The sequence below is a fragment of the Scyliorhinus canicula genome, chromosome 18 (genome assembly GCF_902713615.1).
Source record: "Scyliorhinus canicula chromosome 18, sScyCan1.1, whole genome shotgun sequence".
Lineage (NCBI taxonomy): Eukaryota > Metazoa > Chordata > Chondrichthyes > Carcharhiniformes > Scyliorhinidae > Scyliorhinus > Scyliorhinus canicula.
The window spans coordinates 94,099,010-94,243,188 of record NC_052163.1 but is presented as its reverse complement, the minus strand read 5'-3'; the positions used below and the strand labels follow the sequence as shown (position 1 = coordinate 94,243,188).

Genomic DNA, 144,179 nt, shown 5'->3' with positions numbered 1-144,179 from the left:
AGCAACGTTGTTTCCAACTAAGCCAGCTAAAGCTTTAAGACTTACATGTACAAGGCATTAGCCGGGGTATTTTCATGGTCTCACGGATTATTCAGAGTTATTTTAATTTCAGTTCTAATCTCAACGAACTGGAGCAGGTGATAGGGGCTACAAAGTGAAAAAGGAAAATGAGCTTGGGTTGCTACTTCTGATGGGATCTAGTTATCCCGGCTGAAAAGCCCAGAAGATTTTGGAATACAATGATGAGTATGATAATGTTCAATTAACATCGCAAGCTTTGACAACCTGCTGAGTTTATGTAAGGCTTCACTGAAATCCGCAACCATCTCACAAGCTACGTCATTACAAACGTAACCCGGGGAATAGACAAATCTTCCCTCAGACCAGCTTGCAGGAGAAAGCACTTGGTGCTTTCTGGATCTGTTATCCCTCTAGTCAGTCACTCTGAATCTGGGCCCAGAAACTGGAGTCAACCAACACGAGGCCGTTGTTTTACACGTGGCTCCAGCCGAGGTCCTCAAAGGTCTCACAACAGGAGCAACCACAGTGACTAAATGGAACCTGATGACCATTTGTGCCTATAGTTCTGTATCAGCTAGTGGTGTTTGCCAAATGATTAATCAGGAAAGTGGGTGCCCACATTAATCTATTGATGTAAAATGGGCCAATATTAAATCAGGAGAATTTTAAAACAAAGTGATGTGAATAAGTGATATTTCAGCATGTGGGTCCTCATCCCGTGCACTACTGTAAGTGTAGCGTGACTCGACATCCAAACCAGTGGATTATATGCGCGTCGAGATATATTTACCCTTGACACAAGAAATATTGAGTACATGAACAAAAATAGTACTATATCCACTTGATCCCAAGGTACTGTATAGTCTGACTGTGCATGTGCTAGAAATAAATATTGGCAAAAAGTCAAGTCACTCCACTTATTTGATCCTAAAAATCCGTGAAGATTATTCACAAAAATTAGATACACTATCCACAATCTGGGATCAGATACAGGGGGACCAATTTCAAACAGCAACATAATGTATCCACCAGATGTATTTAAGACTTCAGAATCACAGAATAATACAGTGCAGAAGAGGTCATTCGGCCCATCAAGTCTGCACCGAAGCAAGAAAGCTCCTGACCTGCCCATCTAGTCCCACTTTCCAGAACTTACAGAATCAGTTGGGGCCGATCCAAATTTGGAGTCTCATTTCTAAATGGTCGACACAGTCTGTTCCTTTTAAATAAACAAAACTCTGTTTACCCTCATGTCAGAAAGCTATTGGATCCCGGGCAGCAAAGAAGATGTCAGAAATCTAGCCACAGTCCCTCCACCTGCCCTGATCCTGTCCCAACCCGTTCTCTGCCCCATGCTCTGCCGAGGTCCTATTCCACAGGAGGCCTGAGGACCCAATGCAGGAATGCCATTCCATTTTATGTGGAGGATAAGATTTCTATACTGAAAGGAATATCAGTGAGATTGGGAACTCATGGTGCGGAATCTTTAGTGAAATCTTCACTTGAAACTCTTCCAATCCCCAATTCACACTCACCCTAAGGAATCACACTCACTCACATTTTATGATAATGACATTGTAATAAACTTGCATTTGCAAGAAGACTTTCACAGCCTCGGCGTATGTCATGGTGCTTTGTAGCGAACTAAGTATTAAAAAAGAATAGATCCTGGGTTATAATGTATACTCCACACAGCCAACATGCTGACATGTGAACAGCAATGGGATAAATGGCCAGGTAATCTGTTTGGGTGATGTTGGCTGAAGAATAAATATTGACCAGAATGCTGGGGAGACCTCTGTTCTTTTCCATATGGTGTAAAACATTCACCTGAGCGGACGCATAGGCCTCGGTTCAATATTTCATCCAAAAAGCAAAACAGCTGACAGTGCAACTCTCCACCAGTATTGCACCGAAGTGTCAGCTGGGACTATGAAGCCAAGTCTTCGCAGTGGAACCTGAACTCACAACTTCCAAACTCACAAGGGAGGGAACTACCACTCAACCAATACAGTGGAACCTTCATTTTCAGCTTAATCTCCTGGTGACTGATGAAAGTTGGTGGAAAACTGAGAATTTCAAATTTTGGTAATTTGGCATTGGAATGAACAATCATAGAATTTACAGTGCAGAAGGAGGCCATTTGGCCCATCGAGTCTGCACCGGCTCTTGGAAAGAGCACCCTACCCAAGGTCCACACCTCCACCCGATCCCCATAACACAGTAGCCCCACCCAACACTAAGGGCAATTTAGCATGGCCAATCCACCTAACCTGCACATCTTTGGACTGTGGGAGGAAACCGGAGCACCCGGAGGAAACCCACGGACACACGGGGAGGATGTGCAGACTCCGCACAGACAGTGAACCAAGCCGGGAATCGAACCTGGGACCCTGGAGCTGTGAAGCAATTCTGCTAACCACAATGCTACCATGCCGCCCAACAACAGAACTTATACTCACACAGCACCTTCATCGGTGAAAAACATCCAGTGATGAAAATAAAGACAATCTTTATGCAAATGATAAGGTTATAGAACATACATAGAACATAGAACAGTACAGCACAGAACAGGCCCTTCGGCCCTCAATGTTGTGCCGAGCCATGATCACCCTACTCAAACCCACGTATCCACCCTATACCCGTAACCCGTATGGTGGATAATCAGGAACGCTGATATAATAATAATCTTTATTGTCACAAGTAGGCTTACATTAACACTGCAATGAAGTTACTGTGAAAAGCCCCTAGTCGCCACATTCCGGCGCCTGTTCGGGTACACTGAGGGAGAATTCAGAATGTCCAATTCACCTAACAGCATGTCTTTTGGGTCTTGTGGGAGGAAACCGGAGCACCCGGAGGAAACCCACGCAGACACTGGAAGAACATGCAGACTCCGCACAGACAGTGACACAAGTTGGGAATTGAACCTGAGACCCTGAAGCAGTGAAGCCATAGTGCTAACCACTATGCTACCGTGCTGAGATTTGCAATATCCAACTTTACTGCTGTATGTTACACCAAACATACCAAATGTACTGTATTTGCACAGCCCTTTGACAGTGTGACAGCACTAAAACCTGCTGGCTGCCGAATAAAAAAGAAGTCAATGTCCTGAAACACTCTGTTCCCCACACCACAGTTGCCCACAGACCTGCTGAGTATTTCCCAGCATTTTCTGTTTTTATTTCAAAGTTTAAGTATCTGGAGCATTTTATTTTGCACAAGGGCAGGATTCAACTGAGAATGATGGAAGAGACAGAGGGGAGAAAGAATCAGCCAGATCTTGCGCAGTTGGAGAGTGTGTGTGGCCGGACAGTGAAAAAGGACAGGATTAAATTCAGCCCTTGCACTATTCCAAGCATTAAAGGGCACGTTTCAGCCACCGGGTTGAACCCGGCGCGATGGGTGAGTTGCGGGAGAGGTCCAAATTGGGCTTCACCCCAGTCGCCGAGCCAATCGCAAGTCAGCCAACTCATGGTGCCAGCTCGATCTGGATCGCACCCTCTTCAGGCACGATCCAGATAATGGTATTTAAACAAGCCATTAGGCCACAACTGGGCACCAATTAATACTGATCTCCACAAATAGAGACCAATCGTGATGGCCACTCAGGGGTCTTGGAGGCTATTGGTCCCCTCAGGTGGTTGGGGACAGAGCAGGAAATACACTGGCACCTGGACACACAGGCAGTGCCAACCTGGGGTGACCAGGGCACTACCAGGGTGCCTGGGTCAGGTTGGCACTGCCAAGGGACAGGGCCTGAGGGGGGGGGGGCATTCCCATGAAAGAGTATGAAGGTGAGGGGGTTGAAGGGGAGGAATGAAGGGGTCTCATAAAGGTTGGGGGGGTGAAGGGGGGCCCCTGAAAGAGGGCGGCCTGAAAGGTTAGAGGGTGGGGGGGCCCGAAAATGGGGCCCATAGCAGGATATCCTCATTTGCGGTGTTAATGGCCACGTCTGCGAGGGGTGTCAGTCAACAGATGTGGGGGACCCTCAAGCTTACTTAGAGAGCATGTTTAGCCGCATGTTTCCCAGTGCGCTCGTAGCGCCGAGAAACATATGGCTATAGAACGCGACTCATGTTGTATAGGGGGCCTCAGTGGGAACACGCAGCCGAGGCTGCACGTGGACCCAACTGGTGTACTGGGAAACACCACTCGCCCCCCTCAACACCCACTCAGGGCACTCCCAGCACACGCACAACAAATGCCAGCTTGGTAGGGCCAACTTTGCACCCTCCCTACCAGCTGGCAGTGCCACCTGGGCATCTTGAAAGTGCCAGGCTGGCATCCAGGTGCCACAGCCCAAAGGGCATGCAGCCGGGGGCCTCCGATTCCCTGGTAGACCCCCACAGGTGCTGTTCCATCTGGTTACAGTTTGTTTGTTTTTTAAAAATAATTTTTATTGGAATTATTTGAAAAATATATATCAACAAAACAATAATAACAATAAGAATAATAATAATAAACACCCCCCGGCACCCGTAATAACGCATATAACAAACCCCCCCACCCCCCCAACCCTAATAAACAACAAAATAAATTAACAATAAGCAAATTAACTTAAACACTATCCCCCTAACCACCCCCCCCCCACTTTCCACCCCTCCCCCCCCCGGGTGGCTGTTGCTGCTGACCTAGTACCTTATCGTTGAGCCAGAAAGTCGAGGAAAGGTGCCACCTCCTAAAGAACCCTTGTACCGACCCCCTCAGGGCGAACTTGACCCTCTCCAGCTTAATGAATCCCGCCATGTCCTTGCTCCAGGTCTCCACGCTCGGAGGTCTCGCATCTTTCCACTGCAGCAAGATCCTCTGCCGGGCTACTAGGGACGCAAAGGCCAATACATCGGCCTCTTTCGCCTCCTGCACTCCCGGCTCCACCCCAGCCCCAAATACCGCGAGTCTCCAGCCTGGCTTGACCCTGGATCCCACCACCCTCGACACCGTCCTCGCCACCCCCTTCCAGAATTCCTCCAGTGCCGGGCATGCCCAGAACATATGGGCATGGTTCGCTGGACTCCCCGAGCACCTGACGCACCTGTCTTCGCCCCCAAAGAACCTACTCATCCTAGATCCGGACATGTGGGCCCGGTGCAGCACCTTGAACTGGATGAGACTAAGCCTCGCACATGAAGAGGAGGAGTTCACCCTCTCCAGGGCGTCCGCCCATGTCCCCTCCTCATTCTGCTCCCCCAGCTCCACCTCCCACTTAGCCTTCAGCTCTTCTACCGACGCCTCCCCCACCTCCTGCATTACCTGGTAGATGTCAGACACCTTCCCATCCCCGACCCACACCCCCGAAAGCACCCTATCCCTTACCCCCCGCGGGAGCAGCAAAGGGAACCCCTCCACCTGTCGCCTAGCAAATGCCTTGACCTGAAGGTACCTGAACATATTCCCCGGGGGAGCTCGAACTTCTCCTCCAGTTCATCCAGGCTCGCGAACCCCCCGTCAATATACAGGTCTCCCAGCTTCCTAATGCCCGCCCTGTGCCACCCCAGGAACCTGCCATCCATGTTCCCTGGGACAAACCGGTGATTCCCCCGCAGCGGGGCCTCCACCGAGCCCCCCACTTCCCCCCTGTGTCGCCTCCATTGTCCCCAAATTTTGAGGGTAGCCGCCACCACCGGGCTCGTAGTGTACCTCGTTGGAGGGAGCGGCAACGGCGCCGTTACCAGTGCCTTCAGGCTCGTGCCTCCACAGGATGCCATCTGCATCCGTTTCCATGCTGCCCCCTCCCCATCCATTACCCACTTACGTACCATCGAGACGTTAGCCGCCCAATAGTATCCAGAGAGGTTGGGCAGCGCCAGCCCCCCTCTATCCCTGCCCCGCTCCAAAAAGACCCTCCTTACCCTTGGAGTCCCGTGCGCCCAAACCTGGTTCCAGTTTGTGAGGACCAGTGCTGAATAGCACTCACCCAAGTTCCCCGGGGAAAAGGGAATGAATCCCAAAGCCTCAGGTACCTCGGGAATCTGCGCATTGGAGTGGGGAAAGGCGTGCGATTCTCCGGCCTCTTTACACTCTCGCTCAAGCAAAACGAGGTCGCTGATTAGCTGGAGAGGCAGAAAACGGGAACTACGCCAGGCATCAAACAGTCTGCGATGCAACTGGCCCGTTCTCAGGTGAAATTGGGTTCTCGCCGTAGCGTGGCGAGAAACCAATTATCACTACTTAAACCACATTTAGAAGTCTTACAACACCAGGTTAAAGTCCAACAGGTTTGATTCAAACACGAGCTTTCGGAGCGCAGCTCCTTCCTCAGGTGCCTCCTTCCTGAGGAAGGAGCTGCGCTCCGAAAGCTCGTGTTTGAATCAAACCTGTTGGACTTTAACCTGGTGTTGTAAGACTTCTTACTGTGCTCACCCCAGTCCAACGCCGGCATCTCCACATCATGTAAACCACATTTGCATACAATTAATGGGAGCCTGCCCTTAAATGGGCAGCACGGTAGCATGGTGGTTAGCATAAATGCTTCACAGCTCCAGGGTCCCAGGTTCGATTCCCGGCTGGGTCACTGTCTGTGCGGAGTCTGCACGTCCTCCCCATGTGTGCGTGGGTTTCCTCCGGGTGCTCCGGTTTCCTCCCACAGTCCAAAGATGTGCGGGTTAGGTGGATTGACCATGCTAAATTGCCCGTAGTGTCCTAAAAAAAAAGTAAGGTTAAGAGGGGGGGGGGTTGTTGGGTTACGGGTATAGGGTGGATACGTGGGTTTGAGTAGGGTGATCATGGCTCGGCACAGCATTGAGGGCCGAAGGGCCTGTTCTGTGCTGTACTGTTCTATGTTCTATCTGATGGCTTCCTATCATTCAGTGGCCTCTCCAACAAGTGGCCACGTTGGCGCCGATTAATACTCCTTTTTAAAACCGTGAACCTGGCAAAAGGGATTCTATGGGGAACCGCGGAAGTGATGAACCATCTTAGGTCACAGTGCTCGGCGGGGGGGGGGTAGGGGACCCACAGCTGGGGATGGGGGACCCTCAGTAGGGCTGGGTTGCCATGGGAAGGTGGGGGGGGGGGCGCGTGGGGCACAACGGCGGGGGGGGGGGGGGGGCAACCACTCACGGCACCACCATGCCAACCCCTGGATCGTGTTTAATTGTTCTGGGAACAATCCTTGTCTCTACCTATGTAAAATAAATAAATAATCTTTATTGTCAAAAGTAGGCTTACATTAACATTGCAATGACGTTACTGTGAAAAGCCCCTCGTCGCCACACTCAGGCACCTGTTTCGGAACAGAGGGAGAATTCAGAATGTCCAAATTACCTAACAGCACGTCTTCCGGGACTTGTGGGAGGAAACCGGAGCACCCGGAGGAAACCCACACGGGGAGAACGTGCAGACTCCTCACAGACAGTGACCGAAGCTGAGAATCGAACCTGGGACCCTGGAGCTGTGAAGCAATAGTCCTACCCACTGTGCTACCGTACTGCCCACTACCCATCTGTAACAAACACCACCCATAACCCCCACCGACTGCCGAGGCTTCTGGCCTAGCGGTTGACAGCTATCGCTAATAGGGAATTAGCAGTCGTGGTTAAGTGAGCACCTCACAGACCCCAAGTGGTTCCCCATGAGTGGGCGGGCCATGTATCATGTGGTAGTCACTGCCTAGCATCCCAATCAGACTGTGATGCCTGGACACTGTGCTTGAACACTGCGGGCGGCAACACCACCCACGCACCCATAGAGGAGAAAGCAGTCCTTTGATTAGCACCCAGTCCACCACACCTTTCACACTGGTGCACAATAGCAACAACTTGCACCATCTAGAAGATGCACTGCAGCAACTCACCAATGCTCTTTCAACAGCACCCTCCAATCCTGTAGCCTCCACCACCTTGAAGGACAAGTGCAGCAATGCATGGGAACACCACCACCTGCAAGTTCCCCTCCAAACGGGCAGCACGGTGGCACAGTGGTTAGCATTGCTGCCTACGGCGCTGAGGACCTGGGTTCGAATCCCGGCCCTGGGTCACTGTCTGTGAGGAGTTTGCACATTCTCCCCGTGTCTGCGTGGGTTTCGCCCCCACAACCCAAAAGATGTGCAGGTTAGGTGGATTGGCCACATTAAATTGCCCCTTAATTGGAAAAAATAATTGGGTACACTAAATTTTAAATAAAAAAAAAAAAAAGTTCCCCTCCAAACCACACACCATCTTGACTCTAAACTATATTGCCGTTCTTTTAATTTTGCTGGATCAAAATCCTAGAACTTCCTCCCTAACAGTACAATGGGTTTTACCTACACCACATAGACTGTTTCTACAAGGTGACTTCTGAGTTTCAGTGACCAAACCAGAAAGCAATACTCCTAATATGATTTCCCCTAAGGTCTGTCAGCTAAAGTATCACTGATGCAAAAATTGTGAGTCCCTTCCTCATTTTGCATTCCACCACTTTGAGATAAAGTTTATTTTTTTGAAAGCAACAATTTTTATTTGTCTAGCACCTTTAACAAGAAAAGAAAAGTGGTCAAGGCATTTCACTCAAAGCTCAATCAAAGACAACCAAGATAAAGGGAATTTTAGTAGAGATGGTAAATTGTTTAGTCCAATAGTTGGGTTTTCAGGAGGGTCTTGAAGGTAAATTGAGGAAGGGAATTCTGGAATTAAAGGGCATAGTTTACAAAAACAGAGGGATCAAGCAATGGACAATTTTGAAGCGGGGTAATGTTTGGTAATGAAAAGACAGCACTAGAAATGAGGGGACCATTTGTAATATCGGTGACTCGGGGAAGACTACACCTTTGACAGTACATTTCTTGACACGCACTGTGGTATTTGGTTCCCATTGTTTACATATAACGCAAGACAGTAGCCATGATTTTAATTGCTTCCATCTCATGAGAATAGGATGTGCAGGGGGTTAAAACATACACAATGTGGTGGAAGTGGGTCTCATGTAAAAGAGGCCTCGGCATCATGTTGGTAAGCGTGGCACTTGCCCCATCAGACCTATACTCACCCAACACTCCAGATAAATGTATTTGATATTGCAGCAAGATCTGGTCATCTCTTTATTCTTCAAAAGGAAATTGGATGCATACGTGAGGGAAATACATTTGCAGGGGCTACGGGGATAGAGCAGGGAAATGGCACTAACTCACAATACTGAGATATGCCAGCAGTGATTAGAAGGAGATCAATGTATTCTACTGGAAGTCGCAAAATATAATGAAAAAGGTAAGAAACAATGGTTAACTCCATGGTCAGATTAATCAGTAATATCATAGACAGATCTGCCAGACCTGTGAATAAGTCCACATTCTGTGGCTGAGATCAGTCGTTAACTTCCCTTGATTCATGAATATATCAAATTGTTGCATTCCAGTGATGAAATGATATTTGAATATTGTATGTACAATGCAGAATTTTCAGCTGCCTTTACTGAGACCTATGACTCATGGAGATATCTGTGACAGATGGTCAGATATACTTTCACTCTTTTATGAGAAGGCTACCGCCCACCCATCCTCTCCTTCCCCCTCCCCCGAAGTATTGCAAGTAGCCGGTGGTTGCAAGTTTCATGGAAAGCAGAATGCACAATAATAATTACTACCAGTGAGACTGCATCACCAAATATCTGTGATGAGCAAGCAGATTCAGCTAATCATAGTTTATCTATTTAGAAGCTTTTGCCTCTGTGGCCTATCCTGATGTGTGCGTCACGACCTAGAAATTTCAAAATTTGTCATAGATTCATTACACCACAGAAGGAGATCATTTGGCACATTGCATCTATGCCTGCTCTCTGTATAGCAATCCAGTTAGTGCCATTTCTCTGCTCTATCCCCGTAACCCTGCAAATTTATTTCACTCACGTATTTATCCAATTTCCTATTGAAGTATGTTATAGCGTGTTATTATTATGCATCTTCTTATTTAAATCCATTGCTGATGTCATCAGTAAGTGCTGTGATGTCATTAGTTGTTGTTCTAACTTATGTTTAATCATACTTACCTGCTGCTAGTTCTAATTCTATTTAGTTACTATTATTTTGATGTTTAGCTGGCTCCTCCCATTTTTGAGTCCATACTGTATTTTAAACATTGTTACTTTTATATATGAAAAATTATTAACTTTATCTATTAACTTTATTAACAATGAGTTTCAACTACCTTTTGTTTGCCAAGTTACTGAAATTCTTCAGTATCTCCGCTTCCACCACCCACATAAGCAGTGTCATGTGAGTGTCCCTTTAAGAAAGATTTGGTCTCTCATCATGTGGCTTGTAGCACAGCTTCAGTGATGTCCTTTTGTGGGTGAAGCTGGGCTGTGGCTGTCAGGTGAGAGGGTTTTTTTTTGTTTTCAGTTTTCATTTGGTTGCTTTGGACTGCAGAAGGGAAAAGAATGGTTTTCCCTGTTTTTATTTTAAAAGCTGTTCCCGTGAAAAGCGCATTGGGTGTGGCAAGCTGCCTTGGTAACTTTAAAGATAGAGTTGTTTTCCGGTGGGAGTTTGAAACTGGATCAGAATCTCAGGGAAAGGACCAGTCCCAGTCAAGAGAGAATACAGTGTGCTGGGCCAGGCCCTTGAAAGAGTTTTGGTTTATTGGATTTTGTTATTGAATTGGAACAGCTAAAGGGGGATTTATTATGTGTTATATACATAGAGTACTGTAACTGTTGTGTTGTCTTTATGTTTGTAATTGATAAAATAATCTTGTGGTGTTCAGAATAAACCTTGTTTTGATTAAAGTGCCGAGAAAATCTGATGAATCACACCTGAAGCAAAGGCTTTGTGCTCATCCTAGCCAAATTCAACATAAAGTTTATAGGTCAGGTGAACTTCATAATACACTTTCGGGTTTCTACGCCCTGGCGCATAACAGCAGCAAGTTCCAGCCTATTACCATTCACTGAATAAAAAAGTTCTTCCTTGGACATCATGTGATGTGGGTGTGGGAGCGATTGTGTTTTCACGAGCTCTGGCTTTGCTTGTCTTTGTTTTATTCTGGTGCACATTTCACATTTGTTTTTTTCTTGGAATACATGGCTTGCGCAATGCCTCTGGAGAATCCTGATTGATGTTTTACGAAGAAGAGCCGAGATATATTGTAAAAAACCTTGTTTGATCGTGGCGGTCAGAGTGGGCTGGGGTGGGGCCTAGGGTGCAATGGTGTTGTTGGGGGTGAGCTGGTTCCAGCTTCCGGATGATCACTTTGAAGAGTGGCGAGGAATCCTTAGGAGAACAATGGAGGTACATAAGAGATTACTTGCATTCAGAAAAGCACTTTCCTTGGTAAAGGCCTGCCTCCAAGTTGTCATAACCCTGCTGCATGGTGTGTCGTCTACATTGACGGGCTCAGAAGATAGGGCCTAAGCAAGGTGTATCCGGGCACCCAGTCCCTAGAAAGAGGCGGGAGGCGAGTTCCCAATTGAGCTTGAACATTGGCTGCCATGCTTTAATAATCTTGATTTGGAGGCCGGAAATGCATCAGATTCAATGGAGCACAGCGTATCTGGTCCTCAAGGCTAGAGGTCAGTTGGGCCCCGCTGTTCACTAGTCCCATATTGTCCTGTTCTTTATGCTTGACATAAAGGGTTGGAGGTGGCCAAGCAGGTTGAGTCATTCCCCTGTCCAGGGCTTAGGCTGTGGGCCAGGGTGTTGGAGCAATGGCATGGTGGACATGATGGTGCTATGTTCTTTGGAATCCTTGAGAGATCCTGAGGAGTGTTTGCTATTGTTTTTTAGCCTCTGTCTTCTCGAGCAATATAGATGGTGTCTTCGTCCTGCAATTCTTCTATAATCCTGGATGTTACTCCTTTGTGATTGTGTTGTTGATTATTTATTGTTACTTTTTTCTTGTCAGGGCCTGCAAGATGTGAGTACGAGGGCGAAGTTCGAGCAAAATCATATTGAGCCGATTATGTGAAATGTAGTGTGTGCACAGTTTTACTCCTTTTCGGCATTAATGAAGACGAGTGGATTCGGGGCGGGGTGGGGGGGGGGGTGAACGGTGGATAGTTGGGGACGTTAAGATTAGCTCAGGCCTCACTGAGATTGAGAATAGCCCTCCAGTTAGAGCTCATCTGTTTCAAATTTTTATTTAGATTTGTTTTTCTATTATTTTCAATTTAAGAATTTCCTTTGATAGCCTGAGTATGTAGCCTGGGGAGGACTGGGTTCCTTCTGATTCCTCTTTGAAGTTGTAGTTTCGCTTATGGACCTCTTTTCTCCTCTTTAGAGCTATTAGAATGAGAGGATTTGAGTAATGGCGTAAACTGAGGTGAGGTTGGTTAATCTGTGGTTGGCTTGCTGGAGATGAATTGCTCTTGGTATCCTTTCTGCACTGACGGATAATGTGGGGTGATGATGGATCTTTCTGGGTCAGTTTGGGCGTCCCTCTCTTGGATGATTCTTTCTTTTTCTGTCCATCCAGGTGAGCAGAGTGCTGCTTGTACCGGAAAGGAAGGAATCAGTTCTCCCTCCCAGGGCAGCCAATTGTTGGGTGTCTTGACAATTCTCCCTCTCTTCGGTGATGGGGTCTGCCCGGCTGGGGCTGGGGTAATTATGCATTTTTCTTCCTAGTACAAGTGGGGGCAGTGCATTGCCCTGGATGTGGTTGGAGAAGTTTGGCTAGGGTGTAGGCTTTGCGGTGTGCTGGAAGTCCTGGGAGTGTTGATTCCTGGGTGTCGGGATGATACTGGGCTAGTCTAGGTCCAGTATGTGGCTGGTATCCTGTTGCCCCTGAGGGCGTGGGATGTCTCTTCTCAAAGGCATTTATTAGGGACATCCTGAGAAGTTGGGTTTTGCTTATTCAGTACATGGGGGATGAGCTGCGTCCTATACTTTGGTGGATATCCTGTTGCCCTGCTGGGGGGGGGGGATGCTTTCTTGTTTGAATGAGCAACCTGTTCTCGCTTTCATTACTGAGTGTTCAGCATGTGTCAGAGAAGTATGGAAGCAAGATCGGGTCCTGATCCTTTGTTATCCTGTGGGTCACTTCTGCTGGTTCTAGTTCATCCTCCTTTCCTTTTCCTTCTTGGGTGACCCTGAAGGCTCAATTATAATCCAAACATTGTTGTTGATGCTGTTACCCATCCTCTCTGCCCAAATGGATGGAATGATGTTGGTTCTGTGCTGGGCCTGAGACTGGAGTTAAGTTGTGTTGCGTAGTATATATGTAACTCTTTTTTAGAACTGGGGCTTTTGCGTATTGTAGCCACCGAAGTTGGCCATTCCCTAAATACAAAATGGAGGAACGCAAAGCTTGCAGGTTAAAATGGACAATGTTTGCAGCACCAGCAGGCTGCACCAAGCAAATGTGGATTCTGGCTGCTAAGAGAGCAGACAGCACCGAAACGAACATTCCGCATACTAATGAGGCAATCTCCGGGATAGTTAACATAGTAATGGAACGATCCCAGGGACAATGGACACAAATGGGGAAGTGATTGCAACAGTGTATGAGAAACCAGACACCCCGGCACCAGCGGGGTCCGAAAACAAAGCACCTGAAAGCCCGCCCAGTAGCCAAGGAACAGCCTCAGTATTGGGGGGATTCAAAAATATCGATTGGGAAGAGACCCAATCGATTCCGAGCAGGTAAAGGGGTCCGCCCAAAGGGGCGCGGATCCCTGGGACCTATAAAAGACAGGTCCCACACTTAGTTAGTTCTCCTTGACCAGCCCTCCTCTCTGGACCAGCATTTCGGCCAGCCTTTGCCAAAGAAGACCTTGAACGAGAGAGAGGAGAGGTTTGGGACAGCAGCCGCCAGCAAGTAAGTCTCACAACGATCGCTACCAGAGATAGACACTCCTGACCCCTTTTAACCCGTACCAACCTGAAGTCTGTGGACCAGAGCAGAGCAGGAGGCCTTGTCCCCTGATCCGGCAGTTCCCTTGAGATAAGTATTGGTTTACTTAGCGGTAGGAATGGTTTAATCGTCTTAGCGTGTGCATGGGTAGTATTATAATTGTATTATAATAAACTCAGTTGTTTGAACTTACTAATTGGTGTATGGTTTTATTGTTTTGAACTTAACCTTGAAACTTGTGGCGGTATCTTAACGATACCTGGCGACTCCAGAGCTAAGTAACGAAACAGAGCCAAATTGAGTGTTAAGCACACTCACCCAGAACGAGCAACATTTAGTGACGACATCCGATGGGACTCGATTATAAGTGGCCCCCCCACTCCGAGAGAACCCAGAAATTTGAATCTGAAATCCAATTGGGAAAAGGAAAAACCACAAGTGTTCAAGGAGTTCAAATCAATAGTCATAATTCGGAAGTGTGTTTTTGCATGTGTAACTAACAGGATTGTAAGGTTAAACCGAGAGATTTTTGTTGCGACAAACTGTCGGGATTTTTATAAGTCGGAACATAGCGAAAGCCGTACCCGTATTTGAAAGCATTGCCTTATCATCCCTCGTTCCAAATTTAAGAGAGCATAAAGAAAAGAAATGGCCATGCAGGCAATGGAACGCCTCATGAACCCAGAGCAGTTTGTGGTCGCAGCGACCAACAGTAGCAGAGTAGGCCAGTGTCCCGTATGGGAGCTGGAACTCAGGAAGTACCTCAAAGGGAAAGGATCGCCCCTTTGGAGTGAGTTTTGTTTGAATGAGGAGACAGGTCCCGGGAGTATAGGACATACTTGGTGGGAGAACCTATCTCAAATTCATAAGAAAGGTTTAGGAAAAGCACGCAAGCCGATGGCAATTGTGTCCTGCTTGGCACAATTGCGAGGCACAGAGGAGGTCGTTCGGACGCTCCGCAAAGAATTAGAGGAAAGGAATAGGATGAGCAAAGTGGATACCAGGGACATCAAAAATGAGAATCTAGAATTAAGAAGGAAGTTGGCAGAGAAGGATAGAGAGGTAGATGATGCCAAGAGGGCACATCAGTCTTGTCTAGCCCATCTGAGCAGTTCCCAAGCCCAGTATGAGAAAGCCTATCAGGATGTGCAGCGCGCAGTTCTGATCAGGGAAAATTCAGAGAAGCAGGTAGAGGCACTGCAAAGGCAATGCTCTGACCTAAAGGCAGCTTTAAGAGCACTGCCACCACTGAGCAAAGGCAAAGCACAGTGGATCATGCGAAATGTAGGAAGCAGATTGCGCAGCTGCAATCTCTGCTTTCTGTACAGAATGGGTTCCAAGAGACATTTGGAACCCAGTTAGATGAGGAAAACGCCCCAGACTGGCAGGAATTGAGCGAAACCGCGCAGCGCTATGTTCAGGGAACATGTGCGCCAGCAGCGCAACAGAAAAGGAAAGCGCCCCAACCCCCACAGATCAGATAGCACCCGCACCTATGAACCCAGTCACCACCCAAAGAAAGGCAACCACAGAAGGCGCACCCGACATCACCTACACCACCCCCTTAACCGTAACACAACTAAGGGACGCGTGTGAGAAAATCACCCCGTTCCTCCCCACTGCAGACCCCCACCAATTTTTCGCAAGAGTGAAACAGCAGGCTACCATGTACGGCCTGGATGAGCGAGAGCAAGTGAAGCTCACGGTGTTGAGTTTAGACTTATCAGTTGTAGCAGCCCTCCCCGACCCACAGAACGTTTGAGGAGGCGCACTAGAGGAGATGCATACAGCTATTTTAGACGCGATAGGGTACAACAGAGGAGACCCCGTCGAAGGCCTAAATAAGTGTAGGCAGAAAAGGACAGAGCATCCCACAGCATTCGCAGGAAGGCTGTGGATTCATTTCACTGCCGTTTTTGGCGATTTAGACGAGCTCATTTAACCCGCGATAATATGGTTAAATGGACCCGCACCATCATCTCCCACGCCACAGATGCAGGACAGAATGTCTGCAGCAGTTATGACCCCTCAGAAGAGGCCCATAATGAAAAATGGGTTTTGAAAAGATTGTCCCGCGCTTGGGAACAATCCGTCCAAGGCAAGGTTAAAGTAAAGACCCCAGAAGAAGCTCAGGCTGCAGCAGATATACAGGACAGACCAATGTGGACGGAACGGACTGACGGTGTTCGGGCTACCTCACTTGGGTCTGTGACACCCTCTGGGACCGATCAGGAAGACCGGTGGTCACAGCAAAAATTAGAGGGAAGCCCATAGAATTACTTTGGGACACAGGAGGGTCCCGCACAACCATTAATTCCTCCACTACACCACAAGCAGACACGTGGCCCACTACAGCTTCAATTATACTCAGCGGATTTATAGGTCACTCACAGAAGGGACACATTACAGCCCCTGTATCAATTCAGCTAGGGAACATCTCCACCAGACACCCCATTGTTTTAGTTAATCTGCCCCGCACAGCAGAACACACACTGGGCAGTGACTTTATGAATGCCCACAGCCTGTCGCTCGATCCAGTCAATCAGTGTGTCTGGCAAATGGCAAAATCTGACAGAGCACCCGCAACTCTCACAGTAGGATAGTACGCAAATAGGATTAGCGCAGTAGACGACTATTATTTTGACCCCACCACGCTTAGCACGGACAAACAGGTTAGGGCAGTTCTGAACAGACACAGGACAGCATTTGCCAGTCACCGGCACGACTGCGGCAGAATGACTGGACAAGATCAAGTTACTGGACCTGACCTGAGACCACAGAGACAGTACCGATTTCCCCTCGAAGCAGAGGGAGAAATTGGAAAAGTTATAGAGAGCTTATTAGAGCAGGGTGTACTTAGGACAGTAGCCTCAACTAATAATGCACCTATTTGGCCAGTGAGGAAGCCCGATGGATCATGGCGTCTGACCATTGATTATCGGGAACTCAACAAAGTTACCCCAGCAGTAGCCCCCACGGTAGCAACAAGTCCCGAGACTATGCTCAAGCAGGGACTCCACTCCAAATATTTCACAGTATTGGACATTAGCAACGGCTTCTGGTCAATCCCATTGGCAAAGGCGTGCCAGTACAAATTTGCCTTCACATTTAAAGGACAGCAGTATACGTGGACATGCCTCCCACAAGGAGTCCACAAGTCCCCCTCCATTTTCCACCGACAGCTGGCAAATGGACTAGCAAAATGTTCTCGACCCGAATGTCTGGTACAGTATGTGGACGACCTATTACTGCAGACAGACACCAAGGCAGAGCACATCACGCTTCTGTCCGAACTCCTGGAACTTTTACAAGATATTGGATGTAAAGTTAACCCCAGAAAGGCCCAAATATTGGAGAATCAAGTGATGTATTTGGGTACAGTCATCACGCTCAGCAAACGCGAGATTGAGTTGAAAAGAATTGACTCGACTTCCGGTGGTGGCGATGCCTGAGTGAGCTGCACATTCGTTGGGCTCTCGCTCCGGCACGGCTCAGCAGCTGATTCCCCGCGATAGTAGGACCACGGGGGCGGCAAAAAGTCTGCCGTGAAAGAAGAGGAGAGCGGGCTGCAGCAGATGGAATCGTGGGAGGCCAGCAGGTAGAGGAAGAAAGAGAGAGAGAGAGACGGAGGCAAGGAGGAAACTGACTTGAAGGGTAAGATGGCGGACCCACGGACCTTCCTTCCTCCAGGACAAGAAAAAAAAGTTTGGAGTCGCTGAAGAGGGACAGCTTGGACCCACTTCAGATGCCCAGAAGGTAAAATTTAAGGAGCTGGGCGAAGGAAGGCGGCAGTGAAGGTGCTGAGGAGCGGGCTGCGGCACATGGAACAGCGGGAGTCCAGAAGGCAGAAGAAGAAGGAGAAAAAGGGACAGAGACAAGGACCTGAAGAAAATTACCTGGGACCTAAGATGGCGGACACACGGACCCCGGACTCAGCAATCCAGCAGGCGCTGGATAACATGCTCCAGGTAATGAAGTCCAGTTTTGAAGCGCTGAAGCGGGACAGCTTGGACCCAATCCAGAAAGCAGTGGATCAGCTGAACCAGAGGCTGGACGCCCAGGATGTTAAAGTTAAGGAGCTGGGAGAGGCGGTGGAGGAGCAGGCGGATGCGCAAACGGTTGCAGCGCTAGAAGTTGACGGCCTGAAAGAGCGGCAGAGAAGACTGCTGGACAGAGTGGAGGAGCTGGAGAATAGAGTCCGCAGGAACAATCTGAGGATGGTCGGCCTCCCGGAGGGGGCTGAGGGAGCTGATGCTGCAGCGTTTGTAGCAGACCTGCTGAAGCAGCTGATGGGGGCCGAAGCCTTTCCGCGACCGCTGGAGCTGGAGGGGGCACACAGAGTGCAGGCAAGGCAGGGGCGGCCAGGCAGACCCCCCCGCCCGATGGTGAATAGGTTCCACAGGTTCGTGGACAAGGAGCGGGTGCTGCAGTGGGCAAAGAGCGCCAGGAGCAGCACGTGGAACAACAGTGTTCTCCGCATTTATCAGGACCTAAGCTGGGCCAAAGGGGCCAAGCGGAACATTTGGGACTCTTTCCTTTGTTCATGGACATTGGTTTGGGGGTTAACCCCCCCCCCCCCCCTTTTTTTTTTGTTTTTTTTGTGGTCTCTCTTGTTTCTTATGGGGGGGGGGTTGGGTATATATTTTTGTGCTCTTTCTCTTTTTTTCTGTGTTTTTGTTTGCTGTTTAGGCTGGTTTGTGCTTTTTGTGCAGCTCGCGGAAGACACTGGAGCCGGCTTGCCCCAGTGGGTGGGAGAGGGGGGTGGGGCGCCGGGGTGTGGGGAGGAGGATGGGGAAACAATGGGAATGAGACAGGAAGGCGCCGGAGTGTTGAGTCACCGGGCTAGCAGATTGGCTAGTCAAGGGAATCAGATGGGGGGGGGGAAGTTACAGCCAGTAGATGACAGGGGGATGGGGTTAGGGGAGGGGGGGGGTTGTTCTGCTGACGGGAGAGGGACTTGAAATAGGCACTGGAAAGGAGGTCGAGGGTGGAGGCAGCCAAAGGGTGGGCCAGGAATGGCGCGACACACGAGCCAGGGGCCGGCCCGAGAAAGGCTATGGCTGACCGGCGGGGTGGAGGGGTGGGATTTGTCCCCCGACCAGGCTGATCACCTGGAACGTCAAGGGACTGAATGAGCCGGTTAAGAGGGCGCGGGTGTTTGCGCACTTGCGGGCCCTGAGGGCGGACGTAATTATGTTGCAGGAGACACATCTGAAAGTGTCGGACCAGACCAGGCTAAGGAAGGGCTGGATTAGCCAGGTCTTCCACTCGGACTTGGACTCGAAGTCCAGAGGGGTGGCAATCATGATCAACAAGCGCGTGCAATTTGAGACAGAGGGCATATCCGCAGACAGGGGGGGCAGATACCTGATGGTACGGGGCAGACTGGAGGGGAGAAGAGTGGTGATTGTGAATATATATGCCCCGAACTGGGATGACGTGGACTTCATTAAAAGAGTGCTGGGGAAGATCCCGGACCTGGATTCTCGCAGGCTAATAATGGGAGGGGACTTTAACATGGTCCTTGACCCGACTTTAGATCGGTCATGTCCCAGAACGGGTAGACTCTCAGCAATGGCAAGGGAGCTGAAAGGGTTTATGGAGCAAATGGGGACAGTGGACCCCTGGAGGGATAGACAGCCAACAGGAAGGGGCTACTCGTTTTACTCGCACGTCCATAAAGTATATTCCAGGATAGATTTCTTTGTACTAAGCAGGGACTGTATGGGGGAGGTAAAGAACACGGAATACTCAGCAATTAATATTTCAGACCATGCCCCGCATTGGGTGGACCTGCAGTTCGGGGGAGCGAGCTATCAACGCCCGCAATGGAGGCTAGATGTGGGATTGCTGTCGGAGGAGGGGATCTGCGAGAGACTTCGGAAATGTATAAAAAATTACCTGCAGGTGAATGACATGGGGGAGGTCTCAGCGGCGACCCTGTGGGAGGCGCTAAAGGCAGTAGTGCGGGGGGAGCTGATTTCAATTGGGGCCCACAGAGCCAAGGCAGACCGGGCAGAGATGGATAGATCGGTCAGGGAAATGGGTCGGATAGATGAAGAGCACGCGGAGTCCCCAGGGGAGGTTTTACTCAGTGAGAGGCAGAGACTACAGGCGGAACTGGGGGCACTATCCATGAGCAGGGCCGTGGAACAGTTTAGGAAGGCGAGGGGAGTGGTGTACGAGCATGGGGAAAAGGCTAGCAGACTGTTAGCGCAGCAACTCAGGAGGAGGGAGGCGGCCAGGGAAATAGGTAGAGTGAGGGATGAGGGGGGGGCGCAAAGTGGAGGACCCGGCAGAATTGAATAGGGTATTCCGGGACTTCTATCGTAAGCTGTATACTTCGGAGCCGCCGGAAGAACCGAAGGGGATGAAAAGGTTTCTGGACGGGTTAACATTCCCAACAGTTGGTGGGGGGCGAGTGGAAGAGCTGGTGGCCCCGATTAGAGTAGAGGAGGTATTGGGGGGCCTTAAGGCTATGCAGTCGGGGAAGTCCCCGGGGCCGGATGGATACCCAGTAGAGTTTTATAGGAAGTTCTCTGAGCTGGTGGGCCCGGTCTTGGCGAGGGTTTTCAATGAGGCAAGGGACAGAGGGACCCTGCCGCCGACAATGTCACAAGCCACCATATCTCTGATATTGAAGCGGGGTAAAGACCCGGAGGCGTGCGGGTCCTACAGGCCAATCTCCCTGATTAATGTAGACGCCAAGCTCCTGGCAAAGGTACTGGCGGGTAGAATGGAGGACTGTGTACAGGAGGTGATTGGGGAGGATCAAACGGGGTTCGTGAAAGGTAGGCAGCTGGCGGCCAATCTGAGGAGATTACTCAATGTGATAATGATGCCCCCGGTGGGTAGGGAGGTGGAGGTAGTGGTGGCAATGGGCGCCCAGAAGGCCTTTGACCGGGTGGAGTGGGACTATCTATGGGAGGTGCTCGGACGGTTTGGGTTCGGGGAGGGACTGGTGGATTGGATCAAATTATTATATCAGGCCCCGAGGGCCAGCGTCAGGACAAACAGAGAAGTGTCGGAGTACTTTAGGTTGTACCGAGGGACCAGACAGGGCTGCCCGCTCTCCCCGCTGCTGTTTGTGCTGTCCATAGAACCGCTGGCGATTGCGCTGAGAGCCGCAGAGGGTTGGAAGGGGATGGTGAGGGGCGGGGTTGAACACAGGGTTTCTCTTTATGCAGACGACCTGCTCCTGTATGTGTCGGACCCAGTGGCCGGGATGGGAACTATACTGGGAATGCTGAGGAAGTTCGGCCAGTTCTCAGGATACAAATTAAATACGGTCAAGAGTGAAATGTTTGTGGTCCAGGCAAGGGGCCATGAGAACAGATTGAGAGGGCTACCGTTTAGGCTGGTTGAGGAAAATTTCCGGTATTTGGGAATCCAGGTGGCACGAGACTGGGGCAGGCTGCATAAGTTAAATTTGGCCAGGGTGGTGGAGCAAATGAAGGGAGAGTTTCGGAGATGGGATGCACTCCCACTGTCGCTGGCAGGGAGGGTGCAGACAGTAAAGATGACAATCCTCCCTCGATGTTTGTTTATTTTTCAGTGCCTCCCGATCTTTATCCCACAGTCCTTCTTCAAAAGAGTTAACGGGCTGATCATGAGCTTTGTCTGGGCGGAAAAATCCCCACGGGTGAAGAAGGCGATGTTGGAGAGGAACCACAGCGAGGGAGGGCTGGCTTTGCCGAGTCTGATCAATTATTACTGGGCGGCCAACATCGCTATGATAAGGAAGTGGATGGTGGGTACAGGGTCTATTTGGGAGCGGGTGGAGGCGGCTTCGTGCAGGGGCTCCAGCTTGGAAGCCCTGGTCACGGCTCCTCTACCGCTGCCGCCGGCCAAGTACACCACCAGCCCGGTAGTGGTGGCGACCCTGAGGATATGGGGCCAGTGGAGGAGGCATGTGGGGGAGATGGGGGCGTCAGTCTGGGCGCCAATCTGCGACAACCATCGGTTTGCCCCCGGGAGTATGGATGGGGGGTTCCGAGTATGGCGGCGAGCAGGGGCGGGAAGGGTGGGTGATATGTTCCTGGAAGGGAGCTTTGCGAGTTTGAGGAGCTTGGAGCAGAAATTTGGGTTGGTAAGGGGAAATGATTTTAGATACCTACCGTTGCGGGACTTTGTTCGTAGACAGGTCCCATCTTTCCCACGCCTCCCGCCAATGGGGATCCTCGACAGAATAGTCTGTAGGAGGGAAGAAGGGGAGGGCAGAGTCTCGGGTATATATAAGGTGCTCATGAGGGAGGAAGGGTCCCAGACAGAGGAACTGAAACTTAAATGGAAGGAGGAGCTAGGCGGGGAAATGGAGGATGGGCTGTGGGCAGAGGCCCTGAGTAGGGTAAATTCGACCGTGACATGTGCTAGGCTCGGGCTGATCCAATTTAAGGTCGTTCACCGGGCCCATATGACGGTGGCTCGGATGAGCAAATTCTTCGGGATAGAGGACAAATGCGCTAGGAGGACCAGCGAACCATGTTCACATGTTTTGGGCATGCCCTAAGCTGAGGGGGCACTGGGAGGGATTTGCGGGGGTCATGTCCCAGGTGCTAAAAACAAGGGTGGTGATGAGTCCAGGGGTGGCAATTTTTGGGGTTTCGGAAGACCCGGGCGTCCAGGGGGAGAAAGAGGCCGATGTTTTGGCCTTTGCTTCCCTGATAGCCCGGCGACAAATATCATTGGCGTGGAGGGACTCAAAGCCTCCGAAAACTGAGTGGTGGCTTGCGGACATGTCGAGTTTCCTGGGTATGGAAAAAATTAAGTTCGCCTTGAGGGGATCTGTGCAGGGGTTCGCCCGGGGGTGGCAACCATTTATTGACTTCTTTGCGGGAGAGTGAGCGTCAGCAGGGGGGTGGGGGGGGAGGGGGGGGGTAGAGTAGAGTAGGAGGGAAAATATGGCGGGTAGTACCGGTGGGAGGGGAGCGGGCTTGTGCAATATGTTACGATGGAAGTATTGAAAGTACGTGGATGTTTGCACATTTTTGCCTTTTTTTGCTTTCTTTCTGATGATGTCTGTAACTGTTTATAAAGCCAAAAACTACCTCAATAAAATAGTTTATTAAAAAAAAGAATTGACTCGATCGTCAAATTGCCCCTTCCCCAAAACGTTTAGGCCCTCCGGTCATTTTTAAGACTGGTTGGGTATTGTCAGAACCATATCGATGGTTTTGCGACCAAGGCAGCCCCACTCTCAGACCTCCTTACGAAAGGAGCCCCTTGGGAATGGCTTCCGCAGCATACAGAGGTTGTGGAAGAGTTAAAGAAAGCCCTTAGCGCAGCACCCGTGCTACAAGTTCCAGACCAGCTCTCCCCCTATGCAACAGAAGTAGCTAGCACCGATCTGACCCTCTCGGCCGTGCTCCTTCAGGAACGGCACGAGCAGCTACGACCAGTGGCTTATGCCTCACGACTTTTAGACCCCGTAGAACAAGGATTTTCAGCCTGTGAGAGGCACCTACTTGCAGTATTTTGGGCAGTTCAGTACTTTTCGTACATTACCGGACTCAATTCCATCACCATTTTGACCGAACACACCCCCACACAGTTACTTTTAAACGGTCGACTGAAGGACGGTTCAGTGAGCCAGATAAGAGCAGCTAGGTGGACACTTCTGTTACAAGGACGGGACATAACAGCTAAACGGACCAAGACGCACACATTTTTAGCGGACAACCTACAGTATGGAGGACAACCCCATGAATGCAAAATAGTACCCCCCCTACACAACAAAGGACCATTCATTGCCAAGACGCCCCCCAGGAAGATAGGGAATTCAGCCAGAGCCCCCAGTACACAGACACGTGTGCCCCACTGAAGATATATGTGGACGGTTCATCCACAGTTTTAGATGGCAAACGCATCACTGGATGCGGGATTTATGTTGAGTATGCACAGGGACGCGCTTTAGAGGAGATATCTCTAAAACTACCAGGTCACTTAGGCGCGCAGGCAGCAGAGCTTGCGGCCATTGCATATATAGTGGACCACCCAGATTCATTCCCAAGCCCAGCAGACATATATTCGGACAGTTTATATGTCTGTAACAGTTTAACAGATGTAACATGTATGTAACAGCCTCACAGACTTTCTACCCCTGTGGAGGACAATAGGTTTTGTCTCCGCAGACGGGAAGCCCCTTCCATCAGCCCCATTACTCTGACACATCCTAGAAAAGGCAAAAGATAGGTTGTTCGGTATCATTAAAGTTAGAAGTCACCGTAGGTCATTCCCCCCCTGTAAATGTAAAAGCAGACGCACTTGGCAAAAGCAGGTTCCAGGCGAGGTCACTTTTGGACACCCCCAGCTAGCGCACCAGCTAGCGCCCCTGTGAGTGCAGTTCAGGTCTCACAGACAGAAATAGAAGATTTAGTACAGGCGCAGAAGCAGGACGAAAATCTCCGGGAGATTTTTAAAGGAAACTTTGTGGCCCAGTACGATAAATTCAAACACGCTTTGACCACACATGAGGGTGTGATCATAAAAGACAAATTGTATGTGGTTCCTGAAAAGGACAGGAATTAAATGAATTCCTATTCCATGATGGTCATGGACACCAAGGGATCGACCCTACCACAACACACCTTAGACAATTCTGTTGGTGGCCCAACTTAAGACAAGATGTAACCCATTATATAGAGAATTGTTTAATTTGTGCGCAGAATAACCCAGAGAGGTATTCAAAGAAGGCACAACTCAGCTATACTCGCCCCGTTAATGGCCCCTGGACAAACCTCCAGATCGATTTTATAGGTCCATTTCCCCCTTGCAGGAATGGCTATAAATATGTTCTGGTGGTCATAGATACCTTTACCAAATAGGTAGAGGCATTCCCTTCACGCACCAACACAGCAAAGACAACGGCAAAGATCCTGACCCACCACATCTTTACGAGATGGGGACTCCCCAGAAGTATAGAATCAGATCAGGGATCTCATTTTACAGGACGGGTCATGAAGAACGTCCTGACCATATTCGGAATCAAACAGAACTTTCACATTGCGTATCACCCCCAGTCAAGCGGGATAGTGGAACGCATGAATCGGACTCTAAAATCTACCCTTAGAAAGATGGTACAGGAAAACAATTCGACTTGGGATTCAGTGCTCCCATTCGCACTAATGTTCATAAGAAACACTGTTTCAGCATCAACAGGTTTCACCCCACACACACTCATGACCGGACGCCCTATGAAAGTATCAGAATTCCTTTTAGGACTCGACATAACCAGCCCAGAAGTGACGGCTCTCACACACGAGAAAGCAGTTAAACAACTAGTTGAGACTGTGAGGTCTGCACAGTTAGCAGCCGCAGTAAAATTGGGTAAAAGGAGGAAACAGAGCAAGGCCTGTTTCAACACAAATGTCCACCCCACAGAATTTCAGGTTGGGCAACAAGTCATGTTATCTGTTTATAACCCCAGCACGCTTTTGGCACCAAAAGTTTCCAACCCGTACTCAATTTCGGACAAAATCAGCCCCTCGGTATACAGGATAAAATACTCAAACGGTAAGACTGCGTGGTTCCACATTAACCAGCTAAAGGCTTATGGAACACAGTCAAACCACACGCACCATGTCCTGCTAGACGCAGCAGAACACCCCGCTCCGCCCACAAGAGACACATTTCCACCCTCCCCCTCACAGACCAGTTCCTCATCGGACTCGACCACGACTCCGCCCATTGACTCCAGACCACGCCCCGGAATGCCCACAAGCTGCCACAGCAGAGACAGTGACAGTGACTGTGAGACGGAGGACAGCCACAACACTCCACCCTACAGCCCCCACTTCAGCGACTTCGACCCCGACTCCAGTGACGCCATGGAGATCACTTATATTAAAAATCCGGACCCACACCCACCACCCAACACTGATGACCCCGACAACGCTCCTTCAATTTTAGACCCCACGATTTGGCACAGGGACAATTCTTGGAGACTTGTCCGCAACGATGAGAGTGACCCCCGGTCACACAATGCAAAAATTGCATGCCTGATCCATACAAGGGTATGGGATCCGGGAGAAGAGGATGACTTGATGTCTGACTCCCAACATGGCAACCCTTTTGCGACCCTGTTCGCAGAGAATGAAGAGAAGTGAGGTGTCCAGATGATGTAAAAAGAGGAACCGCTTGAGAGAAGCGCTGTCCTTTCTGATGGAACCTGCACGCATGTTGGTTATGTTTGTATGTTTGTATGTTAAATGTTTGATTTGGAGGTTGGCCACGCGGTTTTCAGCTGAAAAGCTTGTGACCACCTCACATGCACGTTAGTTTGTCCGCCGATATTTCTGAGAACTTGACTCAGCTGAAATGTTAGGAGCCCAGCTCAACGCTTCACCAGGAGCATCTTGGCTCCTCCCCTTTTTTTTAGGTGCCCCTCTATTCCGGGAATAGAGGCTGCAATTCCACTATGACTACATTCTTGCCCATTCGTTTCAGGTCGCTCAGGGAGTGGAGAAACGGCATTGAGGACCCGCCCTGTCTGAGGACCCCCCTTTGGTCAGCTAAGCACGGGTACAGCACAGCACGCCCTACCCGGGGATCCCATTCAACTCTTACCCGTCGCGGCCCATACGCAACTCATTCGACCTTTTTTTTCATTTTTGTTTAAGGTAGCCCTTCGGCCGCCACTCCATATGCTATTTACATCCAAGAACATTTGGGATGGTAAATTGCGACACTCTGCGAGACAGCTTGCACTGGTTTCACGGATAAGTATATGTCTGGTCCTAAATCCGTTTTGAAAAAAAAAATGAGGGAGTCACACGGAGGTGACCATCATAAAGGGAAAATTGGAAGAAGAGGACAGATATACTTAAAGTCAAGATATTAGGCTGAACACTAACAGATAATATGCTTGATCCCTTAGCTTTCGGAGGTTCAAGAGAGCAACAGCACAGCAAGATCCCAGGAAGAAAGAGAAGAGAAGAGACAGAGAAGATGAAGAGCACCCCAATTGCTATGTTTTTAGCTATGTGTAATAAAGGCTTTAATTTGGATATGATCTGTAAATAAAGACTTTTGCGGATGTATTATAATGTTCTGAGCTCGACTGCCGAGTGAGAAAATGAAATGTGATGATGCTGTTGTATGAATGATTAAGGGTTTAAAATGTTGTAGAATGTTTAAATATGAGATGAGAGTAGTTTATTGAGGATAGTTAGACGTTCCCGATTCCAATTGGTAATGCATGTCCCCTTTGACATAGCGCCAATCAGAAATTGTTAGTTAAGAATTTTTTTGCCATAGTTGAGGAAAGGATAGAAGCCATGGAACTCACTGAGGTCAGGGGACCCAATGACACTGTACTTAGGTGATCCTTCATGATTTCTCATGAGGATCACAAGGAGGGAGTGTAGCCACCCAAGTTGGCCATTCCCTAAATACAAAATGGAGGAACGTAAAGCTTGCAGGTTAAAATGGACAATGTTTGCAGCACCAGCAGGCTGCACCAAGCAAATGTGGATTCTGGCTGCTAAGAGAGCAGACAGCACCGAAACACCGCATACTAATGAGGCAATCTCCGGGATAGTTAACATAGTAATGGAACGATCCCAGGGCCAATGGACACAAATGGGGAAGTGATTGCAACAGTGTATGAGAAACCAGTCACCCCGGCACCAGCGGGGTCTGAAAACAAAGCACCTGAAAGCCCGCCCAGTAGCCAAGGAACAGCCTCAGTATTGGGGGGATTCAAACATATCAATTGGGAAGAGACCCAATCGATTCCGAGCTGGTAAAGGGGTCCGCCCAAATGGGCGCGGATCCCTGGGACCTATAAAAGACAGGCCCCACACTTAGTTCGTTCACCTTGACCAGCCCTCCTCTCTGGACCAGCATTTTGACCAGCTTTTGCCAAAGAAGACCTTGAACGAGAGAGAGGAGAGGTTTGGGACAGCAGCCGCCAGCAAGTAAGTCTCACAATGATCGCTACCAGAGATAGACACTCCTGACCCCTTTTAACACGTACCAACCTGAAGTCTGCGGACCAGAGCAGAGCAGGAGGCCTTGTCCCCTGATCCGGCAGTTCCCTTGAGATAAGTATTGGTTTATTTAGCGGTAGGAATAGTTTAATCCTCTTAGCGTGTGCACGGGTAGTTATTATAATTGTATTATAATAAACTCAGTTATTTGAACTTACTAATTGGTGTATGGTTTTATTGCTTTGAACTTAACCTTGAAACTTGTGGCGGTATCTGTTTTTTTTAATAAACAATTTTATTGAGGTAGTTTTTGGCTTTATAAACAGTTACAGACATCATCAGAAAGAAAGCAAAAAAGGCAAAAATATGCAAACATCCACGTACTTTCAATACTTCAATCATAACATATTGCACAAGCCCGCTCCTCTCCCACCGGTACTACCCGCCATATTTTCCCTCCTACTCTACTCTACCCCCCCCCCCCTCACCCCCTGCTGACGCTCACTCTCCCGCAAAGAAGTCAATAAATGGTTGCCACCTCCGGGCGAACCCCTGCACAGATCCCCTCAAGGCGAACTTAATTTTCTCCATACCCAGGAAACTCGACATGTCTGCAAGCCACCACTCAGTCTTCGGGGGCTTTGAGTCCCTCCACGCCAATAGTATTCGTCGCCGGGCTATCAGGAAAGCAAAGGCCAAAACATCGGCCTCTTTCTCCCCCTGGACCCCCGGTTCCTCCGAAACCCCAAAAATTGCCACCCCTGGACTCATCACCACCCTTGTTTTTAGCACCCGGGACATGACCCCCGCAAATCCCTCCCAGTACCCCCTCAGCTTAGGGCATGCCCAAAACATGTGCACGTGGTTCGCTGGTCCTTCCGTGCACCTTGCGCATTTGTCCTCTATCCCGAAGAATTTGCTCATCCGAGCCACCGTCATATGGGCCCGGTGAACGACCTTAAATTGAATCAGCCCGAGCCTCGCACATGTCGCAGTCGAATTTACCCTACTCAGGGCCTCTGCCCACAGCCCATCCTCCATTTCCCCGCCTAGCTCCTCCTCCCATTTAAGTTTCAGTTCCTCTGTCTGGGACCCTTCCTCCCTCATGAGCACCTTATATATACCCGAGACTCTACCCTCCCCTTCTTCCCTCCTACAGACTATTCTGTCGAGGATCCCCATTGGCGGGAGGCGTGGGAAAGATGGGACCTATCTACGAACAAAGTCCCACAACTGTAGGTATCTAAAATCATTTCCCCTTACCAACCCAAATTTCTCCTCCAAGCTCCTCAAACTCGCAAAGCTCCCTTCCAGGAACATATCACCCACCCTTCCCGCCCCCGCCTGCCGCCATACTCGGAACCCCCCATCCATACTCCCGGGGGCAAACCGATGGTTGTCGCAGATTGGTGCTGTGGCGGTATCTTAATGATACCTGGCGACTCCAGAGCTAAGTAACGAAAAAGAACCAAATTGAATGTTAAGCACACTCACCCAGAACGAGCAACAGTATTTACTTTTTTTTTCCCCTTTTTTTTTTTCTTTGTAAGGCTGGTGTGGTGATTGGCTCCTGCATGGGTGCAGATGAGTTTGGTATCTGAGGAGTGGAGGCTGAGGCATGCCTTGTTGCTGCTAGAGTTGAGCGAGATATATATTGGCGAGTGCCCGAGCATGGCATGGAAAATGTATCCTAAACTCTCGTGGTAATTGCGAGCATAGAAAGGTGTGAACCATCTTACCATGTTTCATGGCTTCATCCTCTTCTCCCTTGGTCTCTTATGGCTATAGGGATATCTAGCCATATCTAATCATTGTATTGAGCCAGTTGTAATGTTGCTCTCCTGTTCCCCTCTCTATTCATGTATGTTAAGTTTTTTTTCTTTGCTTATGGCCTCCCAATGCACTGCCCCCACTTGTACTAGACATAGTTAAAACAATTCTTCCTCACATTCTTTGTTCATCTCTAGCCTAAAACTATAAATCTCTGTCCCTGTTAGCCCTTGTACAATCAACTAATGGGAACAGCTTTTCTTTGTCTGCCTTATCTAAACCTGTCTGATCTGGTGCACCTCTATCCAATCTCCCCTCAACTTCCTTTGCTCCAAGGAGAATGTGGGTGAACACTGAAGAGATTTGTATGATGTTTCTTCCTGCAATCTTTTAATGGAAATATTTATTTGAAATAGTTATCCTTCTGTCAAAATGGCAGGCAAAGTGATGCCAGATGAACCAAGTGTTCATCAATATCTAAACTCCAATATGCAAATCACTTTTTGTGTGAAATATTTTCCGATACGTTTTCCTAAATTTGCCTTTGGCTAGTTTGACCCTGTGTCTCCTTGCCCTAGTGTTTGAGTTACCTCTTTTGCAGCACCTATTGTCCTATTTACCTCTACAACAGTCCTTTTAGTCCCTCCAAGTGCCTATAACCATCCAACTCTCCGGGTGAGGTCACACAGAGCTCGGAACTATCGCACTTCAGAGAAGTACCAGCCTTAATGGAGCAGGCTGGTGTTGCATTATCTCCACGGGTGTTCTTCAGAGACTTGAATCCAGTCCATTTTGGATGGAATCTGAGCCAACTAAAATAGCGACTTGGAAAAGGGAACTGAGCTCTTTGAGGCATGATAAACACTTACCATTCTGTTTAGAGTGAGAGGTCCTGGTCAGCTTCTTACAGAATATCTCAGACAGACATAAATCCCTGGAGGGAATATTCATTTTTAGAATCAAAAGGAATTGAAAGCAATAGAGTGGAAGGAAACAGGATCAAACTGGTTGGTGTACTCTCAGGTCATATGTAGCTGGGGATGAGGGGGACAGCCATAGGAGCTGTGAATTTTGTATTGCTTGCAATCCCAGGTATTTAGGCCAACTGCAGTCCTTTTGAATGGAAAAATAATATGGTATTCAGATGAAACAGCCAACAGCATTTTCTCAGATGAAGTAATTTCTCCATTCATAAAAGCTCAGTAGAGGTTGTAGCACAAAATGAGGAAGCCAGGAGAGAGGGGTTTACACAGAATGTGCTAACTACATTTTTGTGCTCGTCTGGTGAGAATATTCTGCACACTGCCAGTTAAATGTTTTCTAGCAAGAGCCAATGAACAATGGTGACAGTAGAAAGCCTCGCCATTTATCTATTGGCTGGTCAGATTAATGAGAAAATTTGGTGTTTATCGAGTACTGATTGAACAATTATCAGAACAATGAGACACACTCAGATCCTGTTAGAGGGAACAATAATCGACACTTGGCACCTGGTATTGAGAATTTTCCAAATCTGGAACATACTATTGGGAACAAGGATTCACACCTGGGGCTTTTATTGGAAGCAATGATACACATCTGTAATCTATTATTGGGAACAAGGATTCACACCTGGGGGCTTTTATTGGACGCAATGGTACACATCTGGAATCTATTATTGAAAGCAAGGATTTACACCTGGAACCTGTTGCTGGAAGCAATGATACACATCTAGAGTCTATTATTGGGAAAAAGGATTCACACCTGGATCTACTATTGGAAGCAATGATGCACATAATAATAATATTTCTTAATGTCACAATTAGGCTTACATTAACACTGCAATGAAGTTACTGTGAAAATCCCCTAGTCACCACACTCCAGCGCCTGTTCGGGTACACTGAGGGAGAATTCAGAATGTCCAAATTACCCAACAGCATGTCTTTCGTGACTTGTGGGAGGAAACCGGAGCACCCGGAGGAAACCCACGCACACACGGGCAAACGTGCAGACTCCGCACAAACAATGATCCAAGCCGGGAATCAAACCTGGCACCCTGGCGCTGTGAAGCAATAGTGTTAACCACTGTGCTACCGTGCCGCCCATCTGGAATCTATTATTAGTAGCAATGATTCACACCTGGAATCTGTTATTGGAAGCAATGATACACATCTAGAATCTGTTATTGAGAGCAATAATATACATCTCGAGTCTGCATTTGCGAATAACAAAACTATCTGAAGCCTGTTATTTAGGCCAATGATTCACACCTGGAATTTGTTAGTAGACAACATGATTCAACCTGGAACCTGTTATCAGGAACAGTGATACACACCTGGAACCTGTTATTGGGAAGAAGGGAGCACACCTAGAATCTGCTACTAGTCACACTTGAAATCGCCCCTTGAGTTATTTGATGGACCTGAAACCTGCTCTTGTCATCAATTACAACTGGAACCTGCGATGAGATCTCTGGAATCTGTCATTAGGAACACCATCATAACTTGTTATTTAGAACTATGAGATGTACTCAAAACCTGTCTTTTTCAATGGTAAGAGACACCCACAATTTGTTAAAGGTTACAAGGCAACAAAACTGGAGTATAAACTAGAACAATGGGTATACAGTTGGAAAAAAGTGGCAAACTAATTTCAATGTAGGTAAATGTAAAGTGGTGCATTTTGACAAGAAGAATAAGGAAGTCATAGGTTGCTTTGAAAAGAAGAATCTAAATGGGGTAGAGGAACAATGGGGTCTATAGACATAGATACACAAATCACGAAAAGTAACAATGCAAGTTATACAGAAGATTATGCAGATTATACAGAAATTGTCATTCAGTCCAACTGGTCTATATCAATCTCAACATGACTCCACACTTATTTGAACACCCTTCTATTTCTTTCTCCCTCATATCCTTGAGAAGCTTCACCTCAAATGCATTTCTGCTATGTTTGACTTAAGTATTCCTTGTGTGATCCAGCTTTTGCTACTCTTTGGCTAGAGAAGCTTCTCCAAAATTCCCTATTGGATTTATTAGTGACTATCTCATACTTTTGGTCTCCATTTTGTGGTCTCCCCCACAAGTGGAAACATTTCCTCCACAACAGGAGGTTGTGGAAGCAGATACATTAACGGCATCAAAAGGCATTTTGACAAACACCTTAACAGGATGGGTATAGAGGGATACGGCACAAGGAAGTGCTGAGTGGTATCATGGTATCATGACCGGTACAAGCTTGGAGGGCTAAAGGGCCTGTTCTTCTGCTGTATTGTTCCTTGTTTGTATTACCCTATCAACCCTTTCATTATCATAGATTATCATAGAATTTACAGTGCAGAAGGAGGCCATTCGGCCCATCGAGTCTGCACCGGCTCTTGGAAAGAGCACCCTACCCAACGTCAACACCTCCACCCTATCCCCATAACCCAGTAACCACACCCAACACTAAGGGCAGTTTTGGACACTAAGGGCAATTTATCATGGCCAATCCACCTAACCTGCACATCTTTGGACTGTGGGAGGAAACCGGAGCCCCCGGAGGAAACCCACGCACACGCGGGAAGGATGTGCAGACTCCGCACAGACAGTGACCCAAGCCGGAATCGAACCTGGGACCCTGGAGCTATGAAGCAATTGTGCTATCCACAATGCTACCGTGCTGCCTGGTCATCATCCAACCTTTCTCTATAGAGAAAAGAAACTTACTGCTCAATCTTTCCAGATACTTATAACCCACTCAGTTCTTGCTACAATTCTGGTGGAACTGTTTTCTACCTTCTCTGATATCTTTGTGTCCTTTTTATGATCTTTAGACAGAACTGTGAAACTGCCCCAAGCGTGGTTTAACTAAGGTTCTAAATACGTTTACCACAACTTCTCTCCTTTTCAATTCCATCCCTCTAGAAACGAACACTGGTGCTTAGTTTGTTTTTCCTGGATTTATTAAACAGTTTTGCCACTTTTAGTGATTTGTGTATCTGCACCCCTAGATTGCTTTGTTCCTCAATCCTTTTGGTTTGGACACCTGTAATCACAGCAGTGTGTGGCCTCTTTACTGGTCTCTGATGGGCAGTAGCTGTACTATAGTTGTCATACGATCCCTTTTGGACAGTGCATTCTTTATGTCATCAGGAATGTTCATGATGTTTGCTTGGTACAGCAGATGGAACCGTTGATTGGCAAAGACTATGCATTAAAAAATAGCTCTTGGGCATAACACCAGAACAACGACAACACCAGCAAGGTGAAACAACATGCTACTGATTCCCAGTAACAGCACATTGGGTAGAAAAGGAAGAAATGGTGTCTCTAAGCAAACAATCCTCGAAAGAACGAATCATGCAGGCCGTGAGCTTTCAATGATTGAATCCAAATTCTTGATTTTTGAAGAATCCCAATATGTCTTTGAACATCAAATCCATTGACAAAATGATAACTATCACATCAGGTATTGGCTTTTGAGCATACTATTCCACTGCTTCTGTTGGGGAACACTGTAAAAGAAAGTATATATAACACTTACCTGAATTGGGGAAAACCTCAGGCGCGCTGACTCTCTTGCTTAAAGTTCCTGGGCCAGCTGAGGGCCCTCTTTAGGAGGTACAGGGCCCTACTGTTCCTTGAAGGCCACTTTTTAAAAAGATGTTCTTTCTCCAATTTACACCCATGTTTTTAAGTCGCTGATACTGGTCCTGCGTCCTTTAGTTTCCCAGCACTTTAGAAACTTTGTGACTGGGTACTGAGGTCAAAGCTGTTATGATGCCAAAAAAGATTCATGTTTGTACTTGGTGTGCTTTTTAATTACACAATTTAGTTCTCTGTAACTTGGAGTTCCACATGAGTACTCTTTTGTCTCCATTTTCTGCCCTTTTCTACTTTCTGTGTAGTAACATTTTATTCATTCTGCAGGTGAAGTGATTCTATACACCAGTAAACTTGAATCATTTTTATTCACCTTCAAAAGGATCCTTTAACTTACTGATGGGGATAAGTGCAGATTAAGTAGGCTTGAATATTCCATATCACCAGCTCAGTGGTAACTATGAAAACTGACAAATGCCTTTTACCTGCAACGCCACTGGCAGTGAGACCCACTTAGATATTATCTTTGCCAGTACCTCTGGAGGCAACATGAATCACCAAAAGACGTTACTTGTCCCAGAACCTCTGGGCTGAAATACCACAAGGGAAAGATATTAACATTGCAACCATAGAGAGAGATGGAGGCAGAGAAAGCATCATCTTTTCTGGCAGAGCACTTAGATTGCCTGTACAGGCCAGTTTTTTTTTCACTTCTCCCTCAGCATTTTTTCCCCCCTAGCTGTTAGGGAAAGTACACCAGCCAGAAAATGAAACCAGAATTTGCAATTATAGCTGACCCTTTTGGGATTGACAGAATGGCCTGGTATCCATTTCACTGCTTGTGGGGCTTCAGCGGGAACTAAACCGGCCAGACCCTCGGCTTGGTGTGAGGCAGCCTCATAAGAACAAATAGGCTTTCCAAGTGGTGACCCTTAGTGAACCTGGCAACTTTACTTGAGGCCAACACATCATCCCACTGAGACAAATAGCTCTTTAAACATTCCTATGTACACAACTGTTTACCTTTCATCCTGATGTTGTCTGACTCCAAATGGGAGGGAATTAAGGATCAGTTTGAACACAGAAGTTGGAGGAATGTTCTTGGATATGAGAAGTAAACTTTTCACAATAAGGTTCTTATCGACTGCATCATAACATGAGTATTTATGTGTCAGACTTTTTGGTCCAGATTTGTGAGGGTTTGGTGTCCAGAAGAGGGTGTTGTATTTGGATTTGAAGAGATTTATGGGGATATGGTGGGTGGGTGGGGGGGGGGGGAAATAAAAGCAAAATGCAACTTGAAAAGCACACTATGCTGCAATATAACAGTTTACAATCTGTCTGACCAGCTGCTGTTTTTCTTAAGTAACAGTCTCTATTCTGAGGGCTTCCAATGATTAGATTCAGCCCACTTGTGAATTTATATCGCTTTGCCACGTTCAACATTGGGCTGAAGCACAAGAGCCCAACAGTCAGCAAAATAACTGCAGCAACAGAGTAAAAATAACTTGAAGAGAAAACGATCGGTGCAGAATCATTTTGGAAATTTAACAGTGAGTGTGGCACAGGGCGGGAGGGGGAAGTAAGAATCATTTAATCATCGATTTGAGTGAAAGGGCCTTGAATCAGAAACATTAAACTGGACAGAGGAAACAAAGCAGTAAATGGAATTTCTGAGCACAATAAAAAAAAAAATTTATACATTTCAGTCTCCCTACTTTGAAGAAAGGAGGCAGGCGTGTGGATTAATAAAGTGCTCATTTAGGGCATCTAAATATTAATTTTGTTCAAAATAGTTAAGCCTCAAAGACACCAGGTCTGCCCTATCAGTCAGGACCAAACAGTACTGTATATAATTTAGAATGGAAACTTTTTTCATTGACCTTTCTCTATTACAGGGAAATACATTCCAATTCTTTCTGGGATTTCAGTTGCACGTTTCTTGAAAAAGGTTGTTGCGTCAAAACCGTTTACAAAACCAAGTTCGAGAAGTTTGACAGAAGTGAAAGAATACGCAGACTGAACATCAAAGTATATTTGCAACAAACACACATTGGTTTAATGATCCTTTATTATAAAAGATCGGATTCTTCCCCAAACTACTTTTCATTATTGCTCACCTTTCGATCTTGCTTTTTATTGAGACATGTTTATGAATTATTCATCTTGGAAAAAAATTAGACCGATCTCTAATACTTAAAAACTTGCCCGAAATCATGCAAAGTAAAGTACTTTCACTTGTGTATAGGGCTGTAACTTTTCGGTGTCAGTTTCAGAAAATAAGTTAACTTCACGTCAAGAAAACTGTTGGTTTACTTACTTTTCTTTTGATTAGTGTTTGTATTTAGTGTTCGATCTGTTGTAGAAATCTTGTGCCGTTTTAGAGTGAGCGTGTGATACAGTTATAGGCAGGACATTCACATGGACAGTCTATTGATAGAAAGGGGATCAATCTCTGCCCACATATGGCTAAAAAACCTCAAGACTGGCACCAGTTCAAGATATTTGAATCAGCTGCTCAGTCCAGCACAAGCCACTCAAGGTCAGGGCTTTACTCATAGACGTCAGAGTTTGCTCGACGTATCTTTTTTGCCGCTTTTGTGGTTAGGAGGAGAGAGTGGTGCCACAGAGAATTAGAGGAAAGAAAAAATAGGCCTTGTGGGGAAAATTTGAATAAGGCCTGAAATTAGCGATTGTGATTAACCCCTGCCTACATTCTTTGTGTGGTGTGCCCCAGTGCTAAACTTACAGCTAAATGGCTGCATCCCTCAGCAGGGTACAATTTTGTCTGAGACTAGCACCACTGTCATAACCTGCATGGGCTGGAAACGATTGTATTCCCTGTGACCCTTGCGGAATATGAGCTTCCCCGGTATGGGGGCTCAATTCACATTGTATACAAGGTCGGTCAGTTTGGGACTGACCTGCTCAGTTCCAGTTGGGTACTAATGGGAGCAGTGCACCTTAAGTGTGGTCCCTCAGTTGGTGGAAGTCCTGACCTCAAGAACTGCCGACACATCTCATTGATTGGCTGTCTCGCAGCCCTGCAGTGTCAGAACTCAGTAGTAGGTGCTGCTGCGACTGCAAGCTGGCCCCAGGATGAAGAAGACATGGATCCCAGAGTAAGGTAAGTCAGGAGTACTGAACGGGGAAAGATTAGGGATGGGGATGGGATCGATTGCAGAGTTCAGGCTCGGAGAAACAAAGAGGGGATAATATCTCGATGCCCCTCTCCCAAAAGGACAGCTTGCTTAAAATAAAACTGCCTACCCACTCCCTTCCACCTGCCCATGCCAACTATTTTATGGTGTGGGTAGGGTAATATTCAAGTCAATTGGCTCGGTAACATGTTCAAATACCCACTAATCATTAATCTAAAAATGATAGGTGGGTAACCAATTTGGGCACCTGACCACCTACCATATTATGGGCACTGGATTGGGTGCGCGCAAGAAGATAATGGGATACCCACCTGTCATATTTTACATCCCCTTCACCAACCAAAAGCACATCTCCGGGGGATGGGGGTGGGGAAGAGAGAGAGAGGGTATAAAATCCAGACCAAGGACTTTACGATTGGAAGCCAATGTAGGTCAATGAGCACAGGGTTTTTGAAAAAAATCTATTCATTCAAGGAATGTGGGCTTTGCTGGCTGGGCCAGTATTCATTGCCCATCCCTTATTGCCTTTAGTTTTCATATTTTATCCAGGCATTTGCATAAACAAACAACTAACTGAACAAATGAAATCAGAAGTGAAATGATACAATATATTAAAAAGCCAACACCCACTCCCCCTCCCCCCCTGCCTTACCCCCCTCCTCCCGTCCTGCTTTCCCCATTTTAACCACCCCTCTCCCTTCTCCTCCTCTGCTGAGACCACAATCCTCCTTAAAGAAGTCAATGAACAGCTTCCACCATCGACCGACCCCCTCAAGATTAACCTGATCCTCTCCAACCTCAGGAAATCCGCTAAGTCACTCACCCACACCCCCGCTTTCGGCGGCTCTGAGTCCCTCCACCCAAGCAAAATCCATCTCCGGACTATCAGGGAGGCCAACGCCAAGACATTGGCCTCTCTTGCCCCCTGGACCCCCGGGTCTTCCAGTACTCCAAATATCGCTACCTCTGGACTTGGGGCCACATTCGCCCCAATATCTTGGACATTACATCTGCAAACCCCTGCCAGAACCCCTTCAGCTTCGGACATGCCCAAAACATGTGGACATGATTTGCAGACCTCCTTACGCACAGTGCACACCTGTACTCTACACCTTCAAAGAACACAGAACATAGAAAAATACAGCACAGAACAGGCCCTTCGGCCCACGATGTTGTGCCAAACCTTTGTCCTGGATTAATCATAGATTATTATAGAATTTACAGTGCAGAAGGAGGCCATTCAGCCCATCGAGTCTGCACCGGCTCTTGGAAGGAGCACCCTACCCAAGGTCAACCCCTCCACCCTATCCCTGCAAACCAGTAATCCCACCCAACACTAAGGGCAATTTTGGACACTAAGGGCAATTTATCATGGCCAATCCACCTAACCTGCATATCTTTGGACTGTGGGAGGAAACCAGAGCACCTGGAGGAAACCCATGCACACACGGGGAGGATGTGCAGACTCCGCACAGACAGTGACCCAAGCCAGAATCAAACTGGGAACCTGGAGCTGTGAAGCAATTGTGCTATCCACAATGCTACCGTTCTGCCCTTAAGAACAAATTAATCTACACTCCATCATTCTACCGTAATCCATGTACCTATCCAATAGCCGCTTGAAGGTCCCTACTGTTTCCGACTCAACTACTTTCACAGGCAGTGCATTCCATGCCCCCACTACTCTCTGGGTAAAAACCCTACCTCTGACATCCCCCCTATATCTTTCACCATTCACCTTAAATTTATGCCCCTTGTAATGGTTTGTTCCATCCGGGGAAAAAAGTCTCTGACTGTCTACTCTATCTATTCCCCTGATCATCTTATAAACCTCTATCAAGTCGCCCCTCATCCATCTCCGTTCTAATTAGAAAAGGCCGAGCACCCTCAACCTTTCCTCGTAAGACCTACTCTCCATTCCAGGCAACATCCTGGTAAATCTCCTTTGCACCTTTTCCAAAGCTTCCACATCCTTCCTAAAATGAGGCGACCAGAACTGCACACAGTACTCCAAATGTGGCCTTACCAATGTTTTGTACAGCTGCATCATCACCTCACGGCTCTTAAATTCAATCCCTCTGCTAATGAATTCTAACACACCATAGGCCTTCTTCACAGCTCTATCCACTTGAGTTCCGACTTTCAAAGATCTATTAACATAGACCCCAAGATCTCTCTGCTCCTCCACATTGCCAAGAACCTTACCGTTAACCCCGTATTCCGCATTCATATTTGTCCTTCCAAAATGGATAACCTCACACTTTTATGAGTTAAACTCCATCTGCCACTTCTCAGCCCAGCTCTGCATCCTATCTATGTCTCTTTGCAGCCAACAACAACCCTCCTCACTATCCACAACTCCACCAATCTTCGTATCATCTGCAAATTTACTGAGCCACCCTTCAACTCCCTTATCCAAGTCATTAATGAAAATCACAAACAGCAGAGGACCCAGAACTGATCCCTGCGGTACGCCACTGGTAACTGGGCTCCAGGCTGAATATTTGCCATCCACCACCGTTCTCTGTCTTCTATCGGTTAGCCAGTTCGTTATCCAACTGGCCAAATTTCCCACTCTCCCATGCCTCCTTACATTCTGCATAAGCCTACCATAGGGAACCTTATCAAATGCCTTACTAAAATCCATGTACACTACATATATATATATACTGCTTTACCTTCATCCACATGCTTGGTCATCTCCTCAAAGAATTCAATAAGGCTTGTAAGGCAAGACCTACCCCTCACAAATCCGTGCTGACTATCTCTAATTAAGCAGTGTCTTTTCAGATGCTCAGAAATCCTATCCCTCAGTACCCTTTCCATTACTTTGCCTACCACCGAAGTAAGACTAACTGGCCTGTAATTCCCAGGGTTATCCCTATTCCCTTTTTTGAACAGGGGCACGACATTTGCTACTCTCCAATCCCCTGGACCACCCCTGTTGACAGTGAGGACGAAAAGATTATTGCCAACGGCCCTGCAATTTTATCTCTTGAACCTACTCACCCTTGCCACCATCATATGCGCTCTGTGGACTACTTTAAACTGGATAAGGCTGAACCTTGCACACGATGAGGACGCATTCACCCTCCACAGAGCCTCCTCCCATGTCTTGGTCTCCACCTACGTAATCAAGTTAAGCAACCTCCTCATATTTGCCGGCAACCGCCACCCTTTCATAAACGGCATTTGGTCCACACCTGTTAACCCCAGAATATTGACCTCAATTCACAAAGCCAACCTTCACCAACAACCCAGTGTCCACATTCAACAACGATATCGGACTGCTCCGGATCCTTACCTTTTTTTCAGTATCAGGGAGGTGGAAGCCTGCGATACTGTAGGGGGGAGCTCCTCCCTCTCCCTTTAGGGAGAGCCTCATTATATGCCTTCACCAGCAACAGCACTAGGTCCCCTTGTAACTTTTTATAAAACTCCACTTGGAACCCATCCGGGCTCGGGGCCTTCCGTGCCTGCATCACCCCCATACTCTCCATCACCTCCCTCAACCTAATAGGGGGCCGCAAACCTTGGACCAACTCCTCGTACACACTGGGAAACTCCAACCCATCCAGGAACTGACGCATTCCATCCACCTTCGCCGAGGGCTTCAACTTATCCAACCTCCCATAAAATTCCTCAAGTACCCCATTCATTCCCACCGAGTCCAGCACCATTCTTCCCATCCCGTCCTTCACTCTACCAATCTCCCTCGCCGCCTCTTGTTTCCTCAGTTTGTAGGCCAGCATCCTACTCGCCTTCTCCCCATACTTGTACATTGCCCCCCTGGCCTTCCACAACTGCCCTACCCCCTACCCTGTGGACACCAATCTGAATTCCATTTGGAGCCTCTGCCTCTCCCTCAGCAACTCTGCCTCTAGGACCTCCGGATGCATCCAGTCCACCCTCAGAATCACTTCCGCCAGCCTTGCCATCTCTGCATGTTCCACCTTCTCCCTGTGCCTGAATCAGAATAAATTCCCTGTGACCTTCCCTGTGTAATTCAGCTCCACGAACCCCCGAATGGTTGCCCTCACCCGCTCACATACCTTTTCAGCACCAACAGCCCTACATCCAGCCTCCACTGCGGGCGCTGCCCCCTCCCCTTCCAGTTCACTCGCAAATCCACCCAGTGTGGCCTGAGACCACAATTGCTGAATACACCAAATCAACCAATCCTGCCTACAATGTCCACCACATAAAAGTCAATCGGGGAGTACACCCTGTGCACATGGGAAAAATACAAAAGTCCCTTCACCCACGGCCTCCCAAACCTCCACAGGTTCACCCTCCCTACCCCCAGACGCTCCATTAATCCCTTCAGATCCTTCGCCAGAGCCGACACCTTCACCGACCTCAAGCTCGACTGGTCCAAACTTGGCTAAATGCCCGTGTTTAAAAACTCCCCCATGATCAACCAGTGCGGGTACAGGTGAGGAATCTTCCCCAGAACCCGCCTCCTAAATTCCACATCATCCCAATTTGGGGCATAAACATTTACCAGGGCCACAGGCATCGCCTCCAGCTTCCCACTAATCATCACGAACCTCCCACCCAAATCTGCCACAATGTTCCCCACCACAAACACCACCTGCTCATTCACCAGCACCGCCACCCCCTCATCTTCATGTCCAGTCACAAATGGAACACCAATCCTACCCATCCTTTCCTCAGCCTTGTCTAATCCCCTATCTTTAAATGCATCTCTTGTAAAAAAAGCCACGTCTACATTCAGACTTCTCAGGTGCGCGAACACACGTGACCATTTGACCAGCCCATTCAACCCCTTCACGTTCCATGCGACCAGCTGGTTGGGAGGCTCCCGTCCCCTTCTGATCAACCACATCCCTTTTTGGGCCAGCCCGCAGCCTGAGTCACACAAACCTCCAGGCCCACCCTGTCATCACTCCCTTTCCAATTGCGCCTCACCAACCACATCCTTGTCAGCAACCTCCCCCTCACCCAAACAAAACAACAGTCCCATCCCCCTCCCCTGTACCAACCACCAGACCAATTTCATTGTGTTCCCGTTAAGTAGTCTACCCAGCTAGCATGGCAGCTCTCGCCCAAGGCCTCCAAACCTCTTACCCCCATGATTCCTCTCCACTGTCCATACTCTCTCAAGAAACAAAGAAACAGAAAAAAGATGCTCCCACCCTTGAAAGCACCCTGCCTAAGATGTAACCCTTTCGATGTAATTCCCCCACATAAGTTCAGTCCTTCTGCTAGCCTGTTAATTGAGGCTGGGCATGAAACGGCACTTAAGGGTCTCACTGGGGCAAGAGTGAGTTTTCCATCCAAGGCCTTGCCTGCCTCCGCGTAAGACGGCTGCATGATTGGGGCAGACTGGAAACTGCAGGGAAACCCAGCACCCAATCACCTTTTTAACGAGAAAGCCACTCCTCGACCTTGAATCAAAATTTGAGTGGAACACCTGTGCCTCCACCCTTTATTCAGTCTCATCTGATCTCAACTTCGAAAATGCGCCTCCTGCAAGAAGACTACCTGCGCGTTCAAAGTCCTCAAATGAGTAAACACCTGGGATCGTTTAACCGGACCATTAAGTCCCCTTGAAGGGCCTCCGGACATTCCCGCCAGTTGAGTCAGTCATATCCCCTCCATGAGGACCTCCAACTGGGCTCCAACTTACTCGAATCCAAGCTCACCCAAGATGGACACCGCATCCACCCTGACATAGGCCCATACGTAAATAGACCCTCATCACTCGCATTCTGTCTACCCTCCCACCCCCCAGGTTTGCTGTCCACCCAACACCCCTCCTCCCTCAGCCATCCAAACATCTGCTACCCGCGGCACGTGGTGCACCTGGATTTTGTTTTCTGTTGTAGTGACCTGTGGGCCCCCACCAAAGTCCTGAGCACTTTCGCTACAAATTCTGTGGCATTTGTGCGTTCAATGCCTTGCCCGACGATCGGCAGATTTTGGTGCTTGGACCTGTTCTCTTGGTCTTCAGCCTTGGCTCTTAAAACCTTTTGTGTCTCCGCCATCAACAAACCCCTAGCCTCAAAAGAGGGAATCCAGTCACTATAATAATGGTAATAATAATCTTTATTAGTGTCACAAGTAGGCTTACATTAACACTGCAATGAAGTTATTGTGAAAACCCCTGAGTTGCCACACTCGGCACCTGTTCGTGTTCACTGACGGAGAATTCAGAATGTCCAATTCACCTAACAAGTAGGTCTTGCAGGACCTGTGGGAGGAAACCGGAGCGGCCAGAGGAAACCCACGCAGACACGGGGAGAATGTGCAGACACCTCACAGACAGTGACGCAGGGAATCAAACCCGGGACCCTGGCGCTATGAAACAACAGTGCTAACCACTGTGCTACCATGCTGCCCATTTTGCTCCGAGAGCTCTCTTCCATCTCATGGATCTTCGGGCCTTCATGCACTGCTCTACCCTCGTTAACCAAAGGGGGGGGGGGGGAGATGGTCATCGCTTTTCTATTGTTCTGGAAAATCTTCCACCATTGACTCCCTTTGCTTATCAAACTTCTCAAAAGGAATTTCATCAATTTCTCTGTTGGTCGCAGGGAAGGCGTTGACGATCTGGAGGGCTCTGCCATTTTGTTTTCTTCCCACCACAAGATACTGTTGAATCTGGTGTGTGAAACCTTTAGTCTTCTGCCTGGTTTTACCTTCTGCAGGCATCCCACATCAAAGGATGATCGACGATCTCGCCTCGCTGCGGGCTTGGCTACCAGGCTATAGCCTGCCCTGCTCTCCACATCCCTGGTCTTGGTGTCAAGTCGCCCCCTGCTCCCCTCGACGGTGGATTGGTTCCAAGTCCTTAACAGCTGCCTGCTTTTTTCAAATAAGTTAGTTAAGTAAACACAGGGAATCATCACCTTTACTGCTGCCTCTCTTCCTCTTAGTCACTTCAATGTTCACCAGAGTTTTCCCGCTCTCAGGGGACTCGACCAGAATCTGGTGTTGCTCTGTTGATAGATGAACCTATCAGGCTCTGATTGGTGGCCAAAGACACAGGCGAGATTGGGCCCCTCCCCTGTACCTATGCATGGTATGTTTCATTGTAAGTCTGCCTCTGTCTGAAGATCAGTAGGGATGATGAATCACTGGTGACGCAGTATTAGTCCATCCTATATGGTCAGTTCATCTCTGATGGTGAAGAATGTGAGGAACTCATGGGAAAGCTCCCTTGAGGATTCTGGCCAGTCCCACATGATGACGTTGTGCAATGTCTGCATGTGATGTCCACCTGTAAACTGCCTTTGAATTCCTAAATTCAACGAGAGAACAACACCTCTGTTGCCATTATGTTTATCTCGTCCTCATGATCTGCCTGGTCTGTAGTGGGTAAGAAGGCTCTGGTGAGGGTGCTGGCCAAGTACAGCTCCTTATAATCTATAAACGTGGTAACGTTGCAACTCTTAGCATGATGCGTTGCAGCTGTGCAGGCACAGTATTGAGAGGAATGTTTTTGTGGAAAATCTTTTTATTGGCTTTTCTCATATTTATAAACAGTTGTTACTTACATACATTACATTTTTCTTGCCCGCGCTAATTTGCTTTATTTTACAGAGGTTTGTTTTGTTCTTCATTTAACTAACTGTACGTTCATTTTGCTGCCCTCTGGATCGGTCTATGATACCCCCCCCCCCCCCCCCCCCACCCCCCATTGCTTTCAGCACCCTTCCTCTTCTCTTGTGGTTTCCCCATTTTTCTCCCCCCCCCCCCCCCCCCCCCCTCCTCCCCGGGTTGGGCAGTCCTTTGGTTCTTCATTTTTTTCCCCCCCTGGCTCACTCCTTATTGCTGGCCTCGAACAGGTTTTGGAACAGGCCGACGAATTGCCTGCAAGTATCCAAGAAGCCTTCCTCTGACCCTCGGATGGCATACTTAATCTTCTCCAGGTGGAGAAATTCTGAGAGGTCAGCGAGCCAGTCTGCAGCTTTGGCAACTGAGCAGGATTCTCCGGCGTGCGATTAGGGAAGCGAAAGCGAGGGCATTGGCCCCCTTCCCAAGTGTATTTCTGGCTGCTCCGATACCCCGAAGATTGCCACTATTGGGCATGGCTTCACTCACACCCCCACAACCTTGGACATTGCCTCGGAGAAAGCTGTCCAGAACCCAGCAAGCTTGGGGCAAACCCGAAACATGCGGGTCTGGTTGGCCGGGCCCCTCTGGCACCGTTCACATTTGTCCTCCACCTCCGGGAAGGGTTCTGGTCAGGTGCGCTCTGTGCACCACTTTGAGCTGCATTAGGCTTAGCCTTGCGCAGGAGGAGGTGGAGTTCACCCTGCTCAGTGCTTCGCTCCAGAGTCCCCATCCTATTTCTGTTCCCAGTTCGACCTCCCATTTTTGTCTGGCCCCGTCTAGTGGTGTTCTGGCTCTGTCCAGGAGCTATCCGTATATTTTCCCACATAGCACCCCCCTTCTCGCTGCTTGTGCCTATTAGGTCCTCGAGTAGTGTGCTTTCTGGGGCCCCGGGGTACCCTACTGTCTCTTTGCGAAGCAAGTGCTTTATTTGGAGGTGTCTCCATTCCTGTCCTCTTGCTAGTTTCCACTTCCTCGTCAGTTCGTCCAGTGTCGAGTGGAATGTTTAAGAGTTTTAAGTGGCTGATAATCTGCTTCAACAATTGTGGGATGACTATGTATGAAGCCATGACATTTCTAACAGGCAGAAACTCCAACAGGAAGTTCCTTTTCGACCTGTGCATAACGAGTCTCAGTGTCAATGAGGGCCCTTGAAGCAAAGGCTATTGAAGCAGTCTGCCATTCTGGATACCGACTGCGGCAAGTCCATGCTGGGAGCTGTCAGCTAATATATGTATAGTGCTCAAAAGTCAAAGTATTGTAATAGCGTTGGGGCTACAAGCACTTGTTTGAGTCTGATGAAAGCCAATGTGTGATTCTCTTTCCAGCACCATTCGATGCCCTGGTGGAAAAGTTGACAAAGAGGACCAGTGACCTCACTATTACACGGGATTAACTTAGAAAGATAATTTGTCAGACAAGAAAGTGCTGTGAGGCGTGCTCACCCACTGAAATTCTGTCATATAGCCATTGTCTTGTCTGGATCGGGCTTTACACCATCTGCTGTGAGTAAATGGCCCAAATAGGGAACCTGGTTAATACTGAATCTGCATTTAGCAAGGTTCTATGATCCTGATTCTGTCAAGGATGAGACGAAGACATGCATTACGTTCCTGCATAATACAAACCCAAACCAGGATATCATCAACAATGTTCGTGCAAGCTTGGCTTGCAAAGAGTTGCTCCATGCTACACTGGAAGACCTCGCCAATATGGCAAAAGAAGAAAACAATATTTGCCTACTGGAGACCTGAATGTGGTTCGTTTTGAGGATTCCTCATCTAACGGGATCTACCAGGACCCGCATTTCACATGGAGAATGCTGAGTACCTTAGCATTTATAATGTCTGCTGTCACTTGTTCCATTGTCTTCAAAGGGTGATGAGGTCTGAACAGAGCCTTGTTCAAGTGCACTGGGTTGATGCATATCCTGACTGCACCTCTTTACTGAGGCCACCATTGCTGAAAACACATTCTGTGGCCTCGTCTAGAGGAGATATGACACCCAGTGCTGTCTTCTGATGCAATTCATTGACTACTTTCTGTTTCATGGCCACGGGTACTCTTCTCAGAGAACAGAATCATCTCATCTCATATGGTATACAACTGGTAGCTTACCAATGATGTCACAGTTGAAAAGGTCTTTTGTCTGCTGTCACTTCTGGGGCTTGATGTTGTCCAGCTTGCACTTCTGGACCAAGTTAAATGAGCCCCAGTGGAATGCTATCCTGAAGACAGTCTCTTGGCTATACATTGTGGCCAATTATATGAAACTTGAAATTGCCCTGTGCGCAGTGGAGGGTAGCTATGCCTTCAGTATAGATGATTTGTCCACCATAAACAATGAGATCGCTTGGGTGCTAGGGTCTGGTGCTGCATGTGGGCTTAGTTCCTGCAATACAGCTGGATAATACATTACACGTTGCTCCGGTGTCAATCTTTACCTTTGGTCTTGCTTTACTGCTAATTTTGTTGAGGGTGGTAAGGGTCTCACCCTTTCCTGTGATGGTGTTGACACTCTCGCAATAGAGTGTTGATGCTATAGCTGTATAGCTTTGTTGCTTTGCCTGAGCTCCATAGAAACATAGGAATTAAGTAGGCAATTCAGTCCTTTGAGCCTGCTCTGCCATTCAATCAGATTGTGGCTGATCTCTTCCTTTTTTTAAATATATGTATTTTATTACAAACTGTACATAAACAAAGCGGGAAACAAGCTTCTCAACAATCAACTATACAGTTTGTACAAATATTTCCCTTTTCACCCCCCCCCCCCCATGATGAACAACTCCTCAAACACGGTCACAAACATCCCCCACCTTGCCTCAAACCCTTTGGCTGAGCCTCTTAGCTTGTACTTTATTTTTTCCAGCCGCAGGAAATCATACAGGTCACCCAACCAGGCCCCTATCCCTGGTGGTGTGCCGCCACTCCAGATGCGAAGGCCACGACATCGGCCTTTCTCCTCTCCATAAGTTCCAGCTTCTCTGAAACCCCAAATATCGTCACCAAAGGATCCGGCTTCACCTCCCCCACTATCCTTGCTGAGGCCACAAACACTCCCAACCAGGCTTTCTCCAACTTCTCGCAGCTCCATAACACAGGCACGTGATTCGCTGGCCCCTGTCCACACCTCTCACACTCATCTGCCAGCCCCTGGAAGAACCCACTCGTTCTTGCCTAAGTCATATGTACCATATATAAGTTGTACGACCTTAAACTGTATCATGCTCATTGTTGTTCATGAGGAGGCCACATTTACCCTTCTCAATGCCTCACTCCTTGCTCTCCAATTGATCTCCCCTCCCAGCTCCCCTTCCCATTTATCCTTAATCTTCACCACCCACTCACCTCCCTGCTCTCCCAGCCACATGTATATATTGCCAATTCTACCCTCCCCTTCCACACCGGAAGCAGCGGTCGCTCGGATGATCTCTTCCTGGTCTCAAATCCACCTCCCTACCTGTTCACCATATCCCTTTAACCCGTTTTTTAATCAGAACTATATCTATCTCGCTCTTGAAACCATTTAATGATTCAGACTCCACCGCACTGTGGGGCAGCGAGTTCCACAAATTCATCACCCTTTGCAAGAAGTAGTTCCTCCCCATCTCAGTTTTAAATCTACTGCCTCTCAACCTATATCTGTGACCTCTTGTTCGAGATGGTCACACAAGGGAGAACATTTGGTCTACGTTTATTTATCAATCCGTTATTGTTTTTTTATATAGCTCTATCAGATCCCCTCTCATTCTTCTAAACTACAGAGTGCATAAGCCTAAACTGTTTAATTTCTCCTCATACACCATCCCTGTCATTCCACAAATCAATCTGGTGATCCTCCTCTGAACTGCCTCCAATGCCACCACATCCTTCCTCAAATAAGGAGACCAAAACTTGACACAATACTCCAGATGTGGTCTCCTCAACACCCAATACAATTGTAACAAAAGACTCCAGTCCTTTTGCAATAAATGAGAAAATTCTATTTGCCTTTTTTTATTATCAGAAGTCTCAGAATGACCATCCTCTCATCTTAGATGAGTAAATCTGAACTGCATTGAGGTTCCCTCTCTGTTCACAGTACTGTCTGAGAATGAGATAATGTGTTATGTGTGTTGGCCATCTTTTGACGCAGTACTCTCTGACCTGAGCACATTCTTCCTCATATTTCTGTGCATCTCTGATATAATTTAGTCACTGAGGTGTAGCTGTTGTTGATGCAAAGTTTGCTGCCTCTTCAATGAAGACTACATCACCTTCTTCGGGTCTTGCCACTGGGATAAGGGACAAAGCATCTGCTGTTTTCCCAGAACACATCTGCCTTTGCATCGCACCTCGTCATCCTCAGTCTGACTCATTATATTCATGGAAGCATTTTTATAAACTCCTTAGAATTTAAGAGTGTTGTTAAGGGTTTGTGGTCTATGTCTTTTTTGAAGTAGATACAAGAACGTAATCTGCCAAATTTTCACAATGCTTCTTTCTCTATCACTGCACATCTCTTGTCAATCTGTCAGTGAATGGTATTATGATCATGGACTATAACCCAACAGTTGCTTGGATACTGGACAAAAACCCCAATATTTTATTTAATTGTAAGAAAGTGAGGAAAGGATATTTCACTTCAGGAGTGATTTCACGCACAAACTAGGGGGATGGTATATTAAAACAAACTTTATTACTAACACAGGATTAAACTAAGTTGAACATCATACAAGAAATAATTTTCAATTACCAGTTCAACAATGCTTAACAATAAAATGAAGCACTTTAACTCCTAACTGCTAGCTTTTTATTTCCAACCAAACAAACCAATCTAAGGTCAAAACCCACAATACAGTTAGCAAACACAAGAATACTTGCCGTATAGATTTGTCTTGGACAAACTGCTTTGAGAGCGAGAGATCCTTCAAGAAACAGACTGCAGATTCTTGTCTGCGTCAAAGTACTGTTTAATTTCCCAGCATTTGGCAAAAAAGCTCCTGTTCTGTTCACAGCAAAATCTAAACTGAAAGCTCAACACCTGACTGCTTCAGCCCCTGGCTCCTCCCATTAACTACATCATCTCTATTCCACTAACTGGGTTATGACCATCTTACAAAGGCTAAACACAATATTTCTAATTATCTACTGCCCAGGGTACCTTCTTTCTATAAATTAATTTCCATCAACCCTATTCAGGTAAACAATATAGATGGTTGGAATGAATAATGAGCTTACTTTTATGATATCTTAATTGCAAGTTCTGAAAGTTGTCACAAATAGGCTACATTAACACTGCAATTAAGTTACTGTAAAAATCCCCTAATCACCACACTCTGGCGCCTGTTCGCGTACACCGAGGGAGAATTCAGAATGTGAAAATGACATAACAGCACGTCTTTCGGGACTTGTTTGAGGAAACCGGAGCAGCAAGAGGAACCCACACAGACACGGGGAGAACGTGCAGACTCCGCACAGTGACCCAATCCGGAAATTGAACCTGGGACCTTGGCGCTGTGAAGCGACAGTGCTAACCACTGTGCTACCTTGCTGCCCTTTAACCATTACTGTACCAGATACATAATAATACAATATATATCTGAAATTCCTCTCATTACCATGGAATGCACAGTAAACTGGCCTACACTTTCCATCTGTTTATATCTGAAAAAGTACAGCTCCAAATCCTGTAGAAGATGCATTTGCAGCAACAATGGTGGGTTATTCTCGGTCATAGTGAGCTAAAATGTCAGGCGATATCAGAATCTTTATGATTTTCTCAAAGTACCTCTGCCATGCTTCCTCTCAGAACCATGTATTAACCTGATGAAATGGCTGATGTTGTGGCTCATTGACAATGGTTAGGGCAGGTAGGAAATTTCCAGTTTTGTTTATCATATCCACGAACGGCTGGATCTCAGTCATGTTATGAGGATTTGAAAGCTCCTTGATTGCTCTCATAGTCTGTGGATCAACACTGACACTGGACGCATTTATAATATAGTAACATGAAAAGAGCAGACTGTAAAAGCTTCTATAAGTATATAAAAGAAAAAAATTAATGAAGACAAATGTAAGTACTTTACAATCTGAAACAGGAGAATTTGTAATAGAGACCAAAGAAATGGCAGAGCAATTAAGCAACTACTTTAGTTATGACTTCAGAGAGGAAGACACAAATAACTTCTCAGAAATGCTAAGGAATCAAGGGTCTAATGAGAAGGAAAAATTGAAGGAAATTAATATTACTAGAAAAATAGTGTTGGAGAAATTAATGGGACTGAAAGTTGATGAATCCTCAGAGCCAGATAGTCTACATCTCAGAGTACTAAACGAGGTAACCATGGAAATAGTGGATATGTTAGTTGTCATCTTCCAAAATTCTATGATTCTAGAACAGTCTTGGTAGATAGCAGGGTGGCAAATGTAACCATCAAAAAAAGGAGGGAGGGAGAAAGCAGGGACTTACAGATCGGTTAGCCTCATATCAGTAGTAGAGAAAATGCTAGAGTTTAAAGGATGTTGGAACAGGACACTTAGAAATTATCAACGGGATTAGACAAAGTTAATATGGATTTATGAAAGGGAAATCATGTTTGACAAATCTACTAGATTTTCTGAGTACGTAACTAATGGAATAGATAAGGGAAACCAGTGGATGCTGTGTATTTGGATTTTCACAAAGCTTTTGATAAAGTTCCACATAAGAGGTTTGTGTGCAAAATGAAAGCGCATAGGATTGGGGTAATATATTGGCATGGATTGAGAATTGGTAGCAGACAGGAAACAGAGAGTAAGAATAAATGGGTATTTTTCAAAGTGAAAAGGTAGAGACAAGTAGGGTCCCACAGAGTTCAGTGCTTGGGCCCCAGCGATTCACAATATACATAAATGATCTGGATGAGGAAACCGCAAGTAAAATTTCCAAGTTTGCTGACAACACAAAACTTGCTGGGAACGTGAGTGGTGAGGAGGATGTAAAGAGGCTTCAAGGTGATTTGAACAAGTTGAGTGAGTGAACAAATATGTAGCATGTGCAGTATAACATGGATAAGTATGAAGTTAACCACTTTGGATGGAGAAACAGAATAACAGAATATTATTTAAACAGTGATGGATTGGGAAATATTGAAGTTCAAAGGGACTTGGGTGTCCTAGTATCAATTTGGATAGATTGGTCATATTCTAGCCATGGGGCAAGCCCAAGCATCAGCTTGTTAGTTCTGTCACTGGTGAAATAACCACAGCTTCAACATAATTGATTTCTTTCTTTACTTTTGACAAAAATGGACGGGAAACTCTTCTGAGTGTAAACAGACACACTGGCTTCGTTTCAGGATATATACTGATGTGGTGTGCTGCCTTCAGCTTTCCCAACCTTGTGAACAGCTGTGGAAATTCAGCTCTGAAGGTTTCAGGCTGGTCTTCTCGGCTTTCCAGTTCCTATACTCCGTTAATCAGATGTAAGTCAGTACTGGTTTTCCTGCTTAAGAGTAAACAGCTCTGGTTCAGTATCACAGAAAGGTTTCAGTGATTTTTCTGTCTCTATGTTGGAAGGCTGCATTAAGGTGCCCTATGATCTTGAGTTCTATACCTCCTGGCTCGTAGATTTTTTTGCATGATGGCTGAAGAGAACTTGGACGCAAATTATTGGAAATGAAATGGTGTCCCATGTCGGGCATGTTTAGTTGAGTGGTCCCCGATGCTGACAGTGCTAGGAATGACCGTGTGAGACTTTGGGACTGTGTTTAATTTCTGGGCCTCGGTAAGGAACTGCCCACTGAAGCTGCACTTAGTGCTAGTTCCTGCACTAACGAGCTCTGCTCACCAGTGCAGTAAGAGATCGGGGCACCATTTTAAAATGGCATCCTGATCTCTGAACCCTCCACCACGGCGTCTTGAACCCCCCACACCCAACTCACCAATGAGGGAGTCCTTGGGCCCCCACACCCCACCTCATAAGGACAGGGCACCCCCAGGCTGGATCCCCCAGGTGCCCAGGTGCCACTGCCAGGTTGGCAGTGCCACAGCACCAAGGTGCCATTGGGTGTGTCAGGGTATCACCCTGCCCGGAGACCCATCCACCCTGGGGATCTAGCCAGTCTTCTGTTGTTGAAGGCAGACTGTCCCTCTTAAAGGGACGCTGCAATGGATTGCTGGAGCTTTCCAGCCACTGTTGTTGCAATTCAAAACAAGGAAAATGGAACTCCAGGGCAGAGAGAGGCTCAAGGATCATGAAATAATACTGGAGGCCTTAATGTGGCGGTTGGACAGTAGCACAGGTGTCGGGGTTAGGAGAGCTTCAAGGAGTATACAAATAATTATTGGAAGCTGCAAGAAGTCTAATGACCTCGTGCAGGTAGTGAAGATCAGTGAAAGCATTGTCACATGACATCTCCCACTTACTTCTCCACCGGTCTATCATAGTGTACAATTCAATACACCCTGAACACTCATCCAGCAGCATCAGTCTCTGGCACTTAGGATTTGTGCATAACATGCAGATAATACACCGCACCCCTTATACCTACCAATTGTGCCAGACACACACTCATCTCTTCCTGCCTTCAGGTATCTCCAATTATTCAGGTGTGGCTGACACATTACACAAACACATTGCAACATGATCAATGGCATTCTCTCTTACAGTACAAGGAAGCACACAATAGAAGGGAGCAGAGCTGAGCTGGCAGGAGTTAAAGAGAACTGCATTTCCTGAGCCTGACAAAGCAGATGGCCTCTAATTATTCTCCACATGTTGCTGAGCCCACGGCATCTGGCATTGCTGAGAACATTCTGCCCCTAATGCCCTTTCTCAAATCCCAGCTCACCCTCATCTTGTTAGCTGGCATGATGAGTAAGCTACAGATGGTGAGATCATGGACCTCTTGCATCCACCCCACCCATTTCCCTCCCACCAATCTTTCCCATCAGATTTTCTCTTTCCAACCACCAAAGAACTGCTTCCTGTCCAGCTACAGTGGCCCCAGGAGGAGACAAGCAAACGCTCAGCACTGATGAACATACGAAATAAGAGCAGAAGTTGACCATTCAGCCCCTTGCGCCTGCTCTGCCATTCAATATCAAGGCTGATCGGTTTGGATTGAGATATACATTCCCACATATTCCTAATAACCTTTGATTCCTTTGCCCAACAAGAATGTATTTATCTCTGCCTTAAAAATATTGAGTGAATCTGCTTCCACCGCCTTCTGAGGCAAAGAGTTCCAATGTCGCACAAACCTTAGAAAAATAAAATGCTCCTCATCTCTATTCTACAAGGGTGACCCCTAATTTTAAAACAGTGCCCCTAGTTCTGGACTCACCCAGAGGATGGGATATAATTTCCTTGTTAATACCATTCAGGATCTGATATACTTCAATGAAGTCATTCATCACTCTTGTAAACTCCAATAGAAACAAGCCCAATCTTTTCAACGTATCCTCATACGACAACTCGCTCATTCCAGGATCAATCTAGTAAAGCTCCTCTAAACCACTTCCAATGCATTTCCATCCTTTCTTAAATGAGAATAAAAACGGCACACAATATTCGAGGTGTGGTATCACCAATGCTTTGTATAACTGAAGCATAACAATTCCTCTCATAATGAAGGATTGCATTCTATTAGCCTTCTTGATTACATATTGCCCCTGTATACTAACTTTGAAGAAGCCATGTGACTTGATCTGACACTTGGACTTATTTTGGGGCGGCACGGTAACAGAGTGGTTAGCACTGCTGCTTCATAGTACCAGGGACCTGGGTTCAGTTCCAGCCTTGGGTGACTGTCTGTGAGGAGTTTGCACCTTCTCCCCGTGTCTGCCTGGGTTTCCTCCGGGTGCTCCAGTTTCCTCCCATTATCCAATGATGTGCAAGTTAGGTGGATTGGCCATGCTAAGTTTCCCCATAGCGTCCAAAGATGTGGTTAGGTGGGGTTACTGGAGATAGGACAAGGGAGTGGGACTAGATAGAGTGCTCTTCCAGAGGGCCGGTGCAAACTTGATGGGCAGAATGGCCTCCTTCTGTACTGTAGGTATTCTATGGACTTTACCAGCTTATGAGGATGGGCTGGAAGGTGGGAGTGCGAGCAAGAAGGGTGCAAAGCATCAGGAGGGGAGCCTGACGTCTTCCTGCTACTCTCCATAGCCAGTACTGGGAACCTCAGCGGTGGGGATACCTGTCAGGTGACCAATTTCAAAGAACTCATGAATAAAACACTGGAATTAGCAATAATAGATACATTGAAAAATATATCTCTCTCCAAAATGAAATTATTTAGAGCTTGGTTTATATTTTTTGGCTGAAATTTGGCCATGTAAACCATCTCTCAGCAAACTGTACAATATACAGCAGCTCAGGAAACTGCTTTGGTAACACGCATCACCACTATGCCACCTGGAGGTCATAGGCCCTATTCACTGCCATATGTCTGAGTCTCAGCGTGAACCTGACACTGTCTCGACTTGAAGGTTGAATCACAGGCTGGGTGGGGCCCATACTGCAGGGTTCAAAAGAAATGTGATAAATCAAGAAGTCATTATTCTCTGTAAAGTGGGCAAATAGTTTGAACTTAACTGACTTGGCAAATCCTTAATTGCTCAGTCACAATTGTGAAATGCCTGTCGCTGTGACAGAGAGTAATGGCTTAAAGTGATTACATTTAAAATACTGTCGAAAGGTTTCCAGACATTTCTCTGGTTTTATTCCCTGCACTGGTTCCCTCGTCACCTGAAAGCGATGATTCTCGCAATGGTTCAGTTTGACGGGATTCGGTCAACTCTGCCTCACTCATTGGCTATCCTTCATACATACACCTCAATGATGAATGCTGGTAGATCATATGACAGTGGGGGGAGGAAGCAAATTGCCTGATCTTGTCTCTACTGGATGTCCATAAACACGCCCTGTGTAGGAGGGGGTCACTGGATAGCAATCTCTCTCATACCATCCGTGCTTCCTCTCGAGTGCCTTACGAGTTTCAACCATACTCAAGTTGCACAAAGAATCTTTAACTTTCACACCAAGGAATTCAACAGTCGCTTGTTAACCCCACAAGTCCTGAGTTGGCATAACATAGATGTGAGAAAGTCAGTAACAGTAAAAATCAAATTCCAATGTTGTAAACCTCAACTGGAGGGCTGGGGGTTGGGGAGTACGGTTAACTTAGTTGGCTAGACAGCTAAAATATGGTTCTGAATAAAGCCAACAGCGTGAGGTTCGATCTCCGCTCCAGCTGACGTAGGCTTGGGGACTACCTCCTCGCCCCACCCCATTGCACAATTACAGCATAAGCTGTGGTTCGGCAACCCTTGAATAATCAAGGATGCTACCGAGAGAAGAAAATAAATCTCAACACAGTAAAGCTCTCACTTCTAAGTTAAAGTTGTGCACTCAAGCCCCAGAGATTTGAGCAGATAATCCAGGCTAATAGGTCAGTGCTGGTCTGTCAGAGGTTGCGTTTTTAGATGAGATGATAAAATGCCCTCTCGGGTGAACGTGAAAGGTCCCAGGGCACTATTTTGATGAAAGCACAGAACTGCTTTTCTTAGTGTCCTGGTTAACAGTTATTCCTCAACCAACATGGCAACAAAAAAATTATCTGGTCATTTAACTTTTGCTATATGTGGGTCTGCATGGTCCTCCGGGTGCCCCGGTTTCCTCCCACAAGTCCTGAAAGACGTGCTGTTAGGTGAATTGGGCATTCTGAATTCTCCCTCCTTGTACCCGAACAGGTGCCATAGTGTAACGACTAGGGGATTTTCACAGTAACTTCATTGCACTGTTAATGTAAGCCTACTTGTGACAATAATAAAGATTGTTATTACTTTGCTGTATGTAAATTGGCTGCTATGTTTCCTACATTACACCTATGAACATATGATAACACTTCAAAAGTATTTAACTGGCTCTAAATTGCTTTTGAGACATCACAAGGTTTTGAAAGGCTTAGGTTCTTTAACAAAATAAGCTATCTAGACTAATCCAACTTTCCAGATTGTGGTTCATAGCCCTGAAGGTTAGAATTCTTCAAATGCAAAACCAAGTACGAAATGCAACCAGGAATTCCACCTCCCCCCCGAATCTCAGTCTGGCACCCCTGTCCGCTTTTGCTCCTGGCTCCTCTCTGCTTCACTCTCGGCCACCCGATCTCCTTCTTTCACTCTTGCTCTCAATGTGAGGGAGTAAGTGAGCCTATTAGCAACAAATTCAGGGAGAAACCACCCTGTTATTGGATGAGTAGTTTTACAGCATTTTTCAATCTATATCGTTGTATGTACAACAATGTTTGGTGGACTAGAAAAAAGAGGGATTCTGGGTTGGACCTCAGCCCATGAACCACCAGTTCGACAAGCTTTATATCTAAGTGTAACTAATCTCTGTGCCTGGTTTTAATAAATGAACCTGAATGTGTTTACCCAATCCTTTAAGTGATTTGTGTCTTGTGTCTTGCACAATAAATAATTCCAAGCTATTATGTCATTTTTATAACACAACATTGTGATCAACAGTAATAAGGCAGGTGGGAACAAGGTTACGTACAGGTATAACATGCTATATGGCATGAGAAGGCCCTCAACATTTTGCATGGACCACAATGAAGTCACATCATTGGAGCATGTTGACAACGCAGCATGGCGGCAGTGAAGAAAAACTTTAGAGACACAGCATCGAACTAGTACTGACGTAAAGAGTTGCTAAGCAGATGGATCCTTTGTTGTGAGATTGCAGCACACAGATTGTCAGTCCGTGAGTAGGACAGTGCATCGTGAGGTTCAACACTGGTTTAGCTCAGTCAGCAAAGGCAAGAGACCAGGATATGTATCAAATCACTAGCAAGCGAGGGAAAGGCAAAATAAAAATCATAAAATAAGACCAGAGAAGGTTGCGATTATAAAGGGTAGCTTCAGGAGTTACTGAACAATAAATGGAATAAAAAGCAAAAATGCCATTACTCCGAGATGCTTTCCTGCCACAACTCACCTTTGGGTTATAGACTCAGAGAGTCTTACAGCACAGACAAGGTCCTCCGTCCCATCAAGCCTGCATCGCCAATAACTATCCCTAACCTCGCGATAATCCCACTTACCAGCACTTGTCCCATATCCTTGAATGTGACGATGTTTCAAGTGTTCATCCAAGTGCTTTTTAAAGGTTGTAAGGTTTCAAGCCTCCTCTACCTTCCCAGCTGTGCATTCCAGATGCTCACCACCCTCCGAGTGAAATGTTTCGTTCTAAAATCGCCTCGGAATCGCCTGGCTCTCATCCTAAAACTATGCCCCCTTGTGATTGACCGCCTCATCTCAGGGGAACAGATACTCCCTATTTACTCTGTTGAAACCCCTCATAATCTTGTACACCTCAATCATATCCCCCCCTCAGCTGTCTCTGCTCTAAAGAAAACAATTCAAGCCTATTCAGTCTCTCCTTATAGCTCAGATGCTTCATCCCAGGCAACACCCTGGTGAATCTCCTCTGTACCCTGTCCAAGTTCAATTACCTCCTCCCTATAATGAGGTGAGCAGAACAGCATACAAATACTCCAGCTGTGGCATAACCAACATTTTGTACAGCTCCAACATAGCATCCTTGCTCTTATAATCTATGTCATCACTGGTAACGGTAAGTGTCCCATATGTTTTAAATACCCTATTCGTCTGCTCTGCCTCCTTCAGGGATCTGTGAACGAGTACCCCAAGATCCATCTGTTCCTCTGAGCTTCCTAGTGTCCTGCCATTCATTACATACTGATGCACCATCAATTGGGCACGAGACGAAGATGAGATCCAAACGATAGGCTTTAATGCACAAGATGTGTGCCTGGCAGCAGACGTACAGAAGAATGGCCGACTGCCGGGAAGCACGGGTTCTTATATCCCGCCTTGTAGGCGGAGCTACCTACCTCTCAGCCAATCGGCTGAGAGGCACATGACATACCCGGGCCAATGGGCAGCGAGTCCTCTGCACCATTAGCAGCTCACTTCTAAGGTACCATAATACCCCTAGTCATACTACCACATTCACCCCTTGTTGAAAAAGAAGCGGGGGGGGGGGGGGGGGGAAACGCGGCATGAGGGGAGGGTGGTGTCCCGTGAGTACGTGAGACTGGTAGTATGACTAGAGATGTTTAGGTTGTACCGTTGCATCAATGGCTGCCCACTGACCCGTAATTATGTGCAAAAGGAAAAACAACAACTATGTACAGTGTGCACAATTTGGGGGGGGGGGGGGGGGAAATGGGGGAACAGGTAAAGAACAAAGAAAAATCACGAGTCCATCCGCAGGCAGAAGTCCACCAGTAGGTCACATCGATTCAATCAGTCGAATGGGCGCCTTCGATGTCCTGCTTGACCTGCGCAGCGGTGCTGGCGACGTCGGAGCGGTGGTCGTCCGTGACTCCGGGAGCGACGATCTTGTTCCTGTGTCCGTACCCCTGGTCGGAGCTAATGGGGGCCAGGCCGGGGGAGGGGGTTCCTGTCCGCTGAGCTGTGGGGGCGTCGGTGCTGGGGGCAGTGGGGGTCGGGGGGGGGGGGGGGATTGCTGGTGTTGGGGGGTGTGGCCGAGATCCGGTGGGCGCCAGGTCCCGGAGGGAGACCGTGTCCTGTCGGCCGTCGGAATACTCCACATACGCGTATTGCGGATTTGCGTGGAGTAGCTGGACTCTTTCGACCAACGGGTCAGACTTGTGCACCCACACGTGCTTCCGGAGCAGAATGGGGCCAGGGGTAGCCAGCCAGGTCGGGAGCGGGGTCCCTGAGGAAGACTTCCTGGGAAAAACAAGAAGACGTTCGTGAGGCGTTTGGTTAGTAGAGGTACAGAGAAGTGACCGGATTGAGTGGAGGGCGTCTGGGAGGACCTCTTGCCAGTGGGAGACTGGGAGATTTCTGGACCGTAGGGCCAGCAGGACGGTCTACCAGACCGTACCGTTCTCCCGCTCGACCTGTCCGTTGCCCCGGGGGTTGTAACTGGTCGTCCTGCTGGAGGCGATGTCCCTGGTGAGCAGAAATTGACGCAGGTCGTCACTCATAAATGAGGACCCCCGATCGCTATGAATGTATGCGGGGTAACCAAACAGGGAGAAGATGGTGTGGAAGGCTTTGATAATGGTGGTCGTGGTCATGTCGGGGCAGGGGATGGTGAAATGGAAACGGGAGTACTCATCAATCACGTTGAGGAAGTACGTGTTGCGGTTGTTGGAGGGGAGGGGACCTTTGAAGTCCATGCTGAGACATTCAAAGGGACGGGAAGCCTTTATCAGATGCGCTTGTTCAGGGCGGTAGAAGTGCGGCTTGCACTCCGCGCAGATGTGGCATTCCCTGGTCACTGTTCTGACCTCCTCGATGGAGTAGGGCAGGTTGCAGGTCTTTATTAAATGGAAAAAGCGGGTGACCCCCGGGTGGCAGAGGTCCGCGTGGAGGGTTCGGAGGCGGTCCACTTTTACGTTGGCGCCACGGGACAGGGCATCGGGAGGCTCGTTTAGCTTCCCAGGACGATACAAGATGTCGTAGTTGTACGTGGACAACTCGATCCTCCACTGCAAGAACATGAAAGCAACTGACCGTTGGTCTGTGAGGAGGGTAAACCTCCTGCTGGCCAGATAGTGCCTCCAATGTCGCACAGCTTCGACTATGGCCTGTGCTTCCTTCTCGACCGAGGAATGGCGGATTTCGGAAGCGTGGAGGGTATCGGGAGAAGAAGGCCACGGGTCTGCCCGCTTGGTTGAGGTTGGCCGCCAGAGAAACAGCCAATGCGTCGTTCTCGACTTGAAAGGGGAGGGACTCGTCGATAGCGCGCATTGTGGACTTTGCAATGTCTGCTTTGATGCGGCTAAAGGCCTGGCGGGCCTCCATCGACAGGGGAAACATGGTGGACTGGATGAGTGGGCGGGCTTTGTCGGCGTAATTGGGGACCCACTGGGCGTAATATGAAAAGAAGCCCAAACAGCGCTTGAGGGCTTTGAGGGAGTGGGGGAGGGGGAGCTCCATCAGGGGGCGCATGCGTTCGGGGTCGGGGCCTATCACTCCGTTACGCACTACATAACCGAGGATGGCTAGGCGGTCGGTGCTAAACACTCACTTATCCTTATTGTAGGTCAGGTTAAAGAGTTTTGCGGTACGGAGGAATTTGTGGAGGTTGGTGTCGTGGTCCTGCTGGTCGTGGCCGCAGATGGTGACATTGTCGAGATACGGGAAGGTTGCCCATAAACCGTGTTGGTCGACCATTCGGTCCATCTCCCTTTGGAAGACCGAGATCCCATTCGTGACACCGAAAGGAACCCTTAAAAAGTGGTAGAGTCGCCTGTCCACTGCGAACGCAGTGTACTTTCGGTCACTCGCGTGGATGGGGAGCTGATGGTAGGCGGACTTAAGGTCCACCGTGGAAAAGACCTTGTACTGCACGATCCTGTTAACCAGGTCGGAGATACGTGGGAGAGGATACGTGTCCAGCTGCGTAAACCTGTTGATGGTCTGACTGTAGTCAATGACCATCCGATTTTTCTCCCCGGTCTTAACCACCAGCACCTGTGCTCGCCAGGGGCTGTTGCTAGCCTCGATAACCCCTTCCTTCAGAAGCTTTTGGACTTCGGACCTGATGAAGGTCCGGTCCTGGGCATTGTACCGTCTGCTCCTGGTGGCGAAGGGTTTGCAATCCGGGGTGAGGTTTGCAAACAAGGATGGGGCATCGACCTTGAGTGACGCGAGGCTGCAGACAGTAAGGGGCGGCATAGGGCCGCCGAATTTGAATGTTAAACTCTGGAGGTTGCACTGGGAATCTAACCACAGGAGTGCTGCTGTGCAGAGGTGGGGAAGGACGAAGAGCTTATAGTTTTTAAACTCGCTCCCCTGGACCGTGAGGTCCGCTATGCAGCACCCTGTGATCAGGACCGAGTGCGAACCGGAGGCCAGAGCGATTCTTTGTTTTACCGGGTAAATGGGAAGTGCGCAGCGTCTTACCGTGGCGGGGTGGACAAAACTTTCTGTGCTCCCGGAGTCCAGCAGGCAGCTCGTCCCGTGGCCGTTGAGAAGGATCTTCGTGGTTGCCGTGGGCAGCGTGCGGGACCGTGACTGGTCCAATGTTACTGAGGAGAGTCGTGGCAGGAACTCCGAGCCGTCATCTGGCAGAGAGCAGGCGCCTGCGGGGTCCTCGGTGCTGATCCAAGATGGCGGCGCCCGTCGGCCGCACGTGGTGGGGGTGAACAAAATGGCAGTGTCCGGGGCTCGCATGTGGAGTCGGGTGCCCAAAATGGCGATGCCCGGGGATCACTCGTGGTGGTGGGGGTGGGAGCAGCGAGGTCCACGGGCAGCGCGGGGCACATGAGGAGCGCGGGGGGGGGGACCCGCGGTCGCTGCTTGGGACTGCAGCGACCGCCTTGGACTGGCAAACGGCCGCAAAAAGGCTAATTGCCGCAGCTTTTAAAGGTTGCGGTGCGGGCCGGGCAGCGCTGGCGGGGGTGCTTGGCCTGGCTGCAAAAGTAGCAGCGGAGCCCCGTTGGTTTATCGGGGTGCCCTGCGGTGCAGGCCTGAGGGGGGTCCGAGTCTGCGGAGGTGAGGGGGGTCGCGTTCCATGCTGCCCAGGGGGCCGCCGCGCGGTCGGGAGCGTACGCGCGGGCGTTGCGATTAGCAACATCTAGAGAGGAGGCGAGGGCCTGTGCCTCGGTGAGGCTTAAAGTTTCTTTCTCTAAGAGTCTCTGGTGGATCTGGGAAGATTGCATACCCGCAACGAAAGCGTCTCTAATTAAAAGTTTGGTGTGCTCGGCTGCAGAAACTTGTGGCAGGCGCAGTTTCTCCCCAGAACAAGGAGGGCTCGGTAGAATTTGTCTAAAGACTCACCAGGGAATTGCTGTCTCGTGGCCAGTAGGTGCCGAGCGTAGACCAGGTTCACTGGCCGGACGAAATGTCCCTTAAGCAAGTCCATGGCTGCGTCATAGTCTGTCGTGTCCTCTATGAGCGTATACACGGCGGTGCCAACGCACGAGTGGAGGATGTGCAGTTTTTGTTCCCTCGTCGGGCGGTTTTCGGCTGTGCTCAAGTAACTATTGAAACACGCCAGCCAGTGTTTAAATGCTGCTGTTGCATTTGCTGCGTGCGGGCTGAAGGCACTCCGGCTTGATACGAAGCTCCATCCTTTAAAAACTTGTGCATTAAATTGACGCATCATCAATTGGACATGAGACGAAGATGAGATCCAAACAATAGGCTTTAATGCACAAGATGTGTCCCTGGCAGCAGAGGTACAGAAGAATGACCGACTGCCGGGAAGCACAGGTTCTTATATCCCGCCTTGTAGGTGGAGCTACCTACCTCTCAGCCAATCGGCTGCGAGGCACATGACTTACCCGGGCCAATGGGCAGCGAGTCCTCTGCACCAATAGCAGCTCACTTCTAAGGTACCTTGTCTGTTTCTTCTTCCAAGGTGCATTAGCTTGCACGTATCAGGGTTAAATAACTTCTGCCAGTGCTCTGCCCATCTGATCAACCCATCTATATCTCCCATTAACCTACCACCCTCTTCTTCACTGTTAACCACCCTACCAATCTTGGTGTCATCTGCAATCTTACTTACCATTCCCCCCACATTCTTGTCTATATAATTTATATGTATAAAACAAACAATAAGAGACCCAGCACTGATCCCTGATTATGCCGCTGGTCAACAGCCTCCAGTTACTCAAACAATCTTCTTAGTAAGCCAGTTCTGGATGCATCTCGACAAGTTTCCTTGAATTCTGTGTGCTTCAACCTTCTCAACCAGTCTCCCATGTGGGACCTTGTCAAAGGCTTTGCTAAAAGCCATTTAAACTACATCAACTGCACTTCCTTTATCCACACACTCGGTCTCTTCATCAAAAAATTCTATCAACTTTATTAGGCATGATCTCCCTCTAACAAAGCCATGCCGACTATCCCTAATCAATCCATCGTCACTAACAGCGAGGTTGGCCTGCGCCGAGAGGTGAGGATCGATTGCCCATTCACCCAGATGACCTGTCTCAATTGAGCTGTTCATGTCAGGCAAAATGATCCTTCCCTGACACTGACCACATGCACATTGTCTTGCAGGATCACCATCTGATGAGGCCAGGCAATCCGGAGACATCTCGCACCCCATCCACACCCCGCCACCCAGAAGAGCTCCGAGGAGACCACTGGTGATGCGTCACAGTTATCAGCCACAGCTTCCACTAGCGCAGAGACACACAGCTCGGTGAGCGACGTCAGTGGACAGGCTTCTGGGGCACAATCTGATGAGCACTACACAGTTGCTGATGCACATCAGGTGGAGTCAAAGGAGACAGCAGTCGGAGGTCTGCTGGATCCCGGGACACAACTGGGTCCCAGCCAAATGCCGAGCCTCTGGACAATGTTCTCCCAGATCCGGTGCAGGTCACGACCAGAGCCATGAAATTCAGGAGGGGGTGTCAGTGACATTCCAGTGACTTTGGAGGAGTCCCAAAGGCTTTAGGTATAGGAGATGGTGCCAACAATGCATGTTAACACTGCTAGGGTGGCAACTGCAGTGGAAAACATAGAGCACAAAATCCACATCTTGAGTGGTGGTGCCTAAGGCATGGCCCAGTCTGTGATGACCATGGCTGAGGGCCTCGACATCATGTTCCAGTCACTGAGGGATATGTCCCAGACCCAGGTGCACTAGGTGCTTTTCACAGTAACTTAATTGCAGTGTTAATGTAAGCCTACTTGTGACAAAAGATTATTTATTTATTACGTTGCCGAGGCACTTCAGAGCATGGTACAATGACTGAGGAGCATCGCTGAGGGTGTTGACGCCATGGTGCAGACAGTCCTCCAGGACTGACAGTGTCAGGTGACTCAGAGACCTCTGGAGCACACTACAGCTACCCCTCCACCCCATGGAATGCCTCAAGGCCCTACGGGCGCCAGATGGGAGGAGGAAACGATGGAGCCCAACCCGGGCCTGCTAGCAAGGAGACAACGGCAGTCTCCATTTCTTCTGTATCACCTCCCCCTCCTGACACTGGGCTCTCAAGGGCTGCTTGTAGATCAGGACGGCACGGCGACGCCAGTGACTCTGGCTCTCCAGAGGACATCTGTCAAGGGCATCCTGGGGACACACTTAGGTCTAGCAGTAGACCACAGATGATGAAGAAGAGTGAGGAGCACTGAGTGGGCACTCTGGGGTGGGGGAGGTGGAAATTGGGTTGGGAGAATGGAAATCTGTCACTATTAAAACATACCAGATCTCATACATATGAAGCCTCTGTTACATTAAAAGGGGAGGGGGGAGTGAGTAAAATGGGAGGTTGTTGAGCTGACGAGCCCAGCCTCAGCCTAGGAGAATCTGAAGGCGATGAGGACCTCCCTGGTTCTCCCAGCATCTTGGACCCTTACCACCTCCGGACCTCCATTCCCGACTCCTCTTTGGGCTCATCCTCCAGCCTCTTCTGGACTGCCTCATCCTGCTCCTCTAGCATGTTGCATTGGTGCTGTGCCAGATTGTGGAGAGCACAGCTGACAACCATAAAGTGGGAGACCCTCGGGGGGAGGGGGGGGGGGGGTGTACTGCAGGGCACCGCCTGAGAAGTCAAGGCATCAGAATCGCATCTTGAGCAGCCCAACGCATCGCTCAATGTTAGCTGAGGTTACAACGTGGGCTTCATTGAATCAGGTCTCCACCTCATTCTCAGGCCTCTGCATTGGTGCCCTTAGCCATGACTTCAATGGGTATCCCTTGTCCCACCACGAGCCAACCTGTCATCCTGTGGTGGTCCACGAGGACAATGGGGATCTCTGAATGCCCCAGGGTATAGCTGTCATGCACGGTCCCAGGGTAGTGGGCACACATGTGCATGATTCTGAAGTGGTGGTCGCAAGTTCTGAACATTCAGGGAATGGCACCCCTTCCTGTTAATATAGGGCACTTCCTGATGCCCCGGTGCTCACAAGGCGACATGCGTGCCATCGATCACACCCTGGACATGGGGAACCTGGGCGATGGTGGCAAATCCTGCAGCCTGGGCAACTTGGTGGGCCTGGTCCAAGTCGAAGGTGACATGGTCTGATGCCTGGGCATACAGAGCATCCGTCACCTCCCAGATGCACCTGTGGGCAGTTGACTGTGATGTGCCTCACAAGTCCCCGCTTGAGCCCTGGAATGACGGTGGCGTAAATAGGTAGAGCTGTAGTGACCTTCACGGTCACCAGGAGCGGGTGTCCTCCTCCTACTTAATTGAGTCCTGCACCCGCAAGGATGTGGCACAGATGGCGCACTGTCTCTCTGTTGAGACGGAGTCTTCTACGGTATATACTGCCCATCAGCTAATGGAATGATCAATGATGCCTGTCTACTTTGGGCTGTCGCTAACTTCCCTTTTTGCATCCTTCCTCAGCCTGATGGGTGCCAGGTCTTCAGGGTGTGAAGCAGCCCCCTGCCTTCTACAGCATCTGTACGCCTTGGCTGCCACAAGCAATGCGAGAGCAGCCTCCGCAGGATCAACACCTTGTGCACCTTTACTACAGGACCTCCAAAATGGACACTTGGGGGTATCCAAGATGAAGATGCTTGCCCGCAGCTATGTTTAGTGGCCCGGGATAGACTCGGACATTGAGAAGGTACCCAGTGCTGTGGCCCTTGCCAGGAGCACGCGGGATCTGTCGGTGTGCATCCGGAGTGCAAGAAAGGTTCCAACGCCATAAGGAGAAGCGTTCCATGTGAGGAGAAGTGGTTTTTCTGTGTCAAAATGCATCAACAGCTTCTTGGATGACAGCTGCCACTTTACCTGTTGGGACGCCTTCCAGTGTGGGGTCCTCCATTTCCACTGGTGTCCTTTCTTCAATAACTGGTGGAGCAGGCGAAGCAGCGTGGCTACGTTGGGGATGAATTTCCCGAAGAAAGAGCGGAGCTCGGTCAGACCTTGATGGATGGGAGCCTGTAGGATGGCCCGCACTTTGTGTTCCACCGGGTGAATGCCTTGCCCGTCTACCCGCTACCCCAAATACGTGACCTTGGGGGCATTAAAAATGCACTTCGCTCTGCGGAGGCGACGCTGGTCATTTCAAACTACCGGAGGACCTTGGCCAGGTTCTCCAAATGCTCCTAAATGGTCCTTTTCTGAGTCCCCAGTCATAAGTATGTGGCCACCCTGGATAGGTCCTGCAGGACGTTTCCATTACGCAGATGAAACTCTGAATGGCAGTCGGGTGTATTTGTACAACCTTCTGTGGGTGTTGACTGTGCTGAATCTCTGGGAGCCTGGATCTAGGGCCAGCTATAGATATGCATGGCTCATGTCAATTTTTGTGAATGTTTTTCCCCCAGTGAGTTTCGCGTTCAGGTCCTCAATGGGAGGAACCGGTTAACGGTCAAGACGAGAAACCCGGATCAATGTCATCTTGTAGCCCCCGCATAGAAGCATACACCCATTGGGTTTTAATACTGTCCACTGGCGCAGCCCAATTGGCGAAGTGGCCGGGGCGGATGATGACCAATTGCTCCAAGCGATCCAGTTCTGCGTTGACCTTGAGGCGTAGTGCGTATGGTAATGGGCGAGCGCAGATAAGGGGTTGTGCATTTTCACCCACACTGATTTTGGCCACTGTGCCTTGTACTATGCCCCAGACTTCAGCAAAGACTCCAGGAAATTTCACCAGCACTCCTTCTGGGCTGTGGGAGTATATGTCGCAAAAGTTTTGCCAATCCAATTTTAAATGGCACAGCCAATTGCAGCGCAGTAAACTGGGTCCTCCACCACAGATCACCACCAAGTCAAACATGCTGACTGGTGCCCATATGTCACAGTCACGTGGGTCATGCTTCAATGGCCAAGGGCTCTCCTGTGTATGTAGTCAACCTGGCATCCGTGTCCTGAAGGTCCAAGGTCTGGAGAATGGCCTGGATCATGGCGAACGTCTGGTGGCTGTTCGCCAAGACTGCTGCTCTGGTGTAAAGCACCATGCCAATGGGTGTCCATTTACCTTCAATACAATCTGAATGGGCATGACTCTGGGTCTGTAACATAATGCAACTGCTGGTATGCGTCCTCCTGATCCTCAACATTATATGTTTGGCCCCTGGGGGTGAAAAACCTGGGGGATTGGTGCCGTCAGAGGTTCAGCTGGTCGCGTAGCTCAGCCGGCTGCCTGTGGCCACCATCTTGCTGCTCCGGTTCAGGGAAGTCGTCTCGATTGCACCCGGGCGCGTCATGGCAATGGCCTTAGTTCCTGCGGTCGGTCCTGCTTTGTCAAGGCTTGCATCTCTCGGGTCTGGTTGACAGTCGCTCCGGCGACCGAAGTTCAGGACCGCCATCCCTGTAACTCTTGCACCCCGCACTCTGCGCTCCCCCGGGAAATGGCGATGTCATTAAGTGGGGTTAAGTTTCCTCTGGCTATTGGCATCTCCAAGTCCACATGATGATTTGGACAGTGCCACCCCAAACTCGCATGAGGCAGTGAACGTCCTTAAGTGCGCCAAAAAGTTGCCATTGGATTCCCCTTGGGCCTGCGAGGCCATGTGAAAATGGAACCGGCGGACCATTATTCGGGGCTGCAGGTTTAGATGTGACTTGACCAGGGCCACCAACACGGCAAAGAACTCGGGTCCAGCCTGTGCGGGTGGGTGAGGCTTTTATTTTTGTGGGTGAGGCTTTTAATGAGCGCATAGGTGGGTCCTCCAACTGTGGTCAGCAGGATAACGGTTTGTTGCTCATCCCCAACAATTGTGTTAGACTGAGAAAAATACTGTACCTGCTCTACGTAATTGACCCAGTCATCGGTACCAGTATTGAATTGTTCAAGCTTTCCGATATGCGGCATCTTGGAGGCCTCTCTGGGCATGGATGAAGTGGGTTGATGATATAATGCATGATGGCTGCAGCAGCTCCACTTTATCCTCGTTGCCAGTGCAGAATCCAACAGAGGAGACACAGGAATAGATGGTAGGACAGGAATGAACAAAAGGTTATTACAGTATACACAGTAGTTACAATTCCTCTCCCTGAAGGGCCACCCTCCTTGACCTGCACTCAGATCGGGGTTTTTGTGGAGTGGATGCAATACCCCCAGTTAAGGCCAAACTAGTGTTTTATGCATTTAAGACAATCTCCTTGATTTTGTACTCTCTGCCCCAGGTAATGAAGCCTAAGAAGATGTATGTTTGTTAACCACTCTCTCAACCTGTCCTGCCACCTTCAATGATTGATGTGATTCTGCTCATGTCTCTGCATCCACTTTGGAATTGCACCCTTTATTTTATATTGCTTTTCCATGTTTCTTCTACCCAAATGCATTTAATTTCTGATAGTAATTTATCCCCCATTCCACCAACTTCTTTCAAGTTCTACATTTTCCTCCTTTTGTTCCCAATACTTTCATATTGTCGGTAAATTTTGAAATTGTGCCCTGTACGCCAAGGTCTCAATCATTTATATATTAGGAAGAGTGGGGGTCTCAACAATGACCCCCCCCCCCCCTAGGGAACTCCACTATAAATCTTCCTCTGAGAAACATTGATTAACCACTAATTTTTATTTCCTGTTACTCAGCCAATTTTGCATCTATACTGTTACTGTTTATTTCATCCCACGGGTTCAAACCTTGCTCTCAAGTCTATTGTGTGGCACTTTATCAAATGCCTTTTGGAAGTCCATGTGCACCACGTCAACAACATTACCCTCATCAATTCTCTCTGTCACCTCATCAACTTTGTTAGCAAGTTAGTCAAACATGATTTTCTGGGTTCTCGTTGAGTTTCACAATGACTGATGCAAGTATCGACAAAAACACTGACAAACGCTGTAGAACTGTGAATAAACTGAATGAGACAGAATATGATGCTTCCTGGCCTGCTGGTTTATGATGACTGAATTGATAAAATTCTGCTTTTATTATACTGGATTAAAGGATTTCCTGGTGTTTTAGGAGTTTGTTTTCCAGAATTCCATCTCTTTTCTTGTGAAAAACACAAGGCAGTCAGCCCGGGAGTGGCATAACCTCCTTCCCATCCTATTCCTTCACCACTTTCCCTTTGTGATACTTGACTGCTTTCGTCTATTTTTACAAGGAGCAAGATTGACAACCTGAGGTAAACAAGGGTGCTACAAATGCAAGCCTATTTTTAAACATCTGCTCCAAAGCTGGCCTTGTGTTGCTACTTCACCAGGCCTCAGTGGCAAGACAGTCAATGGTTCTTTAATGCTTCTTCTTCTTCACATGCTTTGTAAAACCACAGTCTGTCAGCTTGTGATGAATTCCATTTACCTTGGTCTGATAAAATATAAAAGGACAGACCCAGGGCAGGCTCCTCGTATTTTCTTACCAGGGTCCAATGCACTCTCCATTTATCAATCTGCGACTGGAGTGAGCTTTCTGCATGCCAAACACTAACCCTACCATCTGGCGTTCTATGTTCACGAGCAATATTCTGTGACTGCAGACTTCTTCATGATTTATGGTTGTTTTTATTCCTTAACTTTCATTTCAGTTTGGATTTCTGCCCCATCCCCTTCACCAATTTTTCAACTCTTGCTCTCTTGTTGCTGTGGAGCAGGTCCACAGCTTCCATAAACTGCGTCACATAATTGTCATCATTGATCCAGTGGATGTTACTAAGAGCATCAGTCCCAGGCCTGATGTTATCTTCACATGATGTCTCCACACACATGTCAAAACCACTCAAACATGAATAGGCAACATTGCCAACAGAATAAGTGACTAATATTCAAGAGTGGGAATCCTGGAGGATTCTTCTCCTCGCTAAACATAGAACCATAGAATCCCTACAGGACATAAGGAGGCCATTCGGCCCATCACGTCTGCACCAACCCTCTGAAAGAGCATCCACCTAGGCCCAATCCTCCACCCTAACCCCACCGAGGGGCAATTTACCATTACCAATTCACCTAACCTGCACATCTGTGGGAAAAACCGGAGCACCCAGAGGAAACCGTGGGCAGCACGGTAGCATTGTGGATAGCATAATTGCTTCACAGCTCCAGGGTCCCAGGTTCAATTCCGGCTTGGGTCACTGTCTGTGCGGAGTCTGCACATCCTCCCCGTGTGTGCGTGGGTTTCCTCCGGGTGCTCCGGTTTCCTCCCACAGTCCAAAGATGTGCAGGTTAGGTGGATTGGCCATGATAAATTGCCCTTAGAGTCCAAAATTGCCCTTAGTGTTGGGTGGGGTTACTGGGTTATGGGGTTATGGGGATAGGGTGGAGTTGTTGACCTTGGGAAGGGTTCTCTTTCCGAGAGCCGGTGCAGACTCGATGGGCTGAATGGCCTCCTTCTGCACTGCAAATTCCATGAAACCCATGCAGGCACAGGAGAATGTGCAAACTCCACACAAACAGTCACTGTGGTCGGAACCAAACCTGGATCTCTGGTGCTGGGAGGCAGTAGTGCCAACGACTGTGTCACTGAGTGCCACCCCATGGGGACTGAGGCCAAATCCAACACCCAAGTGATATTCCAGCTGAGAGGAGTTAACTCAGCACTGATTAGGGACTGAAGCAGGACCTCTTCTGAGCTATTGGCTCACTACCAGACGAGACAACACATTTATTCACCGGGTCATCAGGGGAACTACTGTACTATGTCTTTGACTCAAATGAAAGGAAGCGTTTTTTCTGAATGGAGCTTCACCCAGATACAGATTCAGGCACGTGGTCTGTCATTTTCAATGGGAAAGACTGCACAAGTGCAAATTTATAAAATAACCACTAAAATACCTTAATGGGCAGAAAATCACGTAGTAATTGCCCCTGAATTCATGATGAGGCCTACTGTTGGATAAAATGTCATGGTAGGAGCATGAATGTGTAAAGGATACCTCTACAATCCTTCATGGTGACTCACAACATACTGTACATTAATTTTAGCTTGTTTAAATCACAATCAGGAACAGAGACATAATGTGGGAGCACCGAAGAAACTATTTAGTCAGGATCATCTGACGTGCTTGATTTATTGACTGTCTCTCCGAACACGAGTTCAGTTGAAGGCTTCAGTTGAAATCTCTGTGCACTGAAAATCAGCTGTTTGATCACAGTGACACGCTAAACCAACTGCAGAGACTTTAACCTGAGATTGTCTAACCCATATACACAGAGCCAAAATATAGCAAACACTTAATACCAGCAGTCACTTGCCAGATGCAATGGCATTTGGCTATTGTGTGAAGCCAGGGAGTCGGTGCCAGAAAAAACAGTTCCTGACAGACCTTCCCTATTAAGCAGAAGTTTTGCTTATTCATAATCTAGTTAGATGACTTCTACTGTATTATTACGATTGCTAATGAAGAATAGTGGTTCTGTTAGACCAGCCAGCATACATCCTTTAGAGATGAAAGGTTATTTGTGCTTTTTGCCAATGAGAAACATAATTAAGGCAGTTTTACATGGTGTATATTAACTAATTGTTATGGGTGAAAGAATAAGTTTGAATCTTGTCTTCTATTGTAAGCAACTTGTTACAATCCTCGCAGAGGTCACAACGTAAGGACAGGATCAGATTCCCCGTAACCTCCACAGAGTACGAACTTCCCCGGTAAGGGGGGGGGGGGGGGTTCCCTTAACAAGAGAAAAGCTCACTCGTATAAAACCCTACCTGGGGAGTGGAGATTCTTGTATAGTGTAGATAAACCTTCCTTTTGTTTTCCGCCTGCTTGGTCCATGCGTGCTACTTTGGCGGATTCTACACTGGCGATGAGAATAAAGTGGAGCTACTGTTGGCACCAGTTACTATGCTGGAGCTACTTTGTCTCGGCCTAGAGAGGCCTCTCAACCATCTGTCAAAATGCCGCAGATTGGTTAGCTCGAACCATTTCAAGCAGGTATCGATGACTGGGGGCAGTGTGTGGAAATATAGCAGTATTTTTTTCAATTAATCGGGGACGAATGGCACACTGTGGTATTGCTGGCACATTGCGGTCGGCCTACGTACAGCCTCATAAAAAGCCTCACCCATAAGACCATAAGACATTGGAGCAGAATTAAGCCATCGAGTCTGCTCCGCCATTCAATCAAGGCTGATATTTTTCTCCTCAGCCATCTCTTTCAGAACCCTGGGGTGTAAATCATCTGGTCCAGGTGATTTATCCACCTTCAGACCTATCACCCACCCGAATGCATCGGACTCATGGTCAATTGCTACATTGGTGGCCCTGGCAGGGGAGCATTTTGACCCAAATCTGCCATTAATCGTCATTTCTGATTTCATATGGCCTCTCAGACTCAGGCCCAGTCAGAGTCGATCAATTACTTCCTAGCCCACCTCTGCAAATCGGCTGAAACATGTAAATTTGGTGCCACACTCAATGAGCCATTGCGAGACAGGGTTGTGTGTGGAATCTTGGATACCGACATGCAAAGAAAACTGCTGGCTGTAACTGACCTGTCTTTGCAGCGCACCATGGCAAATGGCTTTTCCTGAGAGAGTGCAGAACGAAGAGTCCAAGAGCTCCAAGGGATGCCAGTGCTGTGCCTCAGCCACCAAACTGCTCAGGAAGCAAGCCCCTGGCGGTGGGACGCCTGCCGCAGGGACACAGGCCACCGCCTGGGCCCAGAGTGCCACCAAATGTCTCCACCAACCGCGAGGACCCAGAGTGTGGGATCGACAGGTGGCTGCTGGATGTACAACACTGGAATGCAGCCAACCCAGAAAGGATGTACCGCCCCACCACTACGCCACGCTCCGTGGTCAGCAGCCGTACGTTCGACCGGATTCAATCCATCCTTCCAGACTCTTACCCTCGGGGGCACCAATGCCTGCCTCACTGCGTACGCTGGAGAACCGCTGGCAATTGCGGGTACCTCCATGGTTCCAGTCGAATACGGGCAACAGATGGAACACCTATCAGTGGTGGTCACCCATGGCAACGGTCCGCGTTTGTTGGGATGTGACTGGCTGCGCCATCTTCGATTGGACTGGCAAAGGATTTGCCCGATGTACCCACATGGCCATGAGAGGTGCTGGCTAGGGCTCTGTCTGTGTTTTAGGAGGGGCTAGGCACAATCAGAGGGGCCGTGGCCTGCAACAGCATTGACCCAATCACTCAACAGAGATATTTTCATGCCCGACCTGTTCCGTATGCTTTACGGTCGAAAGTTGGTGCAGGGTTGGACTGTCTCGAAGGTTTGAAGGCAATATGTCCCTGGTCATGCAGGTGATGAAGCCTGATGGCTCCGTCCGCCTCTGTGAGGACTATAAGACGATCGTTGACTATGTCTCCCGTTTGGATCGCTACCCCATCCCTCACATTGAGGACCTGTACGTGAAATTGAACATGAGCCAAGCGTACCTCCAGTGGCCTTTGGCCGCAGACCCCAGGTGATTTGTGATTATCAACATACACCAAGGGCTGTATGAGTATAGTTGGCTGCCTTTCAGAGTTTGCACCATTTCTCCTTGCCAGCGCCGGCCCTAGGGTCGCTGGCGCCCCGGGCAAGCTGAACTTCGGCGCCCTTGGGGGGGGGGGGGCGAGGGGGGGGGGGCCGAGGGGGGCGGGGCCGAGGGGGGGCGGACCCGAGGGGGGCGGGGGGGGCGGACCCGAGGGGGGGGGCGGGGGGGGCGGACCCGAGGGGGGGGGCGGGGTGGGCGGATCCGAGGGGGGGCGGACCCGAGGGGGGGGCGGACCCGAGGGGGGGGCGGACCTGAGGGCGGGCGGGGGGGGCGGGGGGGGGGACCGAGGGGGGGGCGGGGGGGGACCGAGGGTGGGGGCGGGGGGAGCGGACCGAGCGGGGGAGCGGACCGAGCGGGGGGGGCCGCCCTGGGGGAGGGCGGCCACCGCGCATGCGCTGGTTGGCACCGGCCCAACTGCGCATGCGCGGGAACCGAGTCTCTGGCGCCCCCTAGCACATGGCGCCCCGGGCGACTGCCCGAGTTGTCGGTGCCTTGAGCCGGCCCTGCTCCTTGCACCATCTTCCGACGGGTGATGGAGAACATCCTGCGCGGACTCCCAAGAGTAGCGGAATACTTTGGCGATACTTTGATCATGGGTTGTCTGACTGCAAGCACCTGGACAACCTGACTGAGGTTCTCCAGCGCTTTGAAGAGGCTGGGGACCACCTCCGCAGGCAGAAAATTATTTTCAATGTAGCCGAGGTCACCTACCTGTGTTAACATGTGGATCGCCATAAAACATACAATGCAGAAGGAGGCCATTCGGCCCATCGAGTCTGCACTGACCCACTTAAGCCCTTACTTCCACCCTGTCCCCGTAACCCAATAACCCCTCCTAACCTTTTTTTTTAGTCACTGAGGGCAATTTTTCAATCCACCTACCTGCAAGTCTTTGGACTGTGGGAGGAAACCGGAGCACCCGGGAGGAAACCCACGCAGACACAGGGAGAATGTGCAGACTCCGCACAGACAGTGACCCAGCGGGGAATTGAATCTGGGACCCTGGCACTGTAAAGTCATGTTGCTATCCACTTGTGCTACCGTACTGCCCCATGGGATGCATCCCGTGGAAGAAAAAGAACAGGCCATCCGTCAGGCCCAGAAACTGAGAAGCACAAGAGCTTCCCTCACAGCGTGTTACCGTCAATCTCCTGCTTTGTATATTGACCTGTTGACAGTGTCGACACAGGCCCATCACCCTGGAGTGATGTTACACAGACACTTGGAGGGCGGAACAGGGAGGAAGGAGGCAAATGGAGGATTGGGAGGGATTGGAGAGGGAGGAGAGAAATGGGGGGGGGGGGGGGGAGGGGGGGATGGCAGTGTTTGAGCTGACAGACATAGCCTTATCCTCTGAGAATCGGGTGAGGATGAGGGCCTCCCTGACCTAGCCTCATCCTTTGAGTATCTGGTCTCCAGGTATGTCGAACCCTTGCTGCCGCTTATCCTCCATCCTTCGACCCCTCCCTGGACTTATCCTTCAGCCCCTCCTGATCCAGCTCCTCCTCAGACAAGGTTGCATGCCCCTCCTCCTCAAGCAGGTCGCCACCCCCCCCCCCCCCCCCCCCCCCCCCTTTCTTTGCTCTGCAGGCTGTGGAGGGCACAGCAAACCATCACAAAGCGTGTGATCCTGTGGGGGGCGTACTACAGGCACTACCAGAGCGGTCCAGACTTTGGAACTGCATTTTAAGCAGTCCGCTGCACTGTTCAATGACAGCACGGGTCGCAGCATGCGCTTCATTATATCGGGTTTCCACCTCGGTCTCAGGCCTCTGCATTGGCATCACAACCTAGACCTCAGTAGTTATCCCTTGCCTCCCAAGAGCTAACCTGTCATCCTGCGGTGGTCCTGGAAGATGCCGGGGATCTCTGAGTGCCCCAGGATGCAGCTGTCATGCACGTTCCCTGGGTAACGGGCATATACATGCATGATACGGAGTGGTAGTTGCACACAATCTGAATATTCAGGGAGTGGAGCCTCTCCCTGTTGATAAAGGGCACTCCCTGATGCCTTGATGCGTGCAGGATGAGCTGCTTGCCCTCTAGTGCCCCCTACACCTGGGGCATGCCGGTGATGGCAGATAACCCTGCAGCCCGGGCATCTTGATGGGCCTGGTCCAGGTTGAAATCTGATGCCCAGACATTCAGGGCATTGTGATTTCCCAGACGCGCCTGTGGGCTGTAGATTGAGAAACACCACACAGGTTCCTGCTCGAGTCTTGGAATTAACTGGTGGCTTAAACGTTCAAGACTGCGGTGACGTTCACAGCCTCCTGGATCGTGTGTCCTCCTCCATGGGGTGCCAAGTCTGCGAAGATGTGCCACACTGTCTTATGCCTGAAGCGGAGTCTTGTGTGGCACATGCTGTCCACCATTTCATTGAAAGACCAACGACGCCTGTGCACTTTGGGCCATTGCTGGCCTCCCCCTTGGGGTTCCTCCTCGGCCTGATGGGCAACCAGATCTTCAGGGTGTCTGGCAGGTCCCTGCACATGGGGTGCCGCCTACAGCCTGCATTGCCACTGCTACCGCCTTCTGTGACGTTTCCTGCCTCAGATGTCACCAGCAGCGTGAGCGCAGTTGCTGCCGGACCAACATCACCATCCAGTTTGATGTCTGCAAGGAATTTGAGAAAGAGAGAGACCGACAATCAGTCAGGGTTTCCATCCCAGGACCCTCAAATCCCACAAGTCCTCACCCCCACCCTTGGCATGACTGTCTTGCCTACTTTCAGAGTGCCATCCAGCAAGCCAGTTGCGTTGGTAAATTTTTCTCTGCACACTCAGCCCCGGCCACATCAGGAGCCCCTAGTTCCCAGACACGAGACCTCTGCTGAGTACATGAGGGAGACCATGCTCAGGAACTTTCCCTGATCCACACACTTACCCTTTGATCACGAGAGGATCCTCAGTCCTGAAGCCATGTTCTTTAGTGTTTGATTGTTGGCAGCTGCCTCTATGGTGCTGATGCTCCTCGGGTTCAGGTACACTGATCAGGCTTCAAAGCTTCCTTGAAATGCTGTGCACTAATCATCCTCTGAGACATGGCACATCTATCCTGGAGGAGGCACTTGAGAGTTGAGAATGTTTTGTTTATTAAACGGTCAACACTACAAAGATTTGAAAATCAACGACACATCATTCCACATATCACGCTAACCATTAAACAGCAAGGAAACGTCACCGCTCCATATCGGTAACAAGACAAAGCTGTATCTGCTCACTTTCACAAAAACAAACACACGGTATCGCCTCTTGCAGGTTCCTCAACATAAATGGAGGATAAGCCTGAAAATGTGGTATCATGTCCAGAACTTTATCCTAGAAATGATCTGTCCATCAATGTGTTATTTGTTCAATGTATCAGTGCCATTCTCCGTCCAGGAGGCACAGCTGTGCAGGCCCTCCCACACAGCCCAATCTCACCGGAACTAAATCCTGGCATTCACACATTCCACTGCCGCCCAAGGTGCAGTTGAGCATCGTTGACGTCCAGCATGTTTAACCCATGATGACATGCCAGTTACATGCAGCACTCACCACACTGGCAACGGAAGCATCAGCAATCTGCGAAAGCATTGCTTCGACAGTGTTAGCATGTGGCCCATTTGGAACAAGGTCGTGCACCAGGTCCCGCAGCGTCTTCTTGCTTCAAACCGGATTGCCTTCTGGACTCATCCGTCCCCTTGAGCCCTGTGTTCCAAGCCCAGGTACCTCAGAAAGAATTGTTCTTCTTTCCGGCTACAGAAAAGGAAGGAAACAGCAACAGCAGCCTCCAGGCATCTGCAGCCACCAGCAGGAGCAAGCATAACCTGCAAATATTTTAATTTATTGACAGTATCAAAATACAAAAGACAATAAAATGAGGACATCAATCACTTGGCACCCAGAACACATTCAGCTCCCCCCACTCCGCCCCCTCAGGGAAGAGACTCACCAACCCAGCCCATCAGAAAATTCCACTCCAAAATGGAGCGCGGCAGAGGAGAGAGAAAACCATTCCACCCCTCCCAAGAGCGGTACAATTGAGTCCGGAATTGGTCGGCACATTATAAACAAAACCAAATACAGAGCAATCACTGAAGAAAAACACAAAACAGGCAGAAAGACAATGAAGACACCAGCAAAGCACAACAAAGATCAAATGAACAATGCCACATGCTGCTGAGTCACCCCCATCTCCAGCACTGGTAATTTGTCAGGTCCAGGGCGTAGAAGCGAGAAGGGCCGCAGCAGACAAGCACACAGCAGCCAGGCAAAAGAGCAATACACTGCCAATGCGACAAAAACTACTCCCCCCCCCCCCCCCCCCCCCCCCCCCCCCCGCAACCACCCCTTGCAGCCCACACAGTGGGCCTGCATTAGTGCAAAGCTGTTTGGTAAGCCAACCACCAGAAGATCTCACTGATCTGGAGCAAAGCAGAGGAGGGAAAGAGAGAGAAAAACCATCTCCTCTCCAGCACTGGCAGCATCTTGCAGTGACTCCCAGGCTACAGAGACAGGAGGGGCTACAACTGGCAAAAAGATAATTCGCAGTTACATGGCATCCATCATACAATTCCACCCCGCGCACCCCACCCAACCCCCCACCCCTACCACAAACATGGACCAAACACAATGCAAAAGGAAAGCAGGCAACACCAGAAATCCTCACAGCTCCCATAATGGGAGCAGCAGGTGGCTACTGAATATAAAAAGTCACTGGTAGTCCATGGGAGTATCCTGGTGCAACCTCTGGGCTGTGCAGTCAAGCCAGGCTGCCACCCCTCCTCTCCTGCAGTATTGGCGTCTAATCTTCCATTACCATCCTGTCTGAGGACCAGGCCACTGGAACACAGGGGCATTAACAGGTGACCCACAAATCCAGAACAGATAAACAGTCAACACACAAAACAGGCCTTTAAAAACATGCACAGACTGCTCTGGGAATCCCTCATGCATCCTCAGCTCGGTAGTAGACCCGTAAAAATCCTCCTATCACCGCACTCCAGGTAAAAGAGACCTAAAGGCAACAACCTTCTTTCTTTCTTCCCTTCATCCAGAAAGCAGCAAGTAAGCCAAAGGGGAAGAGGAAGAAGGCAAGCTGAAAAGGCAGCAGCAAGCAGCAAACAAACTCTCAGCTACAGCAGCCTCCAGGCATTTGCAAGTCACCAGCAGGAGCCAGCAGCAAACACAACCTGCAGCTGCGAAGTGGTCTCACAATTAACAAGGCTAATTCATCATTTGCAATAGCATACAGCTGTGAAGCTAGAGGCTGGTCACAGTCAAAGGGAGTGAAATTGATTTTCAGCCACAGCTAGGCTGTGTTTGGAAGGGTTGGGAGGGACAGACCCACTGCAGCTTGCCCCTGTCATGGGTCTCCACAATATTTAAAGATAGCTTGAAGGCCTCACATTTGCATAGCCCCTCACCACACCCCCGTCCCATGAATGACCCCCAACCTGGAACGCTTCAGCCCCCCCAACCATGCCCAGCCCCTGAGGGCCCCCCCCACCCACCCCCACCCTCCGGGCTCCGGTGCCCTTGAACTGCATGCAGGAAAATGGAAATGGCTTCTCACCTCCTTACTTCCCCTCAGAAGCCATCGAGCCAGCTTCACATTTTTAAAAAGGAGTACTAAAAGCTGCCCACATGGTTTCTTGTTGGTGAGTCAGGTAATTTCCAGGAAGCTGCTGCATTCGACTTCAATGAGATTGAAATGAATGCAAATAAGAGTTAATGATATACTCACAATTTTGGGCGCGATCTGTAACTTGCCATTGGGAGCGGGCCAGGTGATTGCAAACTGGTTCGCGCCTGCCGCAAATCTTGATTTTGGCCTTTCCCGCTATTTATCCATCGGGCACAATGCGGTGGTTAAATCACACCGTAGATCTTTGATAAGGATGCCATTAATAATAATAATCTTTATTAGTGTCACAAGTAGGCTTATATTGACACTGCAATGAAGTTACTGTGAAAAGCCCCTAGTCGCCACACTCTGGTGTCTGTTCAGGTACACTGAGAGAGAATTCAGAATGCCCAATTCACCTAACAAGCACATCGTTCGGGTCTTGTGGGAGGAAACTGGAGCACCCGGAGGAAACCCACACAGACACAGAGAGAACGTGCATACTAATAATAATTAATAATCTTTATTGCCACAAGTAGGCTTACATTAACACTGCAATGATGTTATTGTGAAAAGCCTCTAGTCGCCACACCCTGTCGCCTGTTCAGGCACACAGAGGGAGAATTCAGAATGTACAATTCACCTAACAGCTCGTCTTTCGGGCCTTATGGGAGGAACCTGGAGCACCCGAAGGAAGCCCAAGCAGACACAGGGAGAACATGCAGACTCCGCACAGAGAGAGACCCGAGCTGCGAATTGAACCTGGGATCCTTGCGCTTTGAAGCAACAGTGCTACCCACTGCATGCTGTCCTCCGCACAGACAGTGACCCAAGCAGGGAATCGAGCCCGGGTCCCTGGCGCTGTGAAGCAACAGTGCTAACCACTTTGCTACTATGCCGCCCATTACCTTCCCTCCCACCAACATTGAGTGAATTGATCTCTGAAACTTTCTATCTCCATACTTATAAGGAGTAGTAGTGTATCATTTTATAACCCTGTACCATCCCACTTCACTACTTTCTCCCATTGCGACAACTGAGCCTTGTTATGTCTCTGAGGACTCTCTTGCTCTGTTTTTAATGAGAAATCTTTGAGGTTTTTAAACATTTGCGGAATTCAGAAGGTTCTTCCTGTGCTGCTTGCAGTGCAAACACAGATGAGATTTCCAAGTTCCTGTCTAAACAAGAGAACAATTTGAAGCCCTTTCCTCACTTGTTGCATTATGCGGAGGTTGGGATGGGACCACCGGGGAACGTGTGAACTTCCACTGATCTTGAGGCCCCTGTGCTTTATTTTTGAGTTGCCCACCTCAGAATCAATATCCAATTTTGCAATGCTTGCGACTTTTGGCAGTAGTTAGTTTGTGGAACAACAAACAAACCTACTTGCGTCAGAGTTCAGCCTTCTGTGACTGGGAAGAAATTGTCATGTTACTGTTAAGTGATAGTGTGTGTCTGGGAAGGATGGATGAGTGGGAATCTTTTAAAAGCTATGTTGTATGTGCCTTTGTTAGCAATAAGATGATCCATGAAATATGATCTAAAATTATCCTTTATTGATCAACAATACATTTCAAGTTGGGAATGCCTTCCATTGCCCATTACTTCAACATTAGTATCCATCCCTGAATTCTGCTCCCCTCTCAACCCCTTGGCTAGAGGGACTATTCCAGTGGATGCTGGTGACCTTCCAGAGTCTTTCACAAATGTTCATTTCTTCTTGTTGGAATGTAGACAGAGTGTCAGCAAGTTATTCAACTAGGGAGCCATCACAGCTGAACGCAGTCCAGCCCTTACTTTGCACCCACACATGTCCATATTCCAGCATGGAGAATCGCTGGAAATTAATGAGGAGTAGGAGCCTTAGTCAATTATTTCCTTCCCTCGCTAGAGTGTGGACCCACCATCTTCTCTTACCTTTAATGTTAACGCCTGTGGAGCCGTTCATGGAGGCCCTGCCGCTTTACCTTGCCTGATGCTTGATGTGGAATGCTGCCTCTCAGGATATGTAACCCATGTCTCTCTCTCTCATGGAGAGAGATGCCTCTGGTCCTTCATAGACTATGGCTGATTACAATTAAAGCTGAGAATCACTGCACCCAAGTGTCTTCTTATTCTAAGGCAGTCCCTTGTGATCGAGAATAACTTTTTTTTTTGCCCGGGACTCATTTTTACCAAACAGCCAACCTTCGGGAGCCATGCTGGCCAACGTTCGTGACCCATGCCGGCTGACCTTTGCGACCCACCATCTTCTCTTACCTTTAATGTGAGAGATGAGCCTGGGCTTATATTCTATAGTCTAGAGTAGCGAAGAATGAGAAATGACCTCAACCCGTACTTTTAAAGCTGGTACCGACCGTCATTTCTAAAGCTACTCACAGCAGGCAATTTTAAAAGCCGGCTGCTGCGGCCGTTGCGCCTGAATTCACGCGATCGGGAACATTGCGATGTATGGCACTGCGACCCTCCCGGCACCCGCCCACGACACACCCGCAGGTTGCAACTCCCACTTTGAAAAGGTTTGGTTTAATGGCTTCGCAGATGATTGATAATGTGCAACCTGCAGACTCTGCCACATGGGGGAAGGGAGGGGGGAAGCGGCAAGTGATGCTTGAAGGATTAGGTAGATGGGTTGTTTGGAGGTTTGTTGGCTTCTTCCGACTCCTCAAGTATGCCACCGTGTGTTCCTGATGAAGTCTCTCAATATGTTCAGTGCCCTCCTGAGCTAGTCTTCTCCATTTTGGTCAGTCACAAGCCAGGGTTTCCTCTGAGGCAACAGGGATGTTTGAGTTCTTCAGAGATGCTTTGAGGACATCCCTAAAACATTTCTGCTGTCCTCCTGGCGTGATTGAGTTCCAGGGAAAGTAGTTTTCTCGGGTGCCTGATGTCAGACATACATATGACATGTCCTGGCCAGCATAGTTGGTTTTGAATGTGTAATGACTTAGGCCAGGCCTGAGATTGATCAATTAGAATACGAGTTCCCTGATCAGTGGCCCAATCAGGGAACCCCTTTCTGTGCATATAACAGGGAGTGTCAGATCCTTGGCACTCCTGGCGTAGACAGCAGACCGAATGGTCATGGTTGTTCAGCTGTTGGGTTGTAAATAAAAGTAATTCTGGTGACGGGACTTCTGCCTCCATGGACTTATTACAGAATGATTAGTGCATCAATGCCGGGCAAGTTGATTTGGGAAAGGATGCTGCTCTGGAACTAACTTTCTTACTACATAACTTGGAACATTCTGCGAAGGGACAGCTGGTGGTACCTGTCCACTAATTTGAGGTGTCTGCTGTAGATTGTCCAAATTCCCAAAGAATATAGAAACAGGCGGTCCACTACTGCCCCATAAACCACTTAGTATTAGATTTGAGATCCTGGACTTCAAGTACTCTTTTCCTGAAGGCTGAATTGGCACAATGAATCTCATTGTCTGCCTGCCTTCGTCAAGGGGAGGCTTTCAAAATCGGAAAATGATCGACATTTTTCAGGATCTCGCCATTGATTTTAATCATCACTCAGTGTTGATTAAAATCTGTAATAGTGTTGCCTCTAAGGCTGACAGCTCTGAGAGGCAGGCTATTGTCTTCAGTTTGATGGTGGTTCAGGTGGTGTCCTCAATTTGCTGCCGCTGGAAAAATGCTACCCAAGGATCCAGCCGTCGGTCAGAAGGAATCGGTGCTCTATTCCAGTCCTGGAACAGGACTTCTTTCCTGCTTGACAGACTCAGGCCATGGTTTCAAAATCTTGACCAAATTGCATGATTTACTTGGGAATTTGAGGAAGTGTGACATGAAGTACTGTAAGCCAAACCTTTTCTCATAAATCTGAAAGGGAGGAACCAATGAATATTCATTGGAGAAGTTACTTGTTCGAGGTGCTCAGCACTTTATGTTGGGAACACTATTTACATTGTTTACATCAGTTATCTGGATTCAGAAACTTAATACAAAATGGTTACATTTACAGATAATACTAAATTATGAGGGGAAATAGATTTGTAGAAGTTATGAGTTGCAGAATGAGTTAGATAAAATACATACTAAGGCAGAGCAATTTTAGATGTAACTTAAAGGAGAAATTATAAAGCATTGTGCAAAGGAGGATAAATGGGAAACGCATGTATAGTACTTCATAAATAGTGTTGAATTGATTAAGGATGAAGCTGAGAAGAGTGAATACATTCAACACTCTACAAGTCTAGTCAGTCCAATCAACAAAAGATGCTGAACGACATAACAAAAATAATGGACAACAAAAGAGAAGTTGTGGTCAAACTGTATTTTGCATTGGATAAATCACACTTTTGATCATTGCATCCTGTTCTAATCACCAAGATGCAAGAGAGATATTTCAGAACTGAGAAGCTGATTCCTAGTGTCAAAGTTCTCAGGTCTATGGAGAGAAACCGAAAAAGAGGTTTTTGAAAGATGATCTTGCAGAGGTGAAGGCAATTAATAAAGAATAAGCACAGTTTCAATGTCAAGTAGTGAGATTAGGCCAAGAGTGATGTCAGAGGACCTTATCCTTTATATAAAGAAGGAAATACATTCATGTATGGATTAAAATTACGGAATAGTGGAGGAAGTGGAATTTCTTAAGAATTGATTGGATTAATCGGGGGCTTTGGAATCTTCTGGTTGGGTGAAGTAAGATGCACCAAATGGCCTTCCAGCAATTATTTTGTGTGCTTGTGATGTTTACTGTTAGCAACAGCAACTGTGAGATATTTGTTCTGTGCCTTGATCCTATTATAAAAGGTACATGATGGAGTAATGGCTGTTCCTTTGATTTCCAACATCATCTAATAACCATGCCAGCTGCCAACTCAATGTCAGTCCAATTAATATTCCTATTTTCTTAAGGCCAATTGAAATTGTCTATTGAAAATTGTCTCATAGTAGAGTTCATTTGCATACTTTGACTTTGGGCTAAGGAAGGGGTAGGCAATAGCACTGATTACCAGGTTACTTAAAATCTCACAGGTAGGCTGCAAAAGAAAAGATTGGCAATACATAAAATGCCAGGTCTACTGAAGGTCACATGTGAAATGGAGCTGGCTGTGAATAGTTCCAGGCTGTATTATTAGTACCTGTTCTATCACAGGCATTGTATGCTAAAAGGACTAAAATTATACAGTCTACAAATGTGCCATGTTCAATCTCTGCTCTATCCTTAGTTCGTTGATCCCTATCACAGCATTAGGAGAGCTACAAATTGTCAAGGTTTTCCTGGGTTAGAGAAGGAAGGATTTCCAAGGTTTCCACTCCTGATGGTTATGGAGTGAGCCTTGTTGGAATGTTATCTGAAATCAGGATTCACCTGGACTGTAATACCCCTCCATGGTCAAATACTCCTGTGACACTTACTGGTTGGCCCGTATGCGATAAATAGCCATTTGAATGAGCCTGCTGGTTACGGAGGCAGCACAGTGTCTAACACTGCTGCCTCACAGCACAGCACCAGGGTCCCAGGTTCAATTCCGGCCTTTGGTCACAGTAAGTGTGGAGTTTGTATGTTCTCACTATGTCTGCTTGGGTTTCCTCTGGGTGCTCTGGTTTCCTCCCACAGAACAAAGATGTGCAGGTTATGTGGTTTAGCCATGCTAAATTCCCCTTCGTGCCTAGGGATGTGCAGATCAGGTTATAGGGTTATGGAGATAGGAGAGAGTGGGAATGGGTGCATCTTAGGGTCAGTGCAGGCACGATGGGCTGACTGGCCTCCTTCTGCTCTGTAGAGATTCTATGGTACTCAGAGAACTGTATCCCAATGAGGGAGTTAATATCTGTGATAAGGAAAGCAAGAGGATTCTAGTACAGGAGCAGGGGTGCCTTGCTGCAATTATACAGGGCCTTGGTGAGGCCACACGTGGACTATTGTGTGCAGTTTTGGCCCCCTTATCTGAGGAAGGCTGTTCTAGCTATAGAGGGAGTGCAGCAAAGGTTTACCAGACTGATTCTTGGGATGGCAGGACTGATGTAAAAGGAGAGATTGAATGGTTCATTTTGTATTCGCTATAAAATTCTAACATGACTAAACAGGGTAGATGCAGGAAAGATGTTCCCGATGGTAACTATGTCCGGAATCAGGGGGCACATTCTGAGGATATGGCATAGACCATTTAGGACAGAGATGGGCGAAATAGCGCCCTCGATAGCTCAACTGGTAGAGTAGAGGACTGTAAAGATGAGGAAAACTTTCTTAACCCAGAGTGGTGAGCCTATGGAATTTGTTACCACAGGAGATAGTTGAATCCAAAACATTGTATGGTTTCAAGAAGCAGTTGGATATAGCACTTAGGGCGAAGGGGATCAAAGGATATGGGGGAAAGCGGGATTAGCCTATTGAATTGGATGATCAACCATGATCATTACGAATGGTAGAGCGTGCTTGAAGGACCGAATGTTTCTATGTTTCTAAAACTGGAAGAAAAAGAAATGGACTGAAATTCAAGGAATTCCAAAGTTTTAGAGACACCCAATTATTTTCAGCCTGGAAGACACCGCTTGTGCCTGACTGCTGGCCAAAGTTTCCCAAGAAAATAGAATGAATAAAATTAATTGCAAAATGTAAACCTAATATAGTATTACTTCAACCTCTCAATTTAAATTAAACTTCACAACCAGTCCCAAAGGTTCTCTGCTTCTCCCGAGAATGTATTGGATTGTGCTCAGGTGCAATGCCATGGGTTGTGGGCAATTTCTGCTATCTTTGAAGGTCATGTTAAATTAGAACAATTTGAACGGTTGGTTTTTTGCTTCAGTGGTGCAAGGCCTGACTCGGTAACACTCAGTGGGAAACATGAGTCTACTGTGTGAGGGAATTACACCTTTGTATGACCAGTCCAGTTGTGGCATTGCTGAACATGACTTTCAAGCAAGCACTGGACGGAATTGTGGTCATCAGCACACAGTGAGTAAGTAATATAGATCTAGAATACCAGATATGAGAAGCATTTGCTTCTGTTGGGGACAAAAGATTGAACAGGGAGAATCAAACTGATTTGTCTTGATACCATAAGGGGTATTCACTGTTAACAGTTTTGTTTATTTTGTATTAAAGTTCATTGAGTCAAAAGTTTATTCGGTTGGACTGGATGGTGCTATGTCTATACTCTTCCACCTCTTGTTCCATATTCCTGGAAAGAATTGAGCCAAGACAAACACAACCATTGAATAGCAGCCAAATCGAATTGTTCCAGTTAACTGCGTCTTCAATATCAAATATTAGACAGGGGCCTTTCTCCTTGTGGTCCGAGCCATTTGAATTAATTATTTGTTTTCCCCATCTAGAATCTGCATTGATTGCTGGTCAAGAAATTCTGGACTATGCTTCCTATTAACATTAATGAAGAAATAACATCAGGATGTATCTCAATAAACGAAAACTGCAAACTTTTCAAAGTTTGATGCCACTGAATTTAGCTTTACAACAATATGAATCCTCATGCCTTCGGAAAGCATTACTTTTTGCTGGAGGTATGTTTCCACGGGTATCAGTAGCTCTCGGTTACTTTGCAACCACATGTCAGCACAGCTGCACCCAAATCTGTTCTCATTTGATGTCCACACATACCAGCAAGTGTATTACAACTGAAATTAATTGCTGATGAAAGCAACCTCTAATTGTGTTTCCCTCAGTTGAGCGGCAAGGGAATTCTGGAGCAGTTTCTTTTTCTATACGGCATACATATTTGCCATTTGATGTGAAATAATTTGGAAATGTTTTAGTTTATTACAATTGCTCTTTACCAAGACTGTCCATTTTCACAAGGGGTTGGCTGTAGCAGTATCAGTAGTCCCTGGACTATCTCCCACAGTGTTCATAGTCCTTGGATTTAGTCTGAGGGAAGGCGTTTGCTATCACTATCCATAATCCGCTCCCCTTCTCTCAACCAGTTTTGAAAAATATTTCCTCAATGCTTTTCTTCAGTCTTCATGTTTTACTTCCTTTAAATGGCGGGGATGCAAAGCTGGTATTCTAACCTTCCATTTCCCTCCTGCTTTTCCATTCTCCTGCTCCACCCTTTTTATTATCACATTTATCTTGCAGATTTGAAGAGCAGGGGACACCCCACAGCCACTGCCCACTGGGTGAAGACAGCTAGTGAAGCGACTCGAGTCGACTGTTCAAACCCAAACGAAAAACGTAGGTGAAGGAAAGGGGGCCACCATAGGCCCCAGAGCCTCAGGCTAGATTCAGGCTTTGGACAGGTCAAGTACTCTGGTTCAGGCTGGCGCCTTTGCAGGCCGACTCAAACTATTCCACGCTGCGTGAACCACATTTTTGTCTGACACTTGTCCCTCAGCCTTAATACCACAATCCACCAGATCAGGGTAAGCAACTAAAATAAAAATAATATGCTGCAACTGCTGGAAATCTGAAATAAAAACAGAAAATGCTGGAGAAACTCAAACCCAAACTCCACTGCTGCCAAATGACCTTCTGAGTTTCTCCAGCATTTTTTGTTTTTCCAACCAATAGACCATCCTGTTTAATTTGTCAACTCCAATGTGCTACCACCCTAAGCAGCAATAACCTTCTAGTCACCAAAGGGCTGCTTCCGTTTTACACTCACCCGCTGAGGTTGGTGTAGTAATTTGGAGGTTTAAGTCTGGTTCAGATCATAGGAATGAATTAATGAAAGTTTTTTTTTCTTTTCATAATCGTCTGATGACCTGACGGCAGAGGAAAAATAAAATTCTATCAAATTTCAGTTAGTCCAGTGATTAATTAATTCAAACATGGTTGGGTTTTAAATAGGGGGCTGGTTTAGCTCAGTGGGCTAGACAACTGGTTTGTAATGCAGAACAAGGCCAGCGTGGGTTCAATTCTGGTGCCAGCTGAGAATTCTGAATTCTCCCTCTGTGTACCCAAACAGGCGCCGGAATGTGGCGACTAGGTGCTTTTCACAGTAACTTAATTGCAGTGTTAATTCAAGCCTACCGGTGACAATAAAAAAAAGATTATTATTATAAATCGTTCGTTTGATTGACTTAATAACTACATATGAGGTAGCTTTTCTCATTTAAAAGAAGCATTAACTATCTCAGCTCACGAGTGAACTTGTTTTCTCTCAAGATTGCTTCCAGAATTATCGGGTACATTAAATTAATCAGGCCCGAAACAGCAATATATTGCAATACACAAAAAGAACTCAATGCCTGTAAATAACGACACCTCTTAATTCTGTGACACGCGAGCCCACTGGTGCAGATGAAGGAAGCCTTTTTAAGACCTTCATCTGGCTGTTGGCAAGACACAAATGCTCATCATTCACTTCTTCTCGTTTCCAATCTTTCTCGCTGCAACACTCCCTCATAATAAATACTGCACCAGAGGCTCCGCGCCTCCTATCGTCATGCGAGCTAAATCCAGACATTTTTCGTAAATACACAGGTTGAATTGATAACTAATTTTAAACAGAGAAAAGATACCCTATACTGGGAGCCGTAGATTTTGTATTACACATACGGGGGGGGGGGGGGGGTGCACAATTCAGGAGCAGAGAGCTTGAGACAGTCTGCAGGGGGGGGGGGGGGGGGGGAGGAAGGCTGAAGGGGAAATTAACAGACATTTCAGCGATTTCATCTGCTCCACGCGCCTTTGGAAACAATTTTTTTTTCTCGCCCAGAAAAAAAAGAAGCTTCATTTACTAAATTCCCGGGCGAATGGGAAGAACTGTGTCATCCCCGCCACTGGAGAATAATGTGATCAGCAGGAAATCCAGGGCTGGCGCTGGGCCGGGCGCAGAAAGAATGCGGATCAATTAACCCGTCAAGTGACAAATAAAACAATAAACATTTACAAATAATGTCTGATATTGAGAATAGCTTTTAAGTAAACCAACATTGCATGGGATATCTATAGCCCGAATTGATCTTTGCTCATGGAAAACCCATGGGACCGCCAGAAGGGATGTGCGGATTTATAATGACAGGAATGTTAGAGCAGGTAACATGTTTTAAAAAATATATGAATTCATGAGATGTGGCCCTCACTGGCTAGGCCAGCATTTATTGCCCATCCCTAGTTGCCCTTCAACAGCTACAGTCCCTGAGGTGTAGGTACATCCAGAGTGCTGCTAGGGAGGGGAATCCAGGATTTTGACCCAGCCACAGTGAAGGAAGGAATTCTGCTTTAAAGAATAGCTGTGAATGATGAATGGCGGCCTAATTGTTGTAATATTCTGAGAGCAAGGTATTGCTGAGCAATGCCACCGTCCAGGTTAAAAGGAGCTACCTTGGGCGGTCAGGGAGGATTTCTGCATAACAGCCGTCACACAAAGCCTAGCCCTGATTTTACACTGTTGGAATTTTTTCTAACGAGACTCAAAGCTGGACCAACCACGTGGGAAACGATTTGCCGCGATTTTACACAGAACATTAACCTGAGTGCTGAGTTGACATGAAGATGCACTGTCTCGTTTTCGCCAAGTGGGCGATAGCTGCTAATCTAAAGTACTTCTGTGTTTAAAGGGTTAAAATATCTGAGCGCATCAGCCATGAGGAAACTTGAGGCAAGATACACAAACTTTTTTTGAAAAATCTCTCTGCCCTCGCCTCCGCTCTGAAAGGTGCAGGCGGCAGGAGAGTGGCTCCAACTCGGAGATCAGTAACTTCTGTGATTTTTTTTTAATTTTCAAGAAAGTTGTCTAACAGCGAAACAGAAATGAGAGGGTTCCTCACTGTTTGTCTGTATCTCCTTTCGACCGGGGGGACGAGTGATGTGGATGGGCAGGAGGAACCGAATGGGCAGTGGAGGCAGAAGATCCGATGGGAGAATAACGGGCAGGTGTACAGCTTGTTGAACAGCGGGACAGCTTACCGGCCGGCAGCCCACCGCAGCGGCGCGCAGCAGCAGAGTGTGTACCTGAGCAGTGATGGGGAGAGGCGCTCCTCAGCCCAGCTCCGTCCCCGCGGGAGGACAGTGGCAGCCCGGCAGCCGCTCGCCCTGGCTGTCAATTTCACCCGGGGGACTCCCCGGGCTGCCAGCCCCCTGCCCGAGGGCAACCCGGGCGCCCGGGGGTCCCCCGCCGGCAGCTCGGCTGAAATGCAAGGGGACGACCCGCGGAATCCCTTCAAGAATCGGAACAGCGTGTTTTACAATGTCTACTCCTCATCCTCACGCTCATCCCGGCCCGTGGTCGGCAGGAGAATTGGCCTTGGGAACAGGTACTTCCAAAGCGGTAAGCCTACCTCGTGCTGATCGGGTGCGGAATGTGCTTTTGGTGGTGGAGGGGTTGTGGTTTGTGTTAAAGAACACTTTGGGTAAGAGGTGAACAAGATCAATATCCCCCCCGTCCCCCAGAATTTTCCCCATCTATACCTCTGGGCAACCTTTTATCACTTCAATGAATCTCGTCGATACGTATCCCGCTCACCAATCCGAACTTGAATGGACAGGGACATTTGGGCAGGAAATCCATCAGGTCCACTTATACCTGATTAGCAATCAAGCGAGGGAGTTCTGGCTTTGTCCCTTCCACCTCTGCTGGGAACAGCTCCCTCAGCACCCATCGGGAATTAAACCTTTCCTGGGTCTCTATAGTTTGGGCATCACACCAGAACACATGTGGACCTGAGTATCTGAGCCAATAGGCAGTGGCGTTATACTGTTCTAAGACGAGCACTTATTGTTTTGTGAAATACAACGTGTTAGGAAATATTCAGTCGTTTCCATGCAATGTAAACTGATCTCCAACTCGCTCTTGTAAGCAATTACATTTTTGCACAGGTTGACTAATTCAATGATGATATTACTGCTACAGTATAACAGTGACTTGGCTTAAATATGGCTAGGTAGATGGTATATATGAGAGACAGGAAGGGAAGGGGAGGGGGCTGCAGAGTGGCAGTATGGATTAATGATGGTACTAAAGAGAGAGATGTTCCAGAGGGGTCAAGGACAGACTTTCTCTAGTTACTCTTTGTAGAGGAATGAAGTTCCTCTTCGTTCACCTGAAGAAGGAGCAGTGCTCCGAAAGCTAGTGTTTGAAACAAACCTGCTGGACTTTAACCTGGTGTTGTAAGACTTCATACTGTGCTCACCCCAGTCCAACGCCGGCATCTCCACATCATTGATATAGTATATGGACCACAAACTAGTGGAAAGGATGTAGAGAAACAGATCTGCCAAGAGCTTACAGGGAGCTGCAAAAAGAGCAATTATAATGGGAGACTTCAATTATCCACATATAAACTGGGATAGGAATAGCACAGACGGGCAAGACTTTGAGAGATGTGTTTAAGATAATTTTATGCAGCAGTGTGTTTCTGGTCCAATGAGAGGACAGGCACTGTTGGACCTGCTTCTGGGAATGAGTTGGCTCAAGTAGATGGAATATCAGTGGGAGAGTATTTAGGGGACTGTGACTATTGTATCATAAGGTTTATGTTGGCCATGGAAAAGGACAAGGAGTAATCCATAGCAGGGATAATTAGTTGGGGGAAAGCCAACTTCAATGTGATGAGAATGCATGAGTCGAGTGAGTTGGAATCAAATATTGGCAGAACAAATGGTGGCTGAGCAAAGAAAGAAGTATTGCAGGCTGTGTCAAGGTATACCCCCTCAAAGGAGAAAGGTAGGGCAAAATATTCCAGAGCACCCTGGACGATGGAGGTAGAGGATGTCAGGTAGAAAATGCAACAGAGAATCAGACTGAATATAGAAGAATCAGAGGGACAGTGCAAAAACTAATGAGAAGCAAGGAGAGAACATGAAAACAGACTGGCAGTTGACATAAAAGGGAATCCCAAAGTCCTCTGTAAGCATATAAATAATAAAAGTGTGGTAAAAGAAAAATTGGAGTCGATTCAGGATAGAAAAAAGGGGATATGTGCGCGGAGACAGGAAAAATAGTGGAGGTATTAAAGGAGTGTGTTGCGTCTGTCTTTACAAAGGAAGAAGATGCTACCCAGGCTAGGTGAGAGATTAGGTAACTGGCTGAAGAAAGTACAATTGAGAAGGAGGAGGTGATCGAAAGGCTATCCTTACTTAAAATAGTTAAGGGATTGGCACTGGATGAGATGCATCCAGTGGTACTGAGGGAAGTGAGTGAAAATTGCAGAGGTATTAGTGATAATCTTTCAGTCTTCCTTAGTCACTGGGATGGTGCCAGAAGACTGGAGAATAAAGTCACACCCTTGTTCAAAAAGGGGTGCAAGGACAAAGCTACCAACTACAGACTAGTCAGTTTGACTTAGGTGGTAGGGAAACTTCTGGAAACTATAGCATGGAACAAAATCAATAGTCACTTAGACCAGTGCAGGATAATTAAGGAAAGCCACCATGGATTGATTAAGGGAAAATCATGTTTAACTGACTTTTTGGAGTTTTAATGAAATAACAGAAGGTTGATGAGGGCAACGTTGCGGATGTGGTGCACACGGATTTTCAAAGTGCATTTGATACAGTGCCACACATTATACTTATGAACAAAGTTCTAATCATGGAATAAAAGGGAAAGTAGGCACTTGAATAAGAAATTGGCTGCATGACAGGAAGCAGAATTGTTGTTTTTCAGAATGGAATGTCTGTAGTGGAGTTCCCCAGAGGTCAGTATTGGGACCCTTGCTCTTCCTGATTACCGAGACTGGTGCTCAGAGCATGGTTTTAAAATTTGCAGATGATATGAAAATTTGAAAAGTTGTCAACTGTGATGAGGATAGTCATGAACTTCAAAAGGACATGGACATGTTTGTGGATTGAACAGACAAGTGGCAGATGAAGCTCAATGCAGGTAACGGGTGGCACAGTGGTTAGCACTGTTGCCTCTCAGCTCCAGGTTCCCAAGTTCGATTCCCGGCTTGGGTCACTGTCTGTGTGGTGTTAGCACGTTCTTCCCATGTCTTCCCCAGGGTTTCCTCTGGGTGCTCTGGTTTCCTTCCACAGTCCAAAAGTGTGCAGGTTAGTTGGATTGGCCATGCTAAATTGCCCTTAGTGTCCAGGAAAGCTGAGGTGGGGTTACTGGGTTACGAGGGTAGGCTGAAGGTGTGGGCTTAAGTAGGGTGCTCTTTCCAAGGGCCGATGCAGACTCGATGGGCCCAATGGCCTCCTTCTGCACTTTAAATTCTATGATTCTATGATACGTGCAAGGTGATTTATTTTGTCAGGAAGAATGTGGAGAGACAGTATAAAATAAAGGAAGAAACTCTAAAGGAGGTACAGGAACTGAGGGACATTGGTTCATATGTACAGAAGTTATTGAAGATGACAGGGCTTTAAAAAAGAAATAACGGGAAGTGGGCATTGCTGGTTAGGTCAGCATTTATTGCCCATCTCTAGTTGCCCTTTAGAAGGTGGTGGTGAGCTGTACCTTAAACCGCTGTAGTCTCTGAGGTGTAGGTATACCTGCAGAGAGAGCAGTTAATAAAGGATATGATATCTTAGGCTTTATTAATAGGGAAATTGAGTACAAGAGTGACAAAGTCATATTGAATGTGTATAAGACACTAGAAGGCTGAGAGAAGACTTGATTTAGGTATTCAAGATGCTGGAGTGTGTGGACAAGATAAATAACGAGACACTGTTACCATTCAAGACAGAGGGGACAGATTCAAAATAATGGTCAAAAGGAGTAGAAGTGATGTGAGGAGAAACATTTCTGGAATGAACTTGCTGAGAGAGTAGAGGAGGCAGGTTTGATCGAGGTATTCAAAAGTGAATTGGATTGCTATCTGAAATTGCCGGATATTACACAAGCAGTCAAACAATTTAGGGGCAATGTAAGGTTCACGAGAGATAACGGGAGAAATGGAAAAGGGTGGCAGTGTTTTCATGTGAGCAGATAATTATTGAGTACAATCAGCTCCACCACTGACAACCCCAGCTCGGCTAACATAGTATATTATAGTAATCTGAACAAATTGTAGTAATAAAACACAAAAGGAGGCATTTCACAACCAGTGAATTTGCCAATTTGCATAAAACAAGATCACTCCAGCAACAGAAAAAAATGAATGACAAATTAATCTATTTTGTTTTGGTTCTGTTGGGTTGAGAGGAATATGGACCAGGAGGATCAAAGAACTCCCTAATCACCTTCAAACAACACCCTGGGTTAGGTGGATAATGTCCCACATCGGAAGCTTTTTATTTATTTTGGGTTTTATAACAATCGCTTTTGCAGTATAACAGTAATAGTGTTGGGCCAGAAAATCAATTGTTTCTCAGTGGTGTATTTGGCAGTTGATCAACTGAAAACTGACAGAGAGACTGGGCACCAAAATTATAATTCTTGGCCAGTTATCAATTTCCCCATTCATCTCAATGTCCCATGATACAGATGTATTAGCTGTTAAGACTTTGACAAATTTTAAAGATCGACAGAACCAAACTTCTGAAGTTGAGCCATACTGCCTGTGTCCTACCCCTCTTCTATCCTGCATCCTTTTTTGGATTGGAATTGGATACCAAGATAGTATCCCTACACCCCTAAACATCTGTTGGCAAATGGGAGGCACAGGAAATTTTTATTTTTGTTCATAGTTTGACTGAGAAATGGTAACTCACATTAGCTATTGATCTTGCCCCTTTCTGTAGCTGTGTTCTGTAGCTACAAGTTCCAGCTGTCTGTGAGATTTATAAAATCTCAAGACAATCCCAATAGCTTAGATAATGTATTTTGTACTCCAGCTATCTCATGTTACAGCTGATTATTAAACCTTAATATGCTTACATTTCTTTTTCAGGGCTTCCTGACTTGATACCAGATCCATATTACATTCAAGCTTCCATGTATATCCAAAGGATGCACATGTATGCATTGAGGTGTGCAGCTGAGGAGAACTGTCTCTCAAGGTATAACCCATGAATTATGGTAATGAACCAATAGATCGAGAGATCAAAATGACAACTAGACACTTCGGATATAGCTCTCATTCAGCTTTAATAGGGCAGCACGGTAGCACAGTGATTAGCACAGTTGCTTCACAGCGCCAGGGTCCCTGATTCGATTTGCGGCTTGGGTCACTGTCTTTGCGGAGTCTGCACATTCGCCCCGTGTCTGCGTGGGCTTCCTCCGGGTGCTCCGGTTTCCTACCACAGACCAAAGATGTGCACGTTAGGTGGATTGGCCATGCTAAATTGCCCTTAGTGTCCAAAAAGGTTAGGTGGGGTTTCTGGGTTATGGGGATAGGGTGGACAGTTCCAAGGGCCTGTGCAGACTCGATGGGCTGAATGGCCTCCTTCTGCACTGTAAATTTTATAATTTAATTAGGAGCGCTTACTACTACTCAAAAATTAAGTTCAGACATTTTATTTGACTGTATTGTTTAAATGTAGTTCAGACTTGTATAATATTCTGTTAGTACTGTACATAGGATAGAATGCAATATTATTAACATTTAAATCATTTCATTTCACTCAAATATATTCTGTAATTTGCATGATCTTATGCAAGAATATATATTATTTTCTTTCTATAATTTCCCTCAAGTCAATTGTGATGTTGGGGATGGAGGTTAAAGGGCACATTGGTTATTACCCATAAAAGTAGATGTGCAGAAAAAAAAACCTGTCAATGTTAACTATGATATAGTTTTTTTTGAGAGGGGATGAGTTTTAGATTCTTCTACATAAATGCAAGTCTGTCTTTTGTCTGTAAGCATTTTCTTATTAAATTGAAGATTGTACTTGCCCATTAGCCTCCAGAGATTACTGTGATGAATATTCTATATATAATATGAGTGAGAAGCCCATTGAACATTGTTGTCAGGGAGATGATCGAAAAATTGTTATTTTCCAAATATGAACTGAGGGAAGTCTCTTCATTGAAAGATTAACTGATGGTTGTTGGAACAGGAAAAGCCCATTAGGCTTTATTTGTATCTCCTTCGCGATCTTCTGCTAACTCGCCTTCTTTTCATAACCCCTATACTTCCAGAAATGTACATATCTTTCTGATGAATCACTTTGTACTGTCTGGGAATGGTAAAAGTGTGCTGGGTACTGTACCTGGGCTTGTCCAGTTGTGTTGTTGCCATGTAAATCAAACAAAGGCAAAATAATGAACAAAGAACAAGGAACATTACAGCACAGAAACAGGCCCTTCAGCTCACCAAGCTTGCACTGACCCAGATCCTTATTTAGACCTGCTACTTATTGCCCAAATGAACTGTATCCCTCCATTTCTCACCCATTTATGTGTCTATCAAGATGCATTTAAAGTTGCTATCATGTCTGCCTCCACCACCTCCACTGGCAACGCATTCCAGGCTCCCACCACCCTCTGCGTGAAAAATATGCCCCCTTGTAATTGAGTCTTCCATTCTTGGAAAAAGCTTCTGTCTCTTCACCCATCCCATCTATACCTCCTGTAATTTTGTAGACCTCAATCACATCTCCCCTCAGCCTCTGTAGGAACTCTTATTTTGCCTTCTAATACGACTCGATTGTTCAGTTGATTGGAGGTTTCAAATATACAACTTTATTGCTAATTATTCACTATAACACACTTGCATGCAAACTAAATCAAAACTTAGAAATGAAATATAAAACAATAAAACAAATATAAATCAAATACATGGCAGAGGAAATCATTAAACATAAACGCATAAAGAAATCACTTTTAAAATAAACAAATAGGATGATTCAAGAATTCAGGAAGGCAGGAACTCAGCAGGCCGACCTTGGCCACGAGGTCTTACTTTAAGGGAATCCTTATCGTTGGGCCAATCCCTCATTTACTCTCATTGGTTTCTAATTCTCAACTGAGACCTCCTGATTTGTTCAAATAGATGTCTGTTACTTAGAGGATGCTTTATTAATCAAATAAAAACCATTACTTAAGATCGACTGGTGTCCATCAGGAATAATTCGGTGTCTACGTGCATAGCCACATGAGAATGGGGTTCTCATGCCACTGCTGGCCATAGACCTTGCTGTAACTAATTAGTTGATACATTCTTATTGCTAAATGCGCTGAAATACAAAAGTCTATTCATTATATGAAACATTCGTTGAAACAATGTCTAGGTTTCTGCAGTAAGACGTCTTACAACACCAGGTTAAAGTCCAACAGGTTTGTTTCAAACACTAGCTTTCGGAGCACTGCTCCTTCCTCAGATTTACCTGATGAAGGAGCAGTGCTCCGAAAGCTAGTGTTTGAAATAAACCTGTTGGACTTTAACCTGGTGTTGTAAGACTTCTTACTGTGCTCACTCCAGTCCAATACCGGCATCTCCACATCGTAAGTTTCTACAGACAAGATACTAGAGTTCAATAGTTAATTGTTCTCTGAAACAATAATTGTTTTTTCACAGTCATGGCATTTTGAATAATTCCACTCTTTAGCTATGCATTCAATTAGTACCTCAAAACATCAATAAAGTAATGAATCAATAAATCAATAATCCATCAACCTCCGTCTTTCCAATCAAAACATTCCCAGTTTATTCAACCCCTCCTTATAGCTAACACTCTCCAGATCAGGCAACATCCTGGTAAACCTTCTTTGCACTTTTCCAAAGCATCCACATCCTTCTGGTAGTGTAGCGACCAGAACTGAACGCAATGTTCCAAATGTGGCCGAACTAGTTTTCTACAACTGTAACATGACCTGCCAACTCTTGCACTCAATGCCCTGGCTAATGAAGGCAAGCATGCCGTATGCCTTCTTGACCACTTTATCCACCTGCATTGACACTTTCATGGAACTATGGACCTGAACACCCAGATCCCTCTGTATGTCAAAGCTCCATTTACTGTATAATTCACTCCTGAATTTGTTCTTCCAAAATGCATCACCTCATTATTTGCCGGATTGAACTCCATCTGCCATTTTTCTTCCCAACTTTCCAATTTGAAAATGAAAAATGAAAATTGCTTATTGTCACCAGTAGGCTTCAATGAAGTTACTGTGAAATGCCCCTAGTCGCCACATTCCGGCGCCTGTCCGGGGAGGCTGGTACGGGAATCGAACCATGCTGCTGGCCTGCTTGGTCTGCTTTAAAAGTCAGCGATTTAGCCTGGTGAGCTAAACCAGCCCCTTTTATCTATTTATCTATGTCCTGCTGTATTCTCTGACAGTCCCTTTCATTACTTGCAACTCCAGTATCTTGGGGTCACCTGTAAACTTGATAATCAGACCATTTACATTTTCCTCCAGATCATTTATACATATTACAAACTACAGTGGTCCAAGCATTGTTCCCTGTGGAACGCCACTAGTTACAGATCTCCATTCTGAAAAACTCCCTTTCACTGCTACTCTCTGTTGCCAGGCTAGTTCTTTATCCATCTAGCTAGCACACGCCACATCCCATGCAACTCTATCTTTTGTACCAGTCTGCCATGAGGGACCTTGTCATATGGGAGGCATGGTAGCATGGCGGTTAGCACTGTTGTTTCACAGCGCAAGGGACCTGGGTTTGATTCCCGGATTGGGTCACTGTGTGGAGTCTGGAATGTGATTTTAATTGGCTTACAACTGAGCCTGCCTGCGACTATGCTGAACTGAGGACGGACTCGCAGGGCCACAGCACTTATACTTCCTGAATGGGGCGGAGCCGAGGGCGGAGCCCTGTACATGCTCCTCATCTCCCCCTGTGGGCAGAGCCGCACAACGGCTCACAGATGGAGCCCACAGGGACACAATAATGTACAGTGAGAATTATAGTGGTTACACATTCACCACATTCACCCCCTGTTACAAAATCAAGTCCGGCGGGGGTGACGGGTCTACAAGTTCAGTCGGTCCGGCGCCCGAATCGTGTGTTGCCACCGACGAAGCACTGGTGTTGCTGCCGCTTTGGATGGCTGTGGAAGGATGTTCGGTGCGAGTCCAAGGGTAGACTCCGGGGGTGGTTCTTCCTGAGCTTCGTTCCTGCGGACTGGTGTGTTGGGTGGAATGGAGTGCGGGAAGCAAATAGGTGCAGGGGCGCAGGGCATGGGAGGTCGGGTGGGGTGTAGCTTGGGAGATACATCGGCGGTAGTGGTAGTAGATCCTGCGGGTGCCGGGTCCCGGAGGGAAACGGTGTCCTGTCGGCCATCGAGGTGTTCGACAAACGCGTAGTGGGGGTTCGAGTGCAGGAGCAGGACCCTCTCTACCAGGGGGTCTGTTTTGTGTGTCCGGACGTGCTTCCGAAGGAGGGCAGGGCCCGGTGTCCTCAACCAGGATGGAAGCGAGGCCCCCGTGGTAGTGCCCCTAGGGAAGACAAATAATTGATCACGAGGAGTCTGGTTTGTGGCCGTACAAAGGAGGGACCTAATAGCATGGAGCGCATCGGGGAGGACCTCCTGTCAGTGGGAGGTCAGGAGATTCCTGGACCGTAGGGTCAGTAGGACGGTCTTCCAGACCGTCAAGCTCTCCCTCTCCACCTGCCCGTTCCCCCTGGGGTTATAGCTGGTAGTCCTGCTTGAGGCGATGCCCTTGCCGAGCAGGTACTGACGCAGTTCGTCGCTCAAGAAGGACGAACCCCTGTCACTGTGGACGTAGCTGGGGAAACCAAACAAGGTGAAGACGCTGTGCAGGACTCTGATAACTGTGGGGGTGGTCATATCAGGGCATGGGATGGCAAAAGGGAAACGGGAGAACTCATCTATAATATTGAGAAAGTAGATGTTACGGTTGTTTGAAGGGAGGGGCCCTTTGAAATCAATACGCAGGTGTTCAAAGGGCCGGGGTGCCTTTACCAGGTGGGCCTTGTCTGGTCTATAGAAGTGAGGTTTACACTCCGCGCAGATTGGGCAATTCCTGGTGACGGCTTTAACCTCCTCGGTGGAGAAGGGCAGATTGCGGGCCTTGATATAGTGGGCGAGCCGGGTGACCCCCGGATGGCAGAGGTCATTGTGGATAGCCTGTAGTCGGTCGTCTTGTGCGCTGGCGTATGTGCCGCGGGACAGGACATCTGGGGGCTCATTGAGTTTCCCAGGACGATATACGATATCATAATTATAGGTGGAGAGTTCAATCCTCCACCTCAAGGTTTTGTCATTCTTGATTTTGCCCCGCTGCGTGTTGTCAAACATAAAGGCAACCGATCTCTGGTCGGTGATGAGGGTAAACCTCCTACCAGCGAGGTAGTTCCTCCAGTACGGCTTCCACAATGGCTTGGGCTTCCATTTCGACTGAGGAGTGTCGAAGTTCCGAAGCGGAGAGGGTTCAGGAAAAGAACACTACTGGCCTACCTGCCTGGTTCAGAGTGGCAGCGAGAGCGACTTCTGAGGCGTCGCTCTCCACCTGGAATGGGACGGACTCATCTACCGCCCGCATGGAGGCTTTGCCGATGTCCGCCTTAATGCAGTTGAAGGCCTGGCGAGCCTTGGCTGACAGTGGGAAGAGTGTGGCCTTAAATAGTGGGCGGGCCTTGTCCGCTTACTGGGGGACCCACTGGGCGTAGTATGAAAAAAATCCGAGGCAGCTCTCGAGGGCCTTGGAATAGTGAGGGAGAGGGAGTTGTAAGAGGGGGCGCATACGGTCAGGGTCGGGGCCTAGGACCCCGTTTTCCACGACGTAGTCGAGGATGGCTAGCCTGGTTGTGTGGAAAACGCATTTCTCCTTATTATAGATGAGATTGAGTTTTTGGGCGGTTTGGAGAAATCGGTGGAGGTTGGCGTCGTGGTCTTGCTGGTCATGGCCGCAGATGGTGACGTTATCCAAGTACGGAAATGTGGCCCGCAGCCCTTACTGGTCCACCATTCGGTCCATTGCTCGTTGGAACACCGAAACCCCGTTCGTGATGCCAAAGGGAATCCAGAGGAAATGGAAAAGGCGGCCGTCTGCCTCGAATGCCGTGTAGTGGCGGTCCTCCGGGCGGATTGGGAGCTGGTGGTATGCAGACATCAGATCCACTGTGGAGAATATGCCCGTCTGGGCGATCTGATTTACCATGTCTGCAATCCGGGGGAGGGGGTACGCATCAAGGTGTGTGAACCGGTTAATGGTCTGGCTGTAATCAACCACCATCCGGAGTTTTTCCCCGGTTTTGACGACCACCACCTGAGCTCTCCAGGGGCTATTACTGGCCTCTATGATTCCTTCATGCAAGAGACGCCGGACTTTGGATCTGATAAACACCCTGTCCTGCAGACTATACCTCCTGGTTTGCAGTTGGCGGTGAGATCAGCGAAGAGTGGAGGGGGGGTCGATTTTCAGAGTTGCTAGACTACATATAGTGAGTGGGGGAAGGGGTCCGCCAAAGCTGAGTGTTAGGCTCCTGAGGTTGCACTGGAAATCCAGTCCTAGGCGGAGGGGGGCGAAGAGGTCTGGGAGCACATACATTTGGAAATTGGTGTAGTCGGCGCGCTGTATTGTCAGAGTCGCAGTAGTGCGTCCCTGTATTTGAACTGAGTGCGACCCCGAGGCGAGGGAGATTGTTTGCTGTGTCGGGAATATCGGGAGCGAGCAGCACCTTACCAGATCTGGGTGAACGAAGCTCTCAGTGCTGCGGGAGTCGAACAGGCACGGTGTCTCGTATCTGTTGATCTGGACGGACATCATGGAGCTCTTGCGGTGCTTTGGCCGCGACTGATCCAAAGTGACTGCACTGAGCTGCGGGTAGTCGGTGGCATGGTCGGCGGTGCTGGAGTGGCCCCGTGATGACTGTTCGCGGAAAGTTGTAATCTTTGAATAGCGTAGCGGGTGATGGCCAAGATGGCGGCCTCCGTTGATAGCACGTGGCGGGTGGCGAGGAAGATGGCATCCAAGATGGCCACCACCATGGATCACACGTGGCGAGCGGCGAGGAAGATGGCGCCCAAGATGGCAGCCCCCATGGATCACACATGGCCTGCTGCGTGGGGGAGGATTGCCAAGATGGTGGCCCCCATGAGTCGCACATGTTGTGCGAAGGCGGAGTCGGCAGACTCGCTGCCACATTGCGGGGTCTGCGGGCCTGGGAGTCGGAGGAGCGAGTGTTCGGGTTAGGGTTCGAGTTTTTTTAGCTCTGGCCAGGCAGACCTTAGCAAAGTGCCCTTTCCGCCCGCAGCTGCTGCAGGTCACATTGCGGGTCGGGCATTGCTGCCGGGGATGTTGGGGCTCGCCGCAAAAGTGGCACGATAGCCCTCCGTGGTGGGCGGGTGGCCGCGTGGCGCAGGCCTGGGGCAGTCTCTGGTCGAGGGTCCACGATGGGGTCGCGTGATTGGCCGGGAACGCAGTTAGGCTTTGGAAAGCGACCTCTAATGAGGTTGCTAGTTTTACCGTGTCCTCCTTGTCCTGGGCCCCTTTCTCGAGAAGACGCCGCCGCACATAATTGGATCGGACCCCTGCAACGTACAAGTCTCGGACGGCGAGTTCCATGTGCTGGGAGGCTGTCACGGCCTGGAAGTTACATTCGCGTGCTAGGGCTTTAAGGTCGCGCAGATAGTCTTCTAGCGACTCCCCAGGATGCTGGCGGCGAGTTGTAAAGATGTGTCGCGCGTAGACTTCTTCCACAGGCCGCACGTATAGGCGGTCGAGTATCGCGAGGTCCTCAATATAACAGTCAGTTACATCAAGTGAGTAGAAATACGATAGCTCACCTGTGTGTGGAGAAGACTGAGTTTCTGTTCTTCTGTAACAGAGGAGGTAGTCGACGCAGTCAGGTAGGCCTTGAAGTACCGAAGCCAATGCAAAAAAAATTCCTTTGCTTCTGCAGCCTGTTGATCGAGTTCCAGTCGGTCAGGTTTGAGGGCTGATTCCATAGTAGTTTTTAAGTCGATTAAATTGATGCGACCATCAATTCATTCAGAGACACAAGTTGAAGTAAACTGTGGCTTTAATCAGCCTACAACTGAGCCTGCCTGCGACTATGCTGAACTGAAGGCGGACTCGCAGGACCTCACCTCCCCCTGTGGGCAGAGCTACGCAATGGCTCACAGATGCAGCCAACAGGGACACTGTAATGTACAGTGTGAATTATAGTGGTTACACATTCACCACAGTCTGCGTGGGTTTCCTCCGGGTGCTCCGGTTTCCTCCCACAAGTCCCGAAAGATGTGCTTGTTAAGTGAATTGGACATTTTGAATTCTCCCTCAATGTACCCAAACAGGTGCTGTAGTGTGGCGAGTAGGGGATTTTCACAGTAACTTTATTGCAGTGTTAATGTGAGCCTACTTGTGACACTAATAATGATTATCGTAAATATCTAAAATCAGAAACTAACACTTTACCTGCCAGCAGGACCAAGGAAATTTCCCTCGTTTTGGGTTGATCAGGTTTGTCTTTTGCTCCGTACACCATGGCACGAATGCTTAACGTGACAATGAAACAAGCATTGCTAGTACTGTATTAAATCTATTGAGGTAGATCTTGACATTGTACAATCATGTAAAATGGGTTACAGTGATTTAACAGCCCATTTTCCATCTCTCTGTCGGTTGCTGACTCATTAGTCAGCCATTTTACATCATGTGCAAAGTCAAAACCTACTCGTTGAACTTTAATGTTGAAATCTGAATTGCAAAATACTTCTAAAAGTATAATTTAAAAATGTGTATACATCTGCTGCTCTCTCGACATATTTCCGTGTGTTCTTTCATATTTCATTAACCATTATGTTTTTCTTGAAGTAAATGACTTCTTAAAAACTTGATTCCCTTGTTTCATAGAACATACAGTGCAGAAGTAGGCCATTCGGCCCACTTAATCCCTCACTTCCACCCTATCCCCGTAGCCCAATAGCCCCTATTAACCTTTTTGGTCACTAAGGACAATTTAGCATGGCCAATCCACCTAATCTGCACATCTTTGGACTGTGGGAGGAAACCAGAGCACCCAGAGGAAACCCACGCAGACACTGGAAGAACGTGCAGACTCCGCACCGACAGTGACCCAGCGGGGAATCGAACCTGGGACTCTGGAACTGTGAAGCCGCAGTGCTAGCCAATTGTTTGACTGTTTCCTTTGCCTGATTTCATTTCCTCTCTTTTCTCCTGCCCCTGGAGAGGGCAAAGTCATATCAGGCTTCTGTCTTACCTATCAGACCCACAAAGGCATTGGAGGATGTGTAGAAACAAGAGATGTGGCCCAGGAAGCGACCAAAAAAAAAACACTATAGGCTGGCATGCCAACAACATGAGGAAGGTCTGGCTGTCTGAGCAGCTGTTGCACTTAAAGATTGGCAGTTGTGGGTATGGGTGTATGGTTGGCATTCATTCTGCACAGTCGGGGTTTTGTTTTGGCATCAACCAACAGGGCTGAGCATTGAGGACTAAGGTGGATAGCAAGTACTTGTCTTATGGCCAAACCAAATGTATGTTTCTTCTTCCAAAACCTTGCTAAAGGCAATGAAAGATGTTGGACCATCTAGCACTGAACACAAAATAAAGTGTGTTAGAGGTGTGGTGAATCAAGGCTATTTTTTTAACGAATACATACCTAATCCCTATCATTGATGTTGAGCTATAAAATATACTTCTTTCTGTTGTTACCTCCCTTAAACTTTGCTGGGTTACAAGTTCAGTCCCTTATTTAAATATGTGTGAATTTAGATTATGAGTGTCAGCCAGCTATTCAGCTGCAGGGGATTGCAGCTGAGCTTGATCCTGCCCTCACTTGACATCCCAAAAAGGCTTGTATTGCCAAAGTTTAGGAACGGGCTGCCTTAACCAGTTCGTTCCTACCCAAATACTGCAGCTAATTGTATTACTAATTGCCACCCTGACCAAAATCAATTGATAGCAAAAATTAGGGGTTAAGGTTGGGGCTTTTTCTGTTATATTCGGGTGAGTCACTTTTTTGCTGGGAATCGTTAACATATTTAAATGCCATGTGAAATGGTTCAGGCAAAGAAGAACCTAAAATTCCTTTGCTAGTTTTCTTGTTTCCAGCAGTAACATTCCAGTCCAGTAAAAGAAAGGTTGGAAAAAGGCTCTGGGAATTAAAAGAAAGTAGGAAGATAGCTCCTTGTTGAGGTCTTGCACCAGCATATGCATAACTTGTTGAAGTTGCTCTCCACATAGAGTTATGTTGAACTCCTTCTATGTTGTAGTTTCTATGGAAGTAATATTTTTGAGCCAACTCAATCACATAGCAGTATAGCAGTGGTCTTGGTCCTTTAAGATAAAATTTGGTCTCTTTTAAAAACTTAAGCAGAAAAGTGTGGTGACATTTCATTCAGTACCACAGGTTACAAAATTGAAAAAAAAAACACTGGAATGTAATGATTACCTGGCAACAGTAAGACTAGAAAAATATGGCATGATGAAGAATATAACTATTTATAAAAATTAATATCCTTCATATGTGAGACTTGGCCCAATTAGTTTAACGTGATCCAAATCCATTGAAGTAGGAAGTAGCAGACAGTCTTCAATAGCCAGCTTCACTGGCGATACTGTCTGAAATGAAACAGTCCTAAAATATTTGCCCTGGGGGAACACAATTACTAATTTGCCCCCCATCATCTGCTCCAATAGTTTTTTTTTGTTATTGAGAAGTCTGGCTGTTGGGCCAATCCCCATAGCGTGAGACCTCACCAACCTTAAAAAGAGTTGGTGATAAGCTGTTAACCAAGTAGGGTCGGTTTGATGCTGCCAAGCTTAGTTTTAAAAGCCTGTTGATTGTGAAGAAAGAACTTCTTACAACCACAGATTGTTCCCAAAGCCAATTAAATAAGTCAAGTCAGTTTATGCACAGCAAGAAACCACAAGCAGCAAAGAGACTAATGACCAATTGAACTGTTTCAATAGTATTGATTGGAAAGGTAACTTATTTGCATAAACATAGGGCGAACTCCTCCACTCATCAGATATAAATCTTTATGCCCATCTGAGAGGGCAGATTTAACATTGGGCACCTCCACGAATACAGCACTCCCTCTATATTGAACTGTAATGTTGGCCTGGATTAAGTACGAAGGTCCTGGAGTGGGTCTTGTAACTATGACCTTCTGACTTGGAGGCAGCAGTTTAATCTATTAGACCAAAGATGATAAAATGGAATTGTCCATTCACCATTGTAGCTGTCTGAGGGCATGTTCCTACTCCTGCCAGCTACCAGTCTCTACAACATCTACTATTTAATGAATGTGTCCTTCTATTTATCCTTCCAATTGTCACCTGATGTTCCATTCTCAATGACCAATCTTCAGGTTATGGCCTTAAGAGTGTTCTCAAAATGTACTACAGATTGTTTGGAGCCTCTTTTCCCTTTCAGCTATGAACCCTTTGTAGCTTCACCTATATCAGTCTCCTATCATAATCTCCATCGCTGTGGTGTGTTCGCTTATCCCAGATTGACTGCCAATTCCTGTCTTTCTTTCCAGTGAGAAGCAATGAAGGAATATTATGGGAGGTAATAGTTTTTATAGAACCCACAAAGCACACAAGAAAGACCTATTGAAACTCCTGTGGGGCTAACTGGCCTATAAGTTTTTTTTCCATTCTTGAGGAAAAAATCTAGCAACTCAAAACAGGGCATCCATGAGACATTTTGGACCATGGACAGCAATAGAATGGCATTCAACCACAATTTGTAAGTTCATGGCCTAGCATATCCCTCACTCTTACCATTACCATCAAGCCAGGGGATCAACTTTGATTCAATGATGAATGCAAGAGATTAATTCAGGAACAGCACCGGACATTCCTTAAAATGAAGAGTTACAGCATAGACCTACACATATGCTAAACAGTGAAAACAGCATTCAATAGACAGAGCAAAACAACCCCACAACCAACAAATTGGATAAAAACTCTTTCACCCTACCACATCCTGTCATGAATGGTGGTGGACAATTAATCAGCTAGGAGGTGGAGGCTCCACACACATCTCCATCCTCAATGATGGGGAAGCCCAGCACATTTGTAGAAAAGACAAGGCTGGAACATTTGCAATCCATTTCAGCCAGAAGTGTCATGTGAGTAATCCATCTCCGTCTCCTCCTAATATCCCAGTATCACCAACGCCAGTCTTCAGCCAATTTGATGCACTCCAAGTGATGTCAAGAAATGATTTATGACACTGACTACAGAAAGAGGTGTGGGTATTGACAACATCCCAACTGTAGTACTGAAGATTTGTAGTCGAGAACCAGCTGTTCCCCTAGCCAATAACAATGGAATCTATCAGAGAATATGGAAAATTGTGCAAGTATTATTCTGTCCGCAATAAACAGGACAAATCCAATCTGGACAAGTACCACCCCATCAGCCTGCTCTTAATCATCTGCAAAATGATGGAAAATATCAGATAGATATAATGCTATCAAATGGTACAGTACTTACTATGCAGTAAACTCCCAGATGCTCGGTTTGGTTTCTGCCAGGGTCATGCAGCTATAGACCTCATTAGAGATAGTGACCACAATTCGGTGTCTTTCACTATGGCAATGGAGAGGGATAGGGCCATATGGCAGGGCAAGGTTTATAATTGGGGGAGGGGTAATTATGATGCAATTAGGCAAGAATTAGGGACCATAAGATGGAAACAGAAACTGTCAGGGAAAGGCACAAATAAAAAGTGGAGATTGTTCAAGGAACAAATACTGCGTGTCCTTGATAGGTATGTCCCTGTCAGGCAGGGAGGAAATGGCCGTGTGAGGGAACCATGATTCACAAAAGAGGTTGAATGTCTTGTCAAAAGGAAAAAGGAAGTATATGTAAGGATGAGAAAACAGGGTTCAGTTGGGTCACTTGAGGGTTACAAGGTAGCAAGGAATGAGCTGAAAAAAGGGCTTAGAAGAGCTAGGAGGGGGCATGAGAAGTCCTTGGCGGGTCGGATCAAGGAAAACCCCAAGGCTTTTTACTCTTATGTGAGAAATAAAAGAATGACCAGGGTGAGGTTAGGGCCGGTCAAAGACAGTAGTGGGAACTTGTGCATGGAGTCAGAAGAGATAGGAGAGGCGTTGAATGAATCCTTTTCTTCAGTGTTCACCAAGGAGAGGGGCCATGTTTTTGAGGATGAGAGTGTGATACAGGTGGGTAGGCTGGAGGAGGTAGATATTCTGAGGAAGGATGTATTAGCAATTTTGAAAAACCTTAGGGTCGACAAGTCCCCTGGGCCAGATGGGATATATCCTAGGATTCTTTGGGAGGCAAGGGATGAGATTGCAGAGCCTTTGGCTTTGATCTTTGGGTCCTCACTGTCCATGGGGATAGTGCCAGAGGACTGGAGAGTGGCGAATGTTGTTCCTCTGTTCAAGAAAGGGAATAGGAATGACCCTGGTAATTATAGGCCGGTTAGTCTTACTTCGGTGGTCGGTAAGTTAATGGAAAAGGTCCTGAAGGATAGGATTTATGACCATTTGGAAAGATGCAGCTTAATCCGGGATAGTCAACACGGATTTGTGAAGGGTAAGTCTTGCCTCACAAATTTGATTGAATTCTTTGAGGAGGTAACCAAGTGTGTAGATGAAGGTAGAGCAGTTGATGTCATATGCATGGATTTCAGTTAGCCGTTTGATAAGGTTCCCCATGGTCGGCTCATGAAGAAAGTAAGGTGTGGGATAGAGGGAAATTTGACCAATTGGATAAGTAACTGGTTATCACATAGAAGACAGAGGTTGGTAGTGGATGGAAAATTTTCAGACTGGAGACCAGTTACCAGTGGTGTACCACAGGTATCAGTGCTGGGTCCTCTGCTATTTGTGATTTTTATCAATGACTTGGATGAGGGGGCTGAAGGGTGTGTCAGTAACTTTGCTGATGACACCAAGATTGGTGGAGTAGTGGATGAGGTGGAGGGCTGTTGTAGGCTGCAAAGAGACATTGATAGGATGCAGAGCTGGGCCAAAAAATGGCAGATGGAGTTTAACCCTGATAAGTAAGAGGTGATTCATTTTGGTAGGAAAAATTTGAATGCGGATTACAGGGTCAACGGCAGGATTCTGAGGAATATGGAGGAACAGAGAGATCTTGGGGTTCATGTCCACAGATCTCTGAAGGTTGCCACTCAAGTGGATAGAGCCGTGAAGAAGGCCTATATTGTGATAGCGTTTATTATGTTGAACAAAGATTCATGTTGAACAAAGGTGTCTGCCTGTATGGGGGGTTTTCATTTTGGTTCAAAGTGTGGCTGCATTGTATGAGAGAGTTTACAATGTGAAAAGTAAGCATGATCTTGGAGAAAGAATGAGAGGTTGCTTAGCAACCCAGAGCCACCTGAGGAAAGGCAGACCTTATGATTTTGCTGAATTCATAGCTGACGGGACGAGGAAGCTAGAGAGGGAACAGCTCTCAGTTCTGCCAGAAGCAGGACAAGGGAGCTACAAAAAGCAAACTTCCCAAAAGGAACACCAGAAACTAAAGAAGAGATTGGAATGGAAACTAGAGATTGAAAAGAGATGTTCCAGGAAGTCTGAAGTCTAAGGATTAAATAGAAACCTGAATTTGAACAGGGCCTTGTTCATTGAAGCTAAAGATGGAGCTGAAAAGTGAAGAAATTGGTGAAGGTGGCTGGAGGGTGAGTGATATCTTACTACAGCCTTTGAAAGCATTCAAGACAGAGGAATACTGAAATGAGTTGTAAAACCTCTGTTGGGAAGAGTGGAGGGAAGAATTTTTTGAAAGAAGATTCAAAAGCATGTCTTCTTGAGAGTGGAGTTTGAAATCACTTGTGGAAGCTGGAGTCCAGTGAATGAAAGTGGTTCATGGTGTAAGAATCTGGGGGTGGGATTTGAGGAGGAATCCACAGAAGCTCACTTGGTTTTAGAGTGGAGTGTGTCTGACCACAGTCAGCATGTGAGCTAAAAGGGATTATGTATTTACTGAGACCATTATAGCGTAAGATATATTTTGTAACCCATGTTATCCTTTAAATCTGTGTACATTGTGAAGATAAGTGGGAATGAAGGAGTATTGTATCATCGTCAAACTTATTGCGTTTAATAAATGTTTTTGTTGTTCAAAGTGAATTGGTAGCCCTGTGACTCCATTTGTCCATATTGTCAAAAAAAAGTAAAAGGTACGGTCTTTTGAGTCAGGATTCCATTTTGCGTTCTTCCGGCCCAGTAGTAACATCAACTTTAATTATTACACACCCCACCCACCATGTTAAACATTCAATGCCTCCACCACTGATCTACATTGACAGCACTGTTTACCATCTATAATATTCACTGCAGCAACCCATGAAGCCACCTTTGATAGCAGCTTCCACAACCCATGACCTCTATTTTCTAAAACAGGGTTTTCCAATCTGCTGGCCACAACCCGCAGGCGGGGCGGGTGTCGGAACGGTCATGCAGCAATCGGTTGTGGTGTCCCCCATTGCGGGACAAGCATCCAATAGCCACAACTGGCTTTTAAATTGAGAATGCCGGCCGCCACTGGCTTTTAAATGCGAATGATGTTGTATTCCAGCCAGAAGCAGCGGCAGCGGCAGAGAGCAGGTCACGCGCCCGGCACATACACTGTGTCACGCGCCCTATACATCTGTGCTTTTGCCGTGAAACCAGAGGAGAGATTCCTCCATTTTCTAGCTGTGAGCAAGCAAGGCAACGGGATTGGGAAGAACTGAAGATCGATTGTTTTGGTATAAGGAAGAGATGACCAGAGATACAAACAGGCAGTGTACCTCCTGGTCAGGAACTCACAACTGAATCTGGTGGAGAGAGCTGCACAGGAGAGTACACGTCAGGACAAAGCAGTGCTAGTATGAGCTGTATACAGTCAGAGCTCCAGGACCTCTGGTGAACAGCCTACTAAAAGAAAACCTGAAATCCAGAACAAAGCAGTAGAAAGATGTTTTCTTGAGGTAGTGATTGGTTTGATTTGCCACTGCAAATCAGGAAGCAAAGCCTAAGTGTGTTATATGTAGGAAAGGCTGGCAAATGAGAGTTTCAAACCCTCAAACCTTCAAAGGCATTTGAAGAGTAAGCATGACGTGTTCGAGGACAAATCTCTGTTTTTTCTCAAAGGATGCAGCGAGAACTTAAATAATCAGTAGAAGTCCTCAGCAGAAAGAAATGTAACATTGAATAACAAAGCAAGTGAGATTCTGAGGAGCAAGTGGGCTCACCTGTTGCATTAAAGATAAGCGAAAACGGTGAGTCATGAAGGTCGGCCAGCATGGGTCGCGAAGATCGACCGGTTGGTGAAAGTGGGTCCCGGGAAAAAAAGTTTGAAAAACACTGATCTAAAAAGACAAGGGTAACAGCCACATGGTATCGCCACCACCTGCAAGTTAACCTCCAAGCCACACACCACCCTGACATGGAACAACATCATGGTGGCTCCTCTGTTCCTGGGTCAAAAATCTGGAGAGCTTCCTTTGCATCAGCACTGTGAATACATCACATGGACTGCAATGATTCAAGATGCTGGCTTTGGGCAAATACTAGCATTAGCAGCGATGCCCACACCAAATGAATGATTTCTTTTTAAAGCACCTAGCTTCTACATATGTCAATGTGGAATATTGCAGGTACTATGTGTGTTCTCCATCCAATGTTATTGGAGCATGGCAGACAGTCTTTAACCAAGTTTTGATTTGTGGGCCTCAACAAAAGTTGGCGAACAGCACTGCTGTAAACATACCAACTACAAGTAACTTTGCCTTCCGAGTGCACTTCCAGACCACTAATGCCTTCTGCTTCATCTATTGCATCTCCTAACCACTATTCCCTGGACATAATCCCATCCTCAACCACAGTGGCTGTAAGATTATATTCTCCACAAAGCTACTCTTATTGTATTTACCTCTCTTCACAGTTGCCAACCCAACATTAAGTGTTGGCTCAATATTGGGGATGGTGATTATGCCTGCTATGTAATCTTGTGGTAATAGGGTGTAAAATCACCATCACTTTTCTATTTAAGATTAAAACTAACTTAGATTTTTCCTTTTAAAAAAAACAGAGAGCCTTTCTAAAAAAGTTGTTTTTCTTGGTTGCTGATGCAAATTAGTTCTCTTTAGATACCCCAAATCCACACTCACAGTGATCAAAATATGTTATTGCCCAAATAACAATAGTGAATTTTAAAACTTTTTTTTAGTTTGTGTTCACATCAAGGTGCGAGATTTATTTGTGCCGAGGAATGGAACATTTATCCAAATGAGCCACTCTATAACAGCAGCAAATACTTACAAATCAAGTACAGTACGGGTTCGATAGAGTAAATCTCCCTCTACATTGTCCCATTAAGTACTACCAGGACAGGTACAATTTAAGCTAGATGCAGAGTAAAGTTCCCTTTTAGGCTGGCTCAAGCACTCTCAGGTCAAGTTCTCCGACTTCAAGAGAGATAGCAGGGCCCCAGCATGCGCTGCGCAGCTCCTCCTGCTAATACAGGCTCTGTACTTCCGGCCGCGGGTCCGCCATTTTTGCGCCGGCCCCCACGCAACATTGCGGAGTAACAGTGGGCCGGCGTGAAAGAAGATGGACCCCCCGGATAACGCGCTCCCACCGATCGGTAGGTCCCGATCGCGAGCCTGGCCGTCGTGGAGGCCCCTCCGGAGTCTGATCCCCCGCCCCACCACCAGGACGGCTAACGCAACCATGAGTCCGAGCTCCCGCTGGGTGAAACCATATGGGAACCACGCCGGCGGAACTCGGCTGGTCGACCGCAGAGAATCGCCGCGGGGGCCTCTTTCAACAGCCCTTGACCGGCACCGCGTCGACTGCGCGCGCGACTGGTGCCGTTCCCCAATCGCCGGAGAATCGCGTCCCAGCTTTGGAGCCGATAGCAGGTCTGAGACCCCATTCTCCGCCCCCGCGCCGGTGCGATTTCGGTGCGGAGGCTCGGAGAATCCCGGATATGGTTTCTTAGCCAATGGTCTGTATAGGTCTAACCAAGCAGAACATAAAGCTTTTAAACAACTTCACATAAGTTGAGTAATATTCAGGGTCTCATCCCACTGTCGCTCTTCGTTGGTGAGTTCACCAATCAACTGGTTTTAAATCGTATAATCCAACTTTCACACTGTCATTTTCAATGGTTCCAGTGGGAAGAAAATTTGGCAGAGTCCACAATGGGCGTGATATCCACTTTGCCAGGTTGCTGTCTGAGATTTGATTTTGAAAAATACCCCAGTGTGTGCTGCAATTTCTGAACAGTCTGAATATCGCATTGTCCAAATTATAATTTACCCTGCTGCCTCATGATGTGGAGAAGGTAGTTTATCAGGGTTTCAAGTTGCTCTCATTAGCAAAGGTGAAAAATCAAACCACAAAACCCCTCCCTGCCCCTTATTCTGTCTGCATCTGGATGCCTTTGATATACTGTGCATTCTTGGTTCTTGTACAACTATTGTCATTTCGCTAAGAATAATTACATTGGAAGGCAAATACTTGGCTCAAAATGATCCGCCTCATATAACCGTTGTTTTTTGAGAAATAATTCTATGCTTAAAGCATGTCTGTCTTTTTGCTTCAGGTCTGCCTATAGTCCTAGAACGAATGACCTCAGCATTCGGGTGCTTCTACGGTTTCCTCAAAGAGTCAAAAATCAAGGGACGGCTGACTTCCTCCCAAACAGGCCGCGGCACACCTGGGAATGGCACAGTTGTCACCAGTAAGTACAACAAATGTGAGTTTGCTTCCAGGCAGGAAATTAAATGGCCAGTGTGTTTCAAACATGTCTATTACATTCTGTTGTTCTGATTGTGGGTAAAAATAAGTCCATTTGACCATATTATTACTGCATTAACTTATCAAGCATCATTGCCAAGCATGTTTGAGCCAACAACATAGTCAAAATAAGATGCAACATATTGCATTGTGGAAAGCTGCATCAGTTTCATATTTCCTGCTCTGAAACAGTTGGTCTGAGCAATGGAAAGTGGCATTTTACAACAGAAAGCACTATTGGTGCTACAGATCAACCGTACCCTATCACTTCTCCTGATGTTGGATAGTCTTGCTTCATGAAAGCATTCCTTTGCTTTACTTTAGTGAACAGAGAACAGGGACTAAATCCCAGTTTTGTCAACCTCCCAAAGTCAGGCAAACTTTAAGCCCGGAGCCATATGAAAATGAAAATGAAAATGGCTTTATTGTCACGAGTAGGCTTCAATGAAGTTACTGTGAAAAGCCCCCAGTCGCCACATTTCGGCACCTGTCCGGGGAGGCTGGTACGGGAATCGGACCGTGCTGCTGGCCTGCTTGGTCTGCTTTAAAAACCAGCGGTTTAGCTGAGTGAGCTAAACCAGCCCCATATGAAATAGAATATCTGTGAGCGGCATGGTAAATGGCTCAGGTTGTAAACATAAATAACGCTATTTAAGACCAGAATCGCACCCTCTTACATCCACTCGCATTTATCAAAAAGGCCTCAAGATTCTGAAACATGGCAAACATTTAATTGATTTCTTTAATTCTCCACTTTTATCTTGCAAATTCCTTCTTCACCTGGGCAGTTGAACCTTGGAATAATTTTATGACTGTATCTAATGATGCCCTAATAATTGCCTTGTAAGGATTGGTATCAAGCCAGGCGAGTGCATAGACCTCAGTGTAATGTGAAATGTTAGCAATGCTTCCTGACCTGGGCTTCTTGATATGTTTGAATAGATCTTCTCATTTTAATCACCTAATATTGTTTTCTGGGTTTTGTTGTGTACTTGGAGCTTTCGCTTCACAGCTTCATCTGTATTGCTGTGAAAACTCCAAACCAGTGGTGGTCTTGTTCATGGGCTGTTGTCAATGCATCAGCAATTGCATCCTTTGGAAATTGCATTGTTAAGCTAATTGTATTGTTAAAGATAGGTGATAGAATTCCTTCAGTGCAGAAGGAGGCTATTCAGCCCATCAAGTCTGCAAAAACCCTCTGAAAGAATAACTTGTCTGGGCCCATTCCCCCGCCTTATTCCAGCAGCCCCACCTACCTGTGCATCATCGGATATTAAGGGGCAATTTTTGCATGGCCAATCCACCTAACCTGCACATCGTTTGATGTGAGAGGAAACCGGAGCACCCGGAGGAAAGCCATGCAGACACTGGGAGAATGTGCAAACTCCACACAGGCTGTCTCCCAAGGTCGGAATCGAACACAGATCCCCGGGATGCTGTGCACCAGCAGTGCTAACCACTGTGCCACCATGTGCAGCTATAAGTGGACACAGCTGGAAGAATTGGGTGTGCGGGAACAGAAAGAGGCTATCACTTTGCTAAGCTGGCCTTGGAATAAACTTTTTTAAGGTAAAAGATGAGCTTTAGATTTAACTCCAATAATTATATATGGTGTGTGGTGATATGCCTGTGTACAGTTTTGTGATAGTTGTCTATCAATGTATATAATTATCAAAATGACCTAGAAACCACCTGGTGGCGATAGAGATCTACCATGTGACTCGAGATATCCAGCAGTTGGTAGTAAGTCGTCCAAGAAGATAGTCGTACTAGAAATAGCTCCAGGAGAATTCACTGAATTCATTTATTTGTTACTGTTTGTATCATAATTCGTTAGTTATCTTTCCACATGTTCATCTCATTTATAAATCATCTTTCGTGTCAAAGAACTCGATGTTCTGTGTTGATCTTTCCTACGGCCATAACATGGAGAAGGAATAAAGCTGTTCTATTTCTCTTCAAGTCTCAGGATAATTTGGGTTAAGTGATATTTTCAAAGTCGTGGTGATGTCATATATTGTCCAACAAAGCACTCTTTATGTTCGCTTGGGTCTGTCTCTCTGTTAGTTCTTCCTCTGTTTGTGATGAATCATTGTGCAACTGCAAGAGATTATAGCTAGTTCAGCTAGGGTCAAACAAAGCTCATTCACCGACATCAAATGCTCCACAATTTCAAAGAGGTCCTGCCCATTGTGAGTTTAACCACGGGTTTTGGCATTCTCATATTAAGACACTTGGGAAGAAAAATGATCCTTCATACATTACAAATATTTAAGCATTGAGTTCTGAGAATGAGCAGCAGTGTTTGTGTGGGCAGCATTACCAAGGTAGTGCGGGAGAGTTGACAGGCCTTTTTCTCAGACAATTGAAAAATGCAATGTTTTGGGCATATTTCAGTTTTGAGCTTTTCTCAGCATACATGTATGTGGTTGTTCTCTTAAAAAGTGGATGACTATGCAGTACTGGTCCACTGGTATCACTTTTTTGTACATTTTTGTTAAATGGTACGAAAAGTCTTTCATACAAAGTCATTTCCCTATCTTCAAATATTTGTTGTGTTTTTAAAATCTAATTTGTTTCCACCATTTTTGCATCTCATTACTTCCAGGGTTGCTCTTGGTGAAAACATTGATAGGGAAAGGTAACTGATACTGATAGAGAATAGTTACCTGTGTCCTCAAATAACTCCATTTATTTGATCAGAATTGCACATTCAGATTGGTCTACAAGCTGATTCAAAGCTGTTTAGCCCTGGGGCTTGGGAAACCTTTAACCTCCCCTTTAAATTCACGAGAGACTTCCGTTTGTGTTGTAAGAGCCATGATCTTTGCGCATCTTGAATAAACCCCACACAAATTAAACACTCCCTCATTTCATGGGCGGAATTCTCCGCAACGGCCGACGCCGTTGTGAAACCCGGAGTGTTTCACGACGGCGTTGGAGGCCGCTCCTCGTCCCCTATCCTCCCCCCCCCCCCCCCCCCCCCCCCCGCCCCAGGGGGCGGCTAAGAGCGGCGTTTCGTGAAACTCGCGCCGATAATGACGCAGCCGCCGGTGCCTTAGTGACGATACCGTTCGCGCTATGTTCACGCCGGCAGCGACCAGGTGTGGTTGCCGCCGGCGTGAACAGGTCGGGAATGGCAGGCCGCTCGGCCCATCCGGGCTGGAGAATCGCGGGTCCCCGTGAAAAACGGCGACCCGCGGTTCTCCGGGCGGCGTGTCGCAAAACGCGACACGCCATTTTGGGGGGGGGGTGGGAGAATTGTGGGTGGTGCCAGAGCGGCCCTCCCGCGATTCTCTCACCCGGCCTGGGGAGCGGAGAATCGCGCCCCATGTACTCATTAGTAACATCAGCTATTCTGCAGTCATTGCTGATTGATTGATATTTATTGTCACATGTACCGAAGTGAAAAGTATTTTTCTGCGGCCAAGGGAATGTACACAGTAGGTACATAATAGACAAAAAATAATCGACAGAGTTCATTGACAAATGGTACATCAACAAATAGTGATTGGTTACAGTGCGGAACAAGGGCCAAACAAAAGCAGCGCAAGGTGTCGTGAATAGCGTTCTTACAGGGAACAGATCAGTCCAAGGGAGAGTCGTTGAGGAGTCTAGTAGCTGTGGGGAAGAAGCTGTTCCTATGTCTGGATGTGCGGGTCTTCAGACTTTTGTATCTTTTGCCTGATCGAAAGGTCTGGAAGAAGGCAAAGCCTGGGTGTGAGGGGTCTCTGAAAATGCAGTCTGCCTGCCTGAGACAGTGGGAGGTATAGACAGAATCAATGGGAGGATGGCAAGCTTGTGTATATAGAACAATGCAAAAGTCTTTCATATTTCCTTAATCTGAGCCTTACAAAAACAGCGCGACTGCACAAGTGTCAGGTACTGCTGCAAATTGGCTGTCCTGTAGTTTACTTGGGGGAGATTGCTAATTTATCACCAATTTGTGCTGGATTAAATTTATTTTATGGCCATGTGCCACCAGGAGTTGCACTGAAACTGGGTGAAGTGTTTCCTTTCTATACTTCCCTCTCCATATTAGGGTACAATTCCATGGTGAATGGAAGCTCCAGCATCAGATCCACATGGTCATTGAATGTGAATGTTTGGATCAGGATATGCATCCACAATGGTCATCATAGAAAAGTCCAACTAAGTCCATACTTGAAATTCATGTACTCTCATTTTCTAACTTTAATCATTAGACAGGAATCAGGAGCAGAAAGCATAACTATTTTGTTTTCTCTCTTGGGGGCACTGAGGCCAAGTGTGGTGTCCTAACATCTGTCCAAGCACACAGCTAACTTGGCAGACACAGTTTTGAAATTCCTGATCTGTTTAGTGCAGGTTCACATTGGTACCCATCCAGTCAGCTATCATGGAGCATCCATTTCTCGATAATAACACATTGTCTATGAATTTTTTTTACTCCAGGCACTATCACAGTATGGATCAGTTTAGCCATTACGATCTGTTGCAGGCCAGCACACAGAGGAAAGTAGCTGAAGGACACAAAGCTAGCTTTTGTCTAGAAGACACTATGTGCGACCCTGGTATCCAAAGAAGATATGCATGCACAGCACATACTCAGGTATGAGAATGCAATGTCAACAACATATGGTGGAGTGGGTTTAGACATGCTCCAATGTATTGTCAGATGAGTTAAAACCGACAGACTGGCTTATTGAGCCTTGTGTCATAACAGAAATAAATCATATGGTACCAGAGAAGACTTTCATGTCGCAACAGTTTGTACCTCACCCCACCCCTTCAAAATCTCAAAGAACTACAGCCCCAGCCAAATGTTTATTGAGGTCCAACTTGAATTGGATTTGACTCATGGGATTTTTAAAAATCCTCTGCAGACAAGTCAACCATCCAGGCTTCATGTGCACAATTAACATTTTATCTGCATAATGAATAGCAGTGTCACTCCAGGCTTTGCCTCTTGACATGTCCTGAGCTCCTCCTTCTGTACTTCTCCAGACTCTGACTTCCTGCTGTTGTTGCAGTTGTTGACTAGCATTGAGAGAATTCAGAAATTCCCCTATATCAACAGCAACTTTTGAACTGCTGTAGCAAAAGCAGCAGGAGTTAGGAGATGGGAGCAGCACTGAAGAATTAGAGGAGAGAGAGGAGTGGGGTGATTGCATGTCGGGTAGCGCTTGTGACGAGCTGAGGGTTTGGAGAAATGAACAACATAAGTTGAAGGAGAAGAGTTTCTCCATGAGACTGTGACAATTACATAAGCAGCAATTTACCAATCAGATTTAATAACCAAGAGAACAGATACTCATCCACAATCGCATTCAACTCCTCTACAACAGTAAGATCATTGGCAAAAAGAAAGAGGGGATATAAGGAAACTTTTATCATACTATGTTATGATCTGGGATGCAGTGCCGTAAAGGGAGGTGGATTGTACTCTGTGTGTGTGTGTGTGATAGATGGAGTATACCTGCAAAATAATTTACAACAAGCAAGGGTGGTATGGTGGCACAATGATTAGCACTGCAGGCTCACAGCACCAGGAACCCGGGTTCAATTCTGAAGGAAAAGGCGGGGGTATGTGGGGGGGGGGGGGGGTTGAATAGAGGGGAATGGGGATTGGATGGAGGGGAATGGGGGGGGGAAGGGGTGGAATGGGTGGATGGAGCGGTTTTTGGGGGAAGGGGTGAGCTGACAGGCAAAGCCTCATCCTATGAGAATCTGGTAAGGATGAGGGCCTGCCTGGTCCTGCGGGCATGCCCTCGACACTGCTGCCTGTCCTCCATCATCCAGCTTCTCTTGCGGCTCCTCCCTGGGTTCATCCTCCATCTCCTCCTTCCCCAACTCCTCCTCTTCAGACGAGGCCAGATGTCACATAGATACATAGAAGATAGTTGCAGGAGGAGGCCTTTTGGCCCTTCGAACCTGCTCCACCATTTATCTCAATCCTGGCTGATCATCTAACTCAATAGCCTAATCTGCTTTCTCCCGTAGCCTTTGATCCCATTCACCTCAAGTGCTATATCTAACTGCCTCTTGAATATATTCAATGTTTTAGCATCAACTACTTCCTGTGGTAATGAATTCCACAGCTCACCACTCTTTGGGTGAAGAAATGTCTCATCATCCCTGTCCAAACTGGTTTACCCTGAATCCTCAGACTGTGACCCCTGGTTCTGGACCCACACATCATTGGTAACATCTTCCCTGCATCTACCCTGTCTAGTCCCGTTAGAATTTTATAAGTTTCTATGATATCCCCCCTCATTCTTCTGAACTCCAGCGAGAACAATCCTAACCTAGTCAATCTCTCCTCATATGACCGTCTCGCCATGCCTGGAATCAGTCTGGTAAACCTTTGTTGCACTCCCTCGAGAACATCCTTCCTCAGAAAGGAGACCAAACTGCACACAATATTCCAGGTGTGGCCTCACTAAGGCGCTGTATAATTGCAGCTACACATCCTGCTTCTGAACTCAAAACCCCTCACAATGAAGGCCAACATATCATTAGCCTTCTTTACCGCCTGCAGCACCTGCATGCTTACCTCAGCGACTGGTGCACAAGGACACCCAGGTCCCGCTGCACATTCCCTCCCCCAATTTACAACCGTTGAGGCAGCAATCTGCCTTCCTGTTTTTGCTTCCAAAGTGAATAACCTCACACTTATCCAAATCATACTGTATCTGCCATTGATTTGCCCACTCGCCCAACCTGTTCACCCTCCCACCAACTTGGAATCATCTGCAAACTTTGAGATGTTATGTTTTGTTCCCTCATCCAAATCATTAATATGTATTGTGAATAGCTGTGGTCCAAGCACCGAACCCTGTGGCACCCCACTAGTTACTGCCTGCCAATTTGAAAATAACTCATTAATTCCTGCTCTTTGTTTCCTCTGTGCCAACCAGTTTTCTATCCACCTAAATACACTCCCCCCAATCCCATGCGCTTTAATTGTGCACAATAATCCCTAATGTGGGATTTTGTCAAAAAAGTTCAAATATACCACATCGACTGGCTCCCCCTTGTCAACTGTACTTGTTACATCTTCAAAAAATTCCAACAGACTTGTCAAGCATGATTGTGGGCAGCACGGTAGCATTGTGGATAGCACAATTGCTTCCCAGCTCCAGGGTCCCAGGTTCGATTCCGACTTGGGTCACGGTCTGTGCGGAGTCTGCACATCCTCCCCGTGTGTGCGTGGGTTTCCTCCGGGTGCTCCGGTTTCCTCCCACAGTCCAAAGATGTGCAGGTTAGGTTGATTGGCCATGATAAATTGCCCTTAGTGTCCAAAATTGCCCTTAGTGTTGGGTGGGGTTACTGGGTTATGGGGATAGGGTGGAGGTGTTGACCTTGGGTAGGGTGCTCTTTCCAAGAGCCGGTGTAGACTCGATGGGCCGAATGGTCTCCTTCTGCACTGTAAATTCTATGGCTATGGTAAATTCCCCTTCATAAATCAATGCTGTCTCTAACTGATCCTGCCACTGCTTTCTAAATGTTCCGCTATAAAGTCCCTGATAATGAATTCAAGAATTTTCCCCACTACCGATGTTAGGCTTACTGGTCTATTATTCCCTGCTTTCACTCAACCTCCCTTTTTGAATATTGGAGTGACATGAGCTACCCTCCAATCTGCAGGGACTGTTCCAGAATCTATAGAATCCCGGAAGATGACCACCATCCTGTTCCTCCTCAGCATGTCACTTTGCTGCTGTGCCAGGTTGTGGAGGGCACAGCATTCCACCATAAAGTGGGAGACCTTCTAGGGGAGGGGCTGATCTGCAATACATCATCAGAGCGGTTTAGGCATCAGAACTGCATTTTGAGCCATCCAATGCAAAGCTCAATGACCGCATTGATGGCAACGTGGGCCGTATATCGGGTCTCCACCTCCCTCTCTGGCCTTTGCACTGGGGTCATCAGCCATTTCCTTAGCCCTTATCCCCGATGAGCTAACCCGTCATCCTGGGGTGGACCTCGAAAATGCAGGGGATGTATCCCAGCATGTAGTTGTCATGCACACTCCCTGGAATGTATGCACATATGTTACATACGAGTTGAACATTCAGGGAGTGGAACCTCTTCCTGTTAATGAAGGGCACACCCTGATGACCCGGTGCACTCAGGGCGACATGCGTGCCATCAATTATTCCCTGGGCCTGGGGCATCCTGGTGATGTCGGAGAATCCTGCAACTCGGGCATCTTGGTGGGCTTGGTCCAGCTCAAAGTTTATCATCTTTGATTCCTGGGCATACAGGACATCCGTGACTTCAGGGATGCACTTGTGGGCTGCAGCTTGGAAAAAGCCTCACGTCCCAGCTCGAGCCCTCGAATTAACTGGTTGCATAGAGGTTCAGGTGGAGCATGTGTCCTTCTCTTCCATGGGGTGCCAAGTCCACAAGGGCATGGCACAGGTGCCACACTGTCTCTTTCTTGAGATTGCGTCTCTTGTGACACATGCGTCCGTCATCTCCTCGAAAGACAAATGACAGCCGTACACTTTGGGCCATCATTGTCATCGCCTTCTTGGTTCCTCCTTGGCCTGATGAGTGGCTGGGTCTTGTGAGTGACCAGAACGTCAGTGCACGCGGTGGCCTGGACATGGGGTGCCACCTCCAGCCTGCATTGATACTGCTGTCTTCTCTGGCATTTGGCCACCTGGGCTGCCACCAGCACTGCAAGGGCATCCTCTGCAGGACTGACATCATTTTGGTATCTGTAAGTAATTGGAGAAAGTGAGGGGCCAATAATCAGTTCAGGCTTTCACTTCGGGACCCTCAAATCCCCCAAGCTTTCCATATGTGTCCTGCCTTTCATGCCATCCAGCAAGCCAGTTCTTCTCCCCCGCCCCACCTCCCCCAGCCACGTGAGCAGCCCCTGACCCCTGCCAGTAACATTAGGGAGATTGTGCTCACGTGCCCTCTGCTGATCCACATATACCCTTTGGTCGCGAGGATATCCGCAGTGCTAAAGCCCAGCTCTTGGAGTATTGATTGTTGGCTGGTGCTTCTATAGTGCTGACACTTCTAGAGGTCTGGCAAACTGTTCAGGCTTCACAGTTTGATTGAAATACGATGCAATAATTATTGTCTGGATACATGGCATATGTACCCATGCGAAGCCACTTGTGAATATTTTGTTTATTAAATGGTCAACAGTACCTTTATACAACAAGATAAAAAACATATATCATATATCACAGTGACCATTAACCAAACGGGAAAAGGGACCGTGCCATGCAGTTTTTAAAAATAAATTGAGAGTAGCCAATTATTTTTCTTTTCCAATTAAGGGGCAATTTAGCATGGCCAATCCACTTAACCAGCACATCTTTGGGTTGTGGGGGTGAAACCCACTCAGACACAGGGAGAATGTGCAAACTCCTTACGGACAGTGACCCAGGGTTGGGATTCGAACCTGGGTCCTCAGCGCCGCAGTCCTAGTGCTAAGCACTGTGCCACATGCTGCCTACCGTGCCATGTATACACAGACCCCGTTTCGCTATATAACATTGCTACAAACACAAAGCTACAATGATGCAATTATACAAAGAAAACCAAATATACAATAAACATTAAACCCTCAATGAAGTCACTCACATTCGAATCAACCAGCCACTCTCTCCCCTTCCCGCAGCCTCCAGCAGTAGGCTTGTATCAGTGGAAAATTGCTTGGGGGTTGACGTAACAATACACTGGAAAGTCACACCTACACAGAGCATGGTGGATGAGGGAAGGAGCATCCCCTCACCCCTCCCCTACTCCAGGCCACAGAAGCAGAAAAGGCTGCAGCGGGGAAATACATGGTCTCCAAGCAATAAACATTGCACAGTCAACAGCACAATAACACTTTTATCCCATCCACGTCCACGTCCACACACACACACACTCTCGCAGCTCCTAGCAGTAGACTCACATCAGTGGAAAATCGTTCGGGGGTGAGTATAACAATACACCGGACAGTCAGACTGATGTAGAGCATGGTGGAAGAATGAGAGAGTACCCCTTCCTCTTCTCCAGAACAGTACAATAACTCTCTCCCCCTCCCACAGCTCTAGCAGTAAAGTTGCTCGAGGTAGTGTAACAAAACACCAGGAAGTCACTGACATAGACCATGGCAGCAGAGCGAAAGAATACATTTTCCCCATCGCTAGTAATGGTAGTTGGCCATCTTACTGCAACCCTTCTCCTTGCCCCAAGCAACAGAAGAGGCGGCATCAGATAAGCACATAACCTTCAAGCACTAAACAATCAACAGCACAATAGCAAACACAAGGCTTCTGGACATTAAATATTGAACCGTCAACAGTACAACAAAGTCACCATCAATCTGCATGACGTCCAGACATTAAACAGTAAATAGTCAACAACAGTATGTCTACAAGACCTTCAGCAAGTTCCTCAATTGAATCCAGTTGCCACCTTTCCCCTCCTTCAGCACCGACAGCAGGTCACCTGACTTCCTTGCTCCAGGCCCAGAAGAAAAAAGAGGCTGCAGCAAGCAATCAAACAGCTTTCTGGCATTAAACATCGAACAGTCAGCAATACAATACAATCACCAACAATCTGCGAGAGCATTTCTTCAAGACCTTCAGCAGGTTGCTTAGTTGAATTGGGCCACTACCCTTCTATTCCTCCAGCAATGGCAGCAGATAATTTGACTTATGGTATTATAGTCTTATGGACTTCCCCCTTTGCAAGCTCCAGGTCACAGAAGCAAAATTGGTAGGTGTGAGCAAACACACAGCTGCAAGACATTAAACACTGGACAGTCAACCATGCAATAAAGTCATCAGTAAGTTGCCCAGTTGAATTGGTCCGCTACCCCTTCGCCTTCTCCAACACCAGCAGTAGGACATCTTACTCCCTCCTTTTCCTTACTCCAGGCCACAGAAGCAAAAGAGATGGCAGCAAACAGACACATAGCCTCCAGGCAGCTGCAGTAGAATAAAGAACAATACAGCACAGGAACAGGCCCTTCCATCCTCCAAGCCTGCGCCGATCACGTGTCCTATCTAGACCAACCACCTGTATCCTTCTATACCCATCTGTTCATGTGCCTATCCAGATAAGTCTTTAAGGTCGCTAACTTATTTGCCTCAACTGCCTCACTTGGTAGTGCATTCCAGGCCACCCCCACCCTCTGTGTAAAAAAACTTCCCCCGCATATCTCCACTGAACCTATCCCCCCTCACCTTGAACTTGTGCCCCTTTGTAATTTTCAATTCCGCCCAGGAAAAAAGCCTCCAACTGTTCACCTTATCTATACCTCTAATAATTTTATAAAATTCTATCAGGTCGCCGCTCAACCTCCGTCTCTCTAGGGAGAGCAATCCCAGTTTATTCAATCTCTCCTCATACCTAATATCCTTCATACCAGGCACCATCCTGGTAAACTTTTTCTGTATTCTCACCAAAGCTCCACGTCCTTGACTTCCGGTGACGGCGGGCAGGAGGCGGCCGTGCAACGGAGGGCTCCCGTTCGGAAATACATTTTCGGGGCTTTAAGCCCGGTCCCAGGGTCCACAGAGGCGTCAAAGGCATGGAGAAGGCGCAGAGGAGGCACAGCAGAAGAATATGTCAAGGGTCAGAAAATGGCCGTTAAAAAAGCAGCTGAGGGCCCGTCGGGGAGTGGAGAGGTCACCACGGGGTCACCAGGGAAAAAGGAGGCTGGAGCACCAGGGGAGGCCGCATTGCTGAAGGCTGAAGAAATAACCAAGGTGATGGCTGCAGAATTCGAAAGGCAGTTTACAAAACACCTGGAGGCGATGAGGAAGGAGATGAGGGAGGTTTTGAGTGTGCTCGTAGAGGAGGCGATTTCCCCGGTGACGACGGTGGTGGCGAGTGCAGTGGCGGAGGTGTGGGCGCAAGGGGAGGCGCTGAAGGTAGTGGAGGAGACGGTGGCGCAGCACGGTGATCAACCTACCTCGATGGGGAAGGAGATGCGGAAGGTGATGGAGATAAACAAGGATCTGCGAAGAACATTGGAAGACCTGGAAAACAGGTCCAGGCAACAGAATTTGAGGATTGTGGGGCTGCCCGAAGGAGTTGAATGGCCGAGGCCGACGGAGTATTTTGCCCCTATGCTGGCCAAGCTATTGGGGCAGGGGGAGGATCCCTCCCGATATGAACTGGATCGGGCTCATCGGTCGGGGAGGCCTGAACCAAAGGCGGGAGAGCCGCCAAGAGTAGTGAATTTGTGCTTCCGTAGGTACTGTGTGAAAGAGAAGGTCCTGTGCTGGGCCAAGCAGAAGCGGGTGGTGCAGTGGGCTGGAGCTGGTATACGTGTATACCAGGACTTTACGGTGGAGCTGGCGAGGAGGCGGGCTGCTTTCAACCGGTTGAAGAGGGCACTGTACATCAGCAAGGTGCAGTGCGGCATTGTATATCCAGCGAAGCTGAGGGTGACTTATAAGCTCAAGGACTTTTATTTTGGAACGGCGGAAGCAGCGGAGGAGTTTGCGAAAGCAGAAGGACTGTGGCAGAACTGAGACATTGAGAAATGGCCATGTGCCGATGTAACCTCAGGACTGTATTTTCTTCTTTTTTGTCTCTTCTTTTTTGTTTCACTGCGCGCGGGTGTGTGGGCTAAAGGAGCCGGTGTTGTATATATTTGGACAAGGGAAGTGATGGGACTTTCACTCGAAGTGAGGGCTCTTTGGGGTGTAGGTGGATATGCGGGGTGTGTGTGCGCTAAAAGGGGATTTCTGGGCTTTCCTAGGGCCGGGCAAGGGGGAAAGGGACCCGGGCAGGGGCCTCCGCGCTGGCCGGTTTAAACCGACCAGCGAACGGGAGTGAGGTGGGGGGGAGGGGCTGCGGCCATCGGAGCCTGGCAGAACAGGGTCCGAGTGGTCTAGCCGGAGTGGAAAGTTGGGGGGAAGGAACCGAGATTGGGGGGAGGAGTTTTACAAGAGGCAGTGGGTGGGAGGAGTTGGAGGGGAGGGGAGGGCGGGGGGGGGGGCAGTTTACAACTCTTGGGTATCACATACGGTACTCTTTCAGAGGTTGGACGGCGTTGAGTGGGGGGGGGGGGGGGGGGGAGTGGATTCTATGGTGACCATGGGCGGTGCCAGACTCCTTTCTCTTTTTCTCCTTTGTTTTTTGTTTCCACCGTGGGAGGGTTTGTTTTATTGGATTCATATATTGACAGGTGGGCCGTTGTTTGGGGTGGTGGGAGGATGGGATCATTGTTATTGTTAAGGGGATTGACTTTGTATTTGTTACCGTTTACTGTTTGGGTGTGGGGTGTGAATTTTGGAGAAAAATGTGAAAATGGTGAATAAACACATTTTTTTTTTTAAAAAGCTCCACGTTCTTCTGGCAGTGTGGTGACCAGAATTGGACGCAGTATTTGAAATGTGATAACCAACGTTCTATATAACTGTGACATAATTTGCGAGCTTTTATACTCTCTATCCCATCCTATGAATGCAAGCATGCTATATGTTTCTTCACCATTTCCACCTGTGCTGCCACTTTTAAGGATCTGTGGGCCTGCAAGCCCAGATCTCTCTGTGTGTCTATGCTCCTGGTGGTTCTGCCATTTATTTTATAGCTCACACCTGAATTAGATCTACCAAAATGCATCACTTTGCATTTGTCCGGGTTAAATTCCAGATTTAATATGAAGCTGCAGCTAGACATGAGCTGGAAGCCATCAACCCAACAGAGAAATTGAATCTGACAGACAAGTGCCTTACTCAAATCAAAGGAACTATCAAACAAGATGAAACTCTTACTGATGAAAGAATGGCCTGAGCATCAAGGACACAACTGTGGCCACAAGAGCATATTGGGCATATCAAGGTGAATTGACAGCCCAAAATGTCATCTTGTACTAACAAATTAGTCATCATCTCCTAAGGAAATGAGAGGAGAGATGCTGAAACTGCATCCATGCAAGCTGTCAGGGAATTGAATCAAGTCTGAGAAAGGCAAGAGAAGTGCGCTACTAGCCAAACATGAGTAATTATGTTAAAGAACACATTGGCCATGCAGTACTTTTAATGAGTACCAAGCTAACCAAGATGGAGAGCCATTGATGAGGCATGACATCTCAGACAAAACCATGGATGAAACTGGGAGTAGACATCTTCATTTTGGCAGGAACTGATTATCTTGTCACTATCTACTACTATTCAGTCTACTGGGAGTTAGACCAGCTGACTTCAATGATGATAGGAGTGACAGCAGAATGCCTGAAATCACATTTCAGTAATTATGGTGTTCCAGACATTATGATGAGTGACAACAGCCTCAGTTCACAAGTGAAGAATACAGCTATTTCACAAAGGATTGGGAAATTCAGAACCCCACCATCCCTCGTCACTATCACCAGTTGAAGGAAAGAATACTAGAATCATAGAATTTACAGTGCAGAAGGAGGCCATTTGGCCAATCGAGTCTGCACCAGCCCTTGGAAAGAGCATCCCACTTAATCCCATGCCTCCACCCTATCTCCGTAACCCAGTAATCCCACCTAACCTTTTTGGACACTAAGGGCAATTTAGCCAGTCAGAGTGCAAACTTTCAAAACTCTCAAAAGGAGTTACTCCATGTGGAAACGTGGGATGTGCGTACGGAAAGGCAACTGTATCGTATACAGTGGAAGTAAACAACCAACTATACTGGCACAATCGAAGGCATATATGCACAAGTTTTGAAACTGTTCCTTCACAGCTTGTTAGTGTTTGAAAATAGTGGGTAAATTGAGCAACTTACAGTTACATGTGATTATGTGCGCAAATTTATTTTGCAGGAAAAGGGGGATTTTGGGGTCTTGAAACGCAATAGAACTATATGCCTTATCTATCTTGCTGGAGTCAGCTGACCTCTGCCATGAGGCACTCAGCTTTGTATGATGCCATTTTACATTTGTTCAATAAAGACACCTGAAAAAGCACTGCAGCCTTTGAACGGAAACATTTCCAATATGTCTGCAGAAAGATGCAGACCTACACACTTTTTCAAAGTGCATAGTAATCAGGATTGGAAAGAAACTTTTTTTTCCCCTTCTCTGCTTCCCTATTTCCTTTCCCCCCTCAACGTACAGCTACTTGCCAAAGTTCAAACTTAGGACTTCCTGCTTTAAAAAATATAAGTTTAACATACTTCAGAATTGTAACTGATTAAATTTCTACTTTTTCCATTTTTCCAATAGGGATTAGGTCCTGGTTGTTATGACACTTACAATGCAGACATCGACTGCCAGTGGATTGATATAACAGACGTTGTTCCCGGAAACTATGTACTGAAGGTAATCCTTTCTATCACAGGAACTGCATCATAAAAACTGGTTACAAGCAAAAACTTGTCTGGCAAATTATCCTTCTCTCACCTATAGATGGAAATACTCTTTTTGTGTCTCACTTTCTCCCTCTCTCTTCGTCTCTTTATCTCAACGGACGAATGACTGTAATTGTACAGATAAACTATATGTTATATCGTGTCGCGTCTTTTCGTCCGACGTCACTTCGTCCAACGACACTTCGTCCACGTCTTTTGGTCCAACGTCTTTTTGTCCGCACATCTTTTGGTCCAACGTCTTTTTGTCCAATTATCCAATTACAAATTTAGCTGGACTTACCTGGTGATTTTTCTTAACTAGAAATAACTGCAAATTATCTTCGATGTAGTGCAGTAACACAGACAATATGGAAAACATTGCAAACATTGTTAGAAATACTTGTTTAGAGTTCGAATGCTCTTATTTGACTGTTAAGTGCATGAAACTAGAAAGTATTTCTGAACAATAAATGTCAGCTACGACCAATCCATTTAAATTAGTAACTACGTGTGAAATGACAGCTTTGCGTTTCGCAGATATTAAACTGATTGTCGGAAGGAACTTGGTTCCCGTAAGTACACTAACACAGCAAAATCTGAATCAATCCGTACATGATCGGAATATACATTATTCAATATAAGATTTCAACCCTCTGCTAGGTAAAGTGCAAACACCCCTCTTGTAGAAAACACATACGAAAGGTGTATCACAAGGAATGGCGTGATTATGACAAATTGCAGCATCGGTTTTCAGTGATGTCCCCACTGCTAGTTACAGAGCCGGATCAAATTTAGACTGAGTAAATGTTCTGTTTATATAATCCCTATTTCAATAATCCACGCAGAGATCAACTCTGGCAATATAAGTCAAGTTACAAAAAGTCTTTGACAAAAAAAATCATCTGACAAAAAAAACGTAACGAGTCACAAAAAGTCTTTGACGAAAAAATCATCGGACAAAATGACGTTGGATCAAAAGACGTGCGGACAAAAAGACGTTGGACCAAAAGACGTGGATGAAGTGTCGTTGGACGAAATGACATCGGACGAAAAGACATAGCACCATGTTATATTCCAGAAAGCCAACTGGTGAAGGATGGAACAGAAGCTAGTCTTTATACATTTTTTTCATTGGCTTTATTTCCATAGGTACACATTACAAACATGTGTCTCCTAACCCAATCACCAGTTTCAGTCTGTTCCTACTTAAAGAACAAGAGAAACCCTAGTTAATTCCCACTACCTGGTTACATTTAAACACAATTAATATTGCAAACTTTCCTCTTTGTTCCTCCTCACCTTTAATTTTCCTCCTTCAATTATTCTAGCCTAAATTATACTTTCTCTTCTGCATTGTTATTGCATTTTAATTCAAGAGCAATTTAAAAAACAATATTCATTCATGGAATGTGGGTGTTGCTGGCTGGGCCAGCATTTATTGCTCATCCTGAATTGCTTTTGAGAGTGTGGTAGTGAGTCGCCTTCTTGAACCACTTGCAGGCCATGTACATCCAAATTGCAGCTAGGGAAGGGGTCCAGGAAGTTGACTTAGTGACAGTGAAGGAACATCGATAAAAGGTGGACAGACTATCGTGAGCCAAGAAGTGAGTTACTCTCTGCAGATTTCCCAGTCTCTGACCTTTTTTTTTCTGTACGCATAGTATTTACTGGCTGTGTCCTGTTCAGTTTCTGGTTAATGGCAACTTCCAGAAAGTTGATAGAGGGGTTTTCAGCAATGGTCATGCCATTGAATGTTAAGGGGCGATGGATAGAGTTGCTTTAGTTGAAGGTGGTCACTGCTTGGCACGTGTGTGGCACAAATGGGCATGTTGTCCAGGTCTTGCTGCATATGGAGACTGATTGCTTTAGTATCTGAGGAGTTGTAAATGGTGCTATCATCAGCAACCATCCCTACTTCTGACTTTCTGATAGGTGGCGGGGGGGGGGGGGGGGGGGGAGGGGGGGCATTGATGAAGCAGCTAAAGATGGTTGCGCCTAGGACATTTACCCTGAGGAACTTCTGCATGATGCCCTGGGACTTCCACCAACCAGAACCATCTGGATCTAAAATAGTGAAACCGTTCAACTCTCTATTTTCTGTTATTCCTACAATCTGTAGGCTTTCAAAATACATGCTTAATGCAATCTAATCACTATGGCGGTCGACAATGCTGCCGGGGTTGGTGGCCTGGCTAGGGGACCTGTATGACATCCTCTGGTTAGAGAAGATTAAGTTTGAATTGAGGGGATCAGCGGAGGGCTTTGGGATACAGTGGGGACTGTTCACGACCATGTTTGAGGAATTATTCGTTGCAGGGTGGGGGGGTGGGGGGATCGAGGGGGCGGTGCAGAAGTGAGAGAAGGTGAAAAGGGGGAAAAACCTGCACAAACTGTAAATCATGAGATGTGGAGAATGTTCTCTGGCTTATTTATGTTTTTGTACTTCTGAATATATTTGGAATAAAATTCATTTAAAAAAAAATGAATGAGAGGACACAGATTTAAAGGGTATTTGGTAAAAGAAGCAAAAGCAATGTGAGAAAAAACTTTTTCATGCAGCAAGCGGTTAAGGTCTGGAATGCACTGTGGCGGAGGCAGGTTCAATCAAGAAGTTCAAAGAGGAATTGGACTGTTATCTGAAAAGGATGAATGTGCAGAGTTATGGGAGGAAGACAGTACTAGGGGATTTGTACGAAGCTCATTTGAAGAGCCTGTGCAGACCTAATGAGCTGAATGGCCTCCTTCTGTGCGAGAACAATTCTGTGATTTCAATGTGGCAAGACTGCAGAGCTTTGATTTGATCTGTTTTTGAGGTCATGTGGAACAGCCTATTGCAAGCTGCTTCCACTCTTTAGCATGCATGTAGTCCGCAGGCCATGAGGTTACTGATTGTGGTTCATCCCTATCTGCTGATGGGCCACAGTACCTCATGGGTGCTCAATTCTGATCTCCTAGATCTGGTCTGAATCGATCCAATTTAGCATGGTGGTAATGCCACACATGCTAGAGGGGTGTCCTCAATGAGAAGATGACTCTTTAACTGCAGAGGACTGTGTGGTGGTCACTTCTATAGGACAGATGCATCTACAACAGGTAGATTGGTGAGAATGAGCTCAAGAGGCTGGTTTAGCTCACAAGGCTAAATCGCTGGCTTTTAAAGCAGACCAAGCAGGCCAGCAGCACGGTTCGATTCCCGTACCAGCCTCCCCGGACAGGCGCCGGAATGTGGCGACTAGGGGCTTTTCACAGTAACTTCATTGAAGCCTATTCGTGACAATAAGCGATTTTCATTTTTTCATTCATTTTCAAGTAGATTTTTTCTGTTTGGTTCTCTTACCATCTGCTGCACATATTTCCTTTGGGATTCCGTTAGCGTGGTGCTCCTGTGCAACAATTGTTGATGGAGATTTAAGTTCCCCACCCAAAGTACATTCTGTGCCTGCTATGCTCAGTGGTCCTTCCAAGCGGTTTTCAACATGGAGAAGTACAGATTCATCAGTTGAAAGAGAGTTCCAGGTGGTATTCAGCAGGAAGTTTCCTGCCCATGTTTGACCTGATGCCATGAGACTTCATGAGGTCAGGGGTCGATATGGAGGACTCCCAGGGCCACTCCATCCCACCTGTACAACACTATGCCACCACTTCTTGTTGGTCTGTCCATCCAGCAGGATGGAACATACCTGGTGATGGTGAAGTTTGGGACATTTGGTTTACTTTATAACCTGGTGAGTATGACTGTGTCAGGCTATTGCTTGACGAGTCTCTGGGACAGCTTTCCCCATTTTGGCATAAGTCCCCAGAGGTTAGTGAAGAGAACTTTTGCAGGTCTGTCTGGGAAGAGCGTGCCTTTATTGTTTTCAGTGCCTAGATTGGTAGGGTGGTCCATCCGGTTTAATTCTTGACTTTTTTGTAGTGATCTGGATTCAACAGAATGGTTTGAGGGCAGTTAGGGTTAAGCAGATTGCTGCGGCTCTGGAGTTACACATAGGTCAGACTGGGTAAGAGCACCAGACTTTCTTCCCCGATGAACATTAGTGAACCAGATGGGTTTTTATGACAATCTGATACTTTGATCATTACTGAGAGAACTTTTTTATTCCATGTTTACTCATTTAATTTGAATGTTTTTGGCTTGGGATTACAGCAGCACAGCTGTTCTCAGACCTTCTAAGAAGCAAGATAAAGGAAAAAGGGAAAAATAGCCTGCTGAAAGTTGCAGTAGACTTTTGATTGGCATTCACAGGCTGCTGTAGACTGCTCGACATGGAGCCCGAGGAATTTCACATTGGCTATCCACATCTCTGCCTACAAAAATGTGGAAAAGGCATCAACGAATGCCAGTTATTTTCATTTTGATTCATTTCTCTAATCTCCTAAAGAGTGGATTCTGCCTTGGGTGCAGGTTCCAAAGGTGCTGGCTGGCTTCCAGCCCATGCCCTAATGATCATTCATCACATACAGGCCTATGGACAGTGAAGGCTGGCAGCGTATCCAAAAGTGGGTGGAATTGTGTATGAGGCTGATCCCGTCCTTGCGTGAATTCCAGGCACAATTCCAGCTGCAAATACAGGACAGCGATCAAGAGTGGGAATGTTGGCTGATCCTTGTGCAAATATATACTTATTTCCCACTCAATTATGGGACCCTAAATAATGATGGCTGATATCAACAATGGATTGCCAGTCTTTCTACTTGTGACAATAATGATGATTATTATTATTTAACAAGCAATTAATAAGCTAATTTCCATTGAAACCTTGTCCTGGAAATTGACACTGTACATGCTTTGCGGAATGCAAAACAGGATCCCAATTCTACAGTATGGTGGATGACGTATGTGCTCATTCTTGGCTGGATGTGTGCTGCCCACCATATTGATTGGATTTCCTCAGTAGCCATTCAGCATTTGTACCTGTGTTATGGGCCAGGGTTTAGAGAACCCCAAAATGTATCATGGAGTTCACCTGACCTACAACTTTTAATAGATTGAGCATGAGGAGCACACGGCCCACTCTAAAGGAATGGTACAGTAGAAATCGAAAAGTATGTTTTAAACCACAACAATGTTTATTCTATGAACTCAAGTTAACCTTTTTAAAACATACAGTGAACATCTCAGCAACCATCAATTCAAATACAATCCCCAAAGAATACAACACTAAGTAATCCTTAATAACTTCCCAAACAACATCCAGAAGACAAAAGAAAACCTTTTAACAGAAGCACATTAGGTTTACATTCACTACTGAGAACATTTATAATTCTGAATTCACCAAATGATCAAGAGACAGTATTTTCATGGCAGAGAGAACAGCAGTACAGCTGCTTAGTCTAGCTTCATCTCCAACATTGAAAACAAAACTAAAACACACCCTGCAGCAAACAGCTTAAAACAAAAGTAAAAAGCTGACAGACAGCCCAGCTCCACCCACACTCTGACATCGCTGATAAACACCCATTTCTTAAAGGTACATTTCTTAAACACCCATTTCTTAAAGGTACTCTCACATGATACCTGAAATTGGCACATGGCACAAGAAAATCGTTGGGCTAACTCTTGTTTCAGGTCCCTTTGCCAAATTGGTGCATGAATAACTGAAGCATGCACTGTGAAACCTGAAGTATGTTTCTTAAGCTGCTCATCAGTCAAGTGGTCCTTACAAGTGTCTACTGGAAGCGGTCACTGGAATGTTCAGGTTCATGTTCTTCATTTGCCATATTTTGCACTGAGAAGTGCAAGGGTGTTCCTTTCACGTCCTTAAACTGAGGTCAGCTGCTACTGATTGCAACTGATACAAACCCTCCCAGGCTCCCCTGATGCCTTTTGACTGCTGTTTGAGCTGACCAATATTGCTGGCCTCGTGACCAACATGCTGCATTTGGGTGCAGAAAAATGGTGTCAGCAACAAACTGGTCCTATTCTAATGAGCTAACTGCACTGGGATCAAACCATGATTGAGGCTCACTCCAATTTCAAGACAGTTGATTCTTGAGGTAAGGAAATACATGGCTGTGTGCACTGAATGGATTTTTCTCATTCTATCCATTTCTTAAACATGTTCTGCTCCAATTAGCACCAGTGGAGATCTCCGATTCTTTGGGGTGAACAAAATCACTGCAGGACATACAGTTCTCCATCTGTAAAAATGTGACAAAATTTGCCATCAAAGAGTCCTCAGGACATGTTTTGATTCTGCCATTCGATTTTCTCAGTTCCTATCCACAGGTACTTTCTCTCATTTGGTTTCAGAGTCGCTGACTCTCGGTGTCAGTTCCCTGGTTGTTAGGGTAGGCTTTGCACAGGTGCATGCCACCTTTAGGACCTTACATGAATTACTCTCTTTTATGTGTAATATTAGACATTGGGAGGCTAATTTTAATCTAACCCATTGGGTAGGTTTAGGACATGCATTTGTTTCACACCTCACCCAATTTTTCTCTCCATTGGCTCAACAGGGTATAAAATGGGTGATATGACCCAAACCTGTTCAGCAATTACTCCTGAGTGTGAATGAAATATCATCGCTGAGGCTGATCCTGAAATGCTCACTTCACAGTGTAAGGGTCCTTCCTGATGATTCTCTTATTTCCCCTTTATTTATTTGCTGGTACCATTTTGATCCATGGATGCAAAATGTATCTTTAAGTTAAGCAGCAGAGAGAATGAGGAATTAAAAAAATTGAAACAGAGTATATGGTGCTAGTTTTCGAACAGCAGGGGTGGGATTCTCCGACCCCCTTGCCGGGTTGGAGAATCCCTAGGGGACGGCGCGAATCCCGTCCCGCCGCCCCAACACCGGCTAACGTATTCTCCGGCGCCTGCGTGCGGGCGGGGGTGGGGTTCATGCCACGCCGGTCGGGGACCATTGGCAGCGGCCCCCCGGCAATTTTCTAGGCTCCGATTGGACGAGGATCGGCCGTCGGTTTTTGGCCAGTCCCGCCGGCGTGGATTAGACATGGTCCCACATGGCGGACCTGGCAGGTAAGTCGGCTGGGGCAGTTCTCGGGGGTGGGGGGGGGGTGTGTGCTGGGAGATCCGACCCGGGGGGATCCCCCATGGGGCCTGTGCCATGGGGGCACTCATTCCTTCCACGCTGGCCCCTGTAGGGCTCCACCATGGCCGGCGCGGAGAAGACACCCCCCTGCACATGCGGCAGAATACGCCGGCGGTTCCGCGCATGCGCGGGATCACGGCAGCCCTTTGGCGCATGTGTGGACTTGCGCAATCCCTCCCTCCAGCGTCTACCTAGACCCCGGAAGTGCGGAGGATTCCGCTACTTCAAGTCGGCCCGACGCCAGAATGGTTCGTGCCGTTTTTGACGCCGGCGTCGGGCCATCGTGCCAATTCTGGACAATCCCGCCTCCCGCCTCATAACTCAGACTTTGTGGCACCCGAAAGATGGGGTGGAACTCAGTTTGATTGGTTGGCTGATGCCCAATGAATTGGCCAAAAGGCTGATTTCTGGCTGGTAACAGGTTGGGTCCTGTCCGAGTGGGATGATTTCCAGAAACCCAAGGAATGCTAGTTGGGTCCTTGGGCCCAAGGAAGAAGGGGCCGTGCGTGCCTGCTCTCCCTCTCTTTTCTCACTCTCTCTCTCTTCAGAAATACTGTGAGCTACTGTATTTCTGAACCTACAGAGATCATGAATGAATGAATATACAGTGAAAACCATTACAGACTGGAAAACAGGTACCTTGACCTAAAAACCTGGTTTGAAGGAAAGTGTGCTGAATGGCAAGCATCTGAAATAAAGACTCTTTATGCTTTTGCTTATTATTTTCACCCCTCTCTTCCCCTGTGTTTGTTTGTCTTGTGAGTATGTGTGTATATAGAGGGTGGGGGCAAGTTAAAGTGGGGGATTAGGAATTTGATCATCGGTAACCAGTTGTATTTGCTGCATATTTCATTACAGTTCTTGCTGTAAATAAGAGGTAATTGTGTTTAAATTTATAAACCTGGTGACTGTAATTATTGGGCAGCCAAAGGCCAAAGACTTTTGGTATTTTTCTAATTCAATTGTGTTGCGACTCTGCATCATGGGGGGAGGGGGGGGCAGGAATTAATTAATTATTCACACTCTTTTACTCTAATTCTAATGTAGGTTTCAGTGAATCCAGGTTTCTTGGTTCCAGAATCCGTGATGACGAACAATGTGGTCAGATGTGATATTCTCTATACAGGGAGCTACGTGTCAGCCAGGAACTGCAGAATTACAAGGTTTGTATTTGTTTGGTAATTTGCAGATGATGCTCTATGGACTTTGAAGCTCAAATTGCTGCAATAGGACTTTCTGTACAATGTATTCAATGGTTCATATAAATGGAGACCAGTAATATGATCAAAGAACATTTAGAAGGCAGCTATTTGGCCCTGTGTGTTTGTGCTGGCGTCAGCTCCCTAATTGGAGTTATCAAGTATAATCCCATTTTCTCAAACATTTTAAATATTATTTTCCTTTTAAACTCCTTTTTAAATGCTGTTACTGATTTGGTTCCAGTGACTACTTGAGATAACACACATTCCGTAATCTGATAATCCGTTGTTTGAAGATAATTCCTTCAAGTTTCTCGTCCTGAGTCTAATGTTGATTCACTGACCAGTGAAAATATTCTTTCACTATTTAACCTTATTTAAAATGCTCTGTGAGCATTTGTTCGATTTTCCCCTCCACTGACCTGTGGGCCTCCAGCAGCTCCAAGTGTTTGTCTTTCCACTCACTGGCTGACAGGTCCACCTCGTAACTAGCTTGGATTTACTACGTCTTCCCTAATAAGTCAACCCTCTTCCTAATCCAATGATCCAAGGCAGTCATACTTGGATTAGGTATTAAAGACCATTGTAGTATCCTTTCCTTTGAACCATCATGTATGGTGGTTCTGTCAATCATTGAAGGCAATGGGATGTTGCCTGAGGTGCGATTCAGTGTTATTTCCTTTCCTCTTGATATCCAGTTTATAAGAAACTATGAATGTTAGGAGGTAGGCCTATCTCTGAATCCATTACTACAATAACAGGGTCTATTAAACTATGACCTACAGTTATAATGCAACTACCTGTTTCATCTTCCTATGTGGTAGTTCCTCCAGTAGTTCCCATAGTGGGCTGATTTGAAATTAGGAGCTCATTTAATTGGAGCCTATCACTTCATGCTTCAATAATTTTGACTGTGGCCTTTAAGCAAGATAGTCCCTTTGGGGAAGTAAACCAAAGTCTGGACTGTTCCCAGATCCCAAACTCACCCATCGGGAGAACAGTCACTCTTTCTTTGGGGTTTTGGTGGAGGAACCCCTTAATTGGAGTGGAGCCAGGTTAAGGGCAGTGGATGGGCTCTCTAAGCTGGAGAGGATGGGCTCTCCTACTTGAGAGGAGCAACAAGTTTTAGTAAAGGGTAAGAAACTGAGAGGGTGCTTTGATGTGGAGGTGCTCTCCCATGACTTGAATAAAAACCGATTTGTTAGCCAGTTCAGTACTGTGGCGGGTGGAGTGGGCGAGGGTGGATGTTGAGGGAGAATCTCTTTACTGGGTAAACTTTGGCTACATTGTACTCAGACAGGCAGGGGCCTATAGATCTGCTGGAGCACTCCACCCACCCCTCCACCCACCCCTCCACCCCGCAGCCTGCTACTAGAACATTGCCCCTAGCAGTTAGTATTCCACATCGGGTGGGAACTGGAGGCTGACTGTAAAAGGGTGTTTAATGAACCTACTGGGTGCCTGCCAGTCTCAAATCTGCCTCGGCAAAAATAGTTGCCTTCAGAAATGGGAGCAGGAACTTGGCCCGTGCTGGCATTTTCGGGCCTTGAATGTCTCCATTCCTATCCTTTACAGGACAATTTAGTGCATGGACCAGGATTGTGACCTTGACACAGACAATATTATTCTAGGCTGATTTCATAAGGAGCTTTCATTCCAATACAACTATATTTTGAATCTTTTTCTCTCAACAGATACTAAGGACGGAATATCTGAGTGTCACATGGTCAGTTTCTGGGCTCTATGGTCGGTCAGAAGTGTGTGTGTGCTCTCCAGTTTTTTTGCTTTAGTTTTGCTATTATATTTATCAGCTTTGTGGAGAAAGTCAGTGATTTTAGTCCTGCTTTGGGCCCACAACATAGTGTTTTCAATTTAGAATAATCGTGGCACATCTGCAGGGAATTTTGTGTTAATTCAAAGACAACTTTGCAGCCTCCATGATCTATATTTATGTCCTTCCCTTCCACACTCTCTCCATTTCCTCACCTCTCCTTCGCAATTTAGTTCTTCTGAAACAAGGGGCTGTTAAAGTCAGAGGGAGGCCTGACTTGACGTACATTTTAGTGAGTTATGGGAAATATAGTTTTGCTGGAATTATAAGGTAAAAACATCTTTCTGCAATTTTGTAATGTATTTTCTGAAAAGCTTGTAGAATGTAGGATGATGAGGAAATAAAGTCCAAACATCTAAAGGGATGGATTAATCATCAAAAATGAAGAAAAAGATCTGAAAAAAACTTCAGGTCACTGCAACATAGCGCAGCACAGAAAGCCATTCAGCCAGTTGTGTCTATATTAGTTCTCTGGAAGAGCAATTCACCTCGTCCACTCCTCTGCCCTTTTCCTGCAACCCTGAAAATCCTTTCTCTTCAGATAATTATCCCATTTTTTTGGAAGGCCATGATTGAATTGCCTCCACTCTCAGACAGCACATTCCAGATCCTAACGACTTGCTGTGTATATAAAAAAAACTGTGTATTTAAAAAAAACATGGCGCCGTTGGTTTTTCTTTTCTCAATCACTTAAACTGGTGTTCTCAATCCTTCTGCCAATGGGAAAATTTCTCCCCATCTTCTTTGTCCACATGTTTTTGAACACTTCTATGAGAATAGCTCCACCTTCTCAATCCTATCCATGTAATGAAAGTCATCCCTGGAACCATTCTCGTAAATCCATTTTGCTCCTTCGCTAATGGTTTCACATTATTCCTGAAGTGTGTTGTCCAGAACGGAACAAAATACTCCAGCTGAGACCAAATCATCTGGTAGCGCTTCTTATTAGTGTCCTTGAGAGATGGTGGTAACACCACAGCCGGTCCAAGAAGATCCAATCGGCTAATTTCAGCAATACATGACCATTTGATCTGCGCCATTGTGCTTCTCGGTGGCACTTGGAATCAAGGGCTCACTGTAAGAGGCATAGCAAGTGCATCACAAGGTCTTTGAACTTGGCTCTCCCACAGTGTTTCCAAATTCTTTGAGCTCTTGGTTTTAAGTGTGATACCCATTGTTGAATGGAGACTGGGTCCTCCCTGCAGGAAGGAGCTATGGATTTGTCAGTTATGTTAAAAGTGAGCTACACGTATGACTGGTTTAAGAAGTTAAGAATTTAGAGGAAAGTGTTTGACTGTGCAGTCTGCTGAAATATTTATGACTATCCTCATCTGACCACCCAATTAAAATTTACTTCTGCCAAGCATTCGATATTGTACTTGTGACCTATATCCAGCTCTGTGAATGAATCATTACACAATGTTTCCTCCACTGGTGGAAAGAACAAAGTTTGGCAAAGAAGTAATTAGGTCTTCTTGAACAAGTTGGGGTGAAACGGCTAGCTGCTCAAGGACCCTGGTAAGAAGAACCACTTGATGTTGCAGTGTTCTGAAATGATTCCTAAATCCTTTCTTTCTTTGCTGTCTGTTTATCAATTTAGAAGTATTCTCTTGAACTTTTTCTCCCTTACACTGTAATCTTGAAGCTTTCAAAACCCAAGGTTTTTGTCACTTTGCTGATTTATCTCACCTTTACTCACACATCCTGTGCCTTTCAATTTAAACAAAGTTATATATCAGCTGATTTTCTACTGGACAATCCACACCCACGAAGTTCTGTAAGAATATTTTTTTATGCAATGTCTTTCAGAAACAAAATCAAAATTATTCTGAGCCTTTAGCCCAAACACATTGCAATTAAAGAACACATTCACTTTTATATTTTTACTATTGATCCCATGACTAGGATGTTGAGCATGGAAGAGGGAACCTGTTTGTAACATGATGGAGTCATAAATGAGATTAGAAGAAACCTGCTGTAGATATGGCACAGGCCTATAGGAGAAGTGATAAATTTTGTTTTTTTTCAGAAGAAGCGGGATTAATATTTGGGAATGAGATTGCTGAGGATAAATATAGACTGAGATGATGAACACACAATGAATATTTCTTTGCTGAAGTAACTCATTACACCTCTTGAGATTTGTGGGAGAACTTTGAGAAGTATTTAAGAATCTGAAAGGTTGTCATTGACTGGTATAAAGGATGTTAGTGCATGCTCTAGCATGTCAGGCATTAGGGATCTTTCCTCTGATAGGAAATTGTAAAATGCAGTCTATTTCAATATAGAATTACTATTGCCAGATGTTAAAGCAAATAGAATATACTGAAATGGCCAGGGAACGGTGAGAGACATTGCCTTTTAACAATATTAAACTAGATGAACTGTCAAAATAAATGTCCTTTCCTTTTTTTTAAAACTGGAGTTTGCTTATGTTCTACTGAAACAGTTCGGTCCCCAGACATGGGTTTATTTTTGTTAGAAGTGTTTTGCTGAATTTTATACTTCAATTTTGCTGCGCGAGTTCAACAATAAACTGAGACTTCAAATGTTTGAAAGTCCACAGTTATGTTTGCACTAAGAGCAGAAGTCTGCACTGTGCTCCCACTGTTCACGAACACAAGTAAGCATGAGGCAGATGGAAAGAAATCGTAAAAAGAATTAAAATTCTGAATTTCATATATTGAAATCCCAGTCACATTAATTGGATGGATATTATGGAGGGGTGCCAAAAATTAAATTACATAGAAAGTATGGACTAGGAAAAGTATTTTTGATTAAATTTGGGAAAGAAGCCTTAATATTTAAGGTTTCCTTGATGTCCTGAGAACTAGCTCCAAAAGTTTTTCGAAACCTTGTATGGTGTGGTCCGCTCTTGCCAAATTATTCAAGAACTCCTATAAAAGATGCTTTGTACTTTTAATGGAACTTTTCAAGGTCAACTATTCAATGACCTTTCAGTGTGATATTTTAAGATGATTTGCAACATATTCGTTGTTGGCTCGCTTTATTTCTCCATCCAAGAAGACATATCCTCTGACTTGCTCCGACAATACTATGAGAGATTTGCTAATATTTATAAAATTAATCCATTTAGATATTTTACTCTGGCCAACACTATCCAAGTTTGGGTCTCCTTCACACCAAATTGGTTTGAAGACCTTACACAACCAGTTTGGTTAACTGGGGGTCAAGGAGCTCCAAATCAATGCTCAGGTCAGTCTGAAGATTTAGCTTTCATTAAATGCTACTTGGAGAGAAAGAGACCTGACATATTTTTGAATCTCAGAGGGAAGTAATGGAAGATTATATTAGAGACTGAGATTGGTAGTTTTTGGGCAAGGGAATCAGACGATATGGAGTAGAGCGGGACTGATTATGCAGGCTTGATAGGCATTATGGCCTTCACTTGCTCTTATTTCTAATGTTCTTACAGTCCTGGCAATCAAACACTTCCTCATTTTGTGATAAAAGCCAAGACTGTGCCGGTGCGATACTTTCCATTTCCCACACCAGAAATACGGTGGCATTGGAGTGAGATTACCAAATAAATGTCAAATTTGTGCAGTCTTTGAGATCTGGATTGAAACTGCTCCAGCTAATTTCACATCGGCCCTCTACAGACAACAGACAGGAGACACTCATACCAATAGTCTGGCTGGTTTTAGATCTAGACCCCCAGAGGAAAAAAGGTCAATTTCTCACCTAATGAACACCCTACGAAATTGAGTTATGAACATGAAAAAATATTTTAGACAACTGTATGGAGTTTGCACATTCTCCACATCTGCGAGGGTCCCACCCCCACAACCCAAAGATGTGCAGGGTAGGTGGGTTGGTCACACTAAATTGCCCCTTAATTGGAAAAAAGAATTGGGCACTTTAAATTTAATACAAATATATATATATTTCAGACAAAAACAAATCACATTTTACTCTTTAAATTTCTGCACTGCACTACTGTTCAACCTGACAAGACTGGTTCATTGGAGGTAGCTAAGGCAAAGACTTGAAGTTCCTTAAAGCTTTTTGTACTTTCCCGAGGTTTATAAACTTGATATGGTGCGATTTTTAAACTGCTTTTTCTTATTCTTATGTACTAGTATGAAAAATGTTTGTACAAATATGATTAATTGTGTAGAATAAAATAATTTAGAGAAAGCACTGTGCAGTTACTTCCTGTCCACAACATCAACATGGTATTCTCCACCATCAATACATACGTGCTAATTGAAAAAATTAGCAACATTTGATCATCAGTTTAAAAGTAGCATACAACTCGAACAGCCTTGATATTTTTCCAATTAATTCTTGGGATATGGGCTTCGCTGGCTAGGCCGGCATTTATTGCCCATCGCTCATTAGCCTTGAGAAAGATGTAGCGAGTTTCCTACTGGAACCGCTGCAGTCTATGTGGTGTAGATATAGCTTTGGTGCTGTTGGGGAGGGAGTTCCAAGATTTTGACCCAGTGACAGTGAATGAATGGTGATATATTTCCAAGTCAGGGTAGTGGGTAGCCTGGGGGATTTCTAGGTGGTGGTGTTCCGGTGTATCTGCTGCCGTTGGCCTTCTAGATGGTAGTGGTCGTGGATTTGGAATGTACTGTGTAAGGAACCTTGATGAGTTCCTGA

General features: G+C 46.9%; 1 protein-coding gene across 1 annotated transcript; it reads left to right on the top strand.

Annotated features, from left to right (window-relative positions):
- The first annotated feature begins 90,408 nt into the window (after positions 1-90,408).
- Positions 90,409-143,708, top strand: LOC119953615 (protein-lysine 6-oxidase-like). The gene is made up of 7 exons (XM_038778059.1): positions 90,409-90,943; positions 95,448-95,556; positions 113,993-114,130; positions 118,621-118,777; positions 129,338-129,433; positions 137,565-137,680; positions 139,411-143,708. Exons 1-7 carry the CDS (start codon positions 90,427-90,429, stop codon positions 139,415-139,417), a joined length of 1,140 nt encoding a protein of 379 aa, XP_038633987.1. The 5' UTR covers positions 90,409-90,426; the 3' UTR covers positions 139,418-143,708.
- The last annotated feature ends 471 nt before the right edge of the window (positions 143,709-144,179 follow it).

Excerpts from the sequence above, each read along its gene's own strand:
- LOC119953615 (XM_038778059.1), top strand. The coding sequence starts at position 90,427 with ATGAGAGGGTTCCTCACTGTTTGTCTGTATCTCCTTTCGACCGGGGGG. Across the intron at positions 118,778-129,337 it reads CATGCACAGCACATACTCAG|GGATTAGGTCCTGGTTGTTA; the intron begins GTATGAGAATGC and ends TTTTTCCAATAG. Across the intron at positions 129,434-137,564 it reads CCGGAAACTATGTACTGAAG|GTTTCAGTGAATCCAGGTTT; the intron begins GTAATCCTTTCT and ends ATTCTAATGTAG.